General features: G+C 47.3%; 5 protein-coding genes and 1 pseudogene across 10 annotated transcripts; 3 read left to right on the top strand and 3 right to left on the bottom strand.

The window, feature by feature from the left end:
* Window positions 1–6,859: 6,859 nt before the first annotated feature.
* On the bottom strand, window positions 6,860–34,895 carry PALB2 (partner and localizer of BRCA2). Of its 4 annotated transcripts, XM_084882703.1 has the most exons (13): window positions 34,677–34,895; window positions 32,312–32,371; window positions 32,079–32,181; window positions 27,761–29,179; window positions 24,326–25,137; window positions 23,963–24,034; window positions 21,561–21,722; window positions 20,441–20,526; window positions 19,570–19,728; window positions 18,479–18,595; window positions 14,101–14,188; window positions 11,452–11,600; window positions 6,860–7,830 (listed from the first exon to the last, which is right to left on the bottom strand). In XM_084882703.1, the coding sequence occupies exons 1-13, from the start codon at window positions 34,722–34,724 to the stop codon at window positions 7,620–7,622; spliced, it is 3,486 nt and encodes a 1,161-aa protein (XP_084738829.1). In that variant the 5' UTR covers window positions 34,725–34,895; the 3' UTR covers window positions 6,860–7,619. The 4 variants fall into 4 exon arrangements, with proteins under 4 accessions (XP_084738829.1, XP_084738830.1, XP_084738831.1 ...); XM_084882704.1 differs by lacking the exon at window positions 32,312–32,371 and having other exon boundaries at window positions 34,677–34,844; XM_084882706.1 differs by lacking the exon at window positions 11,452–11,600 and having other exon boundaries at window positions 7,667–7,830.
* Window positions 34,896–34,988: 93 nt separating this feature from the next.
* DCTN5 (dynactin subunit 5) lies at window positions 34,989–54,288 on the top strand. The gene is made up of 6 exons (XM_084882779.1): window positions 34,989–35,138; window positions 35,833–35,901; window positions 38,617–38,735; window positions 43,330–43,441; window positions 47,442–47,544; window positions 52,718–54,288. Exons 1-6 carry the CDS (start codon window positions 35,091–35,093, stop codon window positions 52,813–52,815), a joined length of 549 nt encoding a protein of 182 aa, XP_084738905.1. The 5' UTR covers window positions 34,989–35,090; the 3' UTR covers window positions 52,816–54,288.
* A 12,163-nt stretch (window positions 54,289–66,451) lies between these two features.
* Window positions 66,452–79,715, top strand: PLK1 (polo like kinase 1). The gene is made up of 10 exons (XM_084882736.1): window positions 66,452–66,994; window positions 67,648–67,816; window positions 69,512–69,656; window positions 70,429–70,522; window positions 71,694–71,913; window positions 77,418–77,573; window positions 78,356–78,433; window positions 78,620–78,774; window positions 78,866–79,048; window positions 79,224–79,715. Exons 1-10 carry the CDS (start codon window positions 66,590–66,592, stop codon window positions 79,428–79,430), a joined length of 1,812 nt encoding a protein of 603 aa, XP_084738862.1. The 5' UTR covers window positions 66,452–66,589; the 3' UTR covers window positions 79,431–79,715.
* A 99-nt stretch (window positions 79,716–79,814) lies between these two features.
* On the bottom strand, window positions 79,815–124,735 carry ERN2 (endoplasmic reticulum to nucleus signaling 2; the record flags this gene model as incomplete). Its single annotated transcript, XM_084882145.1, has 23 exons — window positions 79,815–80,060; window positions 80,140–80,207; window positions 80,281–80,404; window positions 80,855–80,982; window positions 81,057–81,204; window positions 82,289–82,488; window positions 82,560–82,659; window positions 82,736–82,925; window positions 83,044–83,128; window positions 85,689–85,851; window positions 86,061–86,216; window positions 87,869–87,990; window positions 88,104–88,251; window positions 88,336–88,414; window positions 89,571–89,835; window positions 90,629–90,730; window positions 91,030–91,137; window positions 91,258–91,330; window positions 94,869–94,941; window positions 95,163–95,196; window positions 95,561–95,666; window positions 119,658–119,885; window positions 124,679–124,735. The coding sequence occupies 23 exons, from the start codon at window positions 124,733–124,735 to the stop codon at window positions 79,815–79,817; spliced, it is 3,003 nt and encodes a 1,000-aa protein (XP_084738271.1).
* On the top strand, window positions 124,634–127,315 carry CHP2 (calcineurin like EF-hand protein 2). 2 transcript variants are annotated; one of them, XM_084880819.1, is made up of 7 exons: window positions 124,634–124,800; window positions 125,038–125,110; window positions 125,197–125,277; window positions 125,816–125,946; window positions 126,114–126,175; window positions 126,852–126,974; window positions 127,160–127,315. In XM_084880819.1, the coding sequence occupies exons 1-7, from the start codon at window positions 124,734–124,736 to the stop codon at window positions 127,211–127,213; spliced, it is 591 nt and encodes a 196-aa protein (XP_084736945.1). In that variant the 5' UTR covers window positions 124,634–124,733; the 3' UTR covers window positions 127,214–127,315. The 2 variants fall into 2 exon arrangements, with proteins under 2 accessions (XP_084736945.1, XP_084736946.1); XM_084880820.1 differs by lacking the exon at window positions 127,160–127,315 and adding an exon at window positions 126,505–126,557.
* Window positions 127,316–135,019: 7,704 nt separating this feature from the next.
* On the bottom strand, window positions 135,020–136,049 carry LOC311621172 (protein POLR1D-like; annotated as a pseudogene). The gene has a single exon. The product of its transcript is annotated as a protein POLR1D-like (transcript).
* Window positions 136,050–141,463: the final 5,414 nt, after the last annotated feature.

Genomic DNA, 141,463 nt, shown 5'->3' with positions numbered 1-141,463 from the left:
GGAACTTTTTTTTTTTTTTTTTAATAAATCTTTATTGTTCATATTGTTACAAAAGTTTCTCATTTTTTCCCCCCCTCCACCAGGTTCCCACCCCACCCTCTGCCCTTTTCCCACCCCCCATTGTCCTCATCCATAGGTGCACAATTTATGTTCAGTCTCTTCTCGCACCCCCCACTCCTCTTTTCCCCGAGAATCATCAGTTCACTCCCCTTCCATACCTCTGATTCTATTATATTCAACAGTTAATATTGTTCATCAGTTTTTTTTTTGTAGTTTCCTTGGTTTTTAGATTCACTTGTTGATAGTTACATATTTGTTGTTCATAATTTTTATCTTTATTTACTTTCTCTTCTGAAAGAACCCCCTTCGGCAATTCATATAATTCTGGTTTGGGGGTGATGAACTCCTTTAGCTTTTTTTTTTATTTGTGAAGCTCTTTATCTGGCCTTCAATTCTGAGTGATAGCTTTGCTGGGTAGATTATCTTTGGCTGTAGGTTCTTGTTATTCATCACCTTGAATATTTCTTGCCATTCCCATCTGGCCTGCATGGTTTCTGTTGAGAAATCAGCTGACAATCATATGGGTGCTCCTTTATAGGTAACTACCTGCTTTGCTCTTGCTGCTTTTAATATTCTCTCTTTGTCTTTTGCTCTTGGAATTTTAATTATGATGTGTCTGTGCACTTCCTGGACTTGTAAGTCTAATTCTTTCACCAGGTGGGGGAAGTTTTCTGTCATTTTTTCTTTCAATATGTTTTCAATATCTTGCTCTCTCTCATCTTCTGGGACCCCCATAATTCTGATGTTGGTTCGCCTAAAATTGTCCCAGAGGTTTCTTACACTATCTTCAATTTTCTGGATTCTCTTGCCTTCTTCCTTCTGTGGAGGAGTGTCTTCTGGCTCTTTATGTTCCAAATCTTTGACTTGATTCTTGCGATCTTCCATTCTGTTTTTAGGACTCTGTATAATATTTTTTATTTCAGACAATGTATTCTTTATTTCTTGTTGATCCCTTATCATCTCTTGTTGATTCCTTATTAATTCTAGTTGATCTCTTTTCATATCCTCATAGGTCTCATCGATCTTTTCTAGGAAATTCTTGAAATACCTTATAAGCGTAGATTTGAACTCTATATCCAGTAGCATTTTGTCCTCCATTTCTTTCGTTTGTGATCTATTTTGTTGTCGCATTTCGCAGCTACAGATGGGGCGGGGTTTCAGGGTGGAGCCTACAGCCTTGGCTTCCCTCAGCCCTGCCCTATGCGGCTCCTGGGTCTCAGGGTCCTTCAGTACTCGCTACAAGCGCCTCTGAAAGGTGCCCTCGATTTTTGCCTGCAACCAAACAGTCTAGGCTTTCCCCCAATGAGCCTGGTATTGGGGTTCAGTTCAGTTGGAAGTGGAGTTGGAGCAGTTCAGAGCAGCCCCTGTCTCCTTCCCGTCAGGGCAATCCCGCGGCACAGCCAACCGTCCCTTCTCTGCGCACAATGTGCGCGCCTCCGGGACCTCCTTTCGCCGCTCCCCCGGAGTTCCGCCTTACAGCCCAGCTCCCTATGGATGAGCCTGGGTCCCCGGGGTCTGATCTAGAACTGGGGTTCAGAGTAGTCGGAACTGGGGCCCAGCACAGTCGGAGCTTTTATCTCCTTCCAGCTAGGGAACGCCAGCCAGGCACTCAGCTGCCCCTCCTCTCCGGCTCCGTCCTCTCTGCGCGCACCACGTGTCTCCGTACCTTAGGCTTTTACAGCTCCTCCGCGCTTCCTTCTGGTTTTCTCCTTGCTTCTCGTTGTAGAATTTCCATTCAGTCAACTATCCTGTAGTTCTGGGTAATGTCCATTTTATATTTTAATTGTATTATTTTGAAATTGTTGTGTGCGGCTGCGGCTAGGTGTTTACCTGGGCAGCCATCTTGGATTCTTCTCTAAGAAACTCTTGAAAAACTTTATAAGAGTGGTTTTGAACTTTATATCCTGTCGTTTTTTGTCCTCCATTTCTTTCATTTGTGACCTGTTTCCTTGTCTTGGCATTTTCGCTGCTTCCCTGAGTTGGTAGGGTGGCTTTGTGTGTTAAGGTGTCCTATATGGTTCAGTGGGTCAGCCTTCTAGTTATCTGAGGTAGACACTCTTGGTGCACCCCTTTGTGGACTGTGTGTACAGTCTTTTTTAGCTAAGTCTTAATTGTTGTTGGTATCACTGGGAGGAACTGACCTCCAGGCCAACTGGCTATGAGGATCAGCTGTGTCTATGCCAGGAAACAGCCTTACTCAAAAGCCTCTGTGCTCAGCTTGGATGGAGTGGAGTTTCAGGGTGGAGCCTACAGCCTTGGCTTCCTGTTGGCCCTGCCCTAAGAGGCTCCTGAGTCTCAGTGTTCCTCAGTGTCCTTTGGTACTCACTGCAAGCACCTCTGACAGAAAGGTGCCCTCGAGTTTCACCCACTACCGGACAGTCTAGTCTCTCCCACAATGAGCCCGGAACTGGGGTTCAGTGCAGTTGGAAGTGGGGTTCAGTGCAGTTCGGAGCTTTTGTCTCCTTCCTGCTAGGGCAATCCAGCGGCACAGTCAACAATCAGTCCTCTGCACGCAATGTGCACGACTCCGGGGATCTGCCTTTCGCCGCTCTCCTGAGTTTCCACCTTACAGCCTAGAATCCCTCTGTATTGCCCAGAACTGTGGTTCAGTGCAGGGTCTTGCCCAGAACTGTGGTTCAGTGCAGTCGGAACTGGGGTTCAGCACAGTCCGGAGCTTTTCTCTCCTTCCTGCTAGGGAACGCCAACCAGGCACTCAGCCGCCCCTCCTCTCTGGCTCCGTCCTCTCCCCACGTGTGCACCATGTCTCCGTACCTTAGGCTTTTACAGCTCCTCTGATTTTCCTTCTGGTTTTCTCTTTCCTTCTAGCTGTAGAATTTCCAGTCAGTCAACTTTCCTGTAGTTCTGGGTAATGTTCACTTTATATTTTAGTTGTATTTTTTGAAATTGTTGTGTGAGGCTGCAGTTAGGCATTTACCTATGCAGCCATCTTGGTTTCCTCCCGAACAGGTCAACACCCAATTGCCTAGCTACACTGGCCAGGCTGATCAATGTCTCATCCCACATTGATGTATCTTTCTCTCCCTCTCCCTTCCTCTCTTCCTAAAAATCAGTAAAAAATATATATATAAAAAAAGAATGCATAATATAATCTCAGTGTTGTAAAATATTTCTATTTACGTGTTCACTAAAAAATGGAGTAGCTTTGATGTGCTAGTTGTTGAGGTTACAGCACTGAGCAAGGCAGACAGGCAGTCTATTTCCATAGAGTTTACATTCCAGTGGGAAGATGGACAATAAACAAACAATATTACCCCCCCTCCCCCCAATAAACAACTCCAGGAAGCTATGATAAATAGAAGGAAGAACAATAAACGGGGAGGGGAATAGTGAGGGAGCACAGGAGGTGTGTGACTTTAGGTAGGCTGGTCCCTGAAGGCCTTTCTTAGGCGGTATATTTGATTTAACCAATCAGGAGGAAGAGCCTCAGGAACCATCGTGCTGTTGGTGATGCCAATCAGAGTTCTATGGCAGTGCTAGCAATCGATGCCAGCTTCTTCTGCACCCTGACTTAACCACCACCATCCCACTGCTTATGCAATTGGAAGAGCAATTGTAACACCTCTTTGGAATGGTCAGTGAATAAATGGCCAAGCTCCATTTTGAGTTCCATTTAAGTAGAAAACTGACTGGCACCAAGGACCAGGGCCCATAGGTTTGTGCAATTCACCAGAGACACCCCAGCCTCTGATCATGCCTTCCAGGCCACACTTTGGGACAGACCCATGGGACAGACCGTGATGGTGACATGTAGCATTAACAAGAGGGAAAAGTCAAAGAGAGCCTTACTGCTTACTAAGTTGAGACCCTCTCTTCCCATGACCTATTTACATTTGTGTTCCATCTAAGCCTTTTGGTCAAACAATAACTCACCTCTTACTTAAATGATACATTTTGGGAGAGCTACTTTTCCCTTCAGCAAAGAGAAAATGTCAGCCTACAAGACCTGTGGGTAAATGGTTCAATATTAAGATTGAGACCAAGTCCTTCCTTCCTTCCTTCTTTCCTTCCTTCCTGTCATTGTTTAAATAAATAAGAATACCAATTTTCAGAATTGTTTCACACCAACGTTTTAATTCCCACCGGCAAACAGCCCTGGACTCTTCTGTGAACTTGGTGGCCCTGTGTCAAACTGTTTATTACCAGATGTCTATAAACATCCAAATGAGTTATCTTCCCCTGTGTGTTCTCTACTTCAACTGCTGACACCATACCCACCAAACTAGAAATGTAAGGCTCCTTCATTTACCTAATCCTGCACTCCCTCAGCCCTGCTCATTTATTTTCCTCCCAAATCTCCCCTTGTCTCCCAAATAAAGCCCCATTTTACTAACATACTCATAAGCTCCCTGGCTCCCTTCTAGCTTTCTGACTCCATTCCCCAAAAATAATTCTCTCGTACCGAGTTGTTTATGGCTCACAACATACTGTCCTTCGGCCTGTATGTGCACTGACTGACCTTGCAAGACTCAGCTCCATTGTCACCCTTCACGAAGCTTTTCTCAAACCCCATGTCATGCTAACTTCCCATCTTTTGAGCTTCCATAGCAGCACTGTACACACACCCTTTAAATCTGAAACACAAATGAGGTACCATTTCACACCTGTCAGAATGGCTATCATGAAGGAATTAGCAAATGACAAGTGCACTGTTGGGAATGCAGACTGGTGCAGCCACTGTGGAAAACCCTATGGAGTTTCCTCAAAACATTAAAAATGGAACTCCCATTTGACCCAGTTATCTCACTTCTATGAATACATGCCAAGAAATCAGAAACACCAATCAGAAAGGATATATGCACCCCTATGTTCACAGAAGCACAATTTACAATAGCTAGGATTTGGAAACAGCCTAATTGACCCTCAGCAAAAGAGTGGATTAGAAAACTGTGATACATCTACACAATGGAATACCACACTGCTATAAAGAAGAAAGAACTCTTACTATTTGCAACAGCCTGGATAAACGTGGAGAGCACTGTTAAGCGAACTAAGCCAGTCAGTGAAAGAAAAATACCATATGATCTCACTCATTTGTGCAATATAATGAACAACATAAACTGATGAACAAAAATAGATTCAGAGCCGAAACCGGTTTGGCTCAGTGGATAGAGCATTGGCCTGTGGACTGAAAGGTCCCAGGTTCGATCCCGGTCAAGGGCATGTACCTTGGTTGCGGGCACATCCCTAGTAGGGGGTGTGCAAGAGGCAGCTGATCAATGTTTCTCTCTCATCGATGTTTCTAGCTCTCTATCCCTCTCCCTTTCTCTCTGTAAAAGATCAATAAAATATATTTTAAAAATAAATAAAAATAATTTAAAAAAATAGATTCAGAGACATAGAAGCATCAGATTGTCCAACCTCAGAGGAAAGGCAGGGAAGGGCAGAAGGGTTAAGAGATCAACCAAAGGACTTGTATGCACCCATATAAGCATAACCCATGGGCACAGAATAGTAGGGTGGGAAGGGAATGTGCTAGGGGTGGGAACGGCTGGGGAGAAGTCAATAGTTGGGGGGAAAGGAGGCATATGTAATACTTTAAACAATAAAGAATTAAAAATAACTGAGACACAGTATTTAATATAGTTTTGCACACTGTCTCCCTCATTGAACTGTGTATTCTGAATAGCAGTGGCCTGACAATCATCTTCATAGTGATTGTGTCAAGTACATGCTCGGTGTTTGTTCAACTTTAATAAGCTGGAATTATTGCTTAGCTCCTCCGTTTTCTTAACTTGATATCACATGTTTCTCAGGGCTTTTGAGTCAATGAAATCTGTAAAAAGTCTTCTATTATCTATTATGTGCTAGCAAATGTGAAGTTAGGATCTCACTTGTGGGAGAGAAACTTAAATCTTTTACACAAATATATTAAAAAGTAATAAAGAAGTTAGCAAAAACCAATAAACACCGTAAAAAGGTATCATAGAAAAGAAGTAATAGAGCAAATAGTTACATTATATGGATCATGACTATATACTATCAATGAGGATGTTAGGCAAATAAAGACTTGTAGCTTGTGACAAAATTCCCAATGACCACCAGATTAGGGCTCCATCTCTCAGATCACTCAGGGAAAGGCGACATATCCTTGGTGCAGCTGTGCTGGTCACTCAGTGACTCCAGTCTAACGCAGACACTCTTGTCATGGATGCATGTACCAACTAAGAACAACTTTCTAAATTAACATATTTAACAGGTCTTGTATTACTTTTAATAGATAGCCTATATAATAAAAGCCTAATATGCTAAGTGTCCAGTCGTCGGGTCAACCAATCAACCAATATGCTAATGATATACTAAGGCTACTCAACCGCTCACTATGATGTGCACTGACCACCAGGGGGCAGATGCTCAATGCAGGAGCTGCCCTGATGATCAGTGCACTCCTACAGGGTAGCACCGCGGTGGTGGGAGTCTCACCTGCCTCCACGACAGTGCTAAGGATGTCTGACTGATGGCTTAGGCCTGCTCCCTATGGGAGCTGTCAGTCAGATATCCCCTGATGGCTCCTGAACTGTGAGAGGGCACAGGCCAGGCTGAGGGATCTCCCCCCTCCTCCCCAAGTGCTCAAATTTCATGCACTGGGCCTCTAATGTAGTAATAAAGCTAAATGGCATAAGAATATACTGCACGTTAGTATAGTAAGTTAACTGCAATTTACTCTTACTATGCAAACATCACTGACTATTCTATTTGTAAAATAATCTTAATAAGATGAGAAAAAAATAACATACCAAGCATAATGTATCAAAATATGTATTTATTTATTTTTTAAAATATATTTTATTGATTTTTTTTACAGAGAGGAAGTGAGAGGGATAGAGAGCCAGAAACATCAATGAGAGAAAAACATCGATCAGCTGCCTCCTGCACACTCCCTACTGGGTATGTGCCGCAACTAATGTACGTGCTCTTGATCAGAATCGAACCTGGGACCCTTGAGTTTGCAGGCCGACTCTCTATCCACCGAGCCAAACTAGTCAGGACTGTATTTATTTTTTATTTTGAGAGTACATTTATTAAAACTGGGGACACTGAAACAAGGAAGGGCTTAGACTAGAAGAAGCAACAGGAGAGGGACTAGGTGGGGCTCCTTTGCCTCATTGAAAAGTCAAGATCTAGGAGACAGGTTCAGGGGATGGCCCAGGACTAGCTACAGCTACTCTGGTTCCCCTGGTTATAAGTCTCATGGGGACCCTTAGAACTCAGGGAGAAAAAGCCACCCAAGAAAGAAAGGGACAAGAAAGCTGTGGGCATGCTCCCAGGAGGGAGAGAATGCAAAATAAATATTTATTAACATTTGAAGCTTTATATACACTTTTAAAAGCAAATGTACAAAGGGAGGAATTACAAAAATTAACCTCAATATATAAATGAACAGTAAAGATCAGTAGGGCCATCACCATCAGAATAAAAAGTCTGTCTAAAAGAATACAAATAATTACTTTAAATGCCATTCAGATACTTTCCTTAAAGTTACAATTCCAAAGAATATTAGGAGGCAAAATATATCCAGAACACCGTGTTTTCACCTTACCCTAACTTATTAAATATACAAATATGTTTCCGTCTTTTTGTCCAGCAAGCAAATGAGAATCTGTACCTGACCATTTAACGAAAGACCAGTTCTGGTCAGAGATGGGTGGAAGAAGAGCAGTGCAATGTCCGAGAAGTAAGTCCCAAATGGCAATTGTTCCAGAAGTCAACACTGCTGCTGCGAAATTATCCTTCACATCACCTTCCAGGAACCTAACATCAAGCAGAGAAGAAATTATTCAAACCATATTATATACTACAGGCCTGGCGCATGAAATCCATTCATGGGTAGAGTCCCTAGGCTGGCTGGTGATCAGGACCCATCTGTGGGATCTGTGCTGGGTGATTGGGGGACCCCTGCTGGCACCCGCCTTGGCCAGCCTGGCGCAGCCCACTTGCTCGCCCTCACCCCTGCCACCAGACATCTCCTTCTGAGGAGCAATTGGGGAGTGATTAGGGGGCCCCAGCTGGCAATTGCTTTGGTTGGCCTGGGGCCTGTAGGCAGCTCCTGCATTGAGCGTCTGCTGCCTGGTAGTCAGTGTGCATAATAGCGACCAGTTGTTCCACTGTTCGGTCGATTGGGTTGTATTATATAGGACTAGAGGCCCTGTGCACGGGGAAGGGGTGTCCCTCAACCCAGCCTGCACCCTCTCCAATCTGGGACATCTCTCTCACAATCCAGGACTGCTGGCTCCCAACAACTCACCTGCCTGCCTTCCTGATTGCTCCTAACTGCTTTTGCCTGCCAGCCTGATCACCACCTAAGCACTCTCCTGCCAGCCTGATTGCCCCTAACTGCCCTCCCCTGAAGGCCTGGTCCCCCCCAAACTGCTCTCACCTACAGGCCTGCCCGCCCCCCCTCCCAATTGCCCTTCCCTGCAGGCCTGGTCCCGCTCTCCCCCAACTGCTCTCCCCTGTAGGCCTGGGTCCCCCACAACTGCCCTTCCCTGCAGGCCTGGTCGCCCCCAACTTTCCTCCTCTGCTGGCCTGGTCACCCCTAACTGCCCTCCCCTTCAGGCTTGCTAGCTTCCAACTGCCCTCCCTTGCAGACCTTGCCCTCCCCTGCTGGCCATCTTGTGGCTGTCTTCTTATGTCCACATGGGGGCAGCCATCTTGTGTGTTGGAGTGACTGTCAATTTGCATAGTACTTTTTTATTAGATAGGATAGAAGCTTGGTGCACAGGTGGGGACTGGCTGGTTTGCCCTGAAGAGTGTCCCAGATCAGGGTGGGGGTTCCCTTGGGGCATGGGGCGGCCTGTGCAAGGGAGCCATGGTGGTTTGCAGACCAGCCACGCCCTCCAGTGACTCAAGCAGAGGCCCTGGTATCTGGGATTTATCTTCTATAATTGAAACTTTGTAGCTTTGAACAGAGCCAAGCCTACTGCTCGCTCCATGGCAGCAGCCATTTATGTTGGGATTTATTTATCTTCTATAACTGAAACTTTGTAGCGTTGAGTGGAGGCCAAGGCAGGCCAGAAAGCTTGGCTTCCTCCATTGCTAGGGAAATCCAAGCCTCCTGCTCACTCCATGGCTGCAGCCATCTTGGTTGGGTTAATTTGCATACTCGATCCTGATTGGCTAGTGGGTGTGGCTTGTGGGTATAGCAGGGGCACAGTCAATTTGTGTATTACTCTTTTATTAGATAGGATATTTATATATACGTATTTTAAAGAGGTGAAAACCATCTTCTCCAAAGCAACATGAACAAAAATACGTGGAAACAGGGATGCTTCTCTTTGCAGTTCGGTACATAAACACCCGTGCAGTCCCTGCCTATCTCTTGATGCATCTTACACCCCCTGCACCCTAGCTCACCGTGGCCAAATTCAGTCTCCTCAGTATCTTTGGACTTGCTATTCTCTCTCCTTGGCAGGTTCTAAGCCTAGTCCTTAGCATGACTGGGCTTTTGTTATTACTCAGGCTGTTGCTTCTGCAGAAAGATCATACCTAATCCGTCTATTCACCCACACTGTATCACATGACCTGTTTCTATCTTCAAAGCACTTGTCACAATGTGAGAGCATCCTATTTCCACATTTGGTGGGTATCTCTGCCACAAGAGTATAATCATAAGGCAGAAGTCCGGTTGCCGTTTTAAGATGGGGCTCTACAGTCAGCTACCTGGCTTTGAATTCTAACCAAGCAAGAGCTGTGTAACTCTGGGCAATTATTTAACTTCAGCAGTAAAAAGGGGACATGGTGATTATTGTGAGGTTTCATGAAACAGTTGACAACATAGTCCTAGCCCTTAGGAAGTGCCTAATGAAAATGCATGTTGTCTCACTGCCATATCACCAGCACCATGCAGAGTGCCACCCATAAACAGACCTTCTCACAGTCAATAGTTCAATACTAGCCCTGGTCAGTGTGGCTCAGCTGGTTGTGTATTGTCCCATGCACTGAAAGATTGCTGGTTCAATTCCTGGGCTGTGGGCTTGATCCCCAGTGAGGGGTGTACAGGAGGCAGCTGGTTGATGTTTCTCTCTCTGTCCTTCCCCATCTCTCAAAAAACCCTCCACAAAAAAAAAAAAACAAAAAAACAAACAAACAAACAAAAAAAAACAACTTAAAGAAACTTAAAAAAAAAAAAACCTAGTTAAATATTTATTAATCCTATAAAATAAAAGGTTAATATGCAAATTGACCAAACAGCAGAACGACGGGCCACTATGACACACACTGACCACCAGGGGGCAGATGCTCAATGCAGGAACTGCCCCCTGGTGGTCAGTGTGCTCCTACAGGGGGAGAGCCACTCAGCCAGAAGCCCTGACTGAGCAGGTGAGTGCAGCGGAGGTGGCAGGAGGGCTCCTGGACTGCTAGAGGGCACAGGATGGGCAGAGGGACCCCCCCAAGTGCAAGAATTTCATGCACCGGGCCTCTAATAGATCAATATTAGCTGCCTACATGGTGGAGGCTCAAATTTTGAAGTAAAGATGTTTTCCTAAAGTACATTTAAAACTTTTTTCAATGGAAAGAACATAAATTATAAATCTCCTGTAGAGAATATTAATTACTCTGTATTTAAAATGTTTTCATTATGGGATAAAACAGGGCGTAAATACACATAAAATACTTATTCTATGCCATCCTAGTGGGATCAGTATACAGGGAACCTGACTCAGGCTTGATTCAGATCTACTTCTACTAAACATTCTACTTCACTTAAAAAAAAAATTGATTTATAGGGAGAGGAAGGGAGGAGATGGGCAGGGGAGGTGGTAGAGTGGGAAGAGAGAAACACTAATGTGATAGAGAAACCTCAATCAGTTGATTTCTGCATGCGCCCTGACTGGGGGATTGAATCCAATACTTGAGTATGTGCCTTGACTGGGAATTGAACCCGCCAAGGCTGAACACTATACTTCTTTCCTTCTTTTCTTCCTTCCTTCCTTCCTTCCTTCCTTCCTTCCTTCCTTCCTTCCTTCCTTCCTTCCTTCCTTCCTTCCTTCTTTTCTTTCTTTTTCTTTCTTTCATAATATATTTTATTAATTTTTTACAGAGAGGAAGGAAAAGGGATAGAGAGTTAGAAATATCGATGAGAGAGAAACATAGATCAGCCACCTCCTGCACACCCCCTACTGGGGATGTGCCCGAAACCAAGGTACATGCCCCTGACCGGAACCGAACCCGGGACCTTTCAGTCCACAGGCTGACACTATCCACTGAGACAAACCAGTTTTGGCAAACACTATACTTCTTAACATTCTTTATTTTGATCTATGTATAATGTTTCATGTTTCCACTCATTTAAATGACACAAAAACATTTGGTTTCTATGTGCACAGGTGCCTTTCAAAGATCACACTCACTGCCCAGCAGTCGCACACTTGCCTTCCAGCCTGCCCTTGAGGAAGACAGTAGAGCATCACACCCACGCTCAGGGCCGTCTTGGGGTTGATCGCAATGAGCTGGAACATGGGGCTTCCCGACGGCTCCCTCTCTTTGGCACACGGATGACTCAGAACAACAAAAAGGAGCCCCTGATTTAGAAGAAAAGTTAATAACCAAAGAAATCATTAGGACTATGGTGAGAAAAGGCAAGAGTTGGCAGAGAAAAAATGAAAGACTCACAGCAAAGATCAACAGACTTGTCAGGCCCCCAGCCATTCCCGTCTCTGCAGGCGTGAATCGGGCTAATGCAGCAGCCCTCCACCCTACACATGGCTAATACCCCAGGTCACCCATGTGAGGAAACGCCGACTCAGAGAAAGAGGGCAAATAAACACATGATGGGAGACCTCAAACTAGAAACACTCATTTGTCAATTGGATTTTGAACATTCGGAACACATTTTCCCATAAATACAATCATAAATGGCAACTAGAGTTTATAACAGTTTATTCTTTTCCCATGGTCATTTCTGTGGGAAAATGTGTCACAAACCTCTCCCAGCTTTAAAATTTTTAAAATTAAATCTTTTTTTTAATCCTCACCCAAGGATATGTTTTCACTGACTTGAAAGAGAGAGAGGAAGGGAGGACGAGAGGAAGGGAGGACGAGAGGAAGGGAGAGAGGACGGGAGGGAGGAAGAGAAACCCTGATCGGTTGCCTCAAATACACACCCTGACCAGGAATTGAAATTGCAATGTTTGGTATATGGGATGATGCTTCAATAAACTGGGCAAGCCAAAAATTACATGTTCTCATAAACATTGTGTGTGGAGATACTTGTCACACAGATATGTATACATGTCTATATGTATGCTACATGTTGAAAATAATTATCTTTGGGGATAAATAGGGAAAATTAATCATTGGGCCTTCTTAGGATTAATTACACTCATTTCTGCCTTATACATTCCCAGAATGACTGCCTTAAATTTTTTTAAAAGTTGATTTTAAATAGAGGAAGGGAGAGAAACATCACTGTGAGAGAGAACCATCAATCAGTTGCCTTCTGCACACTCCCCGACTAGAGATCAAACCTGCAATCTGGTTATGTGCCCTGACTGGGAATCAAACCTGCGACCTTTTATTGTGTAGAATGACATTCCAGCCAACGGAGCCACCTGGCCAGGGCCAGAATAACCATTTTTATAATGAGAATGCATTACCTTTATAATTAGAAAATAACTGAGAGTTAAAAAATGTTAAATGCCATACGCTTAACTAGGAGTAGGCAAACTATGGCCCATAGGTAAAATCTGGCTCAAAGCATAAGGGGAAGTTTTATTGGAATGTACCACACCCATTTCTTACATCATCTCTGGGTGATTTTGTGCAATAGGGGCAGAGCAGGTAGCTACAGCAGAGACCACGTGGCCTGCAAAGTTGAAAACATTTACTGTCTGTCCCTTTACAGAAATGTTTGCCAATTCCTGCCCTCAAGTATAATTTATTATTTATAATAAAATAGGAACTCTTACTATTTTTTTCCATTTCTGTTCTCAATGTTTTAAAAGGAAGTAGGTATTAATGTTGTAATACCAAAGATAAGCACTTAATAGTTAATTTAATAATTCCAGAGACGAATTCGACCCTTTTATTTTAGGATGAATAATAAGCCTCAAGCCGGGACCGGTTTGGCTCAATGGATAGAGCGTCGGCTTGGGGACTGAAGGGCCCCGGGTTCGATTCCGGGCAAGGGGATGTACCTTGGTTACGGGCATATCCCCAGTAGGGGGTGTGCAAGAGGCAACTGATCAATGACTCTCTCTCATTGATGTTTCGAACTCTCTATCTCTCTCCCTTCCACTCTGTACAAAAATCAATAAAATATATTTTAAAAAAAAACACAATAAAATAAAATATTAAAAAAAAAAAGCCTCAACACTATGTGACAGATGATCTAAGACCACAAAACTATTGCATTCATGTCCACAGATGCTGCTGGGCTCGGAGAGATGCACCCTTTGCGTCCAGAGCCTCCCGTGCTGAGGCCCGCAGGGCTGCCCATGGGGCTGGGCAAGGGAGTCTCCATTCTGCCCCGAGCTGGCTGCTTCTGCCTCTGCTTGTGGCTCAACAGCGCAAACATGCATGAGCAGTTACTCCTGACCTGGGACAACTACCTCCAACCCGATCAGATGCCAAAACCACAATGACTAAGAGGCTGTGGTTCGTTTCTATGTGAGAACACTAAAGTCTAAGAGGAAAGCATGTCTGTGACCATTTAATTATCCAAAGCATGTCTGTTGCCATTTATGAATGTACACAACCAACGTACATTCACATCATAAATCGTTTATGGCAAAGTGGTTGGAGCCAATTCTGTTAATAGGATATTATTTCTCGCTATAAATTCACAGCCAAAAATTAATGTCTGCCCTTAAGTCATACAGCCAGAAAATTCACCAACCAATCATACCGAACCAACACTTATTTTCATCCAATTCAAGGAAGAACAAACACTGCTATCCAATTTTGAAAAAATAGGCAACAAGGAGGGCCAGTTAATTACTACTAAGTTATTGCTGTCACTCAGGAATACCAAGGGTAACGCTCAGATCAGACATGGAATGGGCCCGGCTGATTGGCACTTACCATTTCAGAGTAGGCTTTGTGACAGACGGAGGCTTGGTAGGAGTCACCAATGTGCATCTTTTTCAGGAGCTGACCAGTTTTTAAATTCCTTAGACACCAAAAATAGAGAAGCTGGTAACACTCTTCCAGGAAACTGGTTTTCACATCATACTTATTTATCACTGAATCCTTTTGGAGGGGACCAAGAACAAACTAAGGGACATAGTACCTTTGTTTTGTTTAGTCACAGCCTGAGCTAAAAATAGCACTATAGTTTAATTTGGTCAATGGTTTTTTGTTTTTGTTAATCCACTGCCAAGGATATTTTTCCCATTGATTTTTTAGAGAGAGTGGAAGGGAGTGAAAGTGGGAGGGGATGAGAGAGAATGAGAGAGAGAGAGAGAGAGAGAGAGAGAGAGAGAGAGAGAGAGAGAGAAAGAGGGAGAGAAACATTGACATGAGAGAAAAAAACATCAATTGGTTGTCTCCCACACAGGTCCAGACCCAGGCCAGGGACTGAACCTGCAACCCAGGTACATGCTCTTGATAGGGAATTGAACCTGTGACCTGTGTGCAGGCTGTCATTATAATCACTTAGCCACACCTGCCAGGGCTGGCTAATAGTTTAATTTGATAGTTTAGCTCTCTGCTATGCCATTATGGAGAAATCTCTCCAAATTCCAGGAGAAAGGGTTTCAATTATCTCATTTTACTTGGTATTAAAATTACATGGTATAGCTCTAATCATTATGATTTTGTCACAATTTTTGTTATACCCAAATTTTCCATGGAGAACAATGGTCAGGAAACCAAATCTGGTTAGGCAAGAGATGACACCTGAAAGAGACTTATAATTATGTCTCTATAATATCCACTTATTCTACAGCCAGCCCAAGATAATGGAGAAAGAAGGAAAGACTGAGCTGGGGTGAAAAATGGGAAAAAGGGTGAAAGGAGAGGCTAAATGTAAAACAGAAGAAAAAAGAAAGCTTGCTGGAACCACTCCCCAGCTTGAGGACTTGTGACATTAACACTGTCTATCATGTGACTCTGCCTATGAAACCCTTCCAGTCGGTTCCCATTAACCACGGATAAAGTCATGGTACTCAGTCCTCACGAAGCCAGCCCGAAGCACTGTTACTCACACTGCTCCTGTGCCCAGCTGAACAGCTCACTACCTGTTCAACATGTATGCACGTTCCCAGTCTCTGCCTCTGTTCAAGTTATCCCTCATAATGCCTTCCCATTACTGGCCAACTCCATCCCCGTGTTGACCAACACCCATCCATTTCTTATGGCCCAGATCATGTCCCACCTTCTCCCAGCAGCATGAGCTCAGCTTAGACTCTCTCACTCCTCCCTGTCTGCACCAGCCCACAGAAGTCTCCTCACCTCCAATTCCATATAGTACTGTCCACATGCCTTACTTTCAATGTAATATTCTGTATACTGTATAGGGTAGAATGTAATCATTTAACACATATTTATGAACTTCTATGGCCCAGGTACTGTATACAAAACTAAAGACAGGAAGTTAAATTCTCATGCAAGTATGCAAGGTTTTCCTCATACAAGGGACACCAGAGCAGGTGTGTCCCTTACAGAGGTTAGTGCATGCTCTGTAGATAGTAATTGCTCTCTCCCCAAATCCCAAAACACTCTGTCCAAATCTCTATTATAGTGGCACTAGGAACTCTGAAATAATCTTATTTACCTACTAGGTTTTATGGGTCTTGGAGCAGGATTCATATTTACATTCCTCACAGAGAAGTAGAAACTCAAATATCTATTAAATAAGTGAAAGATGGTACTCAGTTAATGTAGCTTGACCAAGACTTAATATTTAAACCTTCAGCAGTAGTTTCAAACAAGCCACTTGAGCCCTGGCTGGTGTGGCTCAGTGGGCTGGGAGTCATCCCCTGCACCAAAAGGTTGCTAGTTTGATTCCTGCTCAGGGATCATGCCTGTATTGTGGGTCCTCATCCCCAGTAGGGGTGTGTTCTGCATGTTTCTCTCTCACATCAATGTTTTTCTCTCTTTCTCTCCCTCTCCTTTCTTCTCTCTCTAAAGTCAATAAAAACAGAAAAAAATATTTAAAAACACACCACTTGAACCTGGAGTGTAATATGAATTGCGTTAGGCATCCAACAAATAAGGAGTCCCACAGGAAAGGTAAACAACTACTACATGTACAAGTATAGAGTGTCCCTCAAAAGATACATACATACTTTGAATAGTTATAAGGCAGTGTTTATTAAAATATATTTTGTTTTCAAAATTGAGCTCAGCTGTTAAAGTGTATATACATTTTTTAAAAAATTTATTTTTATTGATTTCAGAGAGGAAGGGAGAGGGAGAGAAAAATAGAAACATCAATGATAAGAGAGAATTACCGACCAGCTGCCTCCTGCATGCCCCCCACCGGGGACCCAGCCCACAACCCAGACACATGCCCCTGGCCAGAATTGAACCTGGGACCTTCCAGTCCACAGGCTGACACTCTATCCACTGAGCCAAACTGGCTATGGCAAAGTATATATACATTTTTGAGGGACATCTTATAGTTATAGAGAGCCCAAAGGTAAAAGATAGCTTCTGATAGACAGCGTGAGCCATACATCTTTGAGTAGCTACCCTAAGCAAACAGCTAAGACAGGCACTAAGAACTGATAGGAGACATGGCACTATCTTCAGGGACTTCCACAATACAAAGTAGCACACGCTATATTAAAAATCAGGGCCCATGAATTCAGACAGGGAAATGCCAACAAGGTCTGAGGTGATATGACAGAACTCAAGGCAACTGTGGGGGAAGGTACCCCTTAGGACTCAAACTTACTCTTTGTAGAGAGATCCCACCCCAATTCCAAATTCTATTGTGATCCATTGTATATGAGATGCCAAAAGACAACTATTAGCAAAAGGGGGGACATGAGGGATGGGAAGAAACCAGGGAGCCAAGGTGTATGGGACACTGAAAAGAGAATTTCTGTAGTACAGCCCGGGAAATGGAAGCTGAAGGAAGGCAAATACGGGCTCCACAAAAGGTTTTCTTTCTGGGGAAGAGGGGAGAGGGCTGGGAGTAACAGTGTTTATAAAATAATAGCATCAGAAATGATCTGAAGGTTGAATATTGACCAATGGCAATTACTAGGTTAAATTAATAGTCTTGGAGCTAAATAATGAAGGTCTGGACTCTAGAAATAGCAGAACGAATAGAAAAGAGAACTTTGTAAAGAACATTGTCCTCAAGTAAGACCTGAGGAGTGCTCCAGTGGGAACCTGCTGCTCTAGAAGGCAGGACGTGTGAGCACAGGGTCCGGGCAGGTGAGCACGGCCCCGTTTCAGGCTCCTGGTGAGGAGGGCAAGGCTTCTCAGGGCCATGCTTTCCTACTTTGCTCCCAGGAGGTTAGCAATGGGCAGTGCAGGAGAGTAGGCAATAGTGACATTAATATCATAACTTCTCTTTTCAAGACCCATTCTGGCTCCAAGCAAACCGTTAATGGAAAAGCTTCTGAGAAAAAAAAAATCACTATTCTAATATAAATGAACCCTGCAAGTGCTGATGGACAGGCCTGGTTCTCCATGTGGTCAGGAAAGACAGTGGCTGAGAACTCCTTGACTTCAGTTTCCCTAACAGAAAGTTATTCATTTGGGTCCTGTAATGAACCACTTTTTATGTATCTAGTAATTCTGGATTATATTCTAGACATCACAAATGACACTTCACATAAACTCTGGATTCTCTTAGGTTTCCCTGAAGAATATTGATTCTGGCCCCACACCTTCCCCCTAGTAACCTGTTAGCTTGGCTAACCTCAAATTCCAGTTGCTGAAAACCTAGTTCAATTCCTTTTGCCTTACCTAGCCTTCCCTGAGTCTGCCCCACATTACATGTTATTTAAGAGGTCAGACATTAGGCAGAGATTATAGCAAGAGTTAGGGCTCTTCCCTGGCTGTTAAGGGATTTCTCTGCCTCACTTTCACAGTGAACCAGGAGGACAGCAAACTTTCTTTATCTCTAAAGGTCGAACCCCCTCCAGTATCTTTCTTCTTTTTCTCACTCTCCAGTGTCTTCAGTTAAATGATTTTTATATTTATTCCAGAGTTTATAGTTACTTGAAGTAGGAAAGTTGGTCTCTGGTAAAAGCCACTCAGAAGCAGAAACAATCATACATTTTTGCCAATAAGATTTCATTCATTGAGGGTCTACTCAGACTGATACTTTTCACAATGTCTGAATTAATATGATGTTCTTATTAAGTATCTAGCATCTGACAGTAAACAAACAAAAACTATCATACTTACAGCCTCTTATCTCATCTTACTGACCCTGTGAAATAGAGGTATATCCTTATATCACAGAAGAGAAAACTGAGGATCTTGAGGGGAAACTTACCAAATAACAATGCTGTTCATTATAGTGGTACCAAGCAGAGCTTCCTGCGTCCCTTGAACCTCAGCAAAAGTTAGTACAGTCTCTTCAGGAGGCATCAAAAACTGTTTTTCTTCACTTCTGCATTTAAAATAGTATTAAAACCCAGCACTCTGAAGCAAAGCACTTTCTAAGCAGCCCTTCTACATATTATTGAACTCTGTACAATAAACACTAACCCAATACCAGAAAAAAGATCCAATCAGAAAACCTGTATATGCTAAACTTTCTACAACAAACATGCATTACTTGTAATTATCCACCTGGATATACTGCGAGCACTACAAACTCATCCTATCCAACTAACTTCACCAGCCCTCTCCTTAAACTTGTGCTTCTTTCTGCATTCCTATCTCAGCGAATGGCACCATCACCCAGGTGCCCAGAAACCTGGACATTTTCCTTGTCTCCCTCCTTTCTAGCTCCTTCATCACCAAGTCCTAATGATTTTATCATCTCACCTACCCCAAATCTGTTTCTCCCCGTCTCCACTAATACTTCCCTAATGTAAGCAAATAATTATTTATCTCGTCTAGATTACTGCAGCAGTTTATTATTATTATCAGAAAAGACAGATTAATAATCACAATAAAGTACATAAATGAGTATAAAACAGACACAGAGGAAACGCAGAGGGAACCCCAGATGTCAAATAAAGAGGCATGCAGGTCTAGAGGTCCAGAAAGGGCTGAGCTGGAAATGTATGCTCACAAGTAGTCAGCATCTGGACAGTAACTGAAGCCATGAAAACCAAGTGTGTGGAGCAAGAGAAGGGTCTAGAATCTCGAGGTACCTGGAATATTTAAGGGGCACACAGAGATTTCAAAGAAGACAAAAGGAACAGGCAACATTTGCTGAGCCTCTCCCTTGTGCTGCTTTCCTCCCTGCACATCCGCTTCCACCCTCTAACTGCTCTACGCTCCAGTGTTGAGCAGAACCTGCAACACCAAGCCCACAGCATAGCAAGACAAGATGCTGGGGATCCAACTTTCTCCAAAACCCTGGGATGAAATCATTCTTTATCTGATGGTTAAGTCAGCTGGTGCTTTTCTCACCCTCCTTCTGCAAATGTCATGACCTCCACTTGCTGATCACAGAGGGTCCTGCTGCTGCTGACTAGCCTCCTCTGTGTCAGGCCAAGCACAGCGTGTATGTTTCCAGTCCTCAGGAGCACCTGCTTTTCACAGCCACCATCAGCGGAACAAAGTAACGCCCTAAGCCAAAAGTAAGAAAAAATGCAGAGAAGTCAGGATTCTTTTTTTTTTTTTTTAATAAGTTTTAAAAATTGATTTTACAGCCGGGTCCGGTTTGGCTCAATGGATAGAGCATCAGCCTGAGGACTGAAAGGTCCTGGGTTGGATTCCGGTCAAGGGCATGTACCTTGGTTGTGGGCACATCCCCAGTAGGGGGTGTGCAAGAGACAGCTGATCGATGATTCTCTATCATCGATGTTTCTAACTCTCTATCCCTCTCTTTTCCTCTCTGTGAAAAATCAATAAAATATTTTTTTTTAAATTGATTTTACAGAGAAAGAGAGAGGGAGAGAAACATCCACTGGCTGCTTCCCTTCTGTCCTACAGGTTCAACATGAAAGTGGGGCAGAGAAACCCTAAAAGCAGAGAGCCAGAGAAGAGCAATAAACTCTTGCTATAATCTCTGCCTAAATATCTGGCTGACCTTTTAAATGACATGTATGTGGGGCAGGCTCAGGGAAGCCCAGGTTTTGGATCAAGGCCGAAACCGGGGCATGTGCCCTGATGGAGAATCGAACCTACAGCCTTTCAGTGCACAGGACGCTCGACCAACTAAGCCAGGGCAGAAATAAGTCTTTAATAGTAAAGGACTAGGTTCAAATTTTAAAAGGAAACTTCAGTGCGGGGTCAAGTGAAAGATAAAGGAAAAGGGAACTTCTGGAGAACCACACACCTGATTTCTCTGATTTCCAAATTCCCCAAGGCCACACACACAAGGTTACACACATCAGGCATGGGAACTATCTGTAACACTGGAACCTAAATAAAATAAGAGCCAAATAATGTTTGGTTGTTTCATTTTTAATCAATCTAAATTTTCCAAAATTTGTTGCATCAGTTTTTATTCTTACTATACCAGAATAGTTTCCAACATTTGGAAATGTGAGAAGGTTCAGCAAAAATCCTTTTTTATGAGTCGTAAATCCAAATAAGCTGCATGCATAACATTGTTTACTGCAGCGTTTATTAATGCAGCTTATGCTCTTACCAACAGGGGTACAGTTAAGCAAATTCTGGCATTTGAGCCAATAAAACCATTAAAATAAATTTATTCACTGAACAAATATTTATTTATTGAGCACAAGCACAGAACAAGAAGCTGTAGATATACTAGAGAACAAGAATAAAATCTGCTAAGAGAGGAGATTAGATATTCAAGGTTCTCACAAAAAGAAAAGAGGTAATTATGCAAAGTGATAGATGTTTTCCTTCACTTAATTGTGTGATTCCTTTCCCAATGTATACACATATCAAATGATCAATGAGTGTACATTAGACATATTACAAGCTTATTTGTCAATTATACCTGAATAAATCTAGAAATAAAAATAAAATTCTACATAGGTAAGTATGAAGGAGAAATGTTTATATGCTAAGTGAGAAAAAGCAGTTTAAAAATTGTAAGCCTCTAGGAGCGCACAGGCAGACATGTATGAGGGCGGACAGGACCTGAAGAGAACACATGGGAACCATGCTTTCATGAAGGGTAAGATCGGTGGGGTCAGCATGCTTAGAAGTCAGAACAGAAGGAAATGCCAAACTGCTTCATCAGACTGAGATCAAGATCCTCCTCTGGAGGAGCATGCGGTAAAGCTAATGCAGCACAATGTGAACTGCAGACTAGACGGCAGGGACATGGTGCTCACTGCACAACTTTTCTGCTGTGTTTGAATTCTCCTAATGAGGTTTCTCTCTGTTCTATTCCGCAGTCACAGACCCCGCTCCCTCTTTAGTGAGCTGCCCATCCATTATCATACAAATAACTGCAAGATCTCTTTTAGACTTGGACTCACCTCTGCAAAGTGCCAGGAATACATTTTTTCCCACTGCCCAGTATCCAGAGGTTTCCAAAGAGAAACTGCATATTCACAAGCAGTTATGATACACGGCTCTTTGACACCAGCTATTTCCCACCACACGGCACTCACATCCACGGAACAGGAACCTGAATGATTCTAACCAGAGCGGCAATAATGTTATGCTATAGGGATACGTAGGGTTTGTTTTATGAAAAAAAATCATTATGAAAAGTGATGCATACAAGGATTAATTAAATACCAAGTAAGTGTAATGAAAGTTTTATGCAGGTCAAAATAGAGGCATGGTGGGTCTTACAGGTAACAGAAAAAAACTGCCCATACACCTTCATGTAATTTAAAAGTAGAGCTCCACCCTGGCTGGTGGCTCACTTGGTTGGAGCCTAGTCCCATACACCTAAAGTTCGCAGGTTGGATTCCAGGTCAGGGCACAGACCTAAGTTACGGGTTCAGTCTCTGGTGGGGGTGCATACAGGAGGCAAACAATTGATGTTTCTCTCTCTCTTCCTCTCTCAAAAAACACACAAACAAAAACCTTACAAAATAAGAAATTAAAGAATAGACTACTCCAGAATAGAATACATTCAAATTTAACCACCAAGATAGCCCATAAGAACTTACCCACTTAGAAATTAAACATCCTGATGAACCCCTCAGGGCTGAAATAACATACTATTTCTACATGAACAGTAAGGAGAGCACTAGGCATCCAAACATGCAGCGTGTGAAAACCAAAACGAAACAAAAAAACCATGCAGCATGTGGCCAAAGCGAGATTTCTCAAAAAACTGTATAATCAATCATAAATGCATTTATTCAAAAGCAGAAAGATAAAGCAGCTCAAGAAAGTAAAAGAACAATAAAGGAACACAATGAAAAACAGAAGGAGTTACTAAGTAAATGAAATAGGAAATGAAAACTTCAACTAACAATCAATACAACAAAAAATTAATTTTCTGCCGAAACCGGTTTGGCTCAGTGGATAGAGCGTCGGTCTGCAGACTGAAAGGTCCCAGGTTCGATTCCGGTCAAGGGCATGTACATTGGTTGCGGGCACATCCCCGGTAGGGGGTGTGGAGGAGGCAGCTGGTAGATGTTTCTCTCTCAACAATGTTTCTAGCTTTCTATCCCCCTCCCTTTCACTCTGTGGAAAATCAATAAAATGTATATATTTTTAAAATTAATTTTCTATAGGACCAGCAGAATGGACAAATCTCTTAAATCTGAAAAAAATATTTTTTTAGAAATGGGGGATTTTATTTATAAACTTGAAGATACCATGAAACGGTTGATTCCTGAAGAAACTAAATTATTAAAATTGATTCAAGAATAGCTTTGAAATGACATAGGTATTACTATGTATCTTTTATTGAAAAGGAATCTGGAACTCAGAGGCTAAATAATTTGCTCAAGGCCACAAAGCCATTAATTGGCAAACAGTTTATGGGGTTTTAAGCTCTTTCTTCTGTACCAGTTGTTCTCAACTGGGGGCAAATTTGTAACCCTCCTTGGGGAACACTTGACAATGTCTGCAGACATTTTGGTTGTTACTATCACTGGCTTTCCTGCAATGCACAGGTCACCCAACCTCTCACAGCAAAGAATTATCCAGCCCCTAAAGTCAACAGTGCTGAAATTGAGAAACCATACTCTAGTCTACACCATGAATACAAAGTTAATTAAGTCACAGGTCGAATCTAATTCTCAGGATTTACTAAAATGTCATTAACAGAATGACATTGTTTTTAATGCAATGATCAGTTTAAGAAAAATTTATTGAGTTGAGAGAGAGAGAGAGAAAGGGGGAAAGAAAGACAGAAAGAGAGAAGGAGAGAAAAAGAGAAATCAACTTATTGTCCCACTTATTTTATGGATTCACTGGTTGCTTCTTGTATGTGCCCTGACGTGGGATCGAACCTGCAAACTTGGTATACCAGAATGCTAAGTTTAACCACTCTAACCAACTGGCCAGGGCTCATTAACAGAATATTGCACTTTTTATTTCTTAGAACCACATACATCACACAGCATATAAAGATTAACCATTCACTACATCACAATCAAGAACTGCTATCCATTTTCAGATATATCACCATAAGTGGTTCTTCTAGAAACATTTCATGATTTGGGTAGGAGAGTCACAAATGCCTCCTCTTTCCTTCTCTTCCTCTGTTAACATCTGATTTTTATTTAGATAAATTCAGTTAATAATGAGCTTAAATTTTCTTGGCAATAGCTTGACATTCTAACTTCTTTGGATGATCTCAAAATATTTTTTAAAAAAATGAAAATCTATCTAATAAAATTCTCCGTTTTCCTATTTATCACATTTTTTACATGTAAGACAAAGACACATTAGAAGGTAACAGCGTTCTGACCTTTAACTTTGAAACCAATTGTAGGTTGCCAGGGTTTAAGCTGTCACAAGCAGGAACATCTGCTAATTCAGTCTGTAGAAACAAAAGTCACACCATTAATCTACACTTTACGTACGACATCTGCTGCACCACTCACTCATCAAAATGCCTACTTCTCATGGCAAACTGCTTCACCGAGGACAAAGCCATTAAACACATTTTAAAGTTAACTTTAATTCCCCCAGAATGAGCTTAAAAGTTTACAGTGATGTCTTATCAAGGAAACATCAAAGCATTCTTAAACACAGAGGAGCCAATGTGTGCAGAAGTCACTGAGGTGTTCCATTCCTTCAGAGAAAGTGTCACAAAGGAAGCAGATTGTACCTGTTCGATGGAATATTTCCATGAGTCAAGGCACGTGCTTGCACAGAGCGGATTTTCTTTGGAAGCGCATAACTCACTGGCGAAAGGCGTTGCTTGGGGGCCAGAATCGTAGGCACAGTCAGGCTGTCCCTTCCTTCCTGTCACACGCAGGCTGCCATCTAATTCTGGTTGGCTGGTGCAACTGTGTCCTTGCTTACTATCCCTGGCTTTCCCAGGAGAAAGCTGGGGTGAAGAGCAAGTCAGTTCAACAACCTCCGCAGACACTTTGTCCGAGGGTGTTGGGGAGCCGAGCGCGGGGGTAGTGCCTAAGACGGGGAAAGCGGGGGAGCACACATCCGCTGTGGGTCTGCCATCACCGTCAGGTGTAACAGTATTTGCCGGGGTGAAGAGTAATGCGGGCGAGGAAAGGCCCTTATGCCCAGGCTGGCGTTTTCGCGTTGGCATTTCAGGGGGTGCTTTTCCTGGTAGAACAATCAGTTCCTCTCCTGAGTCCTCCATTCCCATGTGGATTGGCTTAGGAGTCAGTTCCTCCAAAACAAGACCATTTCCCTCTTTCAGATGCCTCTCTCCATATACGTTTGATCTGAAAGGCTCAATCAGCTTTTCTGAGCAGAACTTCAGTTTTTCAAGCTTCAGAGACCCAAAGTCTTCATCAGGTAACTGAAAGTCTGTGATTTTGAGAAAAGACGACAGTTGCTTTAAACTTGGCATTTCATTCTTATGAGACGGAGCACTGGAAGCATTACCGCCCAAAGTTAAATAAGCATTATTAATGGAAAAGGAGTCCTCTTTTTGGCAGTGACTTTCCTTCCCTAAAATAGAAAGGAACAACAATAACAAATACCCAACAAGAGACATTAACCTCCCCTGAATCAGTGCACTTCTGAACTCCAACAGGATTTAACAGGTTCATCTCTTCTCCCCTCCATGAGCCTGAAACCTCAGCGAACCGTTCAAAAATCAGCCACAGGTTTGTGGTTAACGGGCAGCTCTCCTTGTACAGTTGCCCAAACAGGTGCCGACAGCCTTAGTAGCACTTGCTGTGCTACTTTGGGCAAGTCAATGCACCTCATCTTCCCTGGTCAGAAAGGAAGTGGACTAAGAATCTCTAAAGTCCTTTCTGCTCTAGAACTATGATTCCAACAAACTATCAGAATGCAGTCTACAAAATGCTGGCTCTTCTCACTGAAGAATACTTAGTCCCCTTTTCCAGCAAAGAGTTATTTTTTTTAAGTATATTTAATTGATTTTTTACAGAAAGGAAGAGAGAGGGACAGAGAGTTAGAAACATCAATGAGAGAGAATCATCGATGAGCTGCCTCTTGCACATCCCCTACTGGGGATGCGCCCGCAACCAAGGTACATGCCCTCGACTGGAATTGAACCCAGGACCTTTCAGTCCGCAGACCGACGCTCTATCCAGAGCCAAACTGGTCTTGGCCAGCAAAGAGTTATTTACTACTAGAGGACTGGTGCATGACATTAGTGTACTGGGAGGTTGTGGGGTGTCCCTCAGACTGGCCTGCACCCTTTTGCAGTCCAGGACCCCTTGGGGGATGTCCACCTGCCACCACCACCTCTGCGCTTGCCAGCCAGAAGCTGGGCTCACACCTTAGCGCTGCCTCGGAGGCAGGCAAGGTTCCCACCATGGCCGCCGCGCTTGCCCTCCATGAGTCCGGCTTCTGGCTGAGCAGCGCTCCCCCTGTGGGAGCACACTGACCACCAGGGGCAGCTCCTGCATTTAGCACCTGTCCCCTGGTGGTCAGTGCGTGTCACAGTGAGGGGTTATTCCACCATTTGGTTGATTTGCATGTTAGGATTTTATTATATAGGATTCTTAGCGACTGGAATTTTTCTATACCATTCAAAATGCAGCTGCATCCATTACCTAATAAATGAAGCTAGTACATATATATACAATGGATTATTCAGCCATTAAAAAAAGAATGAAGTACTGATACATGCTAGAACATGTGAAAGCAGCCGGACATAAGAGATTGCACATTGTATAATACATTGACATGAAATAAGTAAATCCATACAGAATAGATTGGTAGTTGCCAAGGGCTAGGCAAGAAGGAATGACCATCAAATGCATAGTGGGTACAGAGTTTCCATGTCAGGTGATGAAAATGTTTGGAACTAGGAAGGGATTATTTACAACTTGGTTGTAAATGTACTAAATGTCACTGAATTATTCATATGTGAAGGTCACTTAAAATTTTTTTTTAATGTAGCTGCAGGTTACTAAACTAGATTATGTCAACATATACAAAAGAAAGTTTCTAGTTTATTATATTGCCCTACTTTCTATTCCTTTGTATTCTTATTGACTTAGAAGATAATGCATCATAATGACTCTTATTTTTAACTAGAGACCCAATGCAGGAATTTGTGCACAGGTGCGGTCCCTCGGCCTGGCCAGAGATCGGGGCAGCGGGAGGTTGGCTGTGGGAGTGCACTGACCACCAGGGGCAGCTCTTGCATTGAATGTTTGGCCCCTGGTGGTCAGTGACTGTCATAGTGACCGGTTGTTCAGTCACTTAAGGCTTTTTTATATATCTATATCTATAGATATATCTATATCTATCTATCTATCTATCTATCTATCTATATATATATATATATATATAAATTATAGCACACAGACCAGGGCTGAATCCACAAAGAAAGCAGGCTTTATTTTTGTAATTAAGTGTTACTGGAATATGGTCACATTTACATGTTGTCTGTGGCTATTTTTGCATTCTACTTGAGTAGCTCTGATAGAGCACAATTTTCTACATGGCTCTGTGGAGAAAGTTTGCTGTCCTCTAGTATAGAAGCAGAGTGAATTATCCAGTTTTCATGCTCAGTTTATCAGATATAACTCCCAAGTAAATGAATAAATATTCACTTGCTAGCTTCCAAAATCTTGTATCCCACAGAGCTCAGAGAGATTATATTGGCTATTTTACTCAAAAAAAAGTTGCTCAGACTGATTGTATTTTATTCCACAATCATTCCTGTGAGAGTCTTTCAATGACCTCTCACACTGACACATATAAAATTTCATTTTACTTTACAAACACTTTCTATATTAGTTATATTTCTAACCTTGGGTAAAGACTATGTTGTACCTGAATACTAATTTTAAGGAAGCTTTCAATATATTTTCTCTCTGTGTCAACTTTTCCAACCAGAATAGTGAACTCTAGCATCACATGGCCAGGTCTGAACCCCAGTTCTGTCACTTTAATTAATTAAAGCACTTTAATCTCCTTATGCCTTAGTTTCATCTGTAAGGTGAGGATAAAAACAGATTCTACCTCCTGTGATGATTCAATGAGTTAGTGCCTGTGACAATTAGAAAGCGCCAGGCACATGATAAGCATTAGAGCCATCGTCATCCGCATCCTCCACCACACCTCGATTTACCTTGCACTTCCCTCTTACCATGAATAACTGCTTTTTCATTCCGATCTTTGTCCTTGGACCTATTAACACCTGATGTGCCAGAAGTGGGCAAAAGTAGTCCATGATGTAACGTAGGGGTGCGGATCGACTTCCTTTTCCCTCTGTGTCTTCTACCAGAGGACTGGGAAACCGAGGTCCTAGAAAAATCATCCGCGGTGTGCCCCGTGGGAGAGCTGACTTCAGTTAGTGAGAGAAATCTCTGAAAAGGACTTCTGGAACCTGCTTTTCCTGTATACCTGTCACACACCCTAAATTCATCTTGGTTAGTTTCTTCATTGGAAAATTTCAAATTTTTAGTAGATTCCTTATTTTTAATGCCTTTCTTTTTGACACCCAAGTGACTCTGAATTACAGCCTCCAGGGCTACTTTCCTCTGGCAATTTGACATACGTCGTGTTCTTACATGATACTCTGCAGGAAAAAGGCCTCCGAGCATGGTGCAAGAATGCGCTTGATTTTCTGCAGAAACAGGAGAGGTTATTTTTGGGCCAAGACTTTTACAATGACTCAGAACCTCATTTTCCTGAAAATGTTCATTGCTGCCTTCAAGAGCACTACTGGGAGGTACTGAGGCCTTCTCTGTGTGATTTTGTTTTTTTAAGTTTTGGTTTTCATTTGCCGGTAAGTTATCAGCAAATTCATTTACAGAATATGCATTATCAGCCTCTAAGTCAGGACTTCTAGGCAGCTGGCCACTTGGACTTACAGTTTTATTTACCTCAGGGTTACCTGTAAAGACAGTCATTTTTTTGTCCTGTGCCTCTAAGTTTACAGGTGAGGTAGGGCTAATGTTTTTTAAGCCATGAGCAGTAAGTTCACAGTTCCTTTTTGAAGGCTTATGTTGGAGGTGCTGACCACTACTGCTGTCTGATGGAGTATGCAGAGGAGGTGGGGACACCGTGGGGAAAGGATTCCCTCCTGAAAGAGCATCCACACTGCTCTGTGGTTTGGCATTTGGCGGAATTAACACACTCCCTCCGATAGTTTCTGCAATTGGTGCTTGAGGATGTGGAAGGTCAGCCTGACTTGGAAAGTTAGTTCTTATTTTAGCTACAGGTGTTTCAGGATTTTCTCTATTGATTTCTTCTTGTTCCTTTAGGTTTTTTCTAGACAGGATAAGTAGATCAGTGTCAAAGGAAGAGTCTCTCTCTTGTGAAGTAAATGTTTTCTTCTGTTGCTTCTTTCTTCTCCCTGGCTGCTTACTCTGCCTTTTTTCAACATCAGGGTCACTGACACTGTCGGCAAAACGCTCTCGTATATCGTCTGTTCTCTGTACGTGTAATCCTTCCACTGGGCCACGGCCAGCGTTGGAGGACTCGGGCTCAACGTCTCCAGTTTCTTCATTGAGACGCGCGTTGATTTGTAAAGCATCGTAAGAAGATACTTTAGTTTTAGGTTCTAAGGAGAAAATTTTATATAATTAATATTTTCCTTTTAAAATGAAACCAAAAATTCCCCATTTATTTTTAAATATTACATATAAATACTATATTACTTTAAAATATTATATAAATATTTACTTAAGAGTTGATGTATTTCATTCAAGCAAATCAAAGTTAGTTTAAATATTTCATAATCTATTCATAATAATTTTAAATAAATGTAAACAATTATGCTAGAAAGAATGACTTTTAAACTAAAAGATTATCTATTTTTATTTAAGTCATTTTTTTCTTAGTTGTTTTGCAGCTTTATTGAGGTACAACTGATAAAAACTATACAAATTTAAGGTGTACCTGTGATATTTTGATATGTGTATACACTGTGTTACCATAATCAAGTTAATTAACATATCCATCAATTAACACAGTTATGTATCTCTCAAGTACACAATATGCATGCACAATTCACTATTAGCACCATGCTATACATTAGATCTCCAGAATTTATTCATTCTGTGTAACTGAAACTCCCTACCCTTTACCAATATCTCCCCATTTCCCCATACCTCACTTAATTTTTTATTTCATGGTTTTTTTGGCTCAAGTAATTTCTTAAAAAATACATTTTTATTGATTTTAGAGACAGAGAGGAAGGGAGAAGGGGAGAGACAAATATTGAAATGAGAGAGAAACATTGATCCATTGCATTCTGTATGCGCCCTGCCTGGGAATCAAATCTGCAATCTGTGCGTGTCTTGTCTAAGGATGGAACCAGTGACCTTTCAGTGCAAGGACAATGCTCAACCAACCGGGCCACACTGGCCAAGGCTCAAGTAATTTTAAAACCTCATTCCTATTTCAATAGCCTCCAATTTTATGATTATAAATGACCTAATTATTAACATGAGAAATGACCATTGTTTTAATATGTTTTTATTGATTTCAGAGAGGAAGGGAGAAGGACAAAGAGAAGCATCAGTGATGAAAGAGAATCATTGATCGACTGCTTCCTGCATGCCCACTACTGGGGATCAAGCCAACAACCTTGACCGGAATGGAACTTGGGACCCTTCAGTCAGCAGGTTGACATTCTAGTCACTGAGCCAAACCAGCTAGGGCATGACCATTGTTTTTTAGAGTATTTCCAGCCAGACACTTTTCTCTGTATATATGCGGAAATTTAATTTTAAAATCTTTCCAGCCCTACTGTCATGGCTCAGTGGTTGAGCATCAACCTATAAACAAAGAAGTCATGATTTGATTCCCAGTCAGGGCACATGTGCAGGTTGTGGGCTCAATTCCCAGTGTGGGGTGTGCAGGAGGCAGCCTATCAATGATTCTTGTCATTGATGTTTCTCTCTCTTTATCCCTCTGAAATCAATAAAAATATATTTTAAAAAAATCTTTCCAATAATTAAGCATTAAGTGTAATTACTAAAAGTTGAAAGGGAAAAAGAGCACTAAATAAACAATCCAACTGAAAGCACAGTTTATTATTCATAGAATGAGAGAAAGTATTTACAGGTCATGCATCTAATAAGGGTCAAATAGCTACCATATGAGGACCCTTACAACCCCAGAATTAAAAAACAAATAACCTAACTAAAATATTGGCAAAGGACTTGAATAGACATTTCTCTAAAGAAGATAGACAAATGGTCTCTAAACACATGAAAAGATGCTCAACATCATTAGTCACTGAGAAATGCAAATTAAAACCAAACTTAGATACCACTTCACATCCTCCAGGATGGCTGTAATTTTAAAATGGCAAATTATAAGTTCTGGTGAGGATGTGGAGAAATTGGAATCCTTATACACATTGTAGCGGGATACAAAATGGTGCAGCTGCTATAGGGAAGTTTGGCATTTTCTCAGGAAGTTGAACATAGTCTTGGCTGGTTAGCTTAGTTGGTTAGAGTATTGTCCTGATAAGCCAAGATTGCACGTTGAATCCTCAGTCAGGGTACATACAATAAATCAATCAATGAATGCACAAATAAGTGGAACAACAAACCCACACTTCTTTCTCTAAAAATCAATTTTAAAAAAAAGTTAAATGTGGAATTACCATTTGACCCAGCAATTCCATGCCTAGGCATATACAGAAAATAATTGGAAACAAGTATCTATACAAATGTTTGTATATGAATATTCATGGTAGCTTAATAACCCAAATTCATACTAGCCAAAAAACAGATACAACCCAAATGTCCATCAATTGATGAATGGATATGCAAATGATGTTACTTTGCCCTGGCTGGTTTTGCTCAATGGTTAGAGCACTGGCTCACAGACTAAAGGGTCATGGGTTCCATTCCAGTCAAGGGCACGTACCTCAGTTCCAATCTTGATCCCTGGCCCTAGTCAGGGCGCAAGTCTCTCTCACATCAATATTTCTCTCTCTCTGCCTCTCCCCGTCCCTTCTACTCACTCTAAAAAAATCAATGAGGAAAAAATGCCCTCTGGTGATGATTGACAAACAATGGTACACCTATACAATGGAACGTTATTCAGCTGCGAAGGGGGATGGGTAATGATGCAAGCCTGGGTGTATGTACGTTGGGGTGAATGGCCACTGAAAACATAATGCTAAGTAAAAGCCAGTCCCAAAAGGCCACCCGTTATATGATTCCACTTACACGAATTGTCCAGAAAAGGTTAATCCACAGAGACAGAAAGTAGATCTGTGGTCTGCAGGGGATAGCGGCGGGATGGTAAGGGGTTTCTTTTTGGGAATGGTGAAAATGTTCTAGAAATAGTGATGATGTCTGCATGCTCTTTTGAATATATATAAACAACCATCCAATTGTGCACTTTAAAGAGTCCATTGCATCCTCAAGAGGAGAAGAACCACAGCAAATACACCAGGAAAGTGAATAATAAAGCAAGCATAAGTGAGTGGTTAGCTTTACCTGAGTGGTTTAGCTGTGGTGAAACTTCTGGCTGGAGCAAATAATCTTGTTCTTTCACTGTTTTCTTAATAAAATTCTTAACCTTCTCAGCTCTTTGGGCCCGCTAGAGAAAGCAGAAGCAGCTCAAGGAACAAATTTAAGGGCAAATTATTTTTTTAACGCTTGATTATGATAAAGAATTGTTCATAGTTTGTACTACAATACCTCAATTTGAGAGAATAAGATTCACTTACCTGAAGACGGGCCAAAGTCTTGCTATATTCTCTTTTTAAGAATGCTAATTTTTCCTTCAACTGAAAGAAAAACACCAGACAATTCTGAGCAGTGGAAAGAGAGGGGTACAGTGCCTACCAGACATGAGTGTGCCATGCTCAGCTGGTCCTCAGCCAGAGGCAGTGCAGGGCACTAGCCCTCCCTCTCACTTCTCACAAAGCACCAGCCCTCTACTGGCTCAGACCTCTGCACAGCTGCTTGCTCTCACCCAACTCACTTTGCTGTTTCCTACCGATTCCGCTTGCCTCAGCTTAGATTTTTATTTCCCTGGAACAGACTTCTAGGCTCTTTTTCAATCCAGGTAGACAGTACACTTCTCCTCTGTGCTTCCTTTATCATGGTATTTATTACTCTGTTATCTGTTTACCTCTGTTCCCCCAGACCTCATTCTCACTGAGAGAACCTCCAAAGTAGCGAGATCTGTCACACTTGCCCTGGCCCATTTGGCTCAGTGGATAGAGCTTTGGCCCTCAGATTGAAGGGTCTCGGGTTCAATTCCGATCAAGGGCACGTACCTCTCAGTTGCAGGCCTGATCCCCAGCCCCATCTGGGGCGTGTGCAGGAGGCAACCATTTAATGTGTCTCTCTCACATCAATGTTTCTGTTTCTCCCCTCCCTTCCATTTGCTCTAAAAATCAATGGGAAAAAATATCCTAAGGTGAGAATTAACAACAAAGAACTGTCACCCTCAGACATTCACTTGGAGAATGGAATCTCTTATTTGTCAATTTTTGGTCCAGGTATCTCTACCACCTGGGGACAATAGCTGCGTCAGTTCCTAAGGCAGCAGCTGTTGTTCCAGGTGCTAGACATACAGTGTGGCCAAGCTTATAGTGAACGATGCAGACAATAAGCAGAAAACAGATAAACATGATTTCACATGGTAATCAATATCTAGGCATACAGGGAGCTCCTGAGTTGCGGAAATGGACTGCTTTAGATAGGGTGGCCAGGGATCATTTCTAAGGACCACTATTTGACCCTAGACCTGAGGAGGAAGGAGCTGGCAAGGGAAGATGAGAGGGAAGGCAGTTTGTCTAAGATCACAGTTTATAAACGGTATGTAATTCAAACCCATGCAGTCCAGCTCTAGTTTGTGCTCTTAAATCTATGCCAGACTGCTTCTTTCAACGTCCTATCAGTCACCAGGCTTATCAATTATCTGGGAATTATCTTGACTTGTAAATGCGATTCTCACCCCCACTGGAAAGTAGGCAGGGCCCTGGCTGGTGTGGCTCAGTTGGTTGGGGCGTCACCATACCCCAAAAGGTGATGGGTTCAATTCCCTGTCACGGCAGATTCCATCCCCGGGTGCCTGTGGGAGGCAACTGATCATTGTCTGTCTGTCTGTCTGTCTGTCTCTCTCCTTCCTTTCTCTGATATTAAAAAGAGAAAAGAAAAAGAAAATAGGTCGCGGTAAGAGGACTGACAAGTTAATGTGAATGAAGAGTGTAGCACAAAGCTTGAACAGAAAGCACAAGATACATTCTAGCTAATATCAGCATAAACACAAGCTGGCATAGTACAGATGGCTAAAGCAACACTGTTTCTGTTGTAGAAGCCAAGCAGGGGCCACCTAAGTCCCTCCGCAGAGTAATAGCTAAAATGGCACTCCCACACAACAGAATTCTACTCAGAACCTGAAGAATTGGGTGGATAAACATGTACTAACACGGATGTCAATCATGGAGAAGGAAAACGGAAGCTGCAGAACCATCCTGATTGTACCATGTATGAACTTTCTCCTTTCCAAAAACTACACACCTTTTTTGGTGGTGAGAGACAAGGGCGCCTCCGGCAGCCTGAGGCCGGGGTGGCTGGGCGAAGCTACGGCTGGGAGTGTGGGGCAGCGGGAAGGTGTGGATGGGGACTTGAGGTTTGTCTAGTTTTGTTTTGTTTTTTTAATATTTATCTCATTGATTTTGTAGAGAGGAAGGGAGAAAGATAGTTAGAAACATCGATGAGAGATAGACATCGACCAGCTGCCTCTTGCACACCCACTACTGGGTTGTGCCCGCAACCAAGGTACATGCCCTTGACCGGAATCGAACCCGGGACCTTTCAGTCCCCAAGCCGACGCTCTATCCATTGAGCCAAACCGGTCTTGGCAGAGCTTTGTCTAGTTTTACATTTTGTATTTGTTAGTGGTGCAAGAAAAAAAAAGTGTGTTTAGATGCCACCAGGCGAGTACAGCCTCTCCCACACTTCCTCTCCCGGGGCAGCGCGAGTCCAAGGAGCGCAGACCGAGGTCTGCACGGCGCGGACCGACCCACAATCCTGGCGAAGGGGTCAGAGTTGGAGCCAGCCCTTCCCGCACCCCCGCACCTTTTCCTTCTCCTCAAAACTGAGGGGCTTCCCAGAAGGTTCTTCCATCGGGCCGGCGGACGAACGGGAAGAGCAGCCGTCGCCGGCCCCGGGAGTTGCGGACTCGGGATTCCCGTGGGCCGAGCCCCGCCAGCACCCGGGAAGGAATGGGGCGCCCGGGGCGCCCGCAGCGCGCGACCAGCGAGCTCCCGCGCGCCCTCCACCCGGCCAATGGCGGCCCGCGCTGGGTGCGCACGCGCAGCCGGGACGGCTGAGCGCCGGGCGGGGCCGCCTCGCGGGGGCGGGGCTGGGAATGAGACCCGAGGCAGCCTGGGAGCGGAAGTGCAGCGCTCGCCGGAAGTTCCGGCACCCGGGCGGACCCAGCGGCTGACAGGCTTTGACTGCTGCCCGAGCTGCTGGGAGGACTAGGTGGCCATGGAGTTGGGCGAGCTGCTCTACAACAAGTCTGAGTACATCGAGACGGTGCGCGGTGGCCACGCATCGGCGCTTCCCTTTCCAGGCCTGGGTCCCTTTGGGGCCTGTGCCCCATCTTGTCCCTGCCCCACCCGCGTCCCTGTGGCTGTATGGGCGTGTATAGGTCTGGCCTTATTTATTCCTTAAATGGCCAGTTTAGGCGTTTTCATTGAATCCCGATTTCCTCGTAGAGATAAAGTGCTTTCTAGAAAGCAGGACATGTCTTGTCCATCCTAATATAATTACAGCTCCAGACTTCGGGCTTTTAAAAATGAACCTGTCATCATTGATTACTCTGTGCTAAAGACTGGTTCTTTAGCACATATATGATGTCAACATATGATGTGTGTAAATTGTTCAGTCAACGTTACTACCATAATTTTGCTTTTCATTGAATTCTCACAACTATGTGATACTGGTGAAGCCGTTAACCTGGGGCTAGAGCTTTAAAATTGGTGTATAGAATTGGAACTTGAATCCAAATCTCTGATGCCACTAGGCTATAGACAGACATACCACATCGAAATTCTGGATCTATTCCTTGAATCTCTATAGTTTGCTAATCCACCCTTGCTTTATTAAAAATTTGGACTCATTCCTTTGTAGACTATACCCTATATTCAAGTCTTTCTTTATTGATGGAAACCTATAGCTCAAAACCCACTCAGCTTGCTCCCTCTCATGTCCTGCTGTTTCCTTTCAGGCATCTGGGAACAAAGTTAGTCGCCAGTCAGTGTTGTGCGGAAGTCAGAACATCGTTCTCAATGGCAAGGTAAGGGACAAAGCCACCTCCTGGATGGGTACCTTTGCTTTCTTTTCACAAATTATTACGTCAGCAGGGCAGATAAAATGTTGCACATCTCCCATTTATTGCTGTATATCTAAAAACTAGAGGCCCAGTGCATGGAATTCATGCACAGGTGGGGTTCTTAGGTCTGGCCAGCGATCAGGGCCAATTGGGGCTAGACCAATCAGGGCCCAGCTGGAGAGGAGGTGATGGCCACCAGGCTGGGCATGGAAGGAATGGATGCTGGACACTGATGCCGCAGTGGTCGGTGGCCTGCTGCCATGTGGTTCCCAGCCTCCACCCCCTTTCCCTCGCCTCTGCACCACCACGGTAGATGGGCAGTGGGCCAATCATGGCCTGCTGGCCAGCGGGAAGGACAGGGCACGGGAGGTTGGCCATCAGCCCTGAGGAGGGAGCTCGCCCTCATCCCCCCTGAGAAAGAGGCCATGCCCGCTGCCACCTACACTGGTTCTCTGTCCCAGCCCAGGGGCCATGGGAGGTTGGCCAGCCAGGGGGGGTTGGCTTTGGGAGTGCCCTTACCATCAGTGGGCAGCTCCTACTTTGAGCAACTGCCCCCTGGTGATCAGTGAACATCCTAGCGACTGGGCGTTCTGGTTCTTTAGGCTTTTTTATATTTATATATATATATATATATATATATATATATATATATATATATATATATTCTCTTTTTCAATTTTCCAGATTGAATTTATTAAATACAAAAGGTGTTCAATAAAAGGAAGCTACAGAAAGCCTTTTGCCTTTTATGCCAGGAACATAATACAATGGCACCCACAACTGAAATTATTATCCAATATTGAAATACTGGACACAAACCATAAATATATAACAAAATGTTTAGTGTAGAAACTAAAGTAATACTTACATATTTATCTGTTTGATAATAAATATTGAATCAGTACTAACTGAAACACTTAGACTTAATGTGAGAATTTGTAAAGAGTATACAATTTGAGACCAGTTTGTAAAATGGAATATGAAAAGTTCAAAATCTTTAGTCTGAATAAATCAAAATAGCAGAGAGATAAATATAAACTTGAAGATAGCTCTAGCCAACTTGGCTCAGTGGAAGGGTCCTGGGTTCAATTCTGTTCAAGGGCACATACCTTGGTTACAGGCTCTCTCCCTGACCGGGGCCCTGTCTTTCCCTCTGTCTTCTACTCCCTCTAAAAATCAATGGAAAAATATCTTCGGGATAGAATTTTAAAAATTTAAAAATAAACTTGAAAGTAATATTAGAACATTTTAGAACCATAGAAAATATCAAGATATATTTGAGACTAATAAACATTGAAGTCTGTGTCTCCTGCCATCTGGAATACTAAATTTTCCTTGAAATGTTGAACCTCTAATCTCCAGAGGGAAAATAGTCTAACTGTAATCAAGAGGTCACAAATATTTTCAGTAAAGATACAATTTCTATCTCCATTAGCCCATAATATCCATTTGAGATTTAATGGAAAGGAAAATAGTTCAGTAAATAGATATAATTAGTAATTATAGATACACTGTTTAGCACAGAAATAGGAAATTGCATTAACTTCATCTGCCTCATTTGGAAATTCATCAGCTAATTATAAAACATTTTCTGTGCTCAGCTCCCATAGCTCAATGATTGAGCATCGACTTACGAACCAGGAAGTTACAGTTCCATTTCCAGTCAGGGCACATGCCTGAGTTGTAGGCTTCTCAATAGCTGTTCTCAATTTTTTTTAATATATTGATATATATATCTAGGAATCAGATTGCTGGGTCATGTGGTAATTCTTTTATTATTTATTTATTTATTTTTAAATTTAATTAAATCTTTATTGTTTAGATTATTACAATAGTTTTCCTTTATCCCCCTCTTGCTCCCCTACACCCGGTTCCCACCCCACCCTCTGCCCTTACCTTCCCCACACTGTCCTCATCCATAGGTGTACATTTTTTTGTCCAGTCTTTTCCTGCACTCTTCATACCCCTTTATCCCTGAGAATTATCAGTCCACTCCCTTTCTATGCCCCTGATTTTATTATATTCACCAATTTATTCTGCTCATCAGATTTTTAAAAATATATATATATTTTATTGATTTTTTACAGAGAGGAAGGGAGAGAGATAGATAGCTAGACATGTCGATGAGAGAGAAACATCGACCAGCTGCCTCTTGCACACCCCCTACCGGGGATGTGCCCACAACCAACATACATGCCCTTGACCGGAATCTAACCTGGGACCTTTCAGTCCACAGACTGACCCTCTACCACTGAGCCAAACTGGTTTCAGCTGCTCATCAGATTTTTAATTCACTTGATTTTTAGGTTCACTTGTTGATAGATATGTATTTGTTGTTCATAATTTTTATCTTTTTTCTTCTTCCTTTTCTTAAAGAATACCTTTCAGCATTTCATATAATATTGGTTTGGTGCCAAAAGCGGTTTGGCTCAGCAGATAGAGCATCGATTTCGACTCCATACAAGGTCTTGATCTGACAAGTTATACCTTTAGGAGAACATTAGACTCAGTAGTGTCAAACTCATGACCAAATTCATTATTTAAATGTGGTGTGTTCCGTGAGTTTGACAAGCTTGCAATAACTCATACCACAATTCTCAGTTAGGGTCTTGTTACCTGCCCTTTTTTTTGTTATGTTTTCATCTATTTGATAATTTTTAAGTGTGCTTTGATTTATAGACCATTGTGATGAATGACTGTATTATCCGAGGAGATCTGGCAAATGTAAGAGTTGGACGTCATTGTGTTGTGAAAAGTCGGAGTGTCATAAGGCCACCGTTCAAGAAATTCAGCAAAGGGTATGTAACTTAATTATCTTGTTTCAGTCTTGGGCAAGCTGCTGCTAATGGTGGTGTTCTCTGTGTTGATTGTGGTGCAAGGAATGGGTCTACGCTGTTGTTGGAGAGGCTGAGTAAGAATTCTGGTGGTGGTCGTCCTATCTAGTTGATAGTTGGTTGTCAGAAACAGAATCCACGTAAGCTGGCAAAAGCAAAAGGGGTTCTTATTAAACAGACACAGGCACATTTGATGGAACCTCAGGGTAGAAAAAGAGGCCAAGCCTTATGAGGAGCTAGAACCCCAAAGTAGTCACCTTGCCAGAATCAAGACAACTATTCTGTGTATCTAGTATTTCTGTCTCCAAAATGATACTTTGTATTTATCTGTGCTCTCTGCACTTCTGTTTTCCTCTCCTCTTTCTCGAATTGTCTTTCCCCTCTCCTACTGGAGCTGACCTTGCTACTGCAGCCCCTTATTTATATCATTTCTCCTTTTAGACTTCCAGCAGATACCAACTAGAGATCTTAGGTCTTATTTAAAATTCATGGGAGAGGGAATTGATTGGCTCAGCATGAGTTAAGTGTTCACCCCTGGTCTAATAGCTGTGACCCGAGGGCAGGTCAAGTCATGCCCACTGATCTCACAGTGGGAATAAGGAGTGTCCAAGAAAGGCCATGGGCAGAGCAGGAAAACTGGCCACTCTACCTGCATGGTGGTATTCTCTTTGTTTCCCTTCTCCTTAGCTAATTTACTCCCCTGGTTCCTACATGTGACACCATCTCCATTCCATCCAGTAATTCAACAAGCATTTATTGAATATGCCCTTATGCTATTCGCTAGGTTATAAGCAGGGCATATAAAGATGGATAAAATAGCATTCCTGCCTCAAAGTTGTGTGTGTGTGTGTGTGTGTTTAGAGAGAGAGGTGAAGAGAAAGTAACATTGATTTGTTCCAGTAGTTATGCATTCATTGGTTGATTCTTGTATATGCCCTGACTAGGGATTGAACCCATAACCTTTGCATATCAGGATGATGCTCTAACCAACTAAGCTACCTGGCCAGCGCCTACCTCAAGCTTCTTCAAACCTAATGGTAGAAATCTATATATATAGCCGAAACCGGTTTGGCTCAATGGATAGAGCGTCGGCTTGGGGACTGAAGGGACCCGGGTTCGATTCCGGTCAAGAGCATGTACCTTGGTTGCGGGCATATCCCCAGTAGGGGGTGTGTAAGAGGCAGCTGATCGATGACTCTCTCTCATCGATGTTTCTAGCTCTCTATCTCTCTCCCTTCCTCTCTGTACAAAATCAATAAAATATATTTAAAAAAAAGAAAAAGAAATCTATATATATAAAACACTAAGTGTCCATCCGTCCGACCAGTAGCTCACTGACCACCAGGGGGCAGACACTCAATGCAGAAGCTGCCATGAGGTGCATTGACCACTTAAAAATACATGGCACCATGAACCTGTTGCTGACAAACCAACACTCGGCTTCCCCCAAGTGGGACACAGGCCCTGCCACCACCTGGGAGCAACACCCCACCAAATCGCAGCCAACAATGTCAAGACCCCATGGCACAAAATGTGGCTCACAGCCCAGTCCAGCCTGGAAACAGTTGCTGTGGGCGCCGGGTAATGACATCATATGGCTTCCTTTCCCTAGCAGCTAGCCTCCTTGGAATTTCTTCAGCCCAGGAACACGACTTGCTTTATAGCCAGGTGCAAACATTTTACACTTTAACTAGATGTCTGAAGCATTTTCTTTTTTTTTTTTTAAAGATTTTTTAAAAATATATTTTTATTGATTTTTTACAGAGAGGAAGGGAGAGAGATAGAGAGCTAGAAACGTTGATGAGAGAGAAACATCGACCAGCTGCCTCTTGCACATCCCCTACCGGGGATGTGCCCGCAACCAATGTACATGCCCTTGACTGGAATCGAACCTGGGACCCTTCAGTCCACAGACTGATGCTCTACCACTGAGCCAAACCGGCTTCGGCCTGTGAAGCATTTTCACATACCTCATCTCATTTGATCCTCACAGAAGTCCTGAAGTAGGTAGATAGGAGACTCAGTAGAATCCTATTTTCATTAGCTGGAAAATGGAGATTTAGGAAGTTTAGAAACTTGACCTGATTGAAAAGAAGTAAGAAATGGTAGGACTTGAAAATGAATTCAGGTTTTCTCCTCTACAGAATACACTGCTACAGTTAAATATTTTACCATTTGTTCTTCCTGTGTGATTTATAATAATAATCTGCTTTGTATTGATATTTATAGAGTAAGGGTGAATAGCAATATTAAAACATTTCTTCTAATTAATTTCCTCTCAATGTGTATGAATCCGTGCACAAGGACACCAGTATTTACATAAACACATAGCTGCTGTGTAATGTGATCACCACTATGTAATGTGATAGTCCTGTCACATGGGTCTGAACAAGGTAAAGGAAAAGAGAGCAGCTAACTCAGACTAACTTTAATAGCTAGGAGTGAATCATGCTTTTACCAGGGATAATCCTGCATCTCGCCTAATGATGTTGGGCTCCAGGCTTTCCATGATATATGGGGATTGGAGTAGGGAGTCATGCTAAAGCATTCACAAGAAATTATTCACTCATTAGCTCAGAAGGCTATTGGGGGAAACCTTGTGGTAGATTCCCTTTTGTGATTTTGTGTAGTGACCAATACTCTGCTAGAGGTGTTGACTCCACTTTCTGCTGAAAGCATTATTGGGCTAGGTATGGCCCAAGAAAAGCATCGAGAATGAACATTGCATTGCTTTTCCTTGCCATTGTATCCCCAACTCCTCGAATAGAGTCTGGCATATTGTAGGGGTTTGTTGGTGAGTGGAGGGATGTGTAAATAAGAATGGTCCACATGAGAAATATAGAAATATGAAATTATAAATAGCAACAATACCTGAACAGGAGGTGATAGGGATTTTATCCCACATATATGCATGTCCCAGAACCTGATAATGGTACAAAGTTGGAATTTTTAACTTAATGGTACTGCTGTAGACTATGATGAAATCAGGGACTTCATTGCCACATAAGGTGTACAGGCTAAAAATGTGAATTCAGGAAAATTTAAAGAGTATTTACATTTGACGTAGTTTTATAAATATAAATATAAATACACACACACACACACACTGAGTGGCCCAGATTATTTTGATCTCTGAACGCATAATCTGGCCACTCACTGTACTTACGTATAAGGGAAAGCTTGCAAATCTTGAAATGTCAAGGGACCAGGAGATAGTGGCCCCCAGCCTCTGGCTAGTAAGTCCTCTGCTTCTTTCTAACTACCCATTATGCAGTTCTTATACATGGAAAAACTTATTTTAAAATCCCAACTCTGTGGTCAGTCTACACTGCGTTCAGAGATCATAATAATCTGGACACTCAGTATGTGTTCATATATATACATATATATATATATACATATATATATATATATATATATATATATATATATATATGTATAAAGTTGCCATCTCTGACAAAATAATCCTGACAGAATAGAACCCAGGGCTGGAAAGAGGCAAGGAGCATCCACCTACTTTATGTTCATTCCAGTCCAAATGTTTTCCATCCTAAGTTACTGAAATTACTTGTAAATATGATCACAAAACCACTGTCCATGACACTTTAGGAAACGGTGAGAATGAGAGCAATGTTAGAAGCTCTCAGAAAGCCTACTGACACCTACTCCTGTCCAAGTCCTGGTTTATATATGTCACTTTCAATTAAGCTTTTACCAAACCTCCATTCCTTGTTATATTCTCACATGACATAGTAGTAGTTTTTCTCTGTAGCGTTTCCTCAATTCTAACTAACTACTTGCTATATAATCACTTGTTTAATTTTGTTCTCTTTATTGTAAGCGCCTTGTGGGCAGGGTTGCATTGTTTATCTTTGCCATTATATCCCCAATTCCTAGCATAGAGTCTGATATATAGAAGGCATTCAGCAAAATGAAGGAATATATCCATTTTCAGATTGTTGGGTGCTAGCATTTATATCCCACAAACCTGATGTCAGCCCCTGGCGTATTATAGAGCTGACTAAAGGACCGATGCATGAAATTCGTGCAAGGGGCTCAGCCCTCACAGCTCCTCACAGCCATGGCTGGCCCTCGCAGACCCAACTTCATCGGGAAGAAATGTCTGGAAGGTCATTCGACTATTTAGACTAATTAGCATATTAGCTCTTTATTATATAGAATTATTAAAAATGTGATCTGTGAGCATTTTCAAAGGAAGCAGGAATGAGAGCACACAGGCACTCATTTTTATTTGGTGCCAGTGCTTTTAGCTTAGAATATCTTGCCCCTTCTGCCTTGCTGTTTCCTTGCTAATATTTCTGATATTGGACTAGTGGGAAAATTTATAGAGTATAATGATATAAAGTTTGAAATATAAATTTGCCATCTCTGACAAAATACTGGGGAAATTATAGAATTTCTCTAGTCTGAAGATTCCTTTCTTGCTAGGAACAGTTTTAATAAGACAAGATGATAAACTTGAGATTAGGATCTATATTTTATAAGCCTTGACCAGAAATGCATCACCTTGACCTTTGTTTGTCTTTTTTTTCTATAGGGTTGCATTCTTCCCTTTACATATTGGGGACCATGTTTTTATTGAGGAAGATTGTGTGGTCAACGCAGCTCAGATTGGCTCTTACGTTCATGTTGGCAAGAATTGTGTGATTGTGAGTACGGTGACTTGGTAACTAAGCAGCCTCACAGTCCTCCAGCTCCTGTCCCTCCCCTCAGTGGGCCTCTGCTTCTGTGACCAGACATGGCAGAAGTAGCCTCTGGTCCGCTGGCATTATTATTTCATTTGGAGCTTTTTCCTAGGCATTCATGATCATGGCTGATCTTTATGGAACCTCTTCCCTGTGATGCTAAACACTTTCCTTTAATTTTTTTCACTTACTCCTCACAATCATCCAAGAGGGTTGTTGTTCTGTTTGCAGATGCAAAGACTGAAGATCTTAAATACACTATAGGAGTGATGAGGCTATTAAGTAGAACTGGGATTTGAATCCAGGTAGTATGAATGGTCATGCTATTATATGTCCTACCTGTTGCCTTACCTCAGGGAGCTTACTGTCTGATGGGGTGAGGGGTGAGTGAAAGGTGAGGTAAAACTGGCTCATATCCGAGGGGAGGATGGGCATTTCGGTTAAGAGGCTGGCATGAGGAAGGCTCAGAGTCACCACAGGACATGAATTCAGGGGAACTGCAGGGAGCTGAGGGTGATGGGCATGCAGGGTGCATGGGGGCACCTTGCTCAGCAGAACCTGGAGGATCTGGTCCCAGGAGACTTGGCGTCAGTTGGTTTGGTCCATTCAGGCTTCACAAGGCTGGGCTTGTTGCCGTTTCACAGATGAGGAGCTTGATTTCAGGCAGGATTTATAAGAATGTTAATGATCACAGCCAAACTCTGTTTAGGGAAAATGTTTCCTTCACTTTAAATTTGTACTTCAGACCGTATTCTAGGAAAAGCCAATATTTTTTTCATGGCTGCTCCTAATAACACAGAGCTGGCTCTCTGCTCTGGATGAGACTCTGATGCTGGAGTATCAGAAAACTCGTAGCAGCTGTGCAGCTAACATCCCAGGAGCCACAGGCACCGTGCAGGGCAGAACACATTGCTGCGAGGAACATTCCAACCTGACTTGTTACTCAGAATCAAGGGAGGAGGTTGTTCTGCCAGGTGTGCTCCTCCAGAGTGCTTAGTGTTAGAGGCAGAAAGCCTTTGTCTTGGCCTGCTGTGGAAGGAAGGGGGAGATAGTGGAATCCAGCCTGTCCCTCATCCCATTGACAAGCTGGCTTTCCAAGCCGCAGCTGGGTTTTTCTGGTATGTTCTGTGGCCAGGAAGACCTCAGCATAGCAGCTTAGTCCTTCAGCCCTGTCCCTGCCCTGCAGCAGACATTTGAAAGATCATAGCCAGATGCTATTCCCAGGCCCGGAAAGTCTAGTCCCATTGTCAGGTGCTCTGCTTCTTGGGTCACTTTTCAATGTATCAGTTGACTGTCATGTCATAGTCATTGTTCAGTAGTGGTAGTTCTGTCCTCATTTGCTGAACCTTACAGATTCTCAAGTAATGTAAGTATCTTTTCAAAGAGTCTGGCGTGCCTCATGACACATGGTCCTCCCTATAGCATCCACGTGGTAGACTTGACTGTTGGAATATGTGAAGTTTTAGGTATTAATCAGAATTGCCCCGTTGCCAGTGGGAAAAGTCCAACAGGCAGTATTAATAGGCGCTGTTGTGCTGTGAGTTACGCATTTACCACTCTGATCCCGACAGCATCCCTGCAGGTTGGTTTTATGTCCTGTTTCACAGATGACACTAGGGCTCAGAGATGATGAATAACTTGCATCAGGAGAGATAGGTAGCTTAATGCTAGCAACATGGACTTCTTGACCCCCTTCAGGAAAATTCTCCAGGAAAGAAAAAGAAGTAGTTTTAGCTGTTAACTTTCTCTACTACCACCAATTCATTATGACTAAGAAGTACCTATATTTTTTTATTTTACTGATATCTAATTGATCTCTTTACCCAGAAATCTCTGAAACTAAAATGAACATCATTCTCTGAGTGGGCAGAATGGTCAGCTAGTGGACAAAGCAGGCTGGTAATACACAGTGAGAAGATTCGTGTCCTTTTCTTCCTCTTGTTATCTCTCTCTCTCTCTTTCTCTCTCTCGATATATATATAAATATTATTGATTTCAGAGAGGAAGAGAGGGGGAGAGATAAAAACATGCCCCTTACTGGGGGTCAAGCCCACACCCACACATGTGCCCTTGATCATAACCGAACCCGGAACCCTTTAGTCTGCAGCAGGCCCATGCTCTGTCCACTGAGCCTAACCAGCCAGGACCCTTGTTCCTCTTTGTCAGGGCGCACTGTGCACAGTTCTCTGTATGTGAATGTATTGTGCCTTACATAGCACGTTCTCTTTCCTGTCATTCAGGGCTCCATGTGCTTAGTCTGAGTTATTAGGAGCTAAGATACCATCTTTGAGTCATTTGGAAATTATGAGGAAGCTGGTCACCAGCTGGATTTTTGAAATTGCCAATATCAGGGAATTCATGGAAGAGAACTTTGCAAGGAGGAATAGCTGCAGGAATGACTTGCTTCTGAGCTAAAGTTGTTGCCAAGTATTGCCAAGCTATTGTCCACCCAGCTAGAGACAACTTAGTAGACACTTAAGAAATCGGACCTTAGAAATATAAGTGCTTTAGAGGTAAAAAAAAAAAAAAAAAAAAAAAAAAAAAAAATTCATCTGGCAATCTGTCTATTAATCTGTCTTTTAATTCCTGGAAATGCATCCGATTTGGGTATAGTTGGGTATTTAATAATGGGGAAATTTTGGTCACAACCAAATGAAAGTATCTTTCATATTCTTTGGTAAAATTCTTTGGTAATTCACATAGTGAAACTGGTAATGTAAATGTAAGTTGGTGCAAGTAGCCTGAGGCGCACCTCTGAACTGTTTTCAGGCCTCTCCTTACCCTTAACCCATGGTACAGATGGCTCTCCAGACGTCCTCTCTTCCCCTCAGAATGCCGTGGGTGATGGCAGTGGAAATGGGTGGCAGTGGATAAAGTCAGATAGAAGGCTCAGTCTACACCTTCAAACAGATGAATGGACTAATACGAGTCATTAGTGTAGAAGTGGATTCTAATTTCCTGCATAAGTGGCTCTAGGGCTTCGAATGAAGAAGTGAGAATCAGCCTCCTTTCCCTTTCTGCTTTTCTGTACGAGCATCTCAGGCAGGATCTTTCCTCATGGAAACAAGATAGCGCTCCTGTTTCTGTCCCATCCTTTAGAAACTTCGTTGAGAAGAGCTTCCCCCCCCAGTGGTCCCGGAAGAATCCCTGATTTTGAGATTCATCAGACTGGTTTTGGCTCACATTCCAATCTCTAGGCCAGTGGTCAGCAAACTCATTAGTCAACAGAGCCAAATAGCAACAGTACAACGATTGGAATTTCTTTGGAGAGCCAAATTAAGTTTTAAACTTAAACTTCTTCTAACGCCACTTCTTCAAAATAGACTCGCCCAGGCCGTGGTATTTTGTGGAAAAGCCACACTCAAGGGGCCAAAGAGCTGCATGTGGCTCGCGAGCCGCAGTTTGCCGACCACGGCTCTAGACCAGTGATCGCCAGCCAGTGGTCCATGAGTCCGAAAATTTGGCAACCGCTGCTTTAGACAGTCTCTGTGGCCAGCTTGGCGTTTAGAGTGTGGGATGGAAATGGAAGCACATGGGCTGAGCTGGGCATAGGGCTGGTTCCCAACAGAAACACAGGTTCTGTTACCAGAGGAAAAGGGAACTGATGTTGAGCAAGCAAAACATATGTCCACTAAATTAAATAAAGAGAAGAAAATTAAACAGAACCCTTAGAAGACTGAATGTCATATAGTCTGTAATGCTTAAGATAACCTGGACATCCCCAGCATATAACCTCCACCTGAAATGTGCACCCCCGCCACACACACACTCACTCGCACACTCGCACGCATATTCCTGCCTCCTCCTGCTTGTCAGGTACCATCTGAAGCGAAGAATTGTGGCCAAGCCTCTTGTCACTATCCCTCGCTATTGTAAGATATCACAGATGAGAAAATATAAAATAGCCATCCATGTTTTTTCTTATTTCCTGATCTATTTCCTGTTAATAATATTGTAATTTCAGGGGCGTCGGTGTGTGTTGAAAGACTGCTGCAAAATTCTTGACAACACAGTACTACCTCCAGAAACGGTGGTCCCACCATTCACCGTCTTCTCAGGCTGCCCAGGTAACCGTCCGTACTGATTATGAAAACTCGTTTCTTTTCCTTCACAAAAGCAATGCAGGCAGTTTCTGTCTCTGATAGTATGGTAGTCTAGCTGACTTAAAAATTCTTCTGCTACAAAGTACGTGAGAATGCTGCTTACAATATGCCAGGTATCCTTTTAAATGCATAGTTGGGTAAGACATTCTCACGGGTCAGAATAAAGAGGAAACGAAGTGGACCCTGGAAGCACGCTTCAGTTGACGCTGTCTTCAGAAAGGAGTGGCTGAGAGAGTGATACTGTGGGGAAGACAGAGAGCCTTGTGCCCACACATGGCAGAGGGCCTCTTGGAGGGTGTCCCTCAATAAAGCTGACGTAGAACACGAGTGCCACCGGCACAGGAAGAGCAGAGAGAGGCACGTCTCTTGGCGTGGGCGGCTAGATGGGAAAAGGAAGTCTCCAGAGAATTCCAACTACGGCCTTCTGCGCACATTGGTTGGTGATTTGAACTTATACTTCCTGCCCTGCTCAGAAATGTCCAAATTGAAAAGTTAACGTATAGCCTGGTCTAATACCAGTGGCAACTCTAGGACAGCTGAGAGAAGTGAATTATCACCTCTCGACCTTGGCTGACAGAATGCTCTTAGGTAAAACCTATCATGAGCTAAGAGTTCCTGATTACACAGCATGTAGAAAACAAGTAATACATGCTTATCCTAGAAAGCTTGGGAAACACTGAAATCAAAGGAACATGGAACCTCATATTTCCCCCACTCTAAGCATCATTTCCTTTTTTAAAATAAATATATATTTTTTATTGATTTCAGGAAAGGAAGAGGGAAAGATTATGAGAGAGAATCATTGATTGGCTGCCTCCAGCACGCCCCCCACTGGGGATCGAGTCCGCAATCCAGGCATGTGCTCTTGACAGAATTGAACCCGGGATCCTTCCATCTGTAGGCTGACACTCTATCCACAGAGTCAAACCGGCCAGGGAGACAGTTATTTCTTAGTATGCATGTTTACATGATTGAAATTCTGTGATGTGTATACACATCACAAATTCATAGATGGATATCTGCTACTGTGTGGCTTAATTGTTTTTCCAGTTTAAACAGTCTCATTACTCAGATAACTGAATATGAGTTTCAAAGATGGACAATACTGTCCACCCAGATTCTTTGGGGTGGAAATTGGCCATTCTGTTATTTCATGCATCTCTGAAGAAGAGACTAATTTAGTAATTCTCCTCATATGGGGTTCCACTGAGAAAATGTCTAATTGTTCTCAGCCAGTGCTAGGTCAGATTGTCAGATAAACACCTCATTTGAGGTGAGAAGTGCATTGTGCCCTGGCTGGGTGGCTCAGTTGGTTGGAGTGTTGTCCCATACACAAAAAGGTTGTGGGTTTGATTCCTAGTCAGGGAACATACCTAGGTTGTGGATTCAATCTCCATTCTGGGCATGTACAGGAGGCAACTGATCAGTGTTTCTCTATCACACTGATATTTTATTTCTCTTCTCTCTTCCTCACCCCCTGTCTCCTGCCCTTCCTTTCTCTTAAAAAAGAAAAAAAAGTAAGTTTATTGCTAGAGAAATCTCCTAATGTCTTTTAACTTATTGAAGGTCCTTAGATCAACTTAGGGCTGATGACAGAAATCATTGAGGGCTCCACACCATGAAACTGAGTCATGGAACAAATTGAGAGGCAAATCATACAGAAAGAATCTGGGCCAGAAGCCAAAAACTCAGAAGACCCCAGGCCAGGCAGATTATGCAAATGATTGAAGTAATAGCCCATCATTATCAGTGCTTGGCCTTTTGGCTAAGGTCAAGTGTAATAGCCCAACATAGGTGGTTATGAACACAAATGCCAGTTTTCCTGAAACCCTGTGCCTCTTATTAAAGACTAGTGGACCAGTGCACAAAATTTGTCCCTCAGCCCGGCCTGCACCCTTTCCAATCTGGGACCCCCTCGGGGGATGTCCAACTTGTAATATGGGACCACTGACTCCTAACTCCTCATCTGCCTGATGGCCTCTAACCGCTGTACCTGCCGGCCTGATTGTCCCCAGTGGCCCCTCTCCCCTCCACCCTCCTCCATCCCCTGCTGGCCTGCTCACCCCCAATTGCCCCCTTAACTACTCCCCCCCCACCAGCCTGCTCACCCCTAACTGCCTTTGCCTCGGCCCCACCACCATGACTTTGTCCAGAAGGACATCCAGAAGGTCTCCTGGTCTAATTAGCATAGTATCCTTTAAAAAAAAAAAAAAAAAAATATATATATATATATATATATATATATATATATTAATATTTCATTGATTTTCAACAGAGAGGAATGGAGAGAGACAGCCAGAAACGTCGACGAGAGAGAAACATCGACCAGCTGCCTCCTTCACCCCCCGCACTGGGGATGTGCCCACAACCAACGCACATGCCCTTGACCGGAATCGAACACGGGGGCCCCCCAGTCCGCAGGCCGACGCTCCACCACTGAGCCAAACTGGTTTCGGCTATATATATATATATTTTTTTTATAAATATTTTTTACAGAGAGGAAGGGAGAGAGAGAGCTAGAAACGTCGATGAGAGAGAAACATCGACCAGCTGCCTCTTGCATACCCCCCACCGGGGATGTGCCCTCAACCAATGTACATGCCTTGACCAGAATCGAACCTGACACCTTTCAGTCCGCAGACCGATGCTCTACCACTGAGCCAAACCGGCTGCGGCAGCATAGTATCCTTTTATTAGTATAGATGGAGATTGCCAACAGAAGCATTTAGATGGCTAGCATAAAATGAACATGGGAAGTATCTTATTACAGTGCAGAAAGTACTAAACTCTAAATAAGGGCTCAAAGTGCACATCAAGACTTCTTCATTAACCAGCTCTCACACCTTGAACAACCCACCCTCTCTAGGCCTCAGTTTCCTCATTTATACAATGACCACTAAGGTCCCAGGCAGCTTAGATCCTTCATCAGAAGTACCAAACACAGTGTTTCTTTGGATTTGAAATATTTAGCGGTGCTTCCCTGACTTCTCCTGTCAGCCATAAGTTGGTTCTAAGAACCTTTAATAAGTTAAGAGATTAAGAGATTTCTCTAGCAATGCACTTTTCTTTAAAGATTGAGGGAGGGATCAACCGAAGGACTTGTATACATGCATATAAGTACAACCAATGGACACAAAACTCTGGGGAGGGAGGGTATATATGGGATGGGGGAGCAATGTTAAAATATGTACACAGATAATAATTTAATAAAAAAATTTAAGAAAAAAAAGATGGAGGGAGGGATGGGGAGAGAGAGATTATGAGATCTTAAATATCCCGAGGAGCTAAAAATCTGAATGTTTATGTGATATCTCTGAATTATTAAATGTTGGCTATTTTTAAAAAATATATTGTTACTAATTTTAGAGAGGAAGGAAGAGGGAGAGAGAGAGAGAGAAACATCAATGAGAGAGAATCATTGATTGGCTGCTTCTTGCACTCTTCCCACTGGGGATCGACTTTGCAACCTGGACATGTGCCCTTGAATGGAATCGAACCTGGGATCCTTTAGTCCTCAGGTCGATGCTCTCCACTGAGCCAAACCAGCTAGGGCTTGGCTACTAATTTTTAAGAAAGATTAAATACTGTGCAGACCAAACGTATTTTCAAATCTAACATGGGCTGCTTATTTGTAAAAGGTGCCTGAATTATCAGTTGTCCCCCCCCCACCCCAATTGTGTTATTTTTTTTTAGACCACTACTTCTACCTGTTATTTTCTCTCACTGTGTGTATATATATATAAAAGTGCATATGTATGTGTTTGTATATATATGAGTGAATAGGTATATGGGTATATAATATGAATATATGAAACTGTTTATGTATATATAAACAAAATCATACTCTATTCTGTGTGGAAAGTTGCTTCCTTAACAGTACATTTTGGATATTTTTTTCTTGTCAGTATGTAGAGATTCACCTCATTCCTTTTTTTTTTATTATTATTATTTTTTTATTGACTTTTAGAGGGAGAGGGAGAAAGGGAAACATCCATAGGCTGCCTCCGCATGTCCCCCACTGGGGATAGAGCCCACAACCCAGGCGTGTGCCCTGACTGGAAATTGAACCAGCAACCCTTCAGTGCATAGGACAGCTCCCAACCAACTGAGCCACACTGTCCAGGGCACACCTCATTCCTTTGAATGCGTAAGAGTACCACATTATAATTAGTCTGTGCCCTGTATAAGATGTCATTAGAAGTTGTATAGTACCTGGGTTTTTATGATTAGAAACTGTGCATTGATGCTTTTATTTATTTATTTTATTTATTTATTTTTTAAAATATATATTTTATTGATTTTTTACAGAGAGGAAGGGAGAGTTAGAGAGTTAGAAACATCGATTAGAGAGAAACATTGATCAGTTGCCTCCTGCACACCCCCCACTGGAGATGTGCCCGAAACCAAGGTACATACCCTTGACCGGAAATTGAACCTGGGACCTTTTAGTCCTCAGGCTTAGCCAAACCGGTTTCGGCATCGATGCTTTTATTTACCTTGTGCAATTGGGCAAGATTATCTGTGGAAAAAATACCTGAAGTTGAGATTGTCAGATCACAGGGTATGAACTTCTAAAAGTTTTGCTAGCTATTCCTTAATTACTCAAAATGGCCATATGAGTTTACACTTCCAGCCTTAGTGTAGGAGAATACCACTCTCCTTCAATCTGAGGCCCATCTTTTCTCTCCCTGTATATAGCACATTTCTGTCCTACTCTGACCCATTCTTTGTCTGGTGCATGTTGGATTCATTCCATGTAGGAATAGCAGGGCAGTTTCTTAGCTTGAGAGTGCGCACCCTGACTTGCCCAAGAGGTGTCACACCAGAATTCAAGGATGGACCTATCCATGTCTGGAACAACCCCTGATGTAGTCACAGATGCCTCAACTTCAGATCATGCAATAATGTGCTAAGCTCTTTTACTTGGAATAGATTTCTCCATTTTGAGAGCAAGATTATTTATTTCCCCACACATAAGCATTCTTATCGTCCAGAAGGTGGTCAGTGGAAGTATTCTGTTAGCACCAAAGATGGAAAACCTAGAATTTTGACTAAAGAAAGGCCCTCTAGGGGTTTAACGGACTTCGCCGCAGGCCTCCCTGGCTCCCCGTGCCTGACCAGGTCTTTCTTTCCCCAGGACTCTTCTCCGGGGAGCTTCCCGAATGTACCCAGGAGCTGATGATCGATGTCACCAAGAGCTACTACCAGAAGTTTTTGCCCTTGACTCAGGTCTAATGTCGCTGTCTCACGTGTTGAATTCACTTGAGCTCTAAGATGAACTTGGGGACATAGTGAGCCAGTCAGCATCTACAATGAGCTCTTAGTCTTGGACACTTTCTACCCATTCTTATTTGTTGTTGGGTTTTTTGTTTAATTCTTCTGAATTTCTCAATCATCCTCGGCTCTGAGCTCTTAAGACTTTAATAATAGACCATCTGGAGGCATTGTCTCCAAAAGCTCTGCTTAAACCGAACCTATTAACACTCACTTCATACAGTTATCTGTGGGACACAGAATCGTCTGTTCGTAGCACTCCCACTCTTGGTCCTGTGGGTGGCTGGCTGCTGCTGAGACCTGCTGCAGAGCAGGGCACTCTGTCCAGCACGGCAGTCATGAAGCCAGTGTGCTGCTTGTGGCCATGAGTTCCCCACCATGAGACCCACTCACATGGTTCGCTCTCAGCTTTCCTGTTGCTAGCACATTTGGCCAGTTGCTGCAATTGCTCATAATTGTGAAGAAAAAGTGTTTGTGGGTTTTCAGGGCCCGGAGTCCTGTTGGCTACTGAAACATGAAAGGAAGGGTGGTTAATATGTCTTTTCCAAATAACCTGAACTGTCATTTAAAAATTTTTTTAAATTGATTTCAAATAGGAAGGGAGAAGAAGAGAGAGATCGAAACATCAATCTTTAATTGGCTGCCTCCTGCATGCCCCCCACGGGGGATGGAGCCCACAACCAGGCATGTGCTCTTGACTGGAATCGAACCCAGGATCCTTCAGTCCACAGGCCAATGCTCTATCCACTGAGCCAAATCAGCTAGGGCCTGAACTGTCATTTTAACCAAGGGTGACTAAGAAAAGACTTTTGAGAATTCTATGGCAGGGCCATTGGCTTTCACTAGAAGGAGGACCCTCAGTACCCAGATTTGATTTTGCGAAGTCCCAGGTTTGAGTCTCCCATGTGGATGGACTGGTCAGGCAGCCACTCCTTGCCTCAGGGTATTTGGGGACAGCAGTATGTCTTATTTCACTGAAGACCTGACATTTGTGACAATTGTTCCCTGGCCTAGAACTAATTGACCCACCCTGTATTTGCTGTAAACCTTACAATTCAGACCAAAATACCTGTAAACATAGGAGCCTCTTAAGTCACTCTGTGGCAGACTCCCGAGCAGTCAGGGAAGTCGCCAGTGCCATTCATATTGTCTTCTGGGTAATAGTGCAACACTCCCTAGTTCTGCTCTGACCTCTTGGTTTAGGAGGAGGATTAGAAGTGAAGGCTGGGATGTTGGCCTTGCTTAATGCTCTGCTTCTTCTGTGAGGAGGGTGGGACATTCAGCCTTGGAGTTAAGATCTAGCAGAAGCTGTAGTGATTCAGTATCCAGTGGGGTTGGCAGCTGTATGTAATTATCTTTACTCATTCAATGTAAAACTGCTTTCTGCTTTGTCTTTTTTTATGTTTGTACATTAAATGATTGACAAGCAAACAACTCATTTGAAGGTGATCATTCTTGCCCTCCAGCAATGGCTACCTCTATTCTTCGAGCACTTTATGACCCTGTTCTCACTTTACAGATGAGACTATTAGGTCCAATACAAGGTCCAATACTTGGTCCAATACAAGGAGTGGCTGACCCAGGAGCCACAGCACTGCCCGTCTGGTACCAGAGCCCAGGCTCTTCAGAAGGGACAAGCTTGCCCAAGGAGCACACCTTCTGTGCTTCCTGTTTGTACCAGTCGCCTGTGATAATTGCACATATATATATATATATTTTTTTTATCATACCCTGACCTCTCCTCCAGCTTTCTTCTCCCTTTGTGCCACAAAAAGGTGCATCTTAGATTTGGCAGAATACAACCTGTTGCTCACTAGAGAAATCTTCCAGGACATGTCCAACAGATTTCCATCCCACCTGTGTTTGGATAGCTTACCACTTTATGCAACTAACTTTCCATTTTCTTTTGTAATTTTTTCCAGCTTTATATATATCATAAAAGGCCTATGGTCATGATGCCGTAATGGCTTAACGACCAAACAACCGTTCACCAGGAGGTGCATGGAGCACCTCGCGAGGGCCGGGACTCACAGCTGGCAGGGCTCATGCAGGGCGGCTCTGGGTCTCATGCAATTTCACACGCTGGGCCTTTAGTTGAAATATAATTGCCATAATTTCTTGACTGCCCATTTTGTTGGGGAACAATGCAAACTAAGAGAAAGTGGGAAGGGGGTTGAGTCTCTTAAAACAAAAATAATTTAAAAATCTTTAAGTATATGATTCCAGAAGTCCAGCCCAGTTAGGAAAGAAGGGCCATGTAATGAAGTAGGTCTTCTCACTCCAGTATCCCAGAGGCTACCACTCTGGGCAGTTTCTGGTCTCTCCTGGCAGAGGCAACCTGTGTATGCACAAACAGGTGTAATAGTATATGTGCACACACCGGCCCATCCATGATCATACAAGTGTGATCACACATGAGCTGAGCTGTTCTGCACCTCACTGCTTTGAATCAACAATCTACTTTAAAAGTTGCTCCATATTGGCACACACTGGTGATTAAAATAGCAATTGCTAACACAGAGTGTTTACCACACACCAGGTACTCTACTGAGTTCTTTTACATTTGTTAATTCATCTAATCTCCACAGCCACCATGAGGTCGGTGCACCTTTTCTCTGGGAACAGAGGTTAAGTCAGTGCCCAAATGTATGCAGCTCATGCAACCGTGAACCTAGGCATTCTGTCTCTTACTGTGCTGGAATCCTTCCCGGTTACATCTTTCATTGCCCCAGAATGCGCCATCTGGCTGTACAGAAAGCTGAGAAAATGAGTATTTTGGTTTTCAGGCAGACAAGAGAAGGGGATTGGGAAAGGGTTTGGGGTGACCACCTAACGATGTCTGCCACAGGCAAGAAGCCTAGTGTCTCCTCTGAGAAGGTCGTCTCCTTGCCTTGTGTCCTGCTGTCTTGTAGCTACACCTGTGGTCTGAGTAGTTAAATGCGAGCAGGTGTCTTAGGAAAGTTATCTTGCTTTCAGTCATTAATAGTGTCTGAAAATTCTGTACCATACGGTTGGCACTCCATAGAGGAATGTACAAACTAGTTGAAGTAAAAATCCAATTAAAACCACTTTGTTACAAGTGACAGGAATCTAGCTTGAATCAATTTAAGCAAGAAAGGGCTTTTATTGGCTTACTCAACAAATCATGGAAAAAACTTGCTTGGGAGGCAATGAGATATGAACCTTGGGCAAGTTACTCAGTGTCTGAGCTGTACAATGGGAATTCCAGTGGCACCCTATGGAGTTGGTACAGATGAAATGAGGTGTTGTATGTAAAAATTAAGGAGAGTTCCTGGCACTTAGAAGTAAGTAATAACATCATCATTGAAGGGACAGTGGTATTCTGAGATTTAAGCCCCATCAAGACAGTTTGTTTTTATATCTTTTTCATCTTCACATTAATAAAGGTACAGATGGGGCTGCTGGAACAGATCATCAAAATACAGTGGGTCAAACAAGCTAGAAGGTCATTTCTCTCTCACCTAACAGTGCAGGGATAGGCAAGTAATTCAGGGTAGGTTGGTGGCTGGGCTCTACCAAGTCACCAGGCCCCCAAGTTTGTACTAGTGTCACATGGCAACATTTAGCAATAAGGCGATTGTAAATTTAGTCTCCAGCTGGGCAGCAAACACTGAGGACATAGGGAGACAAAGCAAGCTCTCCCAGCTGTGTCTGGGCTTCCTTCTCTCCATGCGTTGGCAGGTGGCAGCTGACATCTCCAGATTGACGTCCTCTCAGCTCAATGACCCTGAAATAATAGTTTATTCCCTCCAGTTCTAATTCGGAAAATCCAAGAGAAAGATTCTTAGTGGTTTGTTGTGAGTCCCATGCCCTCTTTGATCACTCCCTGAGGCCAAGGGTGCACAGCACTATAATAAATCTGATCTGGGTCATGACCTTTCCTTCATCCCTTCATGGTGGAGAAATAGCATAGCCCACTAACAAAACAAGGTGCTGAGGAGACCAAAGCACCAACTACTGCAAAACCAGTCACATGGACTGGTACTGTTTGAAAGTGTGTTGATGGTTGTAAGTGTGTGTACTGGGAAAGGCCAGCTGGACTCTGTCTCCATGGAGGTGCTTCCCTGGGGACAACCTGTCATCAGACAATTACCTTCATCATCCCAGAGTCTTCTGAATACTCCCAGTAGAGCGGCAGATGGGAGAGCCTTTGGTTGGGACTTTTTCCAGTTGGCTTAGGACAGGGGGAGTTAATGGCTCATTAGCGTATAAGGTCAGGGTTAGATTGGGTGTCAGACTGGATCCTAGAACTCACAACAGCATCATCAGGGCCCCGTCTCTTCAGCTCTCTATGCTGCTTTCCTTTGGGTTGACTTCCTCCTCAGGCTACCTGAGTGACCCCCTAGCTTGGTATTGGTAGAAAGCGCTCCTCTTCCCTGTCAAAACCCTGGACCTGGCTGTCATTGGTCCAAAACAGGGAGGTATCTAGCCTCAAGGAATCATTGTGGCCAGGAAGACAGAATACACTGATCGGATAGGCCTGGGGCACATACCCATGTGGACTGTGAGTTGGGGCTGGTGGTGGTATTGGAGGGGAGGTGACAGTACCAGACGAGGGAAGAATGGATGCCAACAGGAAGAACCATCAGATGTCCAGGTCAGGCCTTTTCCTTTTCTCTGGATGTCTTTATTTTTCATTTCTCCCTGCCTACCCTTACCCCCACCCAATCTAGCATTCTTGGTCTTGGGAGGGGAGGGCCACCTTCTGAGTGGTGCCTGGGCCTAGATTAGGGGGCACGGAGAGGAGGTAGCTTGCCCAAAGTAGAATATTCAATGAAGAGCCTTTTGGAGGATGCTCCTGTGCTTGGAACTGCTTCTTTATGGGCCTGTAGTACTATGGCAGGGTCCTTGTCAAGGTCTAGGCAGAATTCTAGTTATGTACCTGTGTCATTGTCTGAATCCACACTAGCCATGAGCTCCTGAGATGGCAGTATCCAGCACATACTTATTGGGGTGATTACTTGAATGTGAATCTCTCTTCTCACTAACTTCCCTCTAGGCCAGATAAGTCACATTGCAGGGAACAAGATTGACTGGTTGACTTGTGAGCCTCCTGTTGACAGATTCTGTTCCACGTGGCTGCATGGGGCCCTTGTGGTTGGTTGGGATCTGTGGTGGCTTCTGAATTAATCATTCTGCGTGAGCCAATTCACTCAGAGCTTAAGGCCACAGTTCCTTTCTTAGTCACTCCAACTCATTTCGGTAATGGCAGACTTGAAATAAATCAGACAAACATTGCTCCTATTTAACACATCCTTAGGAGTTTCTTTGCATAAAGAGAGATCTTGTTGGCTAGGGAGGCCTTTTTTCGCACTTTGATCTGGCTGGTGAGAGTCCACAGGTATCCAGAACACGGAGCCCCAGCTGTGTTCTGACTCGCCCTCAGCTAATCTCAGATCTGGATGGTTGCCATTGCTGGTCGGATCTAGCTTGCTGATCCGGGATAGCTTCTGTGGAGCTGCAGTCCCCTGATACGGCACTGGCAGTGTTGGGACAATGTGTCCAGATGCCTGGTCATTTAGTGTTAGCAAAATGTGCAGCCAGCTTAGACCAGCTCCCATAGTCCCTGGTCTCTGAAGCACTTCTTGAGCCCCCAGGGAGGGGGGATGCTTTTGTAGAACGTACACTGGCTGCCCTTTAGGGCAAGGAAGAGGGGCCCAACATCATGCTACATTGCTCATTTATTACTTCCTGGGCCATTGCTGACTTCCAGGCACTGCCCTAGGTCCTGGGGACACAGTGGAGAATAAGGTGGAGCCAGACCCTGCCCATGGGGATCTTACAGCTTAGAGATCAGGGCACATGCCCAGGATGCAGGCTTGATCCACAGTGTGGGGTGTGCAGGAGGCAGTTGATCAATGATTCTCATCATTGATGTTTCTATCTCTCTCCTTTCCTCTGAAATCAATAAAAAATATTTTTAAAAAACAACAATAAAAACTCTGACCTTAGGAGAGTGGATAGCTACCCTTGGGGGTTGTTATTGGACAGGATCTGTGCAGAAAAGAGTTAATGTTGCAGGCCTTAAATCAGGGGTCCTCAAACTTTTTAAAGTGGGGGCCAGATCACGATCCCTCAGAGAGCTGGAGGGTCGGACTATATGAACTACTAATCCCTACTGTAACACCTTGGCTGCGCTCACTGCCCAAAAAACCTGGCGGGCAGGATCAGACTCCCCTGGGGGCTGCATGTGGCTCGCGGGCCGTAGTTTGAAGACCCCTGCCTTAAATGGAAGCCTGTAAGTGCTGAATTTTCTGCCAGGGGGTTAAGTAAATTTGCAATGAAAAAAAGGAAAGAATTTTAAAGCATGGTTTTGTGTTTTTGTTTCTGTTGTATCTTGATATATGATAAAGTTGATTTAAAATATACGCTTATAATTTCATAAATGCTAGAGGAATCATCCCAATCAAAGAAAGATACAATTAAATTAAGAAGGTGTTGGTGATATACAACTTTCTTGCTTTTTGCCACGAGCGAGTTAGAATTTAAATTCTTTGGGTATTGAAACCAGAACAAATCTCCATAACTGATGATTGTTGCTATGATTTGGTCTGTTGGTGCCTCTGGAAAGCGGGAGACAACAGGAACCGAGAGGCAATCTCTGGATGGAAATGCACATCTGGAATCTGAAAATGCAGTTAAATTGATAATGAGCCTTTGCTGAAATCAAATGTCTGACCCAGATTGGCTGATGACTACCTAGTTTGATGTGCGTATTTTTGAGTGTGTCAGTTTGGACTCTAAGATGGACAAGATAAAAAGGAAGTGCCCAGCCCAAAACGGTTTGGCTCAGTGGATAAAGCGTCGGCCTGTGGACTGAGGGGTCCCAGGTTTGATTCTGGTCAAGGGCATATACCTTGGTTTCGGGCACATTCCCAGTGAAGGGTGTACAGGAAGCAGCTGGTCAATGTTTCTCTCTCATCGATATTTCTAGCTCTCTATCCCTCTCCCTTTCTCTCTGTAAAAAATCAATAAAATATATTTAAAAAAGAGAAAAAAGGAAGTGCCTTGCTGGTCTGGCTCAGTGGTTGAGCATGGACCCATGAACCAAGAGGTTACCAGTTCAATTCCCAGTCAGGGTGCATGCCTGGTTGTAGGCTCAATCCCCAGTAGGGGACTTGCAGGAGGCAACCAATAGATGTGCTTCTCTCATATTTTTTAAAAATATATATTTTATTAATTTTTTTTTTTTTTTTTTTTTTTTACAGTGAGAAAGGGAAAGGGATAGAGTTATCTGCCTCCTGCACACTCCCTACTGTTGATGTGCTCGCAACCAAGGTACATGCCCTTGACCGGATCCTTCAACCTGGGATCCTTGAGTCCACAGGCTGATGCTTTATCCACTGAGCCAAACTGGTTAGGGCTCTCTCATATTTTTTATAAAAAGACTAGAGGCCCGGTACACGATATTCGTGCACTGGGGTTGGAGAGGGAGGAAGAGGGACTCAGTCCAGCCTGCACCCTCTTGCAGTCCGGGAGCCCTGGGGGGATTCTGATAAACAGCTTAGGGGAGCGGGCCTAAACCAGCAGTCAGACATCCTTAGCACTGCCTTGGAGGCGGGAAAGGCTCCTGCCACTGTGGCTGCGCTTGCCAGCCTTGAGCCCAGCTCAGAGCTTCTGGCTGAGTGGTGGCCCCCCTGTGGGAACACACTGACCATCAGGAGGCAGCACCTGCATTAAGTGTCTGCCCCCTGGTGGTCAGTGCGTGTCATAGTGACTGTTTGGCCGAATTGCATATTAGCCTTTCATTATATAGGATAAGAAGGAAGCTGTGCTTGCCACTTGGATTTGGACTTTCTGGCACTGTAGCACACCTTTGCTGCTGTTGAAGGAAAGCAGCTAGCTCATTCGGAATCCCAAATTCACCAATCCTGATCGTTGGCATCCGACTTGAAGCTGAAAATGCAGACTGGCTGCTCATGCCTTTTCAGCTCTGCGGGAGCTGTGCTGGACTGAAAGCAGGCACAGGCGCCGTGAGCAGGACTCAGGCCTTGGGGCCACTGGAGACTCAGGATCCCCTCTGTGGAGCTCTGAATTAGAAAATGTGTGTCGCAGATGCTGGCTGGGCCATTTGGGTTACATACACATGCCATAGAAAGGGCTTGCTCTCTGATGGGATCATCTAAAATCAAGCTGCTGATCAGTTCTTTGATCAGTGGCTAATTGCATCCTAACTTGTGATCCTGGCCAAAAGCTGTCAGTTAGAGAACACATTACAGAAACCGTGACCCCTCTGTTTGCTTTTGACAGAACAGCCTTTGGGCCTCCTTTGGGATTATTGCATTGTTCAGCTTTCTGGATTACTGCAACTTGCCACAGTGGGTTGATAGCCTGACTCTGCTTTCCTATTTCCCCCGGCACAGACACCTTAGGAAGGCAGGGTGATTATTTATATACTAGTAGCCCTGTGCACGAATCCTTGTACCAGTAGCTTGCCAGTAGCTTGCAGCCGCCCTCCTGTAGCTCTCTGCTGCCCCGCCCTCCTGTAGCTCCCCCTGCCATCCCTCCCCCCTCTCTCCTCATAACTTGCTGCCCTGCCCCCTCCTGTAGTTCTCTGCCACCCACTTGTATCTCTCTGCCCCACCCTCCTGCTGATCCTTGATCTGGTTGTTACTGTTATGTGGTTGGTTGTTATGCTTCATGCGGTAACGACCATTTCCATATTACATCTTTATTATATAGGATAGCTGTCTTTAGAAAGGGATTGATCTTTCCTGGGTAAAGAGTAGGAGGTTATGTAGACCCATTTTGAAATTTTTGAAAATTCAGTTTCATCCTCTATTAATCTTCAAGGGCTGCCATTAACTACCACAGAGAGGGTGGCTTACACAACCACCTCTCAGTTCCTCACAGTTCAGGAGGTCAGAAGGCCGAGATGAAGCTGCTGGCAGAGTTGGTTTCTCCTGAGGCCTCTCTCCTTGGCTTGCAGGTGGCCACCTTCTTGCTGTATCTTCTCATGGTCACCCCTCTGTCTGTGTTGCCTATGTCCTAATCTCCTCTCATGAGGACACCTGTCATATGGGATTAGGGCCCACCCGAATGCCTCCATTTTACCTTGATCACCTCTTTGAGTTCATGTTCCGAGGTGCTGGGGTCAGGGCTCAGCATAGGAATCTGGGGAAGACAGCTCAGCCCTCACACAGCCTGACCAGCTCCTGAACATGTCTTTCTGGCTGAATGCTTTTAGGCCTCTTTTGTACAATCCTTCCAGGCGAAAGGACTGGTTGAGAATAAGAGGTGATTGAACAAATGTAGCTCCTTGGTTGTGGTCAGACCCTGAGCCGTCTGCCAACTCCGAATCGTTGCTTGGGTTCTTTCAGTCAGTGCGAAGGCCTTGTCGCTGCCTGAGGAGCATGAGTAAGAAGGAATGGGCACGGGGGCAAAGGTCTGTGTGACTTTGTTCTCAGCACGTGGCCGGGCTAGGAAAGAAGGAACCTGTCCAGAATTCCACAGGACAGGAAAAGGAGGGGACATCTCAACAGGGAAAAGCTCTGTAGGGAAAGTGAAGGGATGCCTGAGAATCCAAGGAAGCCAGGCAGTGAGGAACACCCTCAATGCTGCAAAGCCACAAGGAGCTCGTACTCTGGAAGACGGGGAAAGGTTAGAAAATGAGGGAAAGAGAAGAACAAGGGAGAGACAAGAGATGAGGAAGTACTAGAGGAGAAGGGAGAGCCGGAGAGCCAGAGACAGCCAGGGAGCCAGTCAGAGCCAGGGGGAGCCAGAGAGTCAGGAAGCCAGAGCCAGTCAGGTAGAGCCAGGGAGAGCCAGAGCCTGTCAGGGAAAAACCAAAAGAAAAACCAGCCATTGAACCAAGGGCTGCAGGAAAGCACCCAACTGGGAATGATGTATCCAGAAAAGCCAAAAGGAAAAGAACAAACGGCTGGCTCAGTACCTCAAGGAATACAAAGAGGCCACACATGGATATACATTTGAGCCCTGAGGAGCTAAGAGAATTTGAGGATTTGCCTTGGGTAGAGGATGAGATGAAGAAAACCAGACAAAAATAGGGGCGGAGACACGCATTGTGTGGATGCAAAAATGTTTACATTCCAAGGGAACTCGGGAGGCTGAAGGGCCCCACAAAGGAGCCTTGAACACATTCCTCTGTGTAGTCTCCTGTTCGCTAAGCTCAGGGCTTTAACCTTATGCGGATACTTTGCTCTAGGTGTTTTTCTTGCTATCCAACTACAGCCCTCTATGTTTCAGTAGCAGAGTCTCATCTGTTGCAGGGAATGTCTATGGTGCATTGTAAAATCAAAAAAAGAAAAGAACCTGGCCAGCATGGCTCAAAGTTGAGCATCAACCTCTGAATCTGTAGGTCAGTGTTTGATTCCACATCAGGGCGCCTGCCCAGGCTACTGGTTCGATCCCCTGTGTGGGACATGTAGGAGGCAACCTATTAGTATTCTCTAGCATCATTGATATTTCTCTCTCCCTCTCCCTTCCTCTCTGAAATCAATAAAAAAAATATTTTTTAAAGAAAAGGATATGTGTGCAGTTAGGGTTGCTGAGTGGGGTGGCATGCTGACTTTGTAACCAGAAAAAGCAGAAACCTGGGAGCCTTGGGGATGGGGAGCATTCTGATCTTTGTTTATGAGAACTCTTCTGGAAGCTTTCCAGTGCTTCCCCCCATGCACTGGGCGGACTCTGAGCTCAGACTGCTGAGTCTGTGGTTACCCCGGCAGCACTGGCTATGACGACAGAGGAGGCTCCTGCAACTTTCCATCAGAACACCTTCAAGTGCCGTCCACGCTCCTGAGGTGCGTAAACTGGCACCATGGACACGAAACATGGGAACCGCCTCCCTCCAGGCAGCCTTCAGGCAATGCCTGGAAAACCAAGGACTGAACAAAAATTTTTATTTTTTATATCTTTTTAATAGATTTAAAGAGAGAAGAAGGGAGAGCAAGAGAGATAGAAACAACGAAGAGAGAAAATACCAATCAGCTGCCTCATGCACTTCCCCTACTGGGGATCAAGGATGTGACCTCTGGGCTTATGGGTCGATTCTCAAACACCGAGCCACACCGCTGGGCTGGGTGAATTTTTCATACTGACCTGGGAACTCTAGGGAGGGAGTTCCCATAGTAGGAGCTACCTACACTGGGGTGCTGTTAACTTCTACTGCCTGACCAATGTCTGTCCTTGGTGTAGCCTAACATAGTAAGCTCTGCCCTGGGGGCTTCGGGGCAGCTGAAACTTACAGGCCACAGCTGTGCTGTACCTGAGTTGATGCCTTGGGCCAGGTAAAAACGTGCCAGACAGGAACTAAGGGGAGGCCATCTGGCTTTCTAAGACAGACTTTCACGGTTACTGGGAGTTACTTTATTTGAAGGACTAAATCCAGGACCCCTAATAGGTATAGTGGAGGTCGGGTCTCCCCTGTGTGGGGTCCTACAGATAAGAACTTTGCTGCAAAGAAGCCTGGGCTCAGGGCTAAGGGTCAACTGTGTAGAAATGAGTTAATAAAGCAGCCTGAGACTGCTCTCCTTGCAAAGGCCTGTTTGCAAGGTTGGCCCTTGGCTGGCGACTGGGAACTTGGACTTGAGGAGGCTTCTCCTCATTCGCTAAATGATGAGTGGCTTCTTGTGCCCAAACTGTGCCAACCAAGTGCTTTTGCTGGATATCTGCTTTCCCTCTGGGAATCTGGAATTTGGAGTGTGCTAGGCGGAGGGTGCAGCCAGCCCCAGTGAAAGCCCTGGCACTGAGTCCCTAATCAGCACTCATTGCTGGAGGAATTAAGTGTGTCCAGTGTCTTCCCTGGGAGAGAACTCGGGGAAGCTTGCCCTGGCTGATTCTGCTTCACAGCCTCTCTGTAATACATCGCATAAGGCCATAAGTAGGGCTCGATTTTGAGTATATGAGTCTCCTAGTGAATCATCGAACTGGGGAGTGGTCTTGGGGACTCCCTACACAAGACACAAGGGGGACACCTGAGGTATCTATCTGTAGTGTTCTCTTCCTCAGGTGCTGTTTATATGGGATGTTTAGCTTGAAAATTCACTGAGCCATACAATTATGTATACTTTTTCTGTATGTAGAATCAACTTCAATAAAAAAAAAAAATAGAAGACTATACACTACAGAGATTTTTAAAAAATATATGTTATTAATTTTTCACAGAGAGGAAGAGAGGGATAGAGAGTCAGAAACATCGATGAGAGAGAATCATCAATCAGCTGCCTCCTGCACAACCTCTACCAAGGATGTGCCTGCAACCAATGTATGTGCCCTTGACCGGAATTGAACCCAGGACCTTTCAGTCTGCAGGCCAACGCTCTATCCACTGAGCCAAACCGGTTTCGGCTACACCTCAGAGATTTTTAAAAAAATAATGACTTAATTAAAAACAACATCGCTCCCTTTTATTCAGCAAACATTTGCCATCCTTTTTATCAGGCATTGCACCGGGAGCTTGGGACTTGGGGGAGGAGGGACATCTTGGCTGCCTTGCAGTTTACGGGGTGGCAGTAAAGTACTTACGATGCGGTTGGCTCTAGCTGGGCTCTATCAGAGACACACGGGAAGGGCTTCTAACTTGGCTGTTTTGCCACTCCAGGGTTGCCATTCAGGTATCTACAGTAGCCAGGTAGGCAAACGGTCAAAGGTGGCAGGTGGGGAGCTGGAAACTTTGGCAAAATGGGAACATGTGCAGACAGAGTTGCCAGAGCTGCTAGTTTTGTTTTTGTTTTACAGGAAAAGCCATAGATCTGAATTTTGTGAAAGCTCTTGATTTTTAAATAAATCCAAATGTTAAAATGGGGGCTAAAAAAATAAATACAAAGTGGGGCCAAACAAAACACCCCTGCAGGCCAGATTTAGCATTGGCCCGTCAGTTTGCCAGGCACTGTGCCGGGCAGCCATCCCTCCCTCTGACCAAACGCTGAGGGTCTACTCTTTGAGGCAGTGGGAAGTACAGCAGTGCGCAAACCACACCTGCTTGTGCAGTGGAGGCTTTGGCAGGGAGCTTCTCAAATTTAAGTAGGTGTAGGCATCACCTGGGCAGGCTCTCCTCAGGCCTGCGGCGGGGCCTGAAGAGTTGCCTTTCTAACAAGCTCCCAGGTGGTGGCAATGGTGGTGGTCCCTGGGCCATACGTTGAGCAGCGATGCTCTGTAAGGCAGGGTCACAGAAGCAGCTGTTACCGGAAGGAGAGGAGTAGGGACCTTGACATAAATATGCAAATTTATGGCACGCATCCTGTTCTCACTTGGATTTTAGTTTATTGGGGTTGGCTCGGAAGAGAACTGATGGCATGGAGGCGGGTTCTAAGGCTCTCCCACGCTCTCTCTCTCGGGTCTCTATTCGGAGTTTATATTCTAGAAGATGGGGTGGGGGTGGAGGAAGGTTTAAGGAAAGCTTCCCGGAGGAGGTACTTCCCCGGCTTCTGGGCTTCCAGGTTTCCGAGAGAGGGAGAAACCCAGAACTCCTGCTGGGTTACGGCCCAGGCACCCCACGTGTCTACAGTCCCCACTCCCTGTCAATCAAAGCCCCTCCCCCGCCGCCGCCGGGCCGCGTTGTTTAGAGGCGGCTGCGGGCCGAGCGCACCCAGAGTGCCGCGCGGCGGGCGGGTTTGGATTTTAAATCCCCGCGGCCAATCAGCGGCGCGGAGGCCCTTGTAACGTTCCCGGCGCCGCGTTTGAATTCGAGGAGGAGCCGAGCGGTGTCAGCCTCGGCCGGACCCTGCGGATCGATCGGCTCGGGGAGTCCGGGAGCATGAGTGCGGCGGCGGCGGCAGGCAAGCTGGCGCGGGCGGCGGCCGAGCCGGGGAGAGCCGGGGGCCCGGGCGCTGCGGCCCCGGGGGCCCCGGCGGCGCCGCCGGGCAAGGAGATCCCGGAGGTGCTGGTGGACCCGCGCAGCCGGCGGCGCTACGTGCGGGGCCGCTTTCTGGGGAAGGGCGGCTTCGCCAAGTGCTTCGAGATCTCGGACGCGGACACGAAGGAGGTGTTCGCGGGCAAGATCGTGCCCAAGTCGCTGCTGCTGAAGCCGCACCAGAAGGAGAAGATGTCCATGGAGATATCCATTCACCGCAGCCTCGCCCACCAGCATGTCGTAGGCTTCCACGGCTTTTTCGAGGACAACGACTTCGTGTTCGTGGTGCTGGAGCTCTGCCGCCGGAGAGTGAGTGTCTGTGGGGGCCGAGCTGCCGGGCCGGGGGGAGGGCCGGGCCGGAGCTGCGGGGAGGCGCCGGGAGGGGGTGCGGGGGCCTCGGGCGGCGGGGAGAAGCCGGGCGGACCTCGGAGCTGCTGGAGTGGGGGTTCCGGTTCATGGAGCCCGAGGCTCGTTGCTGCGGGGACGGTGGCTGCTGGGCGCGGGGTGTTGGGCGGGGGGGGCGCCCTGCCCATGGACGCCAGGGCTTCCGGAGTTGCTAAGGGTGGAGTCCGGGGCAGTGGTGCCGTGGGCCCGGAGCTTCCGGACGGGGCCTGTGTCTGGGAGAGGGCGGTGGGGGCTAGACTTGGGAGGTTCGGGAAAGGGGTCTGCTGCTGCGAAAAGCGCGGGAAGGGGTTACTGGGGACTCCGAGGTTAGGGAGCGGGGCTGGCAGAGGGGTCCCAGGCCAGGCGCCTGGGCAGGAGCTGGTAGGAGAGGGGGTGCTGTGAACGGTGAGGCCAGGTTTATGGGAGAGCCCAGATCCTCGCCGTTCTGGAAGAGAAATGACGGGGCTGGGGGTGGGGGTGGCCTGGGCTGCCTTTACCTAATGTTACCGCCTCCACCGAGGACCTCCTTACCGACCCCCCTCCCCGTTCCTCCTCCTCCTTTCCTCTCCCCGCCCCAGTCTCTCCTGGAACTGCACAAACGGAGGAAAGCACTGACGGAGCCCGAGGCTCGCTACTACCTGCGGCAGGTGGTCCTTGGCTGCCAGTACCTGCACCGAAACCGGGTCATTCACCGGGACCTCAAGCTAGGCAACCTCTTCCTGAATGAGGACCTAGAGGTGAAAATAGGTGAGGTGCTGGGCCTGCAGGGGTCCCCGACAACAGCGGGAGGGAATGAAGAGGAGCCTGGGAGAGGGCAATAGGAAGGAGGCCGGCGGGAGGAGGAGCGGGGAGGAAGTCCGGGCTGCTGACCCCTGTAAGTTTCAGGGGACATACTCTGTGTATGCAGTGTGTACTCACCACCCAGAGTCTAGGCTCCTTCATATGTTTGACACTCTTTACTCTTGATCCTCCCCCCATTCCTGTTCCCCTCGGGTACTGTTGACTGTGTCCACGAGTTTGTTTTGTTTTGTTTGTTGCTTTCTGTTTTGTATCCCACGTGAGTGAAATCATGGTTCTTGTCCTTTTCTGTCCGACATATTTTACTTAACAAAATACTCTTCAAGATTCATTCATATTGTCTCAAATGACAGTATTTCCTCTTTTTTTATGCCCGAGTAGTATTCCATTGTATATATGTACCACATTTCCCCCCTCATTTATCCATTGAAGGACATTTAAGTTGTTTCCATGACTTGGCTACTGTGAATAATGCTGCAATGAACATAAGGGTACATATGTCTTTAAAAAGAAGTGTTTTCACTCCGCCTGTGTTGCTCAGTGGTTTGTGTTGACCTATGAACCAGGAGGTCACGGTTTGATTCCTGGTCAGGACACATGCCCTAGTTGAGGGCTCCATCCCGGTAATGGTCATGCAGGAGACAGTGGATCGATGATTCTCTCTTATCGTTGATGTTTATCTCTCTCTCCCCCCTCCCTTCCTCTCTGAAATCAATAAAAATATTTTTTTTCATAAGTGCTTTCAAAATTTGGGGGTAGATTCCAGAAGAGGATTTCTGGGCCATATGAAAGCTCTATTCACTGTTTGAGGAACCTCCGAACTGTTTTCCATAGTGGCTCTACCAACCTATGTTCCCCCCAGCAGTGAATGAGGGTTCCCTTTTCTCCATTTCTCTCTAACACTTGTTGTTTCTGACAATATGTTTTTAAGGAGTTTAAATGATTTTTCCATTCTTAAAACTGGGAGGCTGAACATTAAAGTTTTGATTGGTGCTTTATTCATTTATTTATTTATAAAGATTTTAAATTAGTATTTAGAGAGAAAGGGAGAGGGGGAGAGAAAGGGAAGCATGAACATCGAAGTGAGAGTGAGACATCGATTGGCTGCTTCCTGCACACCTACCGGGACTGAGCTGGCAACTGGGGCATGTGCCCTGGCCGGGAATCAAACCAGCAACCTTTTGGTGTACAGAATGATGCCCAACCGCCAGAGCCACAGCGGCTGGGTCTGCAGCTCTTCTTAAACCTCCCGGTACAAGGACAGCATTCCCTCGGAGCTCTTTGCTGGGCAGAAAAGCAGCGGTTCCCTTTAGACTCCCCCTGTTTGCCAAGTCCCAGTCCCTCCCTGCTCCTCACAGGCTTGCCTAGTAGCAGTCCTGAATGCCTGCTTGACCCCTTAGTTTCTGTCCCTGCCAGTTCCCTTTAGAAGCTTAGCGGGGTTGGGGGGTCATTGAGAGGCCCCCTCCTGGGGCCGGCATGGTGGGGGATTGCCCGGGAGGCCTGGCTGCGTACAAGGAGGAGAGCTTGAGGGCTCAGGTGAGCCTGGTTCTCGGTGGCCCAACAGGAACCATAAAAGACAGCCGTCTGTGTGACAGATGACAGAGGCCGGCATCTGAGTACCGCCCCTTCCTCCCTCTGTCCCAGGGGACTTTGGACTGGCAACCAAGGTCGAATATGAAGGGGAAAGGAAGAAGACCCTGTGCGGAACTCCTAATTACATAGCTCCTGAGGTGCTGAGCAAGAAAGGGCACAGTTTCGAGGTGGACGTGTGGTCCATTGGGTGCATTATGTAAGTTGGGGGACCCACCTGGCCTCCGCAGGGGCCCTTCTGGAAATCCCACCTGTGAACCGATCTGCCTATGAAAAGGCTGCTCCAGCCTGCTTCCCCATCTCTTCCTGACACGGGTGTAGGCTGTCGGGTTCCTGCAGCCGGGCCCCTTGCTACTCAAAGTGTGGTCCATAGACCAGCAACGCCATCGCTTAGAAACAAGGAGCCCCTGAGTCAGAATCCAGATTCTAGCCAAGTCTTGGCTGATCTTGTGCGCAAAAGTTGTAGAACCACTGTTCTAGAAAGCAGCATGGGGCGGGAGCTGCAGAGCGCTGCCTGCGGCCTGTCCAGGCCGAGGCCGTCAGCTGAGAGGTGGGAGGGCGCCTTTTCAGGTGTGGCTTTGATGGCCTGGGACTGGAGTCAGTGAGTGGCCATGGCCTTCATATCTTTCCAGTGGAACTATTTCAGATGAAAACTCCAGGTTTAAGGACAGAGCTGCCTCTGCAGGAGCGGGGAGCCCCATCGTGACGAGTTCTGTATGGGCTGGCGGCCTCTGGGACCCTGAACACTGCTGGCTCTTGCTGAAAATCTCTGGCCCACAAGAACCCTGTTCTCCTCACCTCCCATCTGCTGAGGCTCTGCCCGTGTCCTGTCTGGGCGGCTCCGTGGGCTTGGGAACTGTCCTCAGGGACAGAGGGAGTGTCCAGAGCATGCCTGGCCTTCGCTCTGGGCCTGAGACATCCCTCCTGTGTTTTGCTGAGAACCTGAGCCAAATCCCTCCTTGTGCTTACAGGTATACCTTGTTGGTGGGCAAACCACCTTTTGAGACATCTTGCCTAAAAGAGACCTACCTCCGCATTAAGAAGAATGACTACAGTATTCCCAAGGTGACTAAAAACACTTGGAGTTGTTGATGATGCTTTGTTACCCCCTTGCCCCTAAAGCTATTTACTGAGCCAGCTAGAACCCGGGGACACACAGAGAGGTCAATTCCACACCTCAGCTAGCCTCACAACCTTCGAGGGTCCATGTCTGAAACTGCATGCAGGACTGCACATCTATGCGTAAAAGCATGTTTTCCAGGGTAGGGGAGTTTGTAGATTTCCGAGGAAAACAAGCACCAAAAAGATGGGAGGCAGGAGAAGTGCTGCATAAGCTTTGACAGTGGACTTAATGCAGATGGGCCAGCGGCCTGGACCTTCTGAACTGTGGCCTGTCTGAGCCGGAGCCGCTGCCTCGGCAGCACCTCGCACGGTGCCTGCATACAGTAGGTGCTCACAGACGTGGACCACTGAGTCCAGCGTGGTGTGAAACGCACCTGGCACACGGCCGCTTTCCTGGTTAGCGTTCTTGTGTGCAGCCAGGAGCCCTGTCCCCATGAAGACAGAGTCCTAGAGGGTCAGCTAACTGTCAGACGGCCTAGCATGGCACAGTTCAGGGGGTGGGTCCTCGAGCTGCTGGACTGCCTCCCTGTGGGTGCTGGTGCGAACACTGAGTGCACATTCTTAGGCACATACCTCTCTGTGCCTCGTTTCCCATCTGCAAGGGCGTGGTCACAGGGCTCCACCCCTGGCGTGTTTCTGTGCAGGTAACGGGGTGAATAATGGGGTGTTTCGGATGTTCCTGGCGCACAGTGGGTGTGGAGTTAATGCTGGGCTGTTGCGATGCATTTGACCTGTGCTGGGTTATAGCCCACGGAACCATCTCAGGTTGGTACTGTGGCCAATCTTATAGATGAACTGGTGTTGTGGGCAGAGCTGGGACTTACACCAGGTGTCTGTGACCCCACAGCCTGTGTTCTCCAGTCTAGTGGGGAGCAGTTGGAATCATGCAAGAGCAAGCTCAGGGACAAACTTCAGCTCCATCTGAGTTCAAGAGGAAGGAGAGTCACCGTTCTCACGCTTGGCAGCTCAGCCAAGCTGAGGGGGAACCGCGCTGTGTGCAGTCGCGGGCTGGGCCTGTGCTACCAGGGCTGCCTGGGGACAGGCTGCAGGTCCCGGGCGTGCTGCACCTGCGGCTTCCACACGTGGCTTATGGCTCTCCCTGTCTCTGCTCCAGCACATCAACCCCGTGGCCGCCTCCCTCATTCAGAAGATGCTTCAGACCGACCCCACTGCCCGCCCCACCGTCCACGAGCTGCTCAACGACGAGTTTTTTACCTCTGGCTACATCCCCGCCCGACTGCCCATCACCTGCCTCACCATCCCACCCAGGTTTTCCATTGCTCCCAGCAGCTTGGACCCCAGCAGCCGGAAGCCTCTCTCAGTCCTCAATAAAGGTAAACCAAGGCCTGGGCAGACCACAGACCCTCCCCCAAAGAGCCTGGGCTCCCAGGGTGCGGGTGGCTGGCCCAGAGGGTGCAGCAGGACGGGCGCTCCCCAGGGCCCCGTCCTCCACAGGAAGGTGCCTTGGATCTGTTAGAACAGCGGTTCTCAACCTTCCTAACGCCTCGGCCCTTTAATACAGCTCCTCGTGTGGTGGTGGCCCCCAACCATAAAACCATTTTCGTTGCTACTTCATAACTGTAACTTTGCTACTGTTATGAATCATAATGTAAATATCTGTGTTTTCCGATGGTCTTAGGCCACCCTGCTAGCGGTTCTCAACCTGTGGGTCAGGACCCTTTCACAGGGGTCGCCTAAGGCCTCGGCATTAGGAGGGTTTAGAACCGCTGTGTTAGACAGACAGACCGAGCACGGCTGAATCACACCTGTCAGGCCCCAAGAGCCGAGGGGACTGCACGGCACACCTGAGAAATTCTAATCGTCACTCCTGTGTGGTTCCTTGAGAAACTTCAAATGTCCGCAGAGACCTGAGGGCAGTGGGCTCCGAGCACCCACCGGGCTCGTGTCCCGAAGAGTGTGCCACGTGTGCCTCACCTCCTGCTCTGTTCCTCTGAGGTTTTAAACTTAATAGCAGACACTGGACCATTTTATCCCCTATACCTTCAGTGAGTGTCTTTAAAAGGATGGACATCTTATCACACCACACACCACTGGTTAGGGTATTATTGTTTCTAGGTCTCCTCGGAGGACAAAATTGGAAATACTTTGTGTGTGTGTGTGTGTGTGTGTGTGTGTGTGTGTGCGGGGGTTGGGGGGAGGTGGGGAGGGTGCGGCTGAGTTTATGGTGATATTTCCAATTCACATTTTTTTTTGTTTTTGTTAATCCTTACCCGGGGATATTTTTCCATTGGTTTCTCAGAGAGAGGGAAAGACAGAAATATTGATGAATATTGATGTGAGAGAAACACATCGATTGGTTGCCTCCTTCACGTGCCCGGCCCGGGGCGCAGGCCGGGAGGAGTCTGTAGCCGAGGTACGGACGGGTCCGCAGAGACTATCCACCGAGTCAAACCGGCTAGGGCTGATTCACATTTCTTCAGCATTTTATTTAACTTGTTATATTTCAAACTTGGGAAAAGATGTGAAAATAGACAAAACCTTATCCACTTTAGCCAGATCCACAATTCACATATTTTTTTCACATTTGCTTCATCAGTACCCTTTTTTCCTCTCTTCCCTCTCTTCTGAACTGTTTTTGAGTTATATATCTTAATCTTTACAACTTAATACTTCAATGTATTTATCTCCAAACAAAGATTCTTTTACTAAACCACAGCACATGGCACAGTTATCGGGTTCAGGAAATTTAATGTGTTTTTTTTTTTTTTTTTTTTTTTAATATATTTTATTGATTTTGTACAGAGAGGAAGGGAGAGAGATAGAGAGCTAGAAACATCGATGAGAGAGAGTCATCAATCAGCTGCCTCTTGCACACCCCCTACTGGGGATATGCCCGCAACCAAGGTACATGCCCTTGACCGGAATCGAACCTGGGACCTTTCGGTCCCCAAGCCGACGTTCTATCCATTGAGCCAAACCGGTTTCGGCAGGAAATTTAATGTTGATACGATCTTGTTTTATAGCAATCTTTCTACTGTGAAGTTACTACTTTTCTTTTGGTAATTTACAAGTGATTCTAATAAAATGTTTTAGGGTTTTTACTTCTTTGATTTTAAATTTGTATTTCTTTTCTCTTAAACAGAAAATCTTGTCTCCCTACTTTAATACACATACATTTTCAACATATACAAACTAGTTCTTTTTTTTTTTTTTTTTTTTTTTTTATTTATTTATTTATTTTTTTTTATTTAGTAAGTTTTTATTTTTCATATTATTACAAATGTTCCTTCCCCCCCCCACCATTGCTCTCCTCCACCAGGTTCCCACCCCACCCTCTGCCCTTTCCCCTCTCCCCATTGTACTCATCCATAGGTGCACAGTTTATGTTCAGTCTCTTCCCACGCCCCCCTCTCCCCTTTTCCCCCAAGAATCGTCAGTTCACTCCCCTTCCATACCTCTGATTCTATTATATTCAACAGTTAATATTGTTCATCAGATTTTTTTAATTTCCTTGGTTTTTAGATTCACTTGTTGATAATTACGTATTTGTTGTTCATAATTTTTATCTTTGTTTACTTTCTCTTCTGAAAGAACCCCCTTCAGCAATTCATATAATTCTAGTTTGGTGGTGATGAACTCCTTTAGCTTTTTTTTATTAGTGAAGCTCTTTATCTGGCCTTCGATTCTGAGTGATAGCTTTGCTGGGTAGCTTATTTTTGGCTGTAGGTTCTTGCTATTCATCACCTTGAATATTTCTTGCCATTCCCTTCTGGCCTGCATGGTTTCTGTTGAGAAGTCAGCTGACAATCGTATAGGTGCTCCTTTATAAGTTACTACCTTCTTTGCTCTTGCTTCTTTTAGTATTCTCTCTTTATCTTTTGCTCTTGGAATTTTAATAATGATGTGTCTCGGTGTGGTCCTCTTTGGATTCCTTTTGTTTGGAGTTCTGTGCGCTTCCTGGACTTGTAAGTCAAATTCTTTCCCCAGGTGGGGGAAGTTTTCTGTCACTATTTCTTTCAGTATGTTTTCGATATCTTGCTCTCTCTCATCTTCTGGGACCCCCATGATTCTGATGTTGGTTCGCTTGAAGTTGTCCCAGAGGTTTCTTACATTATCTTCAATTTTCTGGATTCTCTTGCCTTCTAGCTTCTGTGGAGGAGTGTCTTCTGGCTCTTTATGTTCCAAATCTTTGACTTGATTCTTGCGATCTTCCCTTCTGTTTTTAGGACTCTGTAGAATATTTTTTATTTCAGACAATGTATTCTTTATTTCTTGTTGATCCCTGATCATTTCTTGTTGATCTCTTTTCACATCCTCATAGGCCTTATCCATCTTTTCTAGGAAATTCTTGAAAAACCTTATAAGCGTAGATTTGAACTCTATATCCAGACGCTTTTTGTCCTCCATTTCTTTCGTTTGTGATCTATTTTGTTGTCGCATTTCGCAGTTACAGATGGGACGGGGTTTCAGGGTGGAGCCTGCAGCTTTGGCTTCCGTCAGCCCCGCCCTATGCGGGTCCTTCAGTGCTCGCTGCCGGCGCCTCTGAGAGAAAGGTGCCCTCGATTTTCGCCTGCTGCCAAACAGTCTATGCTCTCCCACAATGAGCCCGGTATTGGGGTTCAGTTCAGTTGGAAGTGGAGTTGGAGGTGGCGTTCAGAGCAGTCTGGAGCCCCAGTCTCCTTCCCGTCAGGGCAATCCCGCGGCACAGCCGACCGTCCCTTCTCTGGGGGCAGTGTGCGCGCCTCCGGGACCTCCTTTCTCCGCTACCCCGGGGTTCCGACTTACAGCCCGGCTCCCTATGGGTGAGCCTGAGTCCCCGGGGTCTGGCCCAGAACTGGGGTTCAGAGCAGTCAGGGGCCCAGCACAGTCGGAGTTTTATCTCCTTTCCGCTAGGGAACGCCCGCCAGGCACTCGGCCTCCCTCCTCTCCGGCTCCGTCCTCTTCGAGTGCGCCGCGTGTCTCCGTACCTTAGGCTTTTACAGCTCCTCCGTGCTTCCTTCTGGTTTTCTCCTTGCTTCTTGTTGTAGGATTTCCAGTCAGTCGACTTTCCTGTAGTTCTGGGTAATGTCCATTTTATATTTTAGTTGTATTTTATTAAAATTGTTGTGTGCGGCTGCGGCTAGTTGCCTACCCGAGCAGCCATCTTGGATTCTCCAAACTAGTTCTTTTTGTTAAATGAATGTTTTATTTTCTTGCAGTTCTATTTGTTCTGGGAATATATTTCACTAAAGATAATATAGTTTGAAAAAACATCACTTGAAATACTTTTCTGTGTGGATATAGTATCAATTTAATATATATTAATTTAATATACAAGTTCATTTGCTTAGGTTATAATCTAATACTGTTATTTTAAGGATTATCTATTTTTGTTTTGGGTTAATTTTTTTGACATTTCTTTTATTAGTGATGTCAGTCTTTTTTTTATTTTATGTTTTTATTGATTTTTTAGAGAGATAGAAACATTGATGGGCTTCCTCCTGCATGCTCCCTATTGGGGACCAAGCTGGCAACCTGGGCATATGCCCTGACCAGGAACCGAACTGTGGCCGCCTGGTTCATGGATCGACACTCAACCACTGAGCTACACGGGCCAGGCCAGTGATGTCAGTCTTGATCACTTGGTCTTGCTGGTGTCTGATGGGCTTCTCCTCTGCAGCATCACTGTTTTCTCTTGGTCATTAAAACGTGCCTTGCCAGGGGCTGCTGGGAGACTGTTGCTCCTCAGACTCCGCCCACCAATGCCAGCACTCCTGGTGGCTCTTGCCATGGCAGCTGTTACCATGGTGTTCTGACAGTGATGTTTTTCTCCTGGCTCCTACATTCATTCATGGGAATTCTTCCGTAAGGAGGAGCTGGTGCTTCTCTCCCATGTATTTATTCAGTTATGTCAGTCTGGACTCATGGATATTTATTCTTTGGGCTACCATGTAATTGTGTTATTTTAAGGATTGCTTTCTTCTTTTGGCTTTAATTTTTGGACATAAAACATTTTGTAAAAACTTCTTAAATTTTCAAACTTACCCCAAAGTAGAGAGAACTGGCTCTAGCCAGTTTGGCTTAGTGGATAGATTGTCGGCCTGTGAACTGAAAGGTCCCAGGTTCGGTTCTGGTCAAGGGCACATGCCCCGGTTGTGGGCTCGATCCCCAGTGGGGGGCTTGCAGGAGGCAGCCTATCAATGATTCTCTCATCACTAATGTTTCTATCTTTCTCTCCCTCTTCTTTCTTCTCTAAAATCAATCAGTTACGTTTTCCTATATTCCACATGCTCCTCCTTTTTTTTTGCTAGAGTTTTAAAGGCAAATCCGAAATATTTCACACTTAAGTCTTTACCACAGCATCGTTTTTAAAATGGAAAATCTGATCTGTAAATGTTGTAGAGAAGGATTTCATATTTCACGAGGGGGATGAGCACATGGCAGTGGGAAAAGGATTACACAGATAAGCTCAAGACAAAATCATGCTTCTGCCTTGAGAAGTGACCAGTGTCCCGTCTCCGTGTGGATCTTTTCAGACTGTTGCTCATAGAAGTATATAAAGCACATTTTAGGGTGGGAAATCTCTTACATTATTGTTAAGTGCCGCTTAATTCATCCTGGTCTCCCCTCCCTTTCCCCTGGATGCTGAAGGTGCTCGTAATTCTGAGTCTCTGACCGTGTGAGGCTGTGGACCTTCCTACAGGTCTGCCTGGTGCTGGGGGTATAGTGAGTACGGGGCCTGTTAGAGCCTGAGCGCTAAGAGCCTGGCACTGACTGTTTACCAACGCAACAGCAGCTAAAAGGGGTCTTCCCTGGGAGAGGACCCGCTGTGGCACGGGTGCCGCGCCCTCCCAGCCTGCCGCTCCTGTGCCAGCCAATGACCAGTCTCCTCTCCTAGGCACGGAGCACCCTGCGCCGGAGCGGCCCCGGGAGAAGGAGGAGCCCGTGGTCCGTGACACCAGCGAGGCGGTGGACTGCCACCTCGGGGACATGCTGCAGCAGCTGAACAGCGTCAACGCCTCCAAGCCCTCGGAGCGGGGGCTGGTCCGGCAAGGTGGGCACTGCAGCCGCAAGGCCAGGGAGTCTCCGCTCGCCAAGTGTGGCCTTGCCCGGGCCCTGTCCTCATAGTATGTTCAGTTCCCCCATTTCCTGCGGGTTAAAATCCCAATGAGTTAGCCTGCCGTCCAAGGCCCTCCGTGGTCTGGCCCCTCTCTTCTGACTCATGGGTTCTGTCCCCCATCTCCCCGCACCTCGCTGCGGCCTGGGTACCTGTCCACACAGTCTCTTCTGAACAGTGAATTCCTGGTTGGCCTTCGAGACGGCTGAATTAGCAGACCAGGACGGGCCTAGCCTCAGAGCTTTGTGCACACTGTCCCTTCCGAGCGTTCTTCCTGCAGATCTCTGCGTGGCTCACGCGTGTTTCTCACATGTCTGCTCCGGTGGCCCCTCGAGCATTTCCTGGCACCGCTCCTAGCACTGGCATCCCCCGTGCCTGCTTTATTTTACCTACAGCACCTCTTACCCCTCAGACTGAAGTTCCCATACTGGTTTTCTGTATTAGAGAAGGGGTTATTGTGGTCACTGTGTATAACATTTTGATGTATTTGGAATTGTCTTCTCACAATATTTGAATCCTCAAACTTAGAAAACTAGAGAATCTGCCAGCCACTGACTCTCACCATGATAGAAGCAACTTAAACATTTTGTTCATATTTATTTTGATTTGTCTCTGTCCCTGTGGCTAGAATGCAGGCTCCACGAAGGCTGGGTTTTGCTCATTGCTCACTGAGCGTAAGAGCCTGGTTCTGACCAATCATCTGTCTGTTTCCATCCCAGAGGAGGCGGAGGATCCCGCCTGCATCCCCATCTTCTGGGTCAGCAAGTGGGTGGACTATTCGGACAAGTACGGCCTTGGTAGGTTTCTTCCAGAATGGGTGGCTGACCCCGGTACGGCCTGTGACCCTTTGACCTGTCCCAGCCTCTTTTGGCTGCTAGGTCCTCTCCCAACTCTCCCAGCTCCACCCCAGACCCCCGAGTGCCAGCGCCCCCATGTCCCCCTGCTCCCTGCTCCGCTTTCTGAGGTCTCCCCACTTCCACTAGGATATCAACTGTGTGACAACAGCGTGGGCGTGCTCTTCAATGACTCCACTCGCCTCATCCTCTACAACGACGGTGACAGCCTGCAGTACATCGAGCGCGACGGCACGGAGTCCTACCTCACCGTGAACTCCCACCCCAACTCCCTGATCAAGAAGGTGGGTGCTGGCCGCCCACCCGCGTGGCCCGCGCTGCTGGGAGGGGAGGGGCCGGGGTGGGCTAACTCTGGACTTCTGACTCTCCAACTAGATCACCCTCCTTAAGTACTTCCGGAACTACATGAGCGAGCACTTGCTGAAGGCAGGGGCCAATATCACGCCCCGGGAAGGCGATGAGCTGGCCCGGCTGCCCTACCTGCGCACCTGGTTTCGCACCCGCAGCGCCATCATCCTGCACCTCAGCAATGGCTGTGTGCAGATCAACTTCTTCCAGGTGAGCCGGGCGGGCGTGGGGCTGGCGCCTGTCCGGGGGAGACGTGGGCCCTGTCCTTGGCAGCAGGAAGGGAGCGGGGTGAGGGCCCCAACCAGCTGGACTGTCTTCCTTCTGTTCCCCCCACAAACAGCTGGACCTCCAATTCACTGGTCACCATGTCCCTCCTTGCCCCTAGGACCACACCAAGCTCATCCTGTGCCCGCTGATGGCCGCCGTGACGTACATCAACGAGAAGCGGGACTTCCGCACTTACCGCCTGAGCCTCCTGGAGGAGTTCGGCTGCTCCAAGGAGCTGGCCAGCCGGCTCCGCTACGCCCGCACCATGGTGGAGAAGCTGCTGAGCTCGCGCTCGGCCACCAACCGCCTCAAGGCCTCCTCGTAGGCCTGCCCCTGGGACTGGTGCCCCACAACCCCCACCAGCACCTTGGCCGCTCTGGCCAGCTCCCCTGGTGCTGGTTTTTATAGCGTGCCCCAGCCTGGGCGTGCAGACAGCCGTCACAGCTGGGGCTGTGTAAGTTATTTTTGTACATGTTTGCGTGTGGGTTCTATGGCCCCTTCCTTCCCTCTCACCCGCACTGTATGTACAGAATATTGCTGTTGGATTCAGGACTGTCCTTTCCCTGCCTTTATACACATTAAACACGTGAGAATCTTCTTTTTCTTCTTGTATTCCGAGGGTGTTTGGCGCCTGGGCGTTCGGCACATCTTTGCTCAGCATCTGTCCCCAGGCTTCCAAGCCTCTGTGGTTTTCCCACGTAAGCCAGCCTCAGCCTAGGCCGGGCTCCTCCGCCGGCCGGCCTCCGCTCCCAGCAGCTCCTGGGCACGGCTCCCCGGTCCCTGGGCCCGGCGGGTAGTAGGGCAGGAAGAGGCTCTCGGAGGCGCAGCTCCTCATGGCGCGGTGCGTGTGCAGGAGCAGGCGCGGGAAGCGGGCTGTGAAGTACTGGACGAAGCTGTCGGGGAGCTGGCCCAGCGCCTGCCGGACCTCACCCGGGAGCTCCCTGTAGTGGTGCTTCTGTGGGTGAGAGCGGGCCTGGCTCAGCGGAAGCGGAGACCGAGCCTCTCCGAGAGCCAGGCCCCGAGCCCAGACGCACCTTGTTCCTCATGGCGCGGAGCAGGTCTCGCACCGAGGTCCCCTTGTAGGACCGGAACCTTCGCAGATCTGTGGGCGGGAAGCGTGGGCTAAGCGGTCCCCACTGGGCCTCCCTTCCAGCCCCCCTCGTGCCCGGCCCTACCTGTCTGCAGCGGCACTGTGATGTGCTTGTGCCAGTTGCCCCGGACCACGGCGCAGCCTCCTGCCTCCAGCGCCCTCACCAGGGGCCCCTGTTCGGACTCCTTCTCCAGCCAGTCACTGACGTCCTAGGTCCCATAGAGCTCCTGAGCCTGTGACCAGCTCCCGTTACCCCACCAGGTCCTCACCAACCCAGGGGTGGGCACTGTTCTCCATCTCACAGGGGCAAACGGGCTCAGGGACAGTGCTTTGCTCGGGCTCATGCCCGGTGCAATGGGCTCCCTGGCACAGGGTCAGCCGAGTGACCACTAGGGCTGAGAGGAGCAGGTGTGCTCTCACAAGGGGCGGCCTGGGACACAGACACACACACACACACACACACACACACACACACACACACGAGTGGACTGGAGCACCAAGATGGCAGTTAGGGGTTTGCTCCATCTTGGTTCAGGTTCGGAGCCGGGCTGCCTAGTGCAGGTAGACAAGTCCCTGTTCTGTTGGCCACTCCGGCCTCCCCTTCCTTGTTGCTCAGGACCCACCCTTGGACTTGCCAGCCCGTCCCCAGGTCCCCTGACCTGGAAGAACTGGAGCTGCTTGGCTCTGCTCCAGAAGAAGGGGTGAGCCAGCACCTGCTGAGCGGAGGGGCGCGCCTGCGGCCGGGGGCTCAGCATGGCCTCCACCAGGCTCCGGGCAGCCACCTTGTCTGTGGGGGGAGGGTGCATCAGGCCCCCAGCCTCAGGCCCTGCTTCCGCCCTCTGCTGGGCCGGTCCCTCTCACCATGGGCCTCTTCCTCCAGGTGAGCCAGACGGGGAGCCCCTGCCAGGATGTTTGCCTGGCGATAGAGGCTGTCTCCGAAGGGGTGGCTGCCGCCGGAGAGCACGTAGTAGAACACGCAGCCCGCGGAGAAGATGTCCACCGCGCTGGTCTGGGCGAGGAAGGCGTGTAAGGAGGACGTCCGCCCAGGACTCTGTCTGTCTGGCCTCTCCCAGGGCCGTCTGGCTCCGAGAAGAACTCAGGGATGCTTAGCTAGGGCCCTCCCCTCTGCACCATTGAAGGGTCCCATGGTTTTCACCCAAATCTTTGCCCCTACTGAGCTAGCTCGGGTTTCCAGGCGCCATTCCTGCACATCTAGCAGGGAGCATCGGGAACTGAAGCCAGCCGGGCCTGTGGCAGGAGGCGGAGGTGTGTGTGTGTGTGTGTGTGAGGGGTGGTGCGGGGGACGAGGGGGGAGCGGGGAGGGCTGTCCACAGCCGCCCTGCACTAAACTCTGCTGGCTGCCTCCCAAGAGGCTCCAAACTCCGGAAGTGAAAATGTTGGCCACTCATTAAAAAGCGAAAGGACCTGGCAGGCGCCTAACGGTGCCTCTGTCCTTGGGCCTGCGGTGGCCCCCTCTGTCTCAGGGTGGGAGCAGCTTTGCCTGCGACTCCTTTTGTGCCGCTGTCATCTATGCCCATGACTGTCGCTTCCACACACAAACCTGGGGCCCCAAACTTAGGTCTCTAGGGTCAGGCACTGCGCTCCATCTATGTTCGTTCATCTGATGCTCCCCGCCCTCCACCCAGTGCCGGCTGCATGTGAAAACCCTGGCCTGGCCCCAGCGGGTCCGGCTGGGTCACTGGATGTGGGGCGGGCAGCTGGCCCGTTGAAGTTCCCGGTGATTCTGCAGCACAGGGGAGAGGTGAAACCATTCCAGCCCAGGTTCTTAACCTCAGCACTACTGACACTTCGGGCCTGATAACTTTTGTGGGGCGTGGTCAAAGGATCTTTAGCAGCATCCTGGGTCTTTACCTAGTAGATGCCAGTAACACCCCTCTACCCACCATGTGGTTACCAAAAATATCTCCAGACATTACCAGGGCCCCTGGGTGGTGGATAGAGCCTGGCTGAGAACCTCTGCTCTAGGTAGGAAAGGATGAATGACCCACTTGACAGATGAAGAAGCAAGCTCAGCTCACACGGTGTGATTGGGCCTGGGCAGGAGGCGCTGGGCCAGGTGGTGGAGGACTCACCGGGCTGTCGGGGGGCGGCAGCTGCAGGAGCTCAGGGGCCATCCAGCCCTCTGTGCCGGGGACCCCTGAGCGCAGGCTGAAGCTACAGCGGCCGGCTGCCAGCTTCTTGCACAGGCCGAAGTCGGAGAGGACCACCCTGCCTCGGCCTTGGCTGTCAGGCCCCGTGATGAGCACGTTGGTTGGCTTCAGGTCCCGGTGCACTGTGAGAGCGGAGGCAGCTGAGCGCCCTGGGGAAGGCAGGGTGGGGGAGGGGAGCGGGGATGGTGGGTACCTATGTGTAGAGAATGCAAGTGGGCCAGGCCAGACATGAGGTGCTGCAGCGCTGTCTCCGGCTCCAGGCCCCAGGAGTCCAGCTCCGGGTTTTCCACGTACTGAGGAGCAAGGGCAAGGTCACTGCGGCCAGGACCCTCGGGCCCTCACCCACACCGCCCTGCGCCCCAGCCTCACCTCCTGCAGGGAGGCAGGGCAGAGCTCCAGGGCGATGTAGTAGAACTGGGGCCCCCGCTCTGTACAGAAGTAGCGGAGCACGTTGGGGTGCCTGTCTGACTCTTGCAGCAGCTGGACCTCCCGCTGCACCAGGCCAAAGCATTCACGAAGGAGCCGCTTGACAGCCACTGCCCGCCCCTCAAACTGTCCCCTGGCGGGTGGGGGAAGGGAGGTCCAGAGAGGGCAAAGGTTAGGAGAGCTCTTCAAGGGACCACGCGGGAAGAGCTGTGAGAGCCACGTCTCCAGCCTGGTTCCTGGCTGCCACTCACCGGAAAACGAAAGTCCCGCCTGCCCCGCGGCCCAGCACATCCTTGGGGTTAAAGGAGATCTTCCCTACCACGGTGAGCTGCTCAGCTAGGGGAGAGGAGGGCGGGGTCTCAGGGAGCCACCACTGCCCGGCCAGGCCTTCCCCTTCCTTCCCCTTCCATGCCCAGCCTGGTGCCAGACGCGCAGGCCCCACGCCTGGTGCTGCACACACTGTGTGTGTGCCTGGGCAAGTCGCTTAGCTGTAGGACCTTGGTTTTTCTCATCTGCAAAGCAGGACAGACCAGGCACCTGCTCCGCAGCGGGCACAGTCCCCGGCACTCCCTCTGTCTTCCTGCGGCGGCTCTGCTCCTTGGCCCAGCTGGCCTACACGTGGGCCTGAGTGTGCAGCCCTCCTTCCAGCTCCCAGTGTGTGCACCTGCTTTCCCGCAGCTCTGAACCTTTGCCGGCGCTGTGGGTGCCACCCGGACATTCCACCCCGCTCCCCCAGCCTTCTCGGGGAATTCCATCTTGTCCTGGGGCCAGAGCTTAGCCACCTCGCTAGTCCCCCCACACCTGAGGCGTGCCCCTGTGCTCACCCGGCCCTCTGTGTGTCACACTGCCGAGCAGCTGCTGTCTGCTCTAGGCTCCGCAGGATGCCAAAGTAAAGAGTGTAGGCACTTGCAACAGGAGAAGTGAAAGCATCGTTGTTTTCCAAATGTATGTAATAGAGGAAGGCCAGTATTCCATAGAGTGTCTCCACGGAGTACCACAGGCCCCTCCGGGTGCTGTGTGCTCAGATATTGCACTGAATGACGGCGATCACTTACGGTAGATTATTTTTTATAGCGGGTAAAAAGCAGATGTTTATTAACAAGGTGTCCTGGCTGAGCCAGGGCTGGGGTTCAGCATCCTCTCCGTCTCAGAGGATGCCTGGTGATGTGACCTGTAAGTACCTGAGAGGACGCCTGGGGCGAAATGAATCCTGTCAGTGACTGGGGCCTAATGGGCTGTGGTGGTGAGAGCAACAGGACAGTACGGAGGGAGGACAGGGCCATTGGACGAGAACCACATGGGGCGTCTAGGGAGGCTGCTCAGGTCCAAAGCGCCAAGGAGATGAGTGTGTTGGGGTGCAGTGGAGCCTACCCCGAGCCTGTAAGGTGACAGGAGCTGCTGCTCAGGGCTCGGTGGGGGACCTCCTAAAAGAGGTGACCCCTGAGGCAGGATAGCTGCTCCCTCCGCAGAGGAAGGTGAACACGTAGGTGTAAGTTGGGAGCAGCACCAAGCACCGAGCCACGTGGCAGGTGGCCTTCAGCCTGAGTGCAGGCTCCCAGGCAGGAGGCTGGGTTTGAGCGGGACCAGGAGGCGCCAGCAGCAGTTTATGGAAAGGACTGAAGGACAGCCCCGCCCAGAGCCAAAGAAGAAGCAGCCGAACTGGTAGAAGGAGACCAGCGAGAGCATGGGGAAGACCCAAGGGGCAGTCTGTGCACCAGAGGAGGTTTGAAGGGATTGTTTTCAGGAGCAAATTGAGGAAAAAAGAGAATGTTTAGAAAATAAAAAAGCTCTGAAGAGGGGAAATGGTACCAAATGGTATCTAGGTAATTTACTGTCACTGTTAGCAAATATGATATTATTTTAGCACACATATTAATACCATCACCTCTGTATGATTTTAAATAGGGTTTTGTGTGTGTGTGTGTGTGTGTGTGTGTGTGTGTGTGTGTGTGTTTTAGCCCTAGCTGATTTGGCCTGTGTACTGAAGGGTTCTGGGTTCGATTCCAGTCAAGGGCACATGCCTGGGTTGTGGGCTCCATCCCAAGCAGGGGGCATGCAGGAGGCAGCCAATCAATGATTCTCATCATTGATGTTTCTATCTCCCTCTCCCTTCCTCTCTGAAATAAATAAAAATATATTTTTTAAAAACAAATTAAAAAATTAAAAAAAATTAAGAATAGTTTTTTACTGACTTTTAGAGAAGGGAGAGAGAGAGAGAGAAACATCCTGCATGGCCCCTACTGGAGACTGAGCCACAACCCAGGCATGTGCCCTGACTGGGAATCGAATCAACCACCTTTTGGTGCATAGGACGACGCTCCAACCAACTGAACCACCCAGCCAGGGCTGATTTTAAAAAATTTAATCTGCACCTGAGGATATGTTTTTATTGATTTGAAAGAGATACAGATGAGAGAGGGAGAAAAGAGAAAGAGAGGAGAGATAGAGAGATAGAGAGAGAGAGAGAGATCAACTACCTCCTATACAAGCCCCACCTGGGGATCGAAGCCAGAATCTAGAATCTAGGTATGTACCCTGACTGGGAATTGGACCCCGCAACCTTTTGGCACAGGGGACAACACTTAACCTACTGAGCCACTCTGCCCGGCACCGCTGTGTGGTTTAACAATGACGGGTGGTCTCTCCCAATGAGGGGGTGTCACTAGGTGCTACCATTTCCATGAGACAGATGGTGCTGGGTCCACACCCAGGTCTGTCTGACCCAGAATCTTTGGCAATAATAAAAAAGAATGGCAGACCTTTCTAGAGTGCTCGGCTACATAGCAGGCACTATTCAAAATATCCTTAACTCGTTCAGGCTCAGCGACTCCACTAGTGGCTCCTAACAAACTGACTCTCTGTCCTTGACAAGCCCTTTCCTGTCACTTAAGCTCACCTTCAGGGTCTTCCAGTGGCTGGGTTTGCTCAGAGGGGCTTTGCAGCCTCTTCTGGTCCTGTGGGGTGGTCCCTGGGAGCTGGGGCAGAGCACCCTGTGAGGTGGGAGGGGGGCCCACAGGTGCCAGGAGGGCCTGCTGCTGCTTCTCCGCCGGCTGCTGATGCTGAAACACAGGGTGTAGGAGGGCTCAGCCCTGCAAGGCCCTGCCTGTGGGGGTCCCAGCAACTGTGCCCGAGACGCCCTGCACCGGACTACAAACATAGACAGCGCAGTAACAGGGGCAGAATTGAAGCTGCTGAGTGTCTTGGAAAGGAGGGCAGAGTTCTCTCTGGGTTCCCCTAGGACAGACCCAAGGTTGGGTGGTAGGCTTACCTGCCTCATGAGGAAGAGAATCCACCCTCCCAGGAGGATTGCAGTGATGCTGGCCACCAGCAGGTCTTGGGGTCCCAGTCCTAGATACAAGTCTGCGATGTTCTCTTCAGGGTGCAGCTCCAGGTCCCAAGGTTCCTTCCGACTTAGACTCAGGAGCTGGGAACATACGGGCTTTCACTCAGCATCTGCTGTCACTGGGAAACCCCTAGCCTTTGTCACCAGCACAGGGCTGGGTTTAGTTTAGGGGCAGTGAGTGGCCCCTGTGGTGGGGACAGCGCTCTCCGCGGTGCTGAAGGGGCAGCGATGAGTGCCCGCATGGTGCAGAGCGGGCGCTCTCCGTGGTCCTGAAGCATCAGGGTGCCCCAAACCTAGCTGGTGACCAGCATCTCCTGGGCTGTCACTAAAAAATACAGATAGTCTTGAGGCAACACAAAAAAAATGTAGTTATCCATCTCCGGAGATTCTTTTTTTTTTTTTAAAGTCAATTATTTTATTGAGGGTGATAAATTACTTAATTCATGGGGCTGGAGTGGGCATCCAGTGATTCTAATGAACAACCAGACCTGAGAATTATTGTTCCAGGTCATGGCTGTTCCTTCTTTAATTAAAAAAATATATATTTTTAATTGATTTCATAGCCTGGATGGCGTGACTCAGTAGTTGAGCATCCACCTATGAACCAGGAGTTTGCTTGTTTCCCGGGTTGTGGGCTTGATCCCCAGTGGGGAGAGTGCAGGAGACAGCTGATCAATGATTCTCTCTCATCATTGATTTTTTTTTCTTTTTGCTCTCTCTCCCTCTCCCTTCCTCTCTGAAATCAATAATAAATCAATAAAATTGATTTAATAGAGGGAGAGGGAGAGAGAAACAGAAACATCAATGATGAGAGAGAATCATTAATTGGCTGCCTCCTGCAGGCCCCACACTGAAAATCAAGTCAGCATGTGCCCTGACTGGGAATCAAACCTTGCTCTAGTTCATGGGTCACCACTCAACCACTAAGCCATGCTGGCCAGGCATGGATGTTCCTTCTAACCCTGAACTACTAGTGATTCTTGTCCAATTCTCTCCTAGGAGAGCATGCTTTCATAGGTCTTCTGTTTGTAGAGAAAACTGTGACCCATGTTTCACAGTTTAGATGACCAATATCTTTTTGACACATCTAACAACAAAAATAGTTTTCCTTTTGGGAAATTGTGTGAGGTCAATTGACCCACTGCAAATGTTATTCATAGAAAGCTGAGAAAATTTCCTATCTCTGCCCACTCACCTGTCAAGTCTCCCTCCAAGCCCTCTGCCCTTTTATGTATTTATTTTTTTTGGTAATCATCACGTGAGGATATTTTTCCATTTATTTTTATTTTATTTTTTTAAAATATATTTTATTGATTTTGTACAGAGAGGAAGGGAGAGAGATACAGAGTTAGAAACATCGATGAGAGAGAGAGTCATCGATCAGCTGCCTCTTGCACACCCCCTACTGGGGATATGCCTGCAACCAAGGTACATGCCCTTGACTGGAATCGAACCTGGGACCCTTCAGTCCCCAAGCCGACGCTCTATCCATTGAGCCAAACCGGTTTTGGCTCCATTTATTTTTAGAGAGAGTGGAAGGGAGAGGGACAGACAGAGAGAAAAACATAGATTGGTTGCCTCCAGCACATACCATGACTGGGGCCAGGGATCAAACCTGCAACCAAGTTACGTGCTCTTGACTGGAATCAAACCTGGGACCCTTCAGTCTGAGGGCTAACACTCCATCAAACAAGCCAAACCAGCCAGTGTTCCCTCTGCCCTTTAGCACTGACCTCCAATAATAGGGCTGGGGCCTGCAGGCTCTTGGAGGGTCTAGTTTCAGCCGTTCTACTCCCCGGGGTGGGATGGACTCTCAGCATTGTGGTGTGCAGGACTGGAGGTGGCTCATGGTGTCCTAAAGGACAGGGGAAAGCCCATGGGCTGAAGGTGACCTCAGTCTTCCTGATGAGAAGCCAGGATCACTTCCTTCATTGTCATCTATTCCAAATTTGAGCTAGGGAATCTCACCAATGAACAGCCACTGGCTAGGGAGGGCCACACTGCCTGAGGGGTATCTGACAGCCGTGCTAGGTGAGCCCTCTCGCTCTCCTGAGACTTGAAGTGTCACCTCATCTGTGGTGGGGCCATCCATGGAGGCCAAGGTCAGTCCACGAGGCTATGGCAGAAGATGGAGAGTCATGAGTGAGGGGCCTCTCCCGCTCCATCCCCTCTTCCCAGCCCCTCAGAGACCCCTTCTCACCACTAAGGCCACCCCTGTGTGAACCAGTGCTTTGGAAACATAGAAGCCAGCTTCATCCTTCCCTATGTACAGCGTCATCCTAGTAGGGGAGAGGGGGAGGAGAGGGATGAGTAATGGCTGTGGTGTTTCAGTTGCACCATGTTCTTGTATGTCCCCTCCCACGTCAGTTCTGGTCTTGGCCATGTGACTTTCTTGGGACAGTGAGACCATCGCAAACGTGATACAAGTAGAGGCTTTAGAAGTGCAAAGGGGCTTGTCCTCTCGTGTGTTCTTTGGAATCCCAAGACCACCAGGGAGGAAGCCCGGGCTAGCCTGATGAGGTCAGAGAGACCTTATCTGATACCCTCTAGGCAATAGCCCATCAACTATGAGGAAGGTGAGTGGACCGTCCGAGGGCATCCAGACTCAGCCAAGCCACCAGCTGACCATGCACATTAACTAAATCCTCCCAGATCCGAACACCAGCCAGCTGACGCACAGAAGCCTGAAAAGTAATAAATGCTTGTTTTGAAGCCTCCCCCCTTTCCTATTTATCCTTTAGGTTTCTATTTAGAGGCCCTTTCCTACAGGAAGTGTCCCACCACTGCCTCCTCCCCCATCTCAGTGCAGATGCTCTTCCCGCACATCCCCCTGGCAAACCTACTCTCTCATCCCACCTCCAGCACACACAATTGCCTCTTCACACCCCTGTCTCCTTACTGGACTCTGAGATTTCCGCAGGTAGCAATGCTGACAGCAGTACTGTACTCCCAGAGCCTAACAAGTGACTGGCACACAGAAAGTGCTCAATTAGTGTTTACAGAACAAACCGAGAGGATAATCCTTGATTTTCCCAGCCTGGCTCTCGGCTCCCTAAGATGGGAACTCTAAGGCTCCGAGTTCTTTAAGGCAGGGTGACAGTTAGTCTCAAAAACCAATAAGGCACGGCACCTGCCAAGCAGACCAGGTGCCCGCTGCAGCACTGGAGTGGAGACCGGGAGGCCCCTCCTCGGCCAGATCTGACCCTGTCACTTGCTGATCAGTGGGGCTCCCTGGGGGTCCTGGAACACACCAGGGGTGATGAGGGCACTAGTTGTTTATTAATAGCCAACTGGCTGGTCAATACCAGCTTGAAATAGTTTGAACCCTAGTTCAACTGTACTGGCATGTCATGGTCAGACATCATGCCTGCCCATTGGGCCTGGGCTACAACCCTTCCAGAGGGTCCTCCCCAGTCCCCAGGCATGAGCACCTACAGCAGCTGGATGTCCAAGACAGAGAAGTGGGTGGCTATGTTCTGGGGGCGGGAGGCAGGCAGTGGGATGTGGCCCCAGCGGAGGGCTAGGAAGTGCAGGGTGTCCCGCGCCAGGGTGAGGTGGGGCAGCTGGTGCAGGCTGTCCTGGTGCCAGGTGTAGATGCCTGTCACAGGCACGCCCAAGTCTTGTGTCCACAGCACGGCCCCACTTCCTGGGTCCACAGTTAGCAGCAGGCCCATCCCACAGGATGCCAGGTGGCTCATGTCTGCCAAGAAAGATGGCGATGTGCTCAGGGAGCTCTGGCGGGAGGCGCCTCAGAGCATCTTGGGGTGGGGAGCTGTTCTGGGGGTGACCATAAAGAGGGTCACTCAGGTGTGGAGCTCAGGTGAGATCACCTGGAGGGTTGCAGGACATGGCAAGGTCAGTCATTTCACTGCGGGCACTTTGATCCCTTGGGGTTAACAGGGAGCTGGGTAGGATGTAGGAGTCAGTCAAGGTCATCTGAAGGTGACTGTGTTGCTTGACAGAGATCACTTAGGATGTGGAGCAGTCAGTCACTCATGCTCTGGCTGATGACCACTGAGGATGAGTAACAGGGTGACTTGGGGGCATGTGATGTGTCAGTGTTACCATCTCTCATGTGAAGTGTGGAGTCAGGGAACCAGGGGGCACCAAGAGGCACCTGCAAGGTGAATCAGGAAGTCTGGTAGAACAGTCATAGTATCAAGGAGGTGGTCAGGGTTATCTGGGGAAAGGTCACTCAGGGTCATCTTTCAGGGGTCATTCAACATTGGGGGCCACTGAGGACACTTGGGGACTGCTCAGGATGTGTGGGTTGCTTGGAGTCGCCCAGGATGGAGGGAGACCTGGTTTGGCTCACTTGGAGTGTGGAGGAGTGAAGATGTCAGGGCTGCTCAGTGTACAGGAGGGTCATGCTGGGTGTTGTATGTGGGGTCCCTGAAGTGGTCAAATGGGTAAAAATGTGGTGAGCTTGGTCACGGATGCCACTCAGGGATCCCTGAGTTGGGGACACTGCTCCAGAGAAAGGTGGCACTCACATTTCCCGGGGGAGTCGTCCATGGGAGGCGCTGAGTAGCGGCGGTAGGTGGTGTTCCAGCGCTGGCCGGGGGCCTGGGGGTCATGCATGGTGACCGTGTACTCTGAGGATGCCCCCAAGCAAGGTTACCAGGCATGCCCATGTGATGCTCCTCCCACCTCAGCGGGCCTCATCTTGTGGGGGTGGGGCTTCTGAGCACCCAACCTCGGGTAGAGGCTGGGCATCCCAGGAACCAGGTCCACCTTGGTTGCTGCTCTATCTCCAGTTCTTTGTTCAGTGAAATAGTTGATGACTGACAAATAGACAGACTGGCCCCACTCAACTTGGATAGCAATTGCCAGGCCTGGATAAAGCAAAAGGGGGGGCTTCCCGGGGCTGGGGAGCAGCTGGGGCCTGACTCACGCGTGCGGCCAATGTAGAGGCGGGGCGCGGAGGTGCTTTCTGTGGTCAGTGTCATCTGTGTCTCCCCTGACTCAGGGTCCACCACAAACCAGGCATCCTGCTTTCGGCCTGTGGAGGTGGAGAGTGTGCCAGCCCTCCAGATGGCCGGGAGGGGTGTGCGGCCCATCAGGACCTAGGTCCCTGTCCCTGGTGCCAGCCGGCCACAGGCTGGGCTGGAGACGTGCTTACCCGTGTAGAAGACGCCATCGGAGCTGCGGCATGGGGAGGCGTGGACCAGCTCAGGGATAGTGAATGGCAGTTTCTGAGGAGGGAAGCATTCCAGGGAGGAGTGAGAGCGGAAGAGCTCACACAGCCTATCCTAGTAGATATTATTCCATTTCCCAGAGAGGCTAGTAGCTGGGCTTTGCCTTTGAGAAGCAGGGGAACGGCTGTAGATTTACAGACACCGAGAGACAGGACAACCACATGGGCCGGTTCCGGCAGGGACCCTGGGCCAGAGAACAGTAAGGGACACCACTGAGACACTTCACAGAACTAACACGCGCTGGAGTAGGTGATGCCATGCACCACTGTTAAACTTCCTGGCATCAGCCATTTACACACAGGCTCAGGCTAGGTGGGAAAGAGGCCTCAGGAATACACAGCACTTTAGAAGTAAAGGGCATAGTGCCTGCAACTCGCTCTTGAAAGGTTCAGAAAAAGACATTTTATATGAAAAAAAAAATGCAATATTCTCAGCATTCTACCTATTAATCTATTTATCATCTACCAAAAGAGAATAATAAAGCAAATATGGGGAGAAACCAAGATGGCAGCCTAGGTAAGCACCTAAGCTGCCGCCTCGCACAACAATTTCAAAACAACTAAAAGACAGAACGGACATCATCCAAAACCACAGGAAAGCTGGAGGAGTGGGAAATCTACAACTAGAAAGAAGGAGAGAGGCTCACATATCGGATTGGGAGACACAAAGTGCTGAGGTAGGGAGATGCTCGTGCGCAGAGAGGAAGGACGGCTGAATGCCTGGCTGGTGGGAGGGGAAAGGAAGCCCCCGGCTGCACTGAACCCTTTCCAATTGCACTGAACCCCAACCCTGGCCAAAACCCTGTGGACCCAGGTGGAGTCTGGACTGTAGAAAAAAACACCTGAAGACTGGGAGACTGGGGGAGGCGGGAGCCACAGTGGGCAGGGTCTACAGCTGCGCACAAGTGAGTGCGCGCAGAGAGGTCTGACCGCGGAGGTTGCCGTGGCCTCTCCATAGCTGAAGGAGTCAGAAGCTCCAGACTACAGAGACCCAACCCAATTCCCGGCCAGCCCCTGGGGCACCCACGCTCTTGCATGGGGAATCTGGACAGTCAGGAGGAAACTCAGGGGAGCCACAGAAGGCAGAGGTCAGGCGGAAACTCAGGCGAGTGCACAAGGGCAGGGCTGACGGGAAGCCAAGACTGTCAGCTCAGCCCTGAGACTCCACCCCATCCAAGCGGAGCACAGAGGCTTCTGCAATTTTGCAAGTCTGATCCTAAAAGACTGTCTCCAATACAGAAGGTATCTTGGAGTAGACACAGCTGATACTCACATCCAATGGGCCTGGAGGTCAATTCCTCCCAGTGATACCAACAACAATCAGGTCTTAACTATAACAAGGCTGCTCATGCAGTCCACAAAGGGGAACACCAAGAGTGTCTACCTCAGGTAACTGGGGAGGCTGACCCACTGGGCCATATAGGACACCAAACACACAAAGCCATCCTACCAATTCTGGGAAGCAGCAAAAATGCCGAGACAAGGAAATAGATCTCAAACGAAAGAAAGGGAGGAGAACAAAAGACTGGATATATTGTAGAGTTCAAAATCACTGTTATAAAGTTTTTCAAGAATTTCATAAAAAAGGCTGATAAATTTAATGAGACCCAACTAGTAATTAAACATAAACTGACTGAAATAAAAAATATTACACAGAGATCCAACAGCAGACTGGAGGAACACAAGAATCAAGTCAAAGATTTGGAATACAAAGAGCCAAAGGACACTTCTCTGGAGAAGCAAGAAGAAAAGAGAATCCAGAAAGTTGAAGATAGTGTAAGGAGCCTCTGGGACAACTTCAAGCGAATCAACATCAGAATTAAGAGGGTGCCAGAAGAGAGAGTGCAAGATGCTGAAAACCTATTTGAAGAAATAATGACAGAAAACTTCCCTGCCTAGTGAAAGAAATAGACTTACAAGTACAGGAAGCGCACAGAACCCCAAACAAGAGGAATCCAAAGAGGACCACACCAAAACACATCATAATTAAAATGCCAAGGGCAAAAGACAAAGAGAGAATCTTACAAGCAGCAAGAGAAAAGCAGTTGGTTACCTATAAGGGAGCACCCATACGACTATCAGCTGATTTCTCAACAGAAACTACATAGGCCAGATGGGAGTGGTAAGAAATATTCAAAGTGATGAATAGCGAGAACCTATAACCAAAATTACTGTATCCAGCAAAGTTATCATTCAGAATTGAAGGGCAGATAAAGAGCTCCACAGATAAGAAAAAGCTAAAGGAGTTCATCACCACCAAACCAGTATTATATGAAATGCTGAAAGGTATTTTTTTAAGAAGAGGAAGAAGAAGAAGAAAAAAGATTAAAATTATGATCAACAAATACATATATATCAACAAGTGAATCTAAAAATCAAGTGAATTAAAAATCCGAGGAACAGAATAAACTGGTGAATATAATAGAATCAAGGGCAAAGAAAGGGAGTTGATTGATAATTATCAGGGGGAAAAGGGTGTGGGGGTGCAGGAAGAGACTGGATTAAAATCATACACCTATGGATGAGGACAATGGCGAGGGGGAGGTAAGGGCAGAGGGTGGGGTGGGAACCGGGTGGAAGGAAGCTATGGGGGGTGGGGAGGAGGAGAAACAATTGTAATAATCTGAGCAATAAAGATTTATTTTAAAAAATAAAAAATAAAGCAAATATGATGTTTAAATTAATGGATCTGAGTGAAGGAAATAAATAATTTCTTTGTACTATTCTTACATTTTTTCTTCTAGTTGAAATTATATCAAATGAAAAGTTACACACACAGAAAAAGCTCAAAACTGCATATACAGAGCTGTTGCCAGACGTATCCCAGACACAGTCCTAAGGGAAGAGAAGTGGCTTCTGGGGATAGAGGACCACCAACAGGAGGCCCTCACCACCTGGACAGAAAAGGCCCGTGTTCCTGAAAGGGACCTATTGCAGATAAGGGAAGTTCATTCGTTCACTCATTCATTCATTCAAGCTACCAGATGCCAGGATGTCAGGCTGCGGTAGCCCCTCCAGCCACTCGAGTCTCCAGAATGGCACAATGTGCAGACCCCAACCTCCTAGTAAGCAAGAAAGACAAGAAAGAGGGCACTGTGAGATGAGGCTGGAGAAGGGAAAAGGGAGCGTGTGCTGGGTGAGGCTGGAGAAGGAGAAGGGAGAAGGAGAAGGAGAAGGGAGGAGGGAGGAGGAGAAGGGAGGAGAAGGGAGAAGGAGAAGGAGAAGGAGAAGGAGAAGGGAGAAGGGAGAAGGGAGAAGGGAGAAGGAGAAGGAGAAGGGAGAAGGAGAAGGAGGAGAAGGAGAAGGGAGAAGGGAGAAGGGAGAAGGGAGAAGGAGAAGGAGAAGGGAGAAGGGAGAAGGAGAAGGAGAAGCGGGGAGGGAGCGTGTGCTCCGTGAGGCTGTACACCTTCCCACTGCGCCGAGCCCTGGCATCCTCTGCAGAGCACTCAGATCCTGGCCAGACTGTTGCTCTGCCCCCTCAGTGCTCCCTAACAAAAGCCCGGGCTCTCCACCCCCAAGTACTGAAGGAAACACACCATCAATCCCTGCTGCTTCTGGGTCCCCAAGGTGTACAGGCTGCCATCAGCTGGGTCTGAGAGAAAGGCCGTCCTGTGAGCAGAGAGGAATGGGGGGTGGGGTTGGAGGCACCTGTCCTGGTTTCACAAAGACGCCCTTTCCCCCAACGTCCTAGCAAGTAGGAGCCACCCTCCCAGGACACACCACAGAGCTCTGGGCCCAGTGCACCCCCACCCCCACCACCACTGTCTCCAGACACCGCGCCATCCCCCGTTGCCCCCCCCCCCCCTTTAAAAGGCCGAAGATTCACTTACTCGGTGACGTACATTGGCCCTTGGATGATGGGATCTGCAGGGACAGGGCCGGGGAGCATGAGTTGCCCCCTCCGGACTCCCCACCCACAATCATAGCTCCCACTCACCGGGTGCTACCGAGTGCCAGGCCCCAACCCAAGCATGTGACGAGCATGTACTGCAAGCTCCCCGAGAGCTCTGCGAGGGAGGGCCATTACCCTTGGCTTCCGTCCACAGTGAGGACCTTGATGTTCAGAGAGGTAGAGTGACTCTCCCAAGGCCACACAGCTGCTAAGCAGCGAAGCTGCCCGCAGACACTGGCCTGTGAGAGGCTAGACGCCATGTTCTTACCCTCTTTGTCATAGTGACACCACTCTAACTCGGGTCCAAGGAGGAAGGAGTGACCATCCCTTGCTCACCATCCCTCAGCGTCCACTTCACGTCCCCTGTCTGCTTGCTGAGTGCGTGGAGACTTCCATCCAAGGTGGACACAAGCAGGAGGCTCTCCGGCCTGAGGGTCTGGACCTGCAGTGGGAAACGAAGTCACCCCCTGAGCGGCCTGGGGCCGTCCCTTGCTCTTGCCCCAGGCAGGGCTGCCTCCTTGGTCCCTGGAGACAAGAGAGAAGGAAGGATGACTGGAGAAGCTGCTGGCTCTACGCATTGATCTCCTTGACCCTAGAGAGGGACCCCTTACAGCGGAGCCCTGACCTCTCAGCCCCACTGCGTCCAAAGAGCCTCCCCACCCCCACCCAGTTCCTTCTGGGTGCCCAAAGGAGACACAAGACCTTTACAGGGGGCGCCGCCGCTGGCCCTGAGCCCTGAGGCCAGGCTGTGTCTCACCTTTGTGCAGGTGAGAAAGAAGCTCAGGAAGGTAAGGCACCGGGCCACGCAGGCAGCTAATGGCAGGGCTGGGACTGGAACCGCCATCTCCGACATCCCAGCACCGGTCTCCTTCTCCTTGGCCACCCGGTCTGCCTCCCTGAGGGCGGCCCCTTCCTTCGTCCCCCCAGGCCAGCTCAGCACTTTGGGTGCCAGGCTGCGCCCCCCAATCGAGGCTGGGGTGCTGGGGAGGCTGGAGCGGCCCTTCCACCTGGCCCCTGCGGGCCAGCTCGCCGCGCTCGCCCCTCCTTGAACAAACAGGGCGAGGCTGAGCTCCGGCTGCAGCCCTGATATCCGGGTGCCCGGCCCCCCGCTCCCCCGCCCCCCCAGCCACGTCCGCGCAGGGACCTGCGCTGGGTGGGGAGTCCGGCGCCGCCGCCCTCCGCCTGCCACCTGCGCGGCGGCCCGCGGGAGGGGCGGGGGAAGCGGCTGCGGCCCCTGGCTCGCACAGGACTTGGTTTGACCGCAATCGCATTTAAAACCAGCTTTTAAATTAACTGCCAATTAAAATATTGGAAAGTCTGGATCTCCGATTTTTCACATTTTTCTGGAAACACCAGATGTCAGCGCACTGGGCTCATATTCCCACTTGGCAACCACGGGGTGGGCTCGGAGCTGGCGCTGGGCGTGGGGCGCCCGCTGATGGCCCGTTACCTGCCCCGGGACTCCAGGCGGAGCTCAGCGCTGGCGCCGCCCCGCCTGGGTCCGGGCTGGGCCTCCTGCGCCCCTCCCTGCCTGTGTACCCCTCCCTGCCTGCGCCCCTCCTGCCTGCACCCACCCTCCCTCCCTGAGCCCCCCTCCCTGCCTGCGCCCACCCTCCCTCCCTGAGCCCCTCTCCCTGCCTGCGCCCACCCTCCCTGCCTGCACCCCTCCCTGCCTGTACCCCCTCCCTGCCTGCACCCCCTAACTGCCTGCACCCCCTCCCTGAGCCCCCCTCCCTGCCTGAGCCCCCCCTCCGGCGGGCTGCCCCAGGCCACACCGCGCTCCCCGGTTCCCAGCCCGGCCGTTCCGGGGAGGGAGGCGCGTGTGACATCCCCCGCCCCCATGGCTGTACCACTGGGCACGGGCAGCCTTTCCCGGGCACCTGGGATCCCAGGAGGTGGGGGAGGCCGGTCCGCATCCGCCCCGGAGGCGGGAGGCGGGGTGTCGGGTCCCCCGCGCCTGTCCACGCCGGCAATTCCCCAAACGGAGAGGTTTTCACTCGCAGGGACCCGCGGGGTCACAGGGCCGAGGAGGGCCAGGCGCCCTGCTGCCCCGCGGCTCCAGCCCCCGCGCCCACCACGTCCCCCGACCTGACCTGGGAGGCGCCTTCGCCCCTTCTCACCTGCCGCGCCGCCGCCCCCAGCGCCGCCGCCAGAGGGAGCCCCAGCCCCAGCCCCAGCCCCAGCCCCAGCTCCAGCCCCAGCCCGAGCCCCAGCCCCAGCCCCAGCCCCAGCCCCAGCCCCAGCCCCAGCCCCAGCTCCAGCCCCAGCCCCAGCGGGAGCCCCAGCCCCAGCCCCAGCCCGAGCCCCAGCCCCAGCCCCAGCCCCAGCCCCAGCCCCAGCGGGAGCCCCAGCCCCAGCGGGAGCCCCAGCCCCAGCGGGAGCCCCAGTCCCAGCCCCAGCCCCAGCCCCAGCCCCAGCCCCAGCCCAGCCCCAGCCCCAGCGGGAGCCTCAGCCCCAGCCCCAGCGGGAGCCACAGCCCGAGCCACAGCCGCCCGCCCGGCCGCGGGGTGCGGGGCTGGCGCTCCCTCCCGCCCGCCCGGCCGCCTGGGCCCTCGCGGGGCCAGCGCGGGCTCCGGTTGGCACGGGCCGCGCGGGCAGCGCCGCTCACGCTCCAGCTCAGCCCGCGGGGCCGGCAAACACCCACCGCGGATCAGGACCGGGTCGGGTGGCGGCAGCCCTCGGGATGGGCTCAGCGAGGGCGTGGCCTCTGCGGGGCTGCGGGCGGCGGGGGCTGCCCCGCACTCATTGCGGTCCCGCCGGCGGCCAGGCGCACGGAGCGCCGCAGACCGGCGGTCCCCCGCGGGGGTGCTGCACGGCCGGCCTCGCGGTCCCCAGGGTGCAATCAGCTGTCGGCTCGCCTGTCCGTTTCCCCTTAGTCTTGTTTAAAATCCCTGCCGACCTGAGGCTAGAAGCCCGCCTTACTCTCGCCCCCTTGTCCCCCTCGGCCCTCCGGGCCTCCCCAGAGCCTCCCCTCCGCCTGTGACAGTGACCGGACCCCCACCCGTACCCCCTCACAGCTCCGAAAGGCTGGGCCTTCAGTAGCCCTCCCACCCTGCCATCCTTCACCCTCCCTGACCGGCCCCTGACCTAACGACACTGTTTCGGCCCCCGCCTCTGCCCACCTTCCAGCCCCTTCCTGGTGCTTGTCCAGCGCAGCCCTCCCACCTGGCCACCAGACCGGCATCCCCGTCCCAAGCTGGGCTTCCCAGAAGCAGAGCCCAGGGGCCTGTGAGAGAAGTGGGTGAAGAGAAGAAGCCAGCGGCATGGGGCTCGGCTGGAGGACCCTTAGCCTCTCCCACAGGGAGTCCGCAGGCCGGCCTGCTGCTCCCTGGCCTGCCAGCCTGGGCTGCTGGCCGCTCCCAGGGCCTGGCTATGGCCTCCCAGGCTCAGCAGCTTCCGTTAGCTGAGCGCTTAGTAACCACGCTCAGCAATTGGGGATGGGGTGCCCGGCTCTCTAAAGGGGAGGACAAGTGTCTGCTATGATTGTGATCAGTTTCCTCGTTCTGCCTCCAACCCAACTAAATCCTGTTCTTTTTTGTTCCTATTCCAGAGCCTGTTGGCGGGCACCCACGGGTTCTCCACCTGTCCTCTGCTCAGCAACCCCTCCTCATGTTCCCAGAGACCTTTGGGATTGCTGCTCCAAACTCACAGGCTTGCCTCATTTTTATTTGTTCTTTTTAAAAATATATATTTTTATTACTTTCAGAGAGAAAGGGAGAAGAAGAGATAGAATCATAAATGATGAGAGAGAATCATCTATGTAGCCACCTGCATAGTCCCCCCTTCCCCCCCAATGGGGATTGAGTCCAAAACCAGGGCATGTGCTCTGACTGGGAATTGACCCTTGACCTCCTGGTTCATAGGTTGATGCTCAACCACATCCACTGGGCTGTCTTTTTGTTTTGTGGGTAGTTTCTTTCTTTCTTTCTTTTTTTTTTTTTTTTAATATGTTTTAAAATTTATTTTAGAGAGAGGAAGGGAGAAGAAGAGAGAAATTTTGATGAGAGGGAAATATCTATCGGCTGCCTCCTGCATACCCACTAATGGAGATTAAGCCCACAACCCAGGCATGTGCCCTGACAGGGAATCGAACCAGTGACCTCTTGGTGCATGGGATGAGGCTCAACCAACTGAGCCACACCAGCTGGGCTTGTGGGTATTTTCTTCTACATCAAAAGATGTAGAAGTGCCAAAACCGGTTTGGCTCAGTGGATAGAGCATCGGCCTGCGGACTGAAAGGTCCCAGGTTTGATTCCAGTCAAGGGCATGTACCTTGGTTGTGGGCACATCCCTGGTAGGGGGTGTGCAGGAGGCAGCTGATTGATGATTCTCTCTCATCGATGTTTCTGACTCTCTATCCCTCTCTCTTCCTCTCTGTAAAAAATGAATAAAAATATATTAAAAAAAAGATGTAGAAGCTATAAAAGAAAAAAATATATTTGTAACATCCTATATAATCCTATATAATAAAAGCCTAATAAGCTAAGTGTCCAGTCAGCCACTCAATCAATCAAAGCGTAATATATGCTAAGGCTGCTCAACTGTTTGCTATGATGTGCACTGACCACCAGGTGACAGAGACACCCTGTCCAGTAGGTTAGCTTGCTGCTGAGGTCCAGACGATTGGGACTGAGCAAGATGGGCTGGACATGCCCTGGAGCCTTCCCACAGTTCCAACCCAGCTGGCCAACTTCCCATGTCTCTCCCGCCCCTATCATGCACCAGTGGGGTCTCTTGGCCTGTCCTGCATCCTCTTGCAATCTGGGCTGAGGGACATACTCCTCCCCCGAGTGCATGAATTTTGTGCACTGGGCCGCTAGTAAAAGCATAATATGCTAAGTGTCCAACAGATTGGTTGACCATTCCGTCAATCACTGGACAGGTTGCTATGATGTGCACTGACCACCAGGTGGCAGATGCTCTAACCTGTAGGTTATAATAGCTTGCTGTTGGGGTCAGGCTGATAGGGCGTGGGCAAGATGGCCAGATATGTTCTGGAGCCCTCCTGTGGTCCCTCCTGGGCTGGCCGACCCCTATCACCCTGATCGGAAGTGGGTGTGATGCCCCAATGGCTCCAATCGCAGGCCAGGTTGAGGGATCCCACCATGCATGAATCTGTGCACTGGGCCTCTATTATAGGAAAGAAAAACATTAGGACAAAAGATACCATAAGTAAACACGAGATTAGAAAAATATGAGTAACACAGAAGATAAAGATTAACACATACACACTGCTTGTATAAATCAACAAGAAAGAAACAACCCCAAAATATGCAAAGGCTATGAGTAGACACTTATATCAGAAACACATTAACCATTCAAAAATGCATTCAAAATCACTAGCAGTCAGAGAAATGGTTAAACAAAATTTTTTAAAGTAACAAGTACTTAAAAAGTAATATATCACGTTATGCCCATATATTGACAAACATTAAAAAGAAGACTGGAGATGGAAAACTGTGCCACCTTGCAAGGGAAAGTGATCTTATCAGAAACCTGAAAATCCACAACTGTGGTGACCACCAAACATCTGTGAGCCCCAGAACACCGGTCCCCAATTGGCGCAAACACGCAAATTCAAGAGAGCTCTTCACTCCACCACGGAGAGGAGAGAACTACATAATCAGACATCCTGAGAAGAGAGACCATGGGGAGACAAAGAAACACTCCACATATGAAAGAAAAGCAGGCATCACCAGAAAAGGAAGTAAACGAATTAGAGGCAAGCAACTTATCAGAGCAAGAATTTAGGGAAATGGTCATAAGGCGGCTAAAAAAAATGGAAGATAAATTCGACAATATAAGCAAGAACCAAGAGAAATGAAGATGAACCAAGAAGAAATGAAAAATGGCATCACTACTGTAAAGAATTCAATAGAAAGCATCAAGAGTAGACCTGAAGAAGCAGAGGACCACATCAGTGAGCTATAAGCAAGATGGGAAAAAAAAAAAAATACTCAAGTAGAGCAGCTTCTAGAAAAAAAATTAAAAAGCAGGAGGAGAGCCTAAGGGAACTTTGGGACAATACAAAACAAAACAATATTCGCATAATAGGGGTTCCAGAAGGAAAGAAAACTGAGCAGGGAATAGAAAACCTGTTTGAAGAAATAATAACAAAAAACTTTCCTGATATAGGGAAGAAAAAACCCACACAAATTGAAGAAGCTTGCAGAGTCCCAAGCAAAATGAACCCCCAAAGACTGACACCAAGGCACATTATAATTAAATTGGCAAACACCAACAACAAAGTAAGAATCTTAAAAGCAGCCAGAGAGAGCCAGAAAGTTACCTACAAAGGAACTGCCATCAGACTAGCAACTGATTTCTCAACAGAAGCTCATTAGACCAGTAGGGAATGGGATGAAATATACAAAGTCATGCAAAGGAAGGGTCTGAATCCAAGAATACTGTACCCAGCAAGGCTATCAATAAAAATTAAAGGTGAAATCAGGAGCTTCACAGATAAAAAAAGACTAAAGGAATTTATCACCACTAAACCAGCAATGCAAGAAATGCTAAAGGGTCTGCTGTAAAAAAAAGAAATAGGAAGAGAAGAAGGAACACAGGGGTATAGAATAAAAATGGTGACAAATAAGTACCTATCAATAATAACTTTAAATGTAAATGGATTAAATGCCCCAATCAAAAGACATAGGGTAACAGATTGGATTAGAAAACAAGACCCATATATCTGCTGTCTACAAGAAACCCACCTCAGAAAAAAGGATGCATACAACTGAGGGTGAAGGGATGGAAAAAGGTTTTCCAGAAAAGATGGAAATGAAAAAAAAAAAAAAAAAAAAAGGAAAAAAAAGCTGGGGTAGCAATACTTATATCTGACAAATTAGATCTCAAAGTGAAGGACATAACAAGAGATAAGGAAGACCACTTCATAATACTAAAGGGAGCAATCCAACAAGAAGAAATAACTCTGGTAAACATATATGCACCCAATACAGGAGCACTCAATACATAACAAAAACTTCTGGAAGATATCAAGGGAGAGATTGACAACAATACAATCATAGTAGGGGACTTTAATACCCCATTATCACCATTGGACAAATCCTCTAAACAAAAAATTAGCAAAGACGGGTCTGGTGCGGCCAGGCCAGGAGCAGCGGCTGCCAGGCTGGGAGCGGCCAGGCCCGGAACAGCCGGGTCTGGTGTGGCCAGGCCAGGAGCAGCGGCTGCCAGGCTGGGAGCGGCCAGGCCCGGAGCAGCCGGGTCTGGTGCGGCCAGGCCAGGAGCAATGGCTGCCAGGCTGGGAGCGGCCAGGCCCGGAGCAGCGGCTGTCAGGCTGGGAGCGGCCAGGCCCGGAGCGGCCGGGACTGGAGCAACCGGTCCCAGAGCAGCCGGGTCGGGTGCGGCCAGGCCTGTAGCAGCAACAGCCAAGTCCAGAGCAACTAGGTCGGGAGCGGCAGTGACCAGACCCGGAGCAGCTGGTTGTGGAACGAACCAGAGCAACAGAGGCCAGGCCCGGAGCAGCCAGGCCCGAAACAGCTCGCTCCTCGCCTGTACCTGCCCACGGCTGCCTCTCAGACATGGCTGGAAACTTTTGCGGGAACTTGAGGGTCTGCTGAATCAAGTGATGAAGGCTTAGATCTGGATGTGTTGAGTTAGTATAGCGCTGGGGTGTTGATCTGTGAGTGCCTTGGGTGGGGCCTGGATGAGGCTGGTTGACCTATTTGGAAATGTCTTTTGTGTGAAGTGTATCATTGGGCATGTGGAGGTATTATTGATATGAGAAAATGCTAAGTAACAGATTTACTATCTGAAAAGGGATTTACTATCGGGGAAAGGGAGGGAGGAAGAGACTGAACATAAACTGTGCACCTATGGATGAGGACAATGGGGGATGGGGAGGGGGCGGAGGGTGGGGTGGGAACCTGGTGGAGGGGGGAAGAAATGAGGAACCTTTGTAATAATATGAACAATAAAGATTGATTTGAAAAAAAAAAAAAAAATTAGCAAAGAAACATCAATCTTAAATGACTCACTAGACCAGATGGAATTGACATCTTCAGAACATTTCACCCCAAAGCTAGAGAATATACATTCTTCTCAAGTGCACATGGGTCATTTTAAAAGATAGACCACATGTTGGGACATAGGCAAAGTCTCTTCAAATTCAAGAAGATAGAATTCATATCAAGCATCTTCTCAGATCTATGTTTATGAAAAAGGAAATCAACTACAATAAAAACAATTCAAAGAAATCAAACACATGGAGACTAAACAACATGCTATTAAACAATGCCTGGGTTACTGGAGATATCAAGGAAGAAATAAAAAAACATCATGGAAACAAATGACAATGGAAACACAACAATCCAAAATCTATGGGACACAGTGAAAGCAGTCATGAGAGGGAAGTTCTACAAGTCTACTGCAAAAAATAAGAAACAATGGTAATAAATTACCTAACTCTACAACTCAAAGAGTTAGAAAAAGAGCAATAAGAAAAGCCCAGTGTAAGCATAAGGAAGGAAATAATAAAAATCAGAGCAGAGATAAACAACATAGAGACCAAAGGAAAAAAATCCAAAAGATCAACAAAACCAAGAGATGGTTCTTTTAAAGGATAAACAAGATTGATGAGCCTCTAACCAGGCTCACCAAGAAGCAAAGAGAGAAGACCCAAATAAACAAAATCAGAAATGAAAAAGGTGAAATAACAACAGAACCCGTAAAAATACAAAAGATTGTTAAAAAATAATATGAACAACTCTATTCCAACAAACTGGACAATCCGGAGGAAATGGACACATTCCTAAACTCAATCAGGAAGAATCTAAACAGCTCAATAGGCCGGTAACTATGAAAGAAATGGAAGCAGTCATCAAAAAGATTCCAGCAAACAAAAGCCCAGGGCCAGACAGCTTCACAGGAGAGTTTTACCAAACATTCAAGGAAGAACTAAAACCTATACTCCTCAGACTATTCCAAAAAATTCAAGAGGAAGGAACACTTCCAAGCTCCTTTTATGAAGCCAGCATCACCCTAATACCAAAACCAGATAAAGACAACACAATGAAAGAGAATTATAGGCCAATATCCCTCATGAACATAGATGCCAAAATCCTCAAAAAAAATTCTAGCAAATCGGCTCCAAGAGTACATCAGAAAGATCATACACCTTGACCAAGTAGAATTTATCCCGGGAATGCAAGGATAGTACAATATCCGCAAATTAATAAATGTGATACATCACATAAATAAATTGATAGATAAAAATCACATAGTCATATCAATTGATGCAGAAAAAGCATTTGACAAAATCTAACACCTTTTCCTGATAAAAACAACAAGGTGAGAATAGAAGGATCATACCTCAATATAATAAAAGCTAAATATGATAAACCCACAGCAAACATCATACTCAATGGGCAAAAACTAAAACCATTCCATCTAAGAACAGGAACAAGACAGGGATGCCCACTGTCACCACTCCTGTTTGACATAGTACTGGAAGTACTAGCCATTGCAATTAGACAGGAAGAAGAAATAAAAGGCATCCAAATTGGAAAAGAAGAAGTAAAGCTGTCCTTATTTGCAGATGACATGATATTGTACATAAAAAAAAACAAAAGATTCCATCAAAAAACTAATAGACTTAATAAATGAATTCAGCAATGTAGCAGGATACAAAATTAATGCCAAGAAATCTATGGTCTTTCTATACACCAATAGTGAACTTACAGAAAGAGAGACTAAAAAAGCAATCCCATTTGCCATCACACCAAAATAATTAAATTACGTAGGAATAAAATTAACTAAGGAGGAAAAAGACCTATATGCGGAAAACTACAGGAAACTGAAAAAAGAGATAGAGGAAGATGTGAAGATGGAAGAACACACCATGTTCATGGATTGGTAGAATCAACATCATTAAAATATATTACCCAAAGCAATCTATTGGTTCAATGCACTCCCCATTAAAATACCAATGGCATAGTTCACAGACCTAAAAAGAACTCTTCTAAAATTCATCTGGAATAAAATTCATCTGGAATCCTGAGAAAGAAGAAGTTCATACTCAATAGGCAAAAACTAAAACTCCTAAGAACAGGAATAAGACAGGGATGCCCACTCTCATTACTCCTGTTTGACACAGTACTGGAAGTATTAGCCATTGAAGTATAAAGTAGGAGGGATCTCAATACCAGATTTCAAGCTGTATTACAAAGCCACTGTTCTCAAAACAGTATGGTACTGGCACAAGAATAGACATGTAGATCAATGGAATAGAATAGAGAATCCAGATATTGACCCAAACCACTATGCCCAATTAATATTTGACAAAGGAGGCATGAACATACAATGGAGTCAAAACAGTCTCTTCAATAAATGGTGTTGGGAAAATTGGACAGATACATGCAAAAAAAAAAAAAAAAAAAAAAAAAAAAAAGAAAGAAACTAGACCACCAACTTACACCGTATAGAAAAATAAACTCAAATTGGTTAAACATAAGACAGGAAACCATAAAAATACTAAAGGAATACACTGGCAGCAAAATCTCGGACATATGCCGAAAGAACTTCACTGATACTGCCTCTAAGGCAATGGAAGCTAAAGAGAAAATAAACAAATGGGACTACATCAAAAGAAAACGCTTTTTTTTTTTTTTTTTTTTTTTTTTTTTTTTTTTTTTTTTACAGCAAAAGAAACCATCAACAAAACAACAGGAAAGCCCACTGTATGGGAGAACATATTTGCAAATGTTATCACCAATAAAGGTTTAATCTCCAACATCTATAGACAGCTTATACAACTAAATAAAAGGAAGATAAATGATCCAATTAAAAAATGGGCAATGGACCTAAATAGAATATTTTCAAAAGAAGACAGAAGGAAGGTCCAAGAGACATATGGAAACATGCTCAAAGTCACTAATTATCTGAGAGATACAAATCAAAATGACAGTGTGGTACCATCTCACACCGGTCAGAATGGCTAACATCAACAAAGCAACAAACGACAAGTGTTGGCGAGGATGTGGAGAAAAAGGAACCCTCGTGCACTGCTGGTGGGATTGACATCTGGTTCAGCCACTGTGGAGAACAGTATGGAGTTTCCTCAAAAAACTAAAAATGGAACTCCCATTTGACCCAGTAATCCCACTTCTAGGAATATATCCCAAGAAACTAGAAAAACCAATTAAAAAGGATATATGCACCCCTATGTTCATAGCAGCACAATTTACAGTAGTTAAGATTTGGAAATAGCCTAGATCCCCTTCATCAGATGATTGGATCAGAAAACTATACATCTACACAATGGAATACTATGCTGCCATAAAAAGAAGGAATTCTTATCATTTTCAGCAACCTGGATGGAACTGAAGAACATTATGCTGAGTGAAATAAGCCAGTCAATGAAAGAAAAACACCACATGATCTCACTCATTTATGGATAATAATGAACATTATAAATTGATGAACAAAAAGATAGACACAGAGATAGTAAAGCAACAAACAGACTGTCAAATTATAGTGGGAAGGTTAGGGAGATATGCTGGAGATAAGAGATCAACCAAAGAACTTGTATGCATGCATATAAGCATAACCAATGGATGCAAACTCTGGGGGGTGAGGGCATGTATGGGAATGGGGGTGGGTACTGGTAAGATATGTATACATATAATACCTTAATAAAAAAAAATGGGAAAAAAGAAGGCTGCATGATAGCAGAGTGCTGATAACTGTGGAAGCTGACTTGTGAGTATTTGGGGGCTCATCATACTATTTTTTAAAAAATAAATCTTTATTGTTCAGATTATTACAAAGGTTCCTCTTTCCCTCCCCCCCTCCCCCAATTGCTTCCCTCCACCAGGTTCCCACCCCACCCTCTGACCTTTCCCCATCCCCCCATTGTCCTCATCCATAGGTGCACAGTTTATGTTCAGTCTCTTCCTGTATCCCTCTCTCCCCTTTTCCCCAAGAATCGTCAGTCCACTCCCCTTCCATACCTCTGATTCTATTATATTCACCAGTTAATATTGTTCATCAGATTTTTTAATTCCCTTGGCTTTTAGTTTCACTTGTTGATAGTTACATATTTGTGGATTATAATTTTTATCTTTATCTTCTTTCTCTTCCTAAAGAACCCCCTTCAGCAATTCATATAATTCTGGTTTGACGGTGATGAACTCCTTTACCTTTTTTTTTTTTTTAATTTGTGAAGCTCTTTATCTGGCCTTGATCCTGAGTGATAGCTTTGCTGGATAGAGAATTTTTGGCAGTAGTGTGTTCATTCGCTGGAAAGATGCTTCCAGGACTTACAATCGAGTAAGAATTGCAAGATGCAGACTTTATAGGAATCTACTGTTTTGGACAATGAACTCACTTTATTCCAAAGGAAAGGGGCCTGAACTTGTCACCACGAAGATTCAAAGTAAATCTCGTGCTTTAATTATGTATGGGTGACCGTTATTATAGGAACCATTTCTGTAAAGCCATAGGGATGCAGATTAATTAATTTTATTTTATGTTTAAATAAATTTTATTGATTATTTACAGAGAGGAAGGAAGAGGGAGAGGGAGAGGGAGAGAAAACTAGAAACATCGATGAGAGAGAAACATCAATCAGCTGCCTCTTGCACACACCCCACTGGGGACATGCCCTTGACCGAATGGAACCTGGGACCTTTCAGTCTGCAGGCTGACGCTCTGTCCATCGAGCCAAACCAGTCAGGGCTGATGCAGATTATTTTCTATGAGCCTGGGTAAAAACACAGAAGCAATGTATCGATTTGTTAGCAAACGTTTTGTGGAAGACTAGAGGGGATATGGGATACTAATGAAGGAGTACAACCAACAACAACAAAAAAAGTTTTTAAAAAGCTGTTAAAAATACACCTCGCTCTATCCCATTTATGTCACAGTCGCTGTGCACACGTGCTGTGAGTCCTTAGCAGGGCAGGAGCTCCTTACGCCGGCCCAGCAGCTGCAGCCCGGTGTCCACACCCCGCTATCTGAGGATGTAAAGCGCTCACAGCTCCGCCCTCTGAGCAGCAAGCAGCTTTGCTGAAAAATATAAGGCCCTCTCCTGGCGTCACACACATCACCTACCTAGTCCGCCAATAACTTGCCAGGAGGGTTTCTTCGCTCCCCTTCCACAGAAGACCAAAGTAAGCTTCACAGGTTAATGCACCCCAGTTAACAAGTTCTTACAAACAGGCAGTGCCCTGGCAGAGATTGAGCCCTGGCTCTGCCTGGCCCCCTCCTCCCCGCGAGGCTGTGAGCTTAACCCGCAACTCCCTCACCCCCCACCCGTGCCCGCCGCCACGTGCTGTGGCGGCCCAGGGGGAGGAGCCCTGCGGCCTGGGCGGGCCAGGGCCTGGGCAGAAGGGTCTGCAGGCAGGGAGCCAGCCAGCTCCCGAGAGCACGCCAGGTCCGAGGCCACAGCCCCAGCTGGGGTCCTGCACCTTCTGCTCCTCCCACGCTGGGCGCCAGGAACCCGCAGGCTGGGCTGGAGGAGGGCGAGTGGGCTCCGGACAGCGTTTGGGGGAGGGTCCCGTGGGCCTGTGGATCGAATTACAGATATCTCCTATTCCCCTCCCTCGCAGCCCTTACACCCCCCAGGTAGTTTTGTTTAATTTTTGTAACAAACTATATTGTAATAGAAACCTCATTCCCCAAACACAATGCTTCAGGCTTACTGAGCAACTATGCTGTTGTGTAGTATCTATTTGTGTACCAGCACTGTGATCTCTCACCACTATTTTCCAGCCGCAGTGTGTGTTTGTGTATGTGTCTGTATGTGTGCGTGTGTGTGTGGGGGGGTGTTTTTGTGTGTATATGTATACAAGTGTGTGTATTGTGTATATGTTATGTATGTATGTTATGTGTGTGGGCATATGTGTATGTGTAGGCATGGTTACAGGTGTGTATGCATGTGTGTTTTATGTAAAATAATTTGGTTCTAGCTGGATCTTTGATAAAAATATTTGCCTCTGAATTCATATTTCCTCATTAAAATTCTAAGCAAGTCTAGGTCAAGGGTGGCCACAAAACCTGCTGACAGCAGGGGGCAGTAGAGTGCAGCAATTAAGCATGTGAGCTTTGCCACAGGCTTCAACCAGGTAGTTCCATGCATTTGTGATTACACTCCTCTTCCAATGAGAAAGTTGCATTGATAAATTACATACATAATTTCTGTCCTAATATTACAGATGTACATATTATAAAATATAACAAAATTGAAATTAAAAATAGAAAAAATGGTGAAATTAAAGATTATTGAGGTATAATTGACAAAATGCACATATTAAAAGTGCACAATTTGATGCTTTTAAAAAATATATACATTTTTATTTATTTTAGAAAGGAAGGGAATGGGAGAGAGAAATAGAAATATCAGCTGGGACCGGTTTGGCTCAGTGGATAGAGCGTCGGCCTGCAGACTGAAAGGTCCCGGGTTCGATTCCGGTCAGGGGCATGTACCTTGGTTGCGGGCACATCCCCAGTAGGGGGTGTGCAGGAGGCAGCTGATCGATGATTCTCTCTCATCGATGTTTATAACTCTCTAACCCTCTCTCTTCCTCTCTGTGAAAAATCAATAAAATATATTTTAAAAAAAAGAAAAAGAAATAGAAATATCAATGATGAGTGAGAATCGCCTGCACTACCCACACTGGGAATCGAGCTCACAACTTGGGCATCTGTCCTGACCGGGAATCAAATCATGACCTCTTGGTTCATAGGTTGACACTCAACCACCGAGCCATGCTGGCCAGGCACAGCTTAATGTTTTGATATATGCATACACCCATGAAATCATCACACAATCAAGATTGTGAACATTGCCGAATCTGGTTTGGCTCAGTAGATAGAGCGTTGGCCTGCAGACTGAAAGGTCCCAGGTTCGATTCCAGTCAAGGGCATGTATCTTAGTTGCGGGCACATCCCCAATAGGGGGTGTTCAAGAGGCAGCTGATCGACGATTCTCTCTCATCGATGTTTCTAACTCTCTATCCCTCTCTCTTCCTCTCTGTAAAAAAAAAATCAATAATATATATATATATATATATATATATATATATATATATATATATATTTTAAAAGAGAGATATTGTGAACATAACCATCATGCCCAAAAGTTTCCCAGTGTGCCTTTGTAATTTCTCCTTCCATCATTCCTGCTCCTCTGTCCGCCATCAGCCACGGAGCTGCTTCCTTTCACTACGGATTGAGTTGTATTTTGTGGAGTTTTACATAAATGGCATCATACAGTTAACACTCTTTTTTTGAGGGGGTCTGGCTTTCACTCACTATCATTGTTTTGAGTTTCAAGATAATTATGGGCTAAAGCATTACAGATGGAACATAGTCATGCACTGCACAATGATGTTCGGTCAGTGACAATCATATATGATGGTAGTCTCTTAAGATTACAATGGGGCTGACAATTTTCTTTCTTTCTTTTTTAAATATATTTTTTATTGATTTTTTACAGAGAGGAAGAGAAAGGGATAGAGAGTTAGAAACATCAATGAGAGAGAATCATCGATCAGCTGCCTCTTGCACACCCCCTATTGGGGATGTGACTGCAACCAAGGCACATGCCCTTGACTGGAATCAAACCTGGGACCCTTCAGTCCGCAGGCCGACTCTCTATCCACTGAGCAGAACCAGTTTCGGCGGGGCTGACAATTTTCTATTGCCTCGGGTCACCATAGCTGCCCTAGGGCCAACACATTACTGTTTGGGACGGTCTCAGTCTGTGGGCAGCAATGCCCTCTGCAGGGAATGCCTGTTTCCCACAGACATCTTCCCTTTCCAAACCAATGTTGCAACTGGATTGACCCTGTGCTTCTTATCACAATTGCAAAACACCCTTCAGCAATAACCCTTAGGAAACTTCAGCAGCAGAAGAGTTTATTGCTTACAGGCCCTGGAGCATACAAGACCCCCGAGAGGTCCCAGATAGAGAGAGCATGCTCAGGCCTGGGATTCTGTTTCTTGGGGGGTCAAGGGTAGAAGCCTAGGGTTTCACCAGCTCACTCTTTGCTGGTGCATGTGAAACCTAAGAGAGCGTTTAAAATAGGCAAGAGAAAAAACAAGTGGTCAGTTATCAAATCAACCAACCTGTGAAACGAAGGAGCCTCAGTGTGGGGAGGTGGCCTGGCTCCTCGTCTGGTCCTGGGGCAGCCACTGCGTTTATTTGAGACAGCCTTCAACTGTCTGAAAGTCCTCTCCAGTGCTAGTGCCCATCCTGGGCCGTGTCCTCTCTCCTACCTTCCAGGTAACCTCTTTGACCAGTTTCTTAGGTACCTTCCAGATTTTCTTATGCAAATTATATATATACATGAGAGGCCCAGTGCATGAAATTCATGCATGGGGGGGTGGATCCCTCAGCCCAGCCTGCACCCTCTCCAGTCTGGGACCCCTTGGACATCCCTCTCACAATCTGAGACCGCTGGCTCCTAACCCCTCACCTGCCCGATTGTCCCTAACTCCTCTGTCTGCCTGCCTGATCACTCCTAACTGCACACTTCCCCTTCCTCCCTACCCCCCACCACTGGCCTGATTGCCCCTAACTGTCTGTCCTCCTCTGCCGGCCTGTTTGCCCCTAACTGCCTCTGCCTTGGCCCCCACCACCATGGCTTTCATTGAAAAGAAGGCCAGACAACTGGTCTAATTAGCATATTGCCTTTTTATTAGTATAGATAGACTAATGCATGGGGAGGGGGGTGTTCCTCAGCCAGGCCTGCACCGTTTCCAATCTGGGACCCCTTGAAGGATGTCCAAATGCTGGTTTACAGGGATCAGGCCTAAACCGGCAGTCGGACATCCCTCTTGCAATCTGGGACTGCTGGCTCCTAATTGCTCACCTGTCTGCCTACCTGCCTGATTGCCCCTAACCACTCTGCCTGCCGACCTGCTCACCCCCAACTGCCCCCTGCCACTGGCCTGCTTGCCCACAAATGCCCCCAGCCTAATCACCTCCAACTGCCCCCCCTGCTGGCCTGCTCACATCAAACTGCCCCCACCCCATCCTGATCACCTCCAACTGGCCCCTCTGCTGGTCTGCTTGCCCCCAAGTGGCCCCCCTGCTGGTCTGATTACCCCAACAGCCTTGTCCCCTCACCAGCCCGATCACCCACAACTGCCCTCCCCTCTAGGCCTCTAACCCCCTCTACCTCAGCCCCGCCACCATGGTTTTGTCCAGAAGAACGTTCAGAAGGTCTCCTGGAAGGTCTCCCAGTCTAATTAGCATATTACCCTTTAATTAGTATATATCAGTGGTTCTCAACCTTTCTAATGCCACGACCCTTTAATACAGTTCCTCACGTTATGGTGACCCCCAACCATAAAATTATTTTTGTTGCTACTTCATAACTGTAATTTTGCTACTGTTATGAATCATAATGTAACGATCTTAGGTGACCCTAAGACCATCAGAAAACACACATATTTACATTACAATTCATTAACAGTAGCAAAATTACAGTTATGAAATAGCAACGAAAATAATTTTATGGTTGGGGGTCACCACAACATGAGGAGCTGTATTAAAGGGTTGTGGCATTAGGAAGGTTGAGAACCACTGGTATAGATAGAGGCCTGGTGCATGGGTGAGGGCCGGCTGGTTTGCCCTAAAGGGTGTCCGGATCAGGGTGGGGATCCTGCTGGGTAGCCTGAGTGAGGGGTTGATGGCTGTTTGCAGGCCCCCAGCGACCCAAGCTCGCAGCCCCTCCTTTTTTTCTTTTCTTTCTTTTTTTTTTCAGCACTTCCTTGAGTGGAGGCAAGGGCTGGCTGGAAGCAGGTATCTGGGATTTATTTATCTTCTATAATTGAAACTTTGTAGCCTTGAGCAGAGGCCAGGGCCAGCCAGGGCAGGCGGGAAGCTTGGCTTCCTCCATTGCAGGGGCAACCCAAGCCTCCTGCTCACTCTAGCTCTATGGCCACCACCTCTTGGTTAGGTTAATTTGCATATTCACTCTGATTGGCTGGTGGATGTAGCGGAGGTATGGTCAATTTGCATGTTTCTCTTTTATTAGATAGGATAACTAGAAGTCTGGTACACGAATTTGTGTATGGGTGGCGTCCATCAGGGTGGCCTGTGGGGATCAGGACCTAGCTTGCACCCCCAGCCTCTCAACTCCGCAGCCCCGCCTGGGCCTGTTGCCACCCTCTCACCTGCTCCACCATCTCACCACGATCCATTCTTGTTAAAGTCCATCAGGCCAATGCCGATTATGTTCTGTGCCATCCCCTGGTGGTCAGTGCACATCATAGCGAGTGATCAAACTCCCAGTCAAATGACTGCCCAAGGGGACAATTTGCATATTAGGCTTTTATTATATAGGATAAATTTCTCAACCTTTTACAGAAAAGATAGCACATTTATTCACACTGTTCTGGAATTTACTCTTTTCGTTTAAATCATCTTGGAGATCTCTCTTTAACAGTTTGTAGGAAGTGTTCTTTTCTCTTTTTTTTATAGCTTCTTTTTAGTTATCTACCTTCTATACACCTAGGAATTGCAAGGTCAGCCAGGTCATTCTTTCACTGTTCCAGGGATGACTCCTGCTGTCATGCCCTCCAGAACTGTCCTACTTCAAGCCCTTTCTCAAAACAGATTCTCTAGCCTTCTCTCCCCTTTGGCTTTAGTTCTGAGATTCCTTCCCCAGATGGGAGAAATTGTCCCAAGGGTCTATAAAAACGATGGCCATCTATTAGCCTCTGAGGCACTCAAGATGGTAAGTCCACTGGGTTCCAGTTTAAGCTAGTCTTCACGCAAATTCTCATTTCCCTGGGGACCTTGAAAGAGAAAGTATATTGGTTTTCCGAGCACAGAACTATAGAGAACATAAATTATAATCTAGAGCAGATTTGCAAACAATGGCCTGGGGGCCAGACCAACCACCTGCCTGTTTTTATCTTGCCCACAAGCTAAGAATAGTGTTTTCATTTTTAGATAGTTGAAAAACCCCACAATATTTTGTGACACCTGGAAATGGTATAAATTTCAAAAGTTAGTGTGTATAAGTAAAGTTTTCCTGGAGCACAGCAACGTCCATTTGTTCAAGAATTGCCTGTGGCTGCTTTTTGCTCAACAGCAGAATTGTGTGGCTGTGACAGAGTCTGTGGGACTTATCAGCCTCAAATAGTCAGACCTTCACAGAAGTGTGCCAGCCCTTGATAGAGCTAACCCACACCACAGCCCTGTAACTCCAGCTTGGCATTTGAGCTGTGAACTTCGATGCATAAGTATATTAACTTGTTCTTTAAAATTATATTTTTGTTGATTTCAGAGAGGGAAGGAGAGGGAAAGAGAGGTAGAAACATCAATGATGAGAGAGAATCATTTGATCAGCTGTCCCCTGCACACCTCACATTGGGGATTGATCCTGCAACCCAGGCATGTGCCCTGACTGGGAATTGAACCGTGACCTCCTGGTTCATAAGTTGACACTCAACCACTGAGCCATGCCGGCTGGGCTGAATATATTGATTGTTACTACCAGACTCACTTTCTTCACTTAGCTGGCCAGCCACCCTCTGGATTTTCCTTCTCCTTCACTGGCCACTCCTTCTAACCTCCTTTGTCAATTCCTTCTCCTCTTCACAAATTCTAAATGTTGAGGGGTTCCCAGTGCTTAGTCCTGGGCCTTCTCTTCTCCATTCACATCATAGATGATCTTACCAAATTTCATAGTTTTAATACTGTAGGGAGTGGTTATAGGGTTAAGCCTCAGACTGACCTGCTGGCAAAGTAACAAACAAGTCCCAGCTTGGAGGGCACAGTCCTCTAAGCATAATTAAGCTTGATCTTGTGACTGTTCCCTAGATCTTTCCTGGGTAGCTAATGGGCTGTGAGGGGGCAGCAAGTGCTGCCAAAACAAGTGAAACTTAAAAGAACACTGTAAATTACCTTGTTTATCCCTGACTATAAATAAAGCATCAGCTTTGCAGTCTGGATCTGTTCTGTGGCCTCAGCCAGGCACAGAAGATCCACCTAGACCCAGCTGATTCTCTTGTCTTTCTTATCCATCCTTCACCGCCCTCCCTCAGGCTCACTGAACCCTTGGCTGTGCTGCCGTAGCTCAAATACCATCTACACACTAATAACTCTCAAAATGTATAGTCCTGTTAATTCCCCAAGGATATATAACAATTATACACACACTAGAGGCCTGATGCACGAAGATTCGTGCAAGAATGGGCCTTCCTTCCCCGGCTGCCGGCACCATCTTCACTCCAGCTGGAGCTGCCTTTCCACTTTCTCAGGCTGCTTAGAGCAGTGTTTCCCAACCTTCTCTCATGATGAGAATCACCTGGTGGAGTTGTTAAAACACAGATTCCTGAATCCCAACTAAGAAGTGCTAAACTAGAATTTTTGGGAACATATAGGTAAAATTGTATACTTAACTAGTGCTCTAACACAGATGTTATATACAGAGCACTAAGTTAGGTATGCAATTTTACCTATATGTTCTCAAAAATTCTAGTTTAGCACTTCTTAGTTGGGATTCAGGAATCTGTGTTTTAACAACTCCACCAGGTGATTCTCATCATGAGAGAAGGTTGGGAAACACTGGCTTAGAGGCCCGGAGCTGCTGAGGCGGTGTGGAACACCTGTGTCATCACCATGGCAATGATACAAGCATCCCGCCCCGCCCCGGCTGCTCAGCGTTTGTGTATGCAAATTAACCCATTATCTCTGTTGGGTTAATTTTCATACCCACTCCTGATTAGCTGGTGAGCGTCACAAAGTACAGTCAACTTGCATTTTTCTCTTTTATTAGTGTAGATATGCAACAAACAATAGAGCCCCAGACTATTTAAAGCAAACATCAACAGAATTGAAGGGACAAATAAACAGTTCTAGAATAATAGTTTGATAATTCAATACTCTTACTTCTTGATAGAACATCAGGACAGAATAAAGAAACAGAAGACTTGAAACAAAATTATAAACAACTAGACTAAACAGACATATAGAAGACTCTACACAACAAATGGAAGAAAATACATTCTTCTCAATGCCCATGGAACAGTCTCCAGGATAAGTCCAATGCTATTCCACAAAACAAGGGTCAATGTGTTTGAAAGTACTAAAATCTCACCACACATTCTTTCTGGTTATAATGGAATGAAACTAGAAATTGATAAGAGAAGGAAAGCTGGAAAATTAATAAACATGAGGAAACGAAACACTCTCAAACAAGTGATGGGTCAAAGAAATCACAGAGAAAATTAGAAAACATTTGAGATGAAATGGAAGTAAAAACACAACATAGAAAACATAACCCTTGTCCCAACTTCTCTCTTGAAATCCACACTTCCACATCTGATTAACTATGCGATGTTTGTATTAGGAAGTACAATGAGCAGTACAAGGACTTGACATTTTTCTTCCTTTGAAAGGTACTCCTTTCTTCTTTCACTACCTCAGCTACGGCACCTTCCAGTTGCATAGTACTAAAACCTGGGAATTATCTTTGACGCCTCTCTCTCTCTAACTTCTTCCATCCAGTACATCACAAATCTTGTGGACTCTCCTTTCCAAATGGGACCCAAATTTGACCCCTTTCACATCCTTCACTGCCACACCCTGATCACCCTCACCTCTCGCTTGAACTGTTGTGGCCCCTCGGCTGCCACTTTGCCCAGTTAAATCTCCACACAGCAGCCAGAACGATTCTTGTGATGCTGTCAAAACAGAAATTGCTTTCTCTCACTTTCCAGCTTAAAACCCTATAATGGTGTCTTAAAATAAAATAACTAAAATAAAACCTGCAGCCCAAAAGACTCTGCAAGACCCTGCGAGGCCTTCTCCAGTTCAGGATGGGAACAAAATCTGTCTAAGTGTTATTCTGCCATTGGATGGTTTTGCTTAGCATTTAAACCTCTATTCTGTTTGGAATTAATTTTGATATAAGAAGCTTTATTTCCCCCAAAAAAGGCAGATGTCCCAAGTGTCTTATATTGAATAATCCACATTTCCCTACTGAGTTGATGTGTGACTTTTATCACACGCCAAATCCCCATATGTACTGGGTCTATTTCTGACTTTCTTGTGTTTCTTATCTGTCTATGTACAGTATATTCCAGCACTATCTCCATATTTATTATTGGAACTTTAAATGTATTTAAAAATCCATTAGAGTTAGTTCAACCTCCAGAGCTTTCCTGGCTATTCTTGTCTTTTTTTTTTTTTTTTTAATAGCTTTATTGGGACATAATTCACATAGCATACAATTCACCCTTTACAGTGCACAATTCTATGGATTTAGTGTATAGACAGAAATGTACAACCATTACTGCGGTCAATTTTAGAAAATTTCACCACCTCAGAAACAAACACCATACCCTTTAGCTATAACCCCTTTTCCCTCTGGCTTCCCAAGTCCCAAGCCACCATGAATATACTGTCTCTATAGGTTGCTTATTCTTAACATCCTATCTAATAAAAGAGTAATATGCAAATTAACCATCACTCCACTACACCCACAAGCCAGGAGCAGGATCTTTGTAACCTTGAGTGGAAGCCAGCCTAAGCTTCCACTCAAGGCTACAAAGTTTCAATTATAGAAGGTAAACAAATCCAAACAGAAATGGCTGCTGCCACAGAGCAAGCAGGAGGCTTGGCTCTGCTCCAGGCTACAAAGATTCAATTGTAGAAGGTAAATAAATTCCAGATACCAGAGCCTCTGCTTGGGTTTCTGGGGGGGGGGGGGAGAGGGGGCATTGCTGGCCTGCAAGCCACCACAGGCCCCTCACCCACTCCCCAAGGGAACACCACCCTGATCTGGGGCACCCTTCAGGGCAAACCAGCTGGCCCCACCCATACACCAGGCTTCTATCCTATCTAATAAAAGAGTAATATGCAGATTGACCAGCACTCCAACACACAATAGCTGCCCTCATGTGGTCAAAGATCCTGCCCCTATGTGGATACAAGATGGCTACCACAAGATGGCCAGCAGGGGATGGCAGTTGAGAGGGACTAGGCCTGCAAGGGAGGGCAGTTGCAGGTGATCAACCCTGCAGGGGAGGGCAGTTAGGGTTGACAAGGCCGGCAGGGGAGGGAAGTTGGGGGCAAACAGGGTGGCAGGGGAGCAGTTAGACATAAATCAGGCTGTCAGGGGAGTGGTTAGAGGGTGATCAGGCTGGCAGGCAGAAGCGGTTAGGGGCAATCAGGAAGACAGGCAGGCGAGCAGTTGGGAACCAGCAGTCCTGGATTGTGAGAGGGATGTCCAACTGCTTTCAAGGGTCCCAGATTGGAGAGGGTGCAGGCTGGGCTGAAGGACAAACACCCCCCCACTCCCCCCCGCGCTGCCCCGTGCACAAATTTTGTGCACCGGGCCTCTAGTTTTATAATAAATGTAATCATAAAATATCTGGTCCTTTGGGACTGGATTATTTCCTTAATGTAGTGGTTTCCTGGTTCATCCATGTATGGCATGTGCCAGTACTTCATCCCTTTTTATGGCTGAAAAATGATCTATTATATAAACCCATTACATTTATTTATAAGTAATGCTGCTATGAATATTCATGTCCAGGTTTCTGTCTCAGCACCTGCTTTAATTCTTTGGGGTATACACTTAGGAGTGGAATTGCTCACAGGGAAGTTGTGTCTACCTCACTGAGAAATCTCCCAGCTGCTCTCCACAGCAACCACACCGTTCTCATGTCTACCGGCAATGCCTGGGGTGCCACGTGCTGGCCAGGACTTGTTATTTTCGGTTGTTTTTGTTTTGTTTTGTTTTGTTTTAATTTCCAGCCAGTCTAGTGGGTGTGAAGTGATATCTCAGTATGGTTTTATTTGGATCTCCCTGATGACTAATGATGTTGAGCACACTTTGTGTGTGTGTGTGTGTGTGTGTGTGTGTGTGTGTGTGTGTGTTTATTGGCCATTTGTATGCCTTCTTTGGAGAAATATCCATGCAAGTTTTTGTGCTCATTTAAAAATTGGGTTCCTTCCACCTGGACGTGGGGCTTTTGCTGCCATGGCATCATGGGACGATTTTTCTCCTTCCTGCTGTCCCCTCATTTCTGGAGCTCCCGCACGGCACCCGGATCTAAGAATTAAAGATAAATTTGCTGTGTGGCTGGGCTTTCTTACTGCTTGCTCTTCTTACTTTAATTATTTCTGCGACTATTTCATTGCTAACTCATTTAAATTTCCCCAAGTTTACCTGGAAGCAGAAAAGAAGAACGAGAAGAGGTGAAAGCTGGTGGGAAATAAAACAGGAGGCCCAGGGTGAACTGGCAGCAGACACCCCGACAATGTTCTGAAACCTCTCCAGGGAAGGGGACAGCAAAACTGGAAAAGTGCTGTCAGCTGCCTGAGCCCCGAAGTCAGGCCATGGTCACACACCCGAGGGGGACAAGCTGGCGCTCGCACACCTGGTGGAGCAGCAGAAGGAATGGCACTCCTCCACCTTTTCCCCACGTTTCCCCACTGACTCACCCAAGGACCTCCCGAGGCAGCTGACGAAGCGGCCACCTGCTCTCCAGGGTGCAGGGGACTGTCCTGGGGGGAGGACCTAAGCCTGGCCGCGCACAGGTCTTGTCCAACGGGGTGATGGAAACGGGGCAGCACAGCCCGGGGCAGGCTTCCTGCTTCCGTTCCCAGGAGGCCGTGGAAGTGGAGGGAGGCCCGTCCCCACAGGACGAGGAGCAGCAGCGGATACTGTACCTATGTGGGCGAGCAAGAGCAGAGCAACTAGTTAAGGAATGAGAACTACCCATCCTACATACAGTCAGTTATGCCATGCCTTGCAGGATAATAAAGGATTCACTGTAAAGTCACACCACGCCTTGAGCTCAAGGCAGTAAACACTTTAATATTCATAGTGATGGGAATATATGGACATAAATGGTTAAGAAAGGTGTGCTCTCGCTTTGGGACAAGATGGCTGCTCCGGTAGGCAACTAGCCGCAGCCACACACAACAATTTCAATAAAATACAACTAAAATATAAAATGGACATTACCCAGAACTACAGGAAAGTCGACTGACTGGAAATTCTACAACAAGAAGCAAGGAGAAAACCAGAAGGAAGCGCGGAGGAGCTGTAAAAGCCTAAGGTACGGAGACACGTGGCACGTGCGCAGAGAGGACGGAGCCGGAGAGGAGGGAGGCTGAGTGCCTGGCTGGCGTTCCCAAGCGGGAAGGAGAGAAAAGCTCCGACTATACTGGGCCCAGCTCCAACTGATCTGAACCCCAATTCTAGGCCAGACCCTGGGGACCCAGGCTCATCCATAGGGAGCTGGGCTGTAAGGCGGAACCCCGGGGAGCAGCGAAAGGAGGTCCCGGAGGCGCGCACATTGCGTGTAGAGAAGGGCCGGCCGGCTGTGCCACAGGATTGCCCCGGTGGGAAGGAGACAGGGGCTCCAAACTGCTCTGAACGCCACCTCCAATCCCACTACCAACTGAACTGAACCCCAATACCGGACTCATTGGGGGAGAGCATAGACAGTTTGGCAGCAGGCGAAAATCGAGGGCACCTTTCTCTCAGAGGCACTTGCAACAAGTACTGAAGGACCCTGAGTCTCAGGAGTTGCATAGGGCGGGGCTGATGGAAGCCAAGGCTGTAGGCTCCACCCTGAAACCCTGCCCCATCAGGAGAGCTGCCTGCGAAAATGCCTAAACCAAATAGATCACAAACGAAAGAAATGGAGGACAAAAAGCGACTGGATATAGAGTTCAAAACCACACTTATAAGGTTTTTCAAGAGTTTCCTAGAAAAGGCCGATAAAATAAATGAGACCTATGAGGATATGAAAAGGGATCAACAAGAAATAAAGAATACATTGTCTGAAATAAAAAATATTATACAGAGTCCTAAAAACAGAATAGAAGATCGCAAGAATCAAGTCAAAGATTTGGAACATAAAGAGCCAGAAGACACTCCTCTGCAGAAGCTAGAAGGCAAGAGAATCCAGAAAATTGAAGATGATGTAAGAAACCTCTGGGACAACTTCAAGCGAACCAACATCAGAATTATGGGGGTCCCAGAAGATGAGAGAAAGCAAGATATCGAAAACATACTGAAAGAAATAGTGACAGAAAACTTCCCCCACCTGGTGAAAGAATTGGACTTACAAGTCCAGGAAGCACACAGAACTCCAAATAAAAGGAATCCAAAGAGGACCACACCAAGACAAATCATAATTAAAATTCCAAGAGCAAAAGACAAAGAGAGAATATTAAAAGCAGCAAGAGCTAAGCAGGTAGTTACCTATAAAGGAGCACCTATAAGATTGTCAGCTGATTTCTCAACAGAAACCATGCAGGCCAGACGGGAATGGCAAGAAATATTCAAGGTGATGAATAGTAAGAACCTACAGCCAAAGATAATCTATCCAGCAAAGCTATCACTCAGATTCGAAGGTCAGATAAAGAGCTTCACTAATAAAAAAAAGCTAAAGGAGTTCATCACCACCAAACCAGAATTATATGAATTGCTGAAGGGGGTTCTTTCAGAAGAGAAAGTAAATAAAGATAAAAATTATGAACAACAAATACGTAACTATCAACAAGTGAATCTAAAAACCAAGGAAACTAAAAAAAAAATCTGTTGAACAATATTAACTGTTGAATATAATAGAATCAGAGGTATGGAAGGGGAGTGAACTGATGATTCTTGGGGAGAAGGGGAGAGGGGGATGTGGGAAGAGACTGAACATAAACTGTGCACCTATGGATGAGGACAATGGGGAGTGGGGAAAGGGCAGAGGGTGGAGTGGGAAGGGGGTGGGAAAGGAACACTTGTAATAATATGAACAATAAAAATTTATAAAAAAAAAAAAAAAGAAAAAAAAAAAGAAAGGTGTGCTCTCTTTAGGAGTGATTATAATAATATTTGGAATGTGCCATTTTATAACATACCAGAGAACTGGATGAAAGTATCTAACAGAAAAATAATTTACATTTTTCCTAACTGACATCATTTATGTTGGAAGATAAGGTCATATGACTTTGGTTTCTGCCTCTTCAATCCATTTTACCACACTATGATAATTTCAAAATACAGCCAAACTCCTTCAAAGTCTTGTAAAGAAAAATGTTTATTCTGCGGTATTTCTCAAAGTTGAACTTTTATCGCTTCTTTGCCTTTTGGCTAAGATCCAGTGTGGAAGTTGAACTTTCAAAGCTCTGTAAGCTTTAAAGTTCTTTTTGATAGGCTTGCATTGTTTGCTTAACTAATGTTTGAGATTTATATAAGTTCCAGGTGACCAATATTTAAGAAACAAAGCAATGCAAACATTTTTTTTTATATATAATTGGGATACTTGACTTTTTTCCTGTTGAGTTGTAAGAGTTCTATATTTTCCTGACTATTCTTGCATCTGCATTTCTCACCACTTGAATCTTAGTATTTCTTCATTGAGAACTGTCGGCACATTTTAAACAGCTTCAAAGCAAAAAAAACCACAAAAAAACAAAAAAACACCAAAAACTCCAGCCAGTCCATTGGGTTCTGCAGGCAGAATCCTCCCTGAACCTCTCCCCTTTCAATGCCCGGACCGATGAGGCTGCGGATATCGTGAGCGCTACCGTGTGCGAAGAGGAGCGGGTTCAGTAAGTGCTCCTGCAGGCCAGGGATGGGAGTAGTTAATTACTCTCTGGCCCCATCCGCTCCAAGTGGCGCTGCCGGAGATTGTAGCTGTGGAGGCTCTTTCCAAGGTCAGCATCCCACGCTGGCCTGAGGTGATTATTGCAGCGTCCCAGGGACCCATACCCCCTCCTGGTTCAGAACCTCACCCCAACTGCACTCCCAGCCCGATCACAGCGCTCCGTGTGTGTGTGTGTGTGTGTGTGTGTGTGTGTGTGTGAGAGAGAGAGAGAGAGAGAGAGAGAGAGAGAGAGAGAGAGAGAGAGAGAGAGAAAGGGAACCAAGCATTCCTTCTGCCAGTTGCTTAATCCTCGGAGTACCAGGAAGAGAAGCAAGCACTTCTTAGATCAATATTTTCAAGGCTTCTCTGATGCAAGTCTCTGCCAGGGGCTGGAGCTTCAATTGTTTCTCCAGCTTTTCTCTCTCCGGGGCGGATATGAACTTGAACCCTTGTAATGAGCGTAATGAGCGGCCCCTGGGGAATGTGTCTATGTGAGACTGTGATGGGGGAGGGGCAGGGGAGGATAAAGTCACACTGGACACCTGGGGCGCTTGCTCTTTTACAGCCAAGTTTCTCAGCCCTTCTGTTTTCATTATTGTCGCCACTTAAGGAACAGTTTTCCCTCTGATTACCCCTTCCTGAGAAATTTTAACATGGCTGACATACTGTATGTGCACCTGTGCCTGATACATAAAGAATAAAAAACTGCCCCTTTGGGGGCCATGTGGTTCTCTCTCATGCTTTACAATAGCTCACATCTGGCTCTCTGGGCAGCCTCCGCCGCATGAAAGCAGGAAAACACCTAGCCGGTGTGGCCCAGTGGACAGAGCTGCCGCCTGTGGACTGAAGGAAGGGTCAGGGGCACGTGCATGGATTGTAGGCTGGGTCCCCAGTAGGGGGCGTGCAGGAAGCAGCCCATCAATGATTCTCTCTCATCACTGATGTTTCTACCTCTCTCTTCCTCTCTGAAATCAATAAGGTATATACATATATATTTTTTAAAAGCAGGGACACAGTTTAGCAGGTGTTGTGGAGTGTGTGTGCTAATGCAAGCGAGCGCTTGGCACAAGCGGTGTGCTTGAAGCCTGCGAGCCCACGGCCAGAGGTCTGAGTCAGCCCCGGGTTGGGGCGTCTACCAGAGCCCTGGCTCAGAGGGCGTGGCGGGCTGGGTGGGCGCTGCACCCCAGGACAGCGCTCCGGGCTCCGGGCTCCATTTGAACTTGGCAGCTGCTCCCAGCTGCAGCAGCGAGGCCGAGAGGTGCCAGACTCCGGCCTCCAGGGAGAGAGGGACTCTGGTCTGGTCCAGTCTCCTGATTGGAAAGCACCGGCTCATCCAGCAGCAGCTGCGTGTGCGGACCAGACAGGAGGCAGCCAGTGCCTGGCTGGGCTGCGATGCAAGTGCCAAGTGCAGGGCTCCTTCCACTCAGCCCTGCGCCCCCTCTGGCCCGGGGCCCTCCCCTGCCCCCCTTCGGGAGTCCGTGACACCGATCCCGCTGCCCCTGCCTGGGGAGGGGCCAGGCCGGCCGTGCGGACTGGACCTACCGGCTCCGCTCCCCCGCCCAGAGGGACCTGTGTTCTGTGCGCAGAGGGAGGCGGGGACCCCGGCCCTACTCGCGGCCCCGGGAGACGGGGCTGGGAGGGCTGGGCCCGCGGAGGAGGGCGAGGAGGCGGGGAGGACCCGTGGGAGCGGGCGGGAGGGGCGGGGAGGGCGGGAGGGCGGCGGGACCGGAGGGCGGGGGCCCGGCCTCGCCCAGCCTCGCCCGCCGACCGCGCCCCTGGGCCGCCGCCTGTGCCCGCCGCTCGGGCGCTCCTCGGGGCCGGGCGGGCGGAGGGCGGAGGGCGGGCCCGGGGCCGAGCCCGGAGCCCCGCCTGGCGGTGGCCTTCGGCCGGGCCGCGGCCGCGCTGGGGAGGACACGGCGGCGCCATGGGCTCGGGCGGCTCGCGCGCGGCGCAGGTGCCGGACGCGGAGCGCATTCGGCGGGAGACGGGCTGTGAGCGCCGGGCTGCGGCGGGCGGGCGGGCTCCCGGGATCGGATCGGCACCAGGCTCCCCGGCCGGAGGCGAGGGGGCGGCGGGGTCCGCGGGGGGCGCGGGCGGTGGGGGGGGGGCTCCGGGTACGCGCGCCGCCTCCAGCCTCCCGCCGCCCGGGTCCGAGCAGCGCGCGCCCTCCGGCCGCCCCCGAGCTCTGGGGGGCGCAGGGGGCTCACCCTGTCCCTTCCCGCCCGCAGTCTCGCAGGCCACCCTGCTCCGCCTCTACCACCGGTTCCGGGCCCTGGACAGTAACAAGAAGGGCTATCTGAGGTGAGGGGTGACCTGTGACCTCCCGGTGCCCCGCTTACCCTCGGTCTCTATCCTCCCTCCCTCCTCACTTTGAACCTCCTTTCCAGCCGCGTGGACCTGCAGCAGATCGGGGCCCTGGCCGTGAACCCCCTGGGGGATCGCATTATAGACAGCTTCTTCCCTGATGGGTGAGGGGAGCTGGAGGGAAAAGCTTGTGTGGCACTGTGGGGGGGAGATGGGTGGGGAGATTGGGTGGGGAGAATGGGGGCGGGGGAGATTGGGTGGGGAAATTGGATGGGGAGAGAATGGATGAGGGAGATTGGGTGGGGAGATTGGGTGAGGGAGAATGCCTGGAGGAGAATGGGTGGGGAGATTGGATGGGGAGAGAATGGGTGAGGGAGATTGAACGGGGAGATTGGGTGGGGAGATTGGGTGGGGGAGAATGGGTGGGGAGATTGGGTGGGGAGAATGGGTGGGGAGAATGGGTGGGGAGATTGGGTGGGGAGATTGGGTGGGCAGGATGGTTGGGGGAGATTGGGTGAGGGAGATAATGGGGTGGGGAGAATAGGTGAGGGAGATTGGGTGGGGGAGATTGGGTGGGGAGAATAAGTGGGGGGTAAGTGGGGGAGATTTGGTTGGCGGAGAAAGGTGAGGGATATTAGGGATGGGGGCAGAAGGAGGGCCAAGGTAATCACTGCCTCTGCTTCCCCCTTCTCACCCTCCCAGGAGCCTTCGAGTGGAATTCCCCGACTTTGCCCGAGTCCTGGCTCATTTCCGACCTGTAGATGATGAGGACACAGGAACCTGGAACCCCATGCAACCCGAACCCCTCAACAGCAGAATGAACAAACTTCGCTGTGAGTTGGTAGGGTCCCCCTCAGTGAGACCCCAGATTTTCCACACCCGTGAGGGCCCAGGCACCCTCCACCCCCTTTGTGAGCCCTTACGACCTCCCTGCCCCTCCGGGATCTTCTGGGCGAGAATCAAGGGAACCCACCTTCCTTTCCCCTCCCCTTCTTCCCAGTTGCTTTTCAGCTCTACGACCTGGATGGAGATGGAAAGATCTCCAGGCACGAGATGCTACAGGTGGGGAGGGCACAAGAGCAGAGATGTGGCGTGTGCGGGGTGGGGTTGGGGGGGTATGGCATGGTGGTGGGGGGTGGTTTGGGGGGGTGGCCTGGGCAATGGGAATGGGTGGGGTTGGAGTGAGGGTTAGTTGAGAGATGGGGAAGCAATTGGGAATGAGGTTGGGAATAGATCAGAGGTTCAGCTGGGGGTGATTCTGCCCCCTGAATGACATCGCCCATATCTGGAGACATTTTGGTTATCACAGCTGGGGAGGGGGTGGTGGGGCTGGCACCTAGAGGGTGGAGGTCAGGAATGCTGCTAAACAAAGGACAGCCCCTCCTCCCCAGCAAGGAGCTATCTGGCCCCAAACGGCAATGGAGATTGAAAAACTGGGATCCAGGTAATGAAGTGGGGGTTTGGGAATGGCTGGAGGATGAGGTGGAGGCTGGGTTCTGAGGCTGCAGTTGAGAATGGGCTGGGCATACTGTTGAGGTGAGTGAGGGGTAGTGAGGGTTTACACTGAGAAGCAGTAGGGGAAACTATTGGTGGATGTGATGGGAACGGGTGGACAAAGGGGGAGTGGGTTATGAAATCGTTAATACTTTGTAACTTTGGGGGCGACATGGACAAGGTTGGGGGAGGGTGCTAGTAGTCCCTGTGCCTCCTCTTTATGGCCGGCTCTTCCTCCTCCCAGGTGCTCCGGCTAATGGTTGGGGTGCAGGTGACGGAAGAGCAGCTGGAAAGCATTACTGACCGCACGGTGCAGGAGGCCGATGAAGATGGGGATGGGGCTGTGTCCTTCCTGGAGTTCACCAAGGTCAGAACGCCCTTGGGGCCGAGGAGTTGGAAGGATGAGTTCCCAGGACAGATGGACAGGGAAATGGAGCCTGAAGGAGGAGGGCAGAAAGAGAGGGGTTCCCTGGGGGCCGTGAGGTGGGAGAGGAAGTTGGAAGACTGGAGGGCTGAAGTTCAAGTTGTCTTAACTGCACCCATCCCCACCAGTCCCTGGAGAAGATGAACATCGAGCAGAAGATGAGCATCCGGATCCTGAAGTGACCTTTGTGCGTGCGGCCAGCTTGAAAAGACCAGTTCTGCCCGGTGTTCATTCTCAGCCCCCACGGAGGGAGGGGCTCCAATAAACCCTTCTTCTACACTGAACTCTCTTTAGGCTCCAGGCGGCAGCGCTGGATGGGCGTGCACTAACGTCCAACTCACTTGATCTCAGGCCTATAAATCAGCCAACAACATTTTGGACGCCAGTGACTGAAATCCCAAATCAAAGGGACTTCAGGTAAAAGGGGTGCGGTGGCTCAGATAACAGTCTGAAAGTGTCCTCAGGCAGAGCTGAGCTGAGAGCTCAAAGGATGCTGTCTGCCTTAGTTTTCTCCACTTCTCTCATTTGTGTGTATGTTGGCTTCATTCTAGAAAGGTCTGGCCACCAGCGGCTCCTGGCCTCCTCAGTAGTCCAGTGGGAACAGGTTTTCTTTTTAAAGATTTCTAGCAAAGAGTGTCATCAGCTCCCTGGGGCCTGGTCCCTTCTCCAGGAGAATGGAACGTTCTGATTGGCCAGACCTGTGTCATGTGCTGCCTGCTGGAGGGGGGAAATGTAGGTGCTGAGGACTCAGGAGGGGTAAGGGATGATTGCTTAGAGGACAACGAAGTGCTGGTAGCTCTTGTCTGTGCTGGTCAGACAAGAGCTATCCATCACCGTGAAGTTGACCATGAGGTCTTCTTAAATGGGTTTCCTCTTGGTCCCATGGGTGCGTGCTGCTGTGATTTGGGTGAGGGGAGGAGAGAGATAATACATTATAAATAAGACATACCTTTCTATGCTATGAAATCAAAGTTTTTGAGAGTAAATCCTTGGGGATGTTTAAATTGACATACCACAAAAGGAGTGTGAAAGTCACATAAAATGGTAAGATCCTAGGTCTGTAGCAAAGCACGTGGCCATAGCTCTGGGAGATGCTGGTTGTCCTGGCCACGCCCTCGCCCAGGTCTGTGCTGGAGAGCCACCTGTGCTCATCTCTCCCCAGCTCTGCCTTGGGGAATGTCGCCCCCACCTGGGAACTGGCTGTGGGGACCGCACACGCTGCAGGCATTGGCCAAGGCAACAGGCAGGGCTTTGCGGTCTAGGAGAGCCCATGGTTAGCACTCCAGCCAGGCTTCACCGGCCAGCGCTCCCGACCCCAGCTTTCGTGAGCTCTAATTGGTACGCGACACCACATATGCACACAATTTGATGAGTTTGGACATAATCAAGGTTTTACATAGTCATCTCCCAAAATTTATCCCTTTGTTTTTTAGGTTTTTGTTTTGTTTTTAACTTATGTGGTAAGAACACTCACCATGAGGCCTACCTGCTTAAATTTTTAAGTGCACAGAACCTTAGTGGGCCTGGGCATACTGGAGGAGAATGTGGTACAGCAGAGCTCTGGAGCTTGCCTTGTGTACCTAACTTTATGTCCATTGAACAGCGGTTTCCTATGCCCCTGCGCCACGCCCTGGTAACCACCATTCTATTCACTTCTATAGCTTTGGCTCTGTTAGAGGCCTTATATAACAAGCCATCCGAAACGCTGTGGCTGCCTTATCTCACTCGGCACAATGCCTCCAGGTCCCCCCACTTTGTCACAAATGGTAGGATTTCCTCTTTTTGTTTTTGTAATCCTCACTGGAGGATACTTTTCCGTTGATTTTTGGAGAAAGTGGGAGGGAAAGAGAGAGACTGAGAGAAACATCTATGTGAGAGAGGCACGTTGATTGGTTGCCTCCCACACATGCCCTGACCAGGGTGGAGATCGAGCCTGCAACTGAGGTACATGCCCTTGATTGGAATGGAATCTGGGACCCTCCAGTCCTCGGGCTGATGCTCTGTCCACTGAGCCCAGCGTCCACTGGAATGGAAGGCGCCACCTGCTCCTGTTGGTGAACATTCGAGTTGTTCCCGTGTCCTGGCTGCTGAGGATGAGGCTGCAGTGAACATGGGGTGCAGTGTCTTCGAGACCCTGATTTCATTATCCTGCTGGATCATATGGCAGTTCTAGTTTATGTTATGTTATGTTATGTTATGTTATGTTATGTTAATCCTCACCCAAGGATATTTTTGCATTGATTTTTAGAGAGAGTGAAATGGAGGAGGGAGAGAGAAAGAGAGAGAGAGACAGCGATGTAAGACATCCATTACTTGCCGCTGGCAAGGGCCCCCAACCAGAGACAGGATAGAGCCTGCAACCGAGTTACCTGCCCTTGACTGGAATTGATCCGGGACCCTTCAGTCCGCAGTCCGCAGTCCGACACTCCACCCACTGAGCCAAAGCAGCCAGGGCTATTGTAATTTTTTGAGGATCCTCATGGCTTCTCCCCACAAGCATGGTGACACTGCAGAAGGGCTTTGCTGGCCAAGCGTGCATGCTGCTGTGTGAAGGGTGGGTTGGAGCGCCCGGGAGCTACTGACCCTTGGAGCAGGCCCCAGGCAATGGCAGGTAGAAATTGTGGTTAATACTGTTTCTTACCCTCAGAAGGGACAACTTACAGGCACAGAAACCCCCAGCAGGCAGGGCCTCGTTTGCCCCAGCACTACGCTCTTGTGAGAGCCCCGGGCTGGCCCCCTGGTCCTGTCTCCCTCCCGCCAGTGTTTCTGGGTCACTTCACCAGTACTCGGCTCTCAGCGCCTTGTCTCCGCGCTTCTGGACAAAGCCCGCCTCAGACGGAGCGCACCTTCCAGAATGGGGCACACACTGCCCGTGCTGTGGATGCTGTGAGAGGGCTGTGGGGGAGTGTCTGCCTCCTGGCATTTCCTGACGTTGGGAGTCTGAGGTCACAGGTCACTGTGCAGCCTGGGCCTCTGGTACTGCGGTGGGCATTGACCCGTCCCAAGGCTAGCATTCCCATTGCAGGGATTCTGACAGAGGACTCTCCTAGTTGGGGGGAGGAAGCAGAGAGGGTATTTGGTTGCTGAGGGAATTGTGTGGTTTTGGTCAGGACTGTCACCTGAACACAGACTTTGTGATTGAGGGTGTTTATTAGTCTCTGGGCCTATTAAAGGGGGGGATGGGAGGGATAAAACTCAGAGTGGCTCTTGTTTCCAGGCAATGTGGGGAAGATTTGTATATAAAGAGAAATAGAGGAGCGAGATGATAGATGGTGGCTGACTTTCTTTATAACTGATCTGTTTTCCCCATATAGTGTTTCTCAAATTTTGTTGATGGTAAATAAAATACTCAGACCCTTGGCCCCTTTTGCTCTTTTTGAGAGCTCCTGGAGTCTCCAGAAAAATCTGTCTATCTATCTATCTATCTATCTATCTATCTATCTATCTATCTATCATCTATTCATTCATTTATTTATTTATGTTTGTAAGAGAACAGTTATTTGGTAACTCACAGAGGTAGAAGTAATTCCTAGATGAAATGGGCTTAGGAAGCAATTTATAGCGGTAAAGGACAGGGCGGGGAGCCGGAGTGAGGAAGGTGACGTAAGGTGCCTGGGGGGGGGGGGGGGGAGGGACAGGGGAAGGAAATGGGGAAGGCAAAGGTGTTCTCCCAGGAGGAGAGCACACAGGTCTTCCCTCCTATGGGTTTTAGAAGTGGAGATTGCAGGGGAGGTCCCTGGGGAAGATCTTACCAAAACAGCCAGCAGTTTCCAGGGGTGTCCTCTCTGGGATGTGGTCTCCACTGACTGGCCGGCACCAGGGCAGGGCTCCTTATTCACGCAGCTGGTCCTGGAGCTGAACTAACACTGAGGCCTGGATGTTACCTGCAGGGAGGGGTCCAAACCACATGACCCTTGATAAGCGAGGGGAGGAAGAGCCACCCTGGGGGCGAGGCCCAAACCCTAAAATTGATTGTCCTGTTGCTTGGCATCTGGGGCTGTCCACCTGGTGACCCCTGGTCTGTGTCCTTACTGTGCTCATGTCTGTCTAACCGCCTGCAGTATCCCCCTCCAGACCTTGCCTCTGAATTCTTCCTGAGAAAAGGGGCACAGGGACTCCTCTGTAGCTGCTTCCTGTTGAAAAGGGGTGATGTTTTATCTCAGAGCCCAGAGACCCTCGCTCTCCGTCAGGGTGTCTAGAGGTGGTACTTCCTGAGTATGACTAGGACTTGTAAGCTGGTGGAGACAAACGCTGTTATAAATCATATTGGGGCAGCCCTAGCTGGTTTGGTTCAGTGGATAGAGCATGGGCCTGTGGGCAGAAAGTTCCTGGGTTTGATTCTAGTCCAGGGCACATGTCTTGGTTGCAGCCTCCTCCCCAGCCTGGGTGATACTTCTGTCTTTCCTCTCTCTCTAAAAAAAAAAAAAAAAAAAAAAAAAAAAAAAAAAATAATAATAATAATAATAAAAACATTATTAAAAATATTTATTGGGGCAAAAGCTAGAATGACAAGAATTAGAAAAAATGGTCCAGTGGAAGGAAAAAAAACATTTAGTTCTCGCTAATTCCAAGACAAAGGATTGGAGACAACTTAAACATTAGTTTGGAGGGTTGTAGTCAAATATTTAAGAACACTAGAAAAATTCAGGATCCAGTGCAACTCAGGTGAAAAATAAAACTGAAGACAATTGATTGAAGTAGAGGCTAATACTGATAACTAGTTTAGAGTCTATTGAAACACGTTTCTTCCCTAACATCACTGTCATTTTTATTAGTCAAATTAAGAGCAATGTATTTACTGTATTAAGTTTAGTTTCAATTTGGCCTGTCATTTATAAAACTTCCTTCTAACATTTCTCTTTACAAACCTTCTATAACATTCACAAACCTTTCTACAACTTTCCCAACTCTCTTTACTCATTCAGAAACAACCAACTTTAAAACAATTCACTTTCTTTTCCCTTCAAAATATATTCCATATTTTATACATTCTATTACCAAAACCATACAATTTCTTTCCAACTTAATTTGAACTCTAAATATAGAAACCTCAAGTTCCAATAATAAACAAAAAAGCAAACAACCAGCATTTCTTAGATGGACTTTTATGAAGACATTTTAGACACACTTTCAGTTTGAAGAAACATAACTTGAGCAAAGCAGCAGATATAATTGCTGGGTCGTTGAAAGGAATGCAGGAGGCCGGAAGTAGTAAGGGGTTGCAAACCAGGTCCTCTGGAAAGCCAGATGGGCTGAGCCCCCACATGGTGGGGTGGGGAGTCAGAGATTTTACAGGACTCTAGGCAGGCTTTTTCTGGATGAGAACTCACTGGGCGGGTCCGGGTACTAGGAAGGTCCCGAGGGGAAGGATAATGGTCTTAGCAAGTGGAATGTGGTCTAAGCCAGCAGTCAGCAAACTCATGAGTCAACAGAGCCAAATATCAACAGGACAACGATTGAAATTTCTTTTGAGAGCCAAAATTTTAAAACTTAAACTTCTTCTAGTGCCACCTCTTCAAAATAGACTCACCCAGGCCGTGTATTTTGTGGAAGAGCCACACTCAAGGGGCCAAAGAGCTCCATGTGGCTCGAGAGCCGCAGTTTGTTGAACATGGGTTAAGCACAAGGGAATGTTGGTTGTAAAGTGATCTAAATGGTAGCTCCCAGGCGTGGGGGTGCTGATTCAATGATTTGATTGGACCTAATAATATATCGACAGTTCCAAATTCATTTTACAGACTTCCTACAATAAGCATGCTGTACTCCAAGGCTAACACGGGTCAAATAAACAAGGTGTAAGTTTATGTGGGCCACAAAAAAGCAAAAGCTTCAATTTTCATAGAAACGTAGATTTATTTTGATAGAGACATGCTGAATACAAAGGGCTGAAATAAATCAGTAATCATTAACATAAAATAATAGAACATTTTAATAAAAATTAATATTTTTTCTTGAACATTAACTAACCAGACACTGAATAACTGCACAAATTAATAAGCATAATGCAAAGAAACCTATTTTTCTTGTTCTCTGAAAGCGAAATATTTCCTGTTGCGCATACCAAACAAGTCAGTCCAAGATGTGGCAATCAGCTCTAAAATATTCGCTGCTAATATTAGTGGCGAGAAAGGGTGTGCCTGAGTGTAAAGTACATAAGGGAAATGAATGCAACACTAGTATAGTCATCAGTCATTAGCGAACATTGTAGTTCATTATTAATAATTATGTACAATAGGATTTTGTAAAAATTAAGTTATGAAGTTTTTATTAAAACGTTTGTTACATACCATTATATTGGCTGGGCCACAAAATTATTCGTTGTGGGCTGCATGTGGCCCGTAGGCCACTAGTTTGACATGCTTGCTGTAGGCTGATGCATATTACCACATGGATGAACCTGGGAAGCAAGCGGCAGGGACTGCAGAGGTGCTGACTTGTGGGGTCAGACCGACCTGGGATCAGCAGCCTTGGTGCTTGGGTTCCGGCCACAAAAGAATTCAGAGCCAAGACCCAAGCTGTGAGAGGGTATTTATTTGGTAAATCAGAGGTAGAAGAAGTAATTCCTAGAAGAAATGGGCTTAGGAAACAAGTTATGGAGGCAAAGAAAGGGCCCTCAGAGCTTGGGAGTGAGGAAGCTGATGGTAAAGTGCCTGGGGCAGGGAGGGGGAAGGGAAGGGGGACGGAAAGGCAAAGTGTGTTCCGGGGAGGGAGAGCGCCAACATCTGTATTTTAAATGAGAGATGTGGGACAGCCGAAGACCAAACTTCAGAAACCCTGACCTAAAGCTTCCAGCCAGGCCGACTCCTAGTGACAGTGTCCCTAGCGGTTCCCAGTGTCCACAGGCTCTCGGGAGAGGCCTCCCGTCCACTTCTGCTCTGTGCCAACGACCAGTGGGGTCACTGGGGGATCCCCAGGACTGCACGTGGGGAGCTGCTGGCTGGGCAGCTGTGAGGAAGTGGTCCTGGGAGTCTGTGTCCTGAGGGACCTGCGTGGAGGCAGCCTCGGCGGCTGGACATCCTGGGTCTTGCTGGTCAGTCTGGATCGGTAGAGCTTGGCCAGGGAAATGGAGGCCCTTCCCCAGGTTGAGTCCCAGGACGAGTGGCAGGGCTATGGGACAGACGCTGTACTGCGGAGCTGGAAATGCTGAAAGCCACTGTCTTCTGCTGACATTTGTGTGCAGACTTGGTAAGCCTGGGAGCTTGGAGAGCTGGGGCACATCAAGGGCTGAGATAACAGTACACCCCTGGGCCGGGGGAGTACCATGCTATGCTGGGGTGCAGCAATGCTGAGTCTGGGCCCCGGATCCTCACTGGAGAGGGGCCCAGTGTGCTGCGGGGGGCACTGGAGCTGTCCCCACTTGCTCCACCAGAGCTGCTGGGAAGGGCTGGGGCTGAGCTGGCATTTTCTGGAAGAAACCATCTACACATCCTGGAGAGAAGATGGGAGCTCCAGACCAAGCCCTTTTCATTGCCAAGGTGACTGACTGAGACAGTGTGTGCAGGGAGCAAGCAGGGGACCCAAGTGGTGACACTGGGGGGACCTATGGTGGCGACCATTGTCTCTCCCTAGCTGATCAGGAAGACAGAATTCTGAACCCGAGTCTCACATAGAAGGAAACTAAGTTGCCCTCAGCCCCACCCAGCCAACACAATAAACTAGATATTAATCAGGCAATGTGCAGACCTGGCTCCTGCTATAGCCCTGCCTGAGAACGGGTGTGGCTCAGTAGAAATACCTTGAGGTTCAGAGCTCTGAGACTGTGTCTGGGCCTATTTATTTATTTATTTATTTTTCATTGTAAACACAATTTTATTTAAAATCAAAAGATTTCTGAAACAGCTATACTAAGAGTGGTTATTATAGGTCTTTAGCTAAATAAGACATAGCATTAAAAGAATTATGTCCACTTTAACTTTTGAGAGATTCCTCTTTAAAGCACCCTTAAAACTTACATATTCAAAAGAAACTAACTATAAAAAAACTTTTATCCCAGGAATAAGTGTGAGAGTGCACAGGCAATCTTTAACCACTGCCCAGTGATGGAGCACTAAATTCAAAGCCATTTGAGAGTTTCCTACATTGTTCACTTAAAGGAAAGCAAATGCAGTTATCAAAGAGTTTCTTGGTAAATTTATAGCCCTTGGAAAGCTATAACTTTTCTTAAAAATTATTTCTAAGCTTTAAATTTGTCACTCTGAAATGTAACACATAGGATTTACAAGTATTTCATTTTTTGAGAAAGTTTGAGAAATGTCTACAATTGTAGCACATCCAGAAAAACTGAAACTAGTTTTTACAATCTCTGCAAACCTTTATGTTCTACATTTATTTTGGAACCAATTTCTAATGAAATAGAATAGAAACAACACATATGTGTACTACACTGCGGAAGTAGCTTACACTAGCCAACACACATTCAAAGCAAGTTCCTTTGTACTAATTTCCTTGAAGAGTTTGTATGTCGTTTTTGCTTGTCACAAGGACAAAGGGCCTTCTGTAAAAATTGCTCTTAGGTGTTTGCCCTGTCAGCTCAGGGCATGTCCTCAATAACCTCCGCACATCCCAGTCTCCCGCAGGTAGCAGCACTGTGACTGGGGACAGTCCTGCTGGCTCTCCCTCCCCGCCTCATCGCGTGCATGACCGCTTTTCATATTTGTCCTGGCTGCTCCGCTTCCTCGGTGGAGAATGACTGACCGAGCCTCTAGCGTGGAAGCTGTGCTTGTAAGGGTGGGCTCTGCGCTTCTTCCGGCTTTCTTCTTTCTGGTTCTGGCTCTTCACGGGTTCCTCATCGCTCTCTTTTTGTTCATGATCTTGCTCTTTCTGTGGGGAGTGTGTTCTTAATTGTGTTGATGAGAAATCTTTTATTGGTACCAGCAAGAGGACACTCATCCAACCCATAGGTGCCATTGTTTCTGCTCTGGTTTCCCCACGTTTTGCCTCTTTGAGCAGTTCTTCTATTGCTTTCCTCTCCAGCTCTCGGTCCTCTCCCATCGAGGGGACAGCTTCCAGGATATCCAGGTGGAGCTGCTCTGCCCCATATTGCGAAACGTGCGACAGAAGCTCTGGGCCCTTTTAATTGTTCTCCGTACAACCTTGGGGAGGGCACTTTGCCCTTCAGACCATTCTGTATTGTTGCTTCTGGTCACTGAGTTGGCAGGTCCTGTGATCTGTGGAAGAGGCAGGTGCCAGCAGCAGCCACCTGGCAGAGCTGCTGTGTCTTGTCCTTCCCCCCCCTTCCCTCCCCACCCCGGCTTTACTTCTGCGGAGGCCCCTGCGCCTTATCTGTCAGCTAGAACTCTGGTCTTTGATAGGATTTTTTCCACTGTTAACCAGTTTATAGAAGAATAAAATTTTATTGATTCATATAACTGGAAGAAAAGTCCAAAGGTAGACCAGGAAAATTTGAGTCCTCGAGGCTCAATGGTGTCATCAGAAAGGAGTCTTTCTGTTTCAGCTCTGCTTTTCTTAGTGTTGGCTTCATTCTTAAGCAGCAATCTCAATGGAAAGAGCTATCCACACAGTCCTGCCCAAGCTCCCAGCAGAGAACCCCAGCCCCTCACTGCAGCCAGGTGGACATACCATTCTGATTGGCCAGCCTGGTCACATGTCCACTCCAGACCCTGGAGAATGCAATCTCGCTTCAATCAAATGTATTGTGCGTGTGTGTAGTGTGTGCTGATTCACTAAAGGAGAACCAGAATGCTGTTACCAGAAAGAAGAGGGCTATATATCCGAAAGGCAAAATCAACAGATTTTGCTAAATATGCTAACTAGAGGCCTGATGCACGAAATTCGTGCAGGGGGGAGGGTCCCTCAGCCCAGCCGGCACCCTCTTCAATCTGGGACCCCTTGAGGGATGTCTGTCTGCCCACTGGGATCAGGCCTAAACGGGCAGTAGGACATCCCTCTCATAATCCAGGACTGCTGGCTCCCAACTGCTCGCTTGCCTGTCTTCCTAATTGCCCTTAACCGCTTCTGCCTGCCAGCCTGATCACCCCCTAACCACTCCCCTGCCAGCCTGATTGATGCCTAACTGCTCCCCTGCAAGTCTGATTACCCCTAACTTCCCTCCCCTGCAGGCCTGGTTACTCTAACTGCCCTCCCCTGCAGGGTTGATCACCTCCAACTGCCCTCCTTTGCAGGCCTGGTCCCTCTCAACTGCCCTCCCCTGCTGGCCATCTTGTGGTGGCCATCTTGTCTCCACATGGGGGCAGGATCTTTGACCACATGGGGGCAGCCAGCTTGTGTGGTCAATCTGCATATTACTTTTATTAGATAGGATAGAGGCCTGGTGGCCAGCTGGTTTGCCCTGAAGGGTGTCCCGGATCAGGGTGGGGGCTCCCTTGGGATGTGGAGCAGCCTAGGTGAGGGGTCTGTGATGGTCTGCAGGCCAGCCATGCCCCCTGGTGACCCAAGGGGAGACCCTGGTATCTGGAATTTATTTACCTTCTACAATTGAAACTTTGTAGCCTGAAGCGGAGCCAAGCCTCCTGCTCACTGCATGGCTGGCAGCCATTTCTTTGGGGGTTTGTTTACCTTCTATAATTGAAACTTTGTAGCCTTGAGAGGAGGCTTAGGCTGGCTAGGGCAGGCAGAAAGCTTGGCTTCTTCCATTGCCAGGAAAATCCAAGCCTCCCTCCTGCTCTCTGTGGCTGTAGCCATCTTGGTTGGGTTAATTTGCATACTTGCTCTGATTGGCTGGTGGGTGTGGCCGGTGGGCCTGGCTTGTGGGTGTAGTGTAGGGGTGTCGAACTCAATCAGAGAAGGGGCCAAAATCTAAAATCCAGCCTAAATCGCAGGCCGAATGGTTTACTGAACAGTCATAAACTGACAATGTCATAAACTGACAGCGGAGTGCGGTGATGACAGCGCAGTGCGGGCCACATTGCAAGGCCTGGCGGGCTGGATTTGGCCCGCGGGCCTTGTGTTTGACACATGTGGTGTAGTGGAGTGATGGTTAATTTGCATATTACTCTTTTATTAGGAAGAATTAGTTTGGTTTGCTACAAAAAACAGAATGATCAACTAACAATGGCTTAAACAATTAAGATAATTACCTCACATTATAAGATTTTTTTGGTGGTAGGCAGTCTTAGAATGTTTGGGTGGCTAACAATTTTAAGGATCCAAGCTCTTTCTATTGTTGTTAATCCTCACACGAGGATACTTTCCACTGATTTTGAGAGAGAGTGGATGAGACGGGGAGAGACAGAGAGAGAAATGTCAATTGGTTGCAGGGCTGGGATTGAGCCTGCAATTGAGGTAAATGCCCTTGACCAGAATCAAACCCGGGACCTTCAGTCCACAGGCAGATGCTCTATCCACTGAGAAAAACCAGCTAGGGCAAGGATCCAACATTTTACCGTGTTTCCCCGAAAATAAGACATCCTCCAAAAATAAGACCTAGCGCATGGAAAGATAAGACATCCCCTGAAAATAAGACCTAGCGCAACTTTGGGAGGAAAAAATTAATATAAGACACTGTCTTATTTTCGGGGAAACAGGGTATTTACCTTCCACTCTTTGGTATACTTGGCTTTTAATTCTCAGGATTTTTCACTCATGGCTTCAAGGTGGCTGCTGTAGCTCTAGCCATTGTGTCCTCATAGGATAGAGTGTAGAAAGGGTGTCTGAGTGGCTAGAGATACACAGCTCCTTTTATGTCCCTTTATTTTGATCACTGAGGAAAATCTTCACCAGAAGTCCACCCCCCTCAAAGACGACTCTTGTCATGAGTCAGAACAAGAATACCTGCAGCTGCTGGGGATGCCAGAAACATGAGTGACATTTTCACTCTATTGTGAATGGAAAGGGGCCTTTTACTACAGCTGACAAGCTGCGGGGGGGGGGGGGGGGGGGGGGGCCACACTGCATGGCAGTACTCTCAAACTCAATGGCCAAAAGTAACAATGCAGAATGGTCTAAACATGAACTCCCCCAACTGGTCAGCTCATGGCAGGTGGTCATGTCCCAGGCCTTTAGCCTCCTTGGCAAAGATGAGTCTTTACCTCAAGTGAGCCCTGCCACTGTTCTCATGATCTAGAGAGCATGCCTTCGAGATGTCCGAGAACCTTTCTGCCCCAGGCCCCTGCGGGCAAACCATCGGCACCGCAGCACAGACCCCAGGACCCCGCATCGTCGTCTCACTCCACAGTGCCATCTCCATGTGCTGTGAGCGTTAGCTATGCTGTGCCTGCCAACGTGAGCGGAGCATGCCCTCCTTCACTTGGCTTAGTATTCATTCCGCCCTAGATTTCCCGGCTTGGCTACCCCCCCCCCCCCCCCCCCGCCTCCTTAGCGCCACCAGTGGATTTCCTGTAACTCTCCCTTGGTGTCCCCTTTGATTCTAATGCATAAAAGAAACGGCACACCTGCCATTTTCCAGAGCATTTTCTCAATCCCTTGAGATCTTGCTTTCAGTCATGTCCTCAACAATTTGGCTCAAACATGCTCTTACCAAACTTTCCTATGGGCTTGATGTTCTTTCATGGGCATTGCCACGGAAAGGAGCTCTCCCAGGAACGCTGAAAGCGGGGAGGAGTGGCCGCGGAGAGGCCGTACCTCATCTCCATGGCTGTGACAGCAGGAGGGGGCTTCTTGCTCACTGGGTCCTGCTGCTGCCTGTGGGTCAGTGCAGCTCTGCTCCACGTGACTTCATGCTGCAGGACCCAGGCTGCAGGAGCAGCCCGGTCAGAACAGGCCACGCCCATGGAAGGGACAGCCAAAGAGCTGCAGGAACAATGGCTAGGCGTCTGCGCGGACCCACGCGCCCTGTCTGCTGGACGCCCTGGCCAAAGCAGGTCACACTCTCACTTGAGGTCAACGGGCAGGAGAATCTACCCACCCAGGGAGTTGAAAGGATATATGCACCCCTATGTTCATAGCAGCACAATTCACCATAGCTAAGATTTGGAAATAGCCTAAATGCCCATCAGCAGATGAGTGGATTAGAAAACGATGGTATATCTACACAATGGAATAGTATGTTGCTATAAAAAAGAAGGAATTCTTAGTATTTGCAGCAGCATGGATGGAACTGGAGAGCATTATGCTAAGTGAAATAAGCCAGTCAATGAAAGAAAAATACCGCATGATCTCATTCATTTATGGAAAATAAAGAACATTATAAGCGGATGAACAAAAAGACAGATACAGAGGCAGTAAAGCATCAAACAGACTGTCAAATTACAGCAGGAAGGCTGGGGAGTGTTGGGGAGGGGGGTAAGAGATCAACTGAAGGACTTGTATGCATGCATGTAAGCACAACAAATGGACACAAGACACTGGCAGGGGGGTGGGGGAGGGGAAATGAGGGCATGAGGCAGAGGTTAGGAGAGGCTGGGGGAAGGTCAATGGGGGGAAAATACTTTAAACAATAAACAAATGTGAAAACAAAACAAAACAAAAGAGTAACATACTAGCCGAAACCGGTTTGGCTCAATGGATAGAGCGTCGGCTTGGGGACTGAAAGGTCCCGGGTTCGATTCCGGTCAAGGGCATGTACCTTGGTTGCGGGCATATCCCCAGTAGGGGGTGTGCAAGAGGCAGCTGATTGATGACTCTCTCTCATCGATGTTTCTAACTCTCTATCTCTCTCTCTTCCTCTCTGTACAAAATCAATAAAAATATATTTAAAAAAAAAAAAAAAAAAAAGAGTAACATACTAATTGACCATACCTTTGTGACACCCACCAGCCAATCAAGAGTGAGTATGCAAATTAACCCAACAAAGTTGGTAGTTTAATTTGCATATGCAAGCGCTGAGTGGCCCGGGGGCATGACGCTTGTGTCGTCACCATGGCAATGATGCAGGCGTTTGGCACCACTCAAGCTGCTCTGGACCTCTGGGCAATGTGGGAAGGCAGAAAGGCAGCTCCAGGTTAGAGCGGAAAGGGGGCTCTGGACAGAGCGAAGGTGGTGCCGGCAGCCAGAGGAAGAAAGGCCCATTCTTGCACGAATCTTTGTTCCGTGATATAAATGTACCACAGCTTTTTTATCCACTCATCTACTGATGGGCACTTGGGCTGTTTGCAGATCTTAGCTATTGAAAATTGTGCTGCTATGAACAATCCCATTTTGCCCCCATCAACCATACTCCTTACTCCGTGCAGTGTCTGCCTCTTCCTTGTACCACTAGAGGCACAATAGTAATGGCAACTTCTTATTGAGCCACGACTCCACAGCATCACCTCATTTAATTCTTACAATAAACCCCTGAGTTAGGCATTTTTATGAAGCCCACAGTGTGAGTGGACGGGAAGCAATATTCTCAGGGTCACGCCACTCCTAAGTGGTCAGGTCTGTGGTGCTCTAAGTCAGCACGCCACTCTGTCTGCTGGGAAATGTGGTTTCCAATCCATTAAGTGTTTCCTTTAGAGAAGCATTCTCCCTGACTTTCTTCCAGTTTTACATTTGAAGTCTCATAATTATAT

The sequence above is a fragment of the Pipistrellus hanaki genome (genome assembly GCF_964339955.1).
Source record: "Pipistrellus hanaki genome assembly, chromosome: 4".
In the NCBI taxonomy this organism is placed as follows: Eukaryota; Metazoa; Chordata; class Mammalia; order Chiroptera; family Vespertilionidae; genus Pipistrellus; species Pipistrellus hanaki.
Note: the sequence above shows the minus strand (reverse complement) of the source record. Positions and strands in the feature narration are given on the sequence as shown.

What these genes read in the sequence shown, in the direction of transcription:
- PALB2 (XM_084882703.1), bottom strand. Translation starts at nt 34,724, where the DNA reads ATGGAAGAACCTTCTGGGAAGCCCCTCAGTTTTGAGGAGAAGGAAAAG. An exon ending in ACCACAGCTAAACCACTCAG is followed by an intron (nt 29,180 to 32,078) that starts GTAAAGCTAACC and finishes TTTTCTCCTTAG; the next exon opens with AACCTAAAACTAAAGTATCT. An exon ending in AATTGGTTTCAAAGTTAAAG is followed by an intron (nt 21,723 to 23,962) that starts GTCAGAACGCTG and finishes CGCTCTGGTTAG; the next exon opens with AATCATTCAGGTTCCTGTTC.
- DCTN5 (XM_084882779.1), top strand. Translation starts at nt 35,091, where the DNA reads ATGGAGTTGGGCGAGCTGCTCTACAACAAGTCTGAGTACATCGAGACG. An exon ending in TTCAAGAAATTCAGCAAAGG is followed by an intron (nt 38,736 to 43,329) that starts GTATGTAACTTA and finishes TTTTTTCTATAG; the next exon opens with GGTTGCATTCTTCCCTTTAC. An exon ending in CGTCTTCTCAGGCTGCCCAG is followed by an intron (nt 47,545 to 52,717) that starts GTAACCGTCCGT and finishes TTCTTTCCCCAG; the next exon opens with GACTCTTCTCCGGGGAGCTT.
- PLK1 (XM_084882736.1), top strand. Translation starts at nt 66,590, where the DNA reads ATGAGTGCGGCGGCGGCGGCAGGCAAGCTGGCGCGGGCGGCGGCCGAG. An exon ending in ATGACTACAGTATTCCCAAG is followed by an intron (nt 70,523 to 71,693) that starts GTGACTAAAAAC and finishes TCTCTGCTCCAG; the next exon opens with CACATCAACCCCGTGGCCGC. An exon ending in TGCAGATCAACTTCTTCCAG is followed by an intron (nt 79,049 to 79,223) that starts GTGAGCCGGGCG and finishes CCTTGCCCCTAG; the next exon opens with GACCACACCAAGCTCATCCT.
- CHP2 (XM_084880819.1), top strand. Translation starts at nt 124,734, where the DNA reads ATGGGCTCGGGCGGCTCGCGCGCGGCGCAGGTGCCGGACGCGGAGCGC. An exon ending in CATTCGGCGGGAGACGGGCT is followed by an intron (nt 124,801 to 125,037) that starts GTGAGCGCCGGG and finishes TCCCGCCCGCAG; the next exon opens with TCTCGCAGGCCACCCTGCTC. An exon ending in AACAAGAAGGGCTATCTGAG is followed by an intron (nt 125,111 to 125,196) that starts GTGAGGGGTGAC and finishes CCTCCTTTCCAG; the next exon opens with CCGCGTGGACCTGCAGCAGA.